The sequence below is a fragment of the Carcharodon carcharias genome, chromosome 1 (genome assembly GCF_017639515.1).
Source record: "Carcharodon carcharias isolate sCarCar2 chromosome 1, sCarCar2.pri, whole genome shotgun sequence".
Taxonomy (NCBI): domain Eukaryota; kingdom Metazoa; phylum Chordata; class Chondrichthyes; order Lamniformes; family Lamnidae; genus Carcharodon; species Carcharodon carcharias.
Genome location: NC_054467.1, coordinates 194102941 through 194247119, shown reverse-complemented (window position 1 = coordinate 194247119; position 144179 = coordinate 194102941).

Below are 144179 nucleotides of genomic sequence, written 5' to 3'. Positions count from 1 at the left end.
GGTCTCCCCTTAGAAATATCAGCAATCTTCTGTCTTTATAAACCACATTCACCTTCCTCAACCACTTTACCTTGATGGTACTCGAAACAATTTCTTCCAGGTCCTTCTGGCAAATTCTTGGAAAGACAACCTTTGTGATAATATATAAACAATATTTAAGCACCCTAAACCTGCACTGAGATAATCTCCAATTGCAGACATTGAGACTACGACTGCCACAACACCTACAACCACCTTCCACTAGACAGTCATGGAGAGTGGCGGATGGGATGGAAATGAGATGGGAAGATGAGCTGGATAACTAACTGAGCCAAACATTGCTCCTACTGCTGCCCCACCTGCTCAATAATCTTCAGTCAGGTGCAGTTGCTTGCCTCTTTAATTTTTCATCCTATTCCCACTCCGACCTTTTTACTTTTGACTTCCTTTACTGGCCTAATCTTGATCCCTATTTCAACAGGTAATTTTTGAAAAATAGAAATCTCCAAAGAATCCGAATGGATTAAACTGGTGGACAAGATTTCAAAAATAGATTTTACAAACTATATGCTGAGGGAATACGAGCAGCTGGGGGCTAAATTAAAAAGCAGAACCAAAAAGGTAATAATCTCCAGATTACTACCCGAGCCATGAGTTTATTGGCACAGGGTCAATTAGATTAAAGAAGTAAATGCGTGGCTCAAAAAGTGGGAGAAATGGGTTTGAATTCATGGGACATTGTCACCAATACTGGGGAGAGAGGGAGCTATTCCGTTCGAACGGGCTCCACTTGAATCATGCTAGGACCAGTGTCGTAGCGAATCACATAACTAGGGTTGTAGATAGAGCTTTAAACTAAATAGTGTGGGGGAGGGTTCCGTTGCAAGGAAATATAAAAAAAACAAAGTTTAAGGAGAGGGTAAGAGTGCAGGTTAGTGACGAGGCTGATTATTACCAAAAAGTGAAAGGAAGGAACAGAGTGTATGAATGCCATATTGCACCAAACAATTATATGAGAGTAGGAAAAATTGACAACAGGGCAAACTTAAAGGCTTTGTATCTGAATGCGCATAGCATTCGGAATAAAACTAATGAGTTAACAGTGCAAATAGAGATAAATTGGTATGATTTGATGACGATTACTGAGATGTGATTACAGGGAGAATAGGTTTGGGAATTGAATATCCATGGGTACTCAGTGTTTCAGAAGGATAGGCAGGGAGGAAAAGGAGGTGGTGTAGCTTTGTTAGTAAAGGAAGAGATCAGTGCTATAGTGAGGAATGATATAGGCACTGGAGAGCAAGATGTAGAGTCAGTCTGGATAGAAATAAGAAATAACAAGGGAAAGAAATCCCTGGTGGGAGTAATCTATAGATACCCAAACAGTAGTTCAGCAGTAGGGCATAGTATAAACCAAGAAGTACTGAGAGTATGTAAGGAAGGTATGGCAAGAATCATGGGTGATTTTAATATAGACTAGACTAATCAAATTGGCAAGGATAGCCTCAAGGGAGTGTTCATAGAGTGTATTAGAGATTGTTTCTTGGAGCAATATGTTGTGGAACCAACCAGGGAGCAGGCTATTCTGGATTTGGCTTTGTGTAATGTGATGGGATTAATTAATGATCTCATAGTAAAGGATCCTCTATGGAAGATTGATCATAACATGATAGAATTTTAAGTTCAGTTTGAGAGTGAGAAACTTGAGTCCTACACTAGTGTTCTGGAGTTAAACATAGGAGCTATATAGGTATGAGGACAGATTTGGCCCTAGTGGACTGGGCAGGAAGACTACAGGGTAGGACAGTTGATGAACAATGGCAGATATTTAAGGAGATATTCAATTCCTCCCAAGTAAAATATATTCCAAAGAGGAAGAAAGATGGTAAGAGGGGGAAAAAGCATCTATGGCTAAGCAAGGAAGTTAAAGATAACATAAAGGTTAAAAACTAAGGCATACCAAATTGCAAAGGTCAGTGGCAGACTGGAATTTTGGTAAACTTTTAAAGATCCACAAAGGGTTACTAAAAAAAAATAAAAAGAGCAAAAGTAAATGATGAAAGAAAACTAGCGCAAAATGTAAAAACTGATAGCAAAAGCTTCTACAAGTATATAAAAGGAAAGAGAGTAGCTAAAGTGAATATTGGTCCCTTGGAGGACGAGACTGGGGAGTTAATAGTGGGGAACGCAGAAATGGCAGGGACACAATCAATATTTTGCCTCAGTTTTCATGGGGGAGGATACTAGTACCACCCCAGTAGTAACAGGTATTGCAGAGGGCATAGAGAAGGAGGAACTTAGAACAATCACCATCACTAGAGAAAAAGTACTGAGCAAATTATTGTGATTAAAGGGTGACAAGTCCCCAGGACCTGATTGCCTACATCCCAGGGTTTTAAAGAAGTGGCAGTGGAGATAGTGGACAGAATTTTCTGCCTGTCGGGAGGTTGGGCTTGACCAAATCTCTGGCAGATGGGGAGTCGATCCCGCCGGAGAAGGAGGCCCTGCAACCATTTTAAGTGGGCTGGCCAATTAAGGCCCGCCCAGCATGACATCTGCCGGGAAGCGTGGGTGGGGAGGGTGATTCCCCAAAAGCGAGAGTGCGCTCTTTCATGCATGCGCATGAAAGAGCGCACATCTCCCTGAGGCTAGGTGCTGCCTCAGGAAGATCGCTGTCAGTTTTAAAACCTTAATAATAGAAAAAAAAAATCCTTAATATGTTCCCCTCAATGTCACATGAGATGAGGCATGTTCATAAATTACACTAAAACTTTATTAAACTTTTTAAATTCCTACATGAAACCTCAGCCCGCCGGTGGATGAGGTTTCATGTTTTTTCTATTGCCCGCCAGGGTTTCTGGCCTGCCCAACATTAAGGTTGGATGGACAGGTCCTTTAATTGTTTAAATGATAATGTCAATGGCCTCAATTGGCCATTGACAAGTCGGTGGGCCCGCAGCTGATTTTGCTGCGTCCCCACCTTCCTGAAAACTTAAATGGGCCGGGATGACGTCGGGTGTTCTGCCTGACGTCATCCCGCATCATTTTACGTGTCGGTGAGTGGGACCCACCCCCTGCTCACTGACGGCAAAATTCAGCCCTGTGGGTGCATTGGCTAAAATATTCCAAAATTCCCTGGATTCTGGGAAGGCTCCAGTGGATTGGAAACATGCTAATACAACACCCTTATTCAAAAAGGGGGGGAGGCAGAAAGTAGGAAACTATAGATCAGTTAGTTTAATGTCTGTCGTTGGGAAATTGTTAGAATTTATTAAGGAAGTAGTAATGGGGCATTTGGAAAGTCAAAATGCAATCCATCAGAGTCAGCATGGTTTTATGAAGAGTAAATCGTGTTTGGCAAATTTGCTAGAGTTCTTTGAAGAAGTGACAAGCAAAGTGGATAATGGGGATCTTGTACATATAGTATATCTGGACTTCCAGAAGGCCTTTGATAAGGTGCCACACAAAAGATTAATACACAAGATAAGATCAAACGGAGTTAGGGGTGATATATTGGCTTGGATAGAGGATTGGCTAACCAACAGCATCTGGAGTCACATATAGGCCAAGCCAGGTAAGGACAGCAAATTCATTCCCTAAAGGACATTAGTGAACCAGATGGATTTTTACAACAATGGTTTCATGGCTATTATTAGACTTTTAATTCCATACCTTTTAAATTGAATTTAAATTCCACCATCTGCCATGGTAAGATTTGAACCCAGGTGCACAGGGCATGATCCTAGACCTCTAGCCCAGTGAAAACACCACTGTGCCACCACCTCCACACATATTTTATCCGCTTAACTCCAATAACTCTGTAACCAACAAAACAAATATTCAACAAAAATGGACAGAACGCACAATTTTGTTTCAGATGCTTTCCCAGAGATGCCCACAGCAGTATCTAAGAGGCTCATCTTTGATTCCTGGAGTCTGCAGGGCAATTTTGGAGGGTTGGCAACCCTACACTCAGTTAGCACTGGAAATGCGTTTGTAAGCACCGCTCTTGACTAAAAGCAGGAGTAACTCTTTTTCCGCTGGCACATTAGACAATCAAAATGGATTACCTTTGTATGGTTTACAGCCATATTTATATGGCTCTCAGTTTATCATGTTATTTGAGCAAAATCCCTTAGCAAGGTAATAATTCATATAGTTGTTGTGATAGATTGGGACTTTGCAGAGGTAAAATATGGCCATCTGAATTTGTAGGGTAATTGCAAAGTAAAAATGCCAGTGGGGCGTTTAAGTTCTCAGGAATGGCATTGTCAGAACACTGTGATAACGTGCAGAGTGCACCCAGGATGGACTGACCTGGGTGGACTCTGGATGCAGGCCTGCCCCTTGGCTGGACTTTGCATATGAAGAAAAAAGGAATTGTAGAACATTTTTTGAACATACAGAATGTTAACAACTATCACTGTCTTATTGGGGCACTGCATTTGAGTGGGAGGAGAAAAGCTCATTATCCCACTTTACTTAGTTCCTAGTTGTGGTCATACTGGGTGGACTTTTACAATCCCATCACAGCGGGGCAGAGCTGTAAAATGCGACGGGCTGTTCTAAAGTCCATTGGCTTCGGCAGGGCCAGGAAATCCCACCAGTGGGAGGGGGTGTAAAATTCCACGCACTGACCATGATATTTCTCAATAGGGGGTGGAGGAAACAGGCAGCCAGACCTGCAACAAATACCTGTTAGCAGCTATATAACAGCTGTAGGGAGTGGTCTGAGAACAGACAACTCACACAGTTGTAACTCTTTCAAGTACAAACACATTTCCATCTGTTCCTATTCAGATGAAGTTACATTGTTTGCTATTGTGAGATTTGAACTCTTGGTCTTGGGGTTACAAGCCCAGTACCATAACCACTTGGCTATTGGTTAAGACTAAAGGATGAAAATAATTTCCTTTGGAAATTACAAATTAAACAAAATTGCAGTATAAATATATTTAGCAATGAAGTTTGACAAACTACTTCTACATTCTACAGAATGCGATTCCTACTGAAAGGAGTGATGAGTTTTTGTGTTTGTACATCTCACTAACTTTGTTATAATCAAACGTTCATGATGTGGCAAACGATTTATCCTACAGCATTATGCAATAAGAATCAGGAGAGCATTGATTGTATTTAGTAAGAAGGGACAGTTGCTAACCAGAAAGTTGAATAATCAACTCAGGGAGCAACTTGAAAAAACTTGATTTGGAGTGTTGCTTTGTACGGATGTGAGACTTGGACTTTATGAAAGAGGAGACCAACTTGCTAAATAACTTTGAAATGTGGGTTTGGAGGAGAGTGGAGTGAATCAGCTGGATTGAAAAAGGAATAAATGATGAAGTGCTGGGGCAAGTGAGCGAACAAATACATTCTCTGAATGTAATCAGAAAACAGCAGAGAGACTGGGCTGGGCACATCCTCATAGGAAGAAATGGACTAGCAAGATAAGTTATGGAGAGAAGATTTCAAGGAAAAAGAGGAAGAGGAAGGAAGAGAATATTAATGCTGGATGGCTTGGGAATTAAAGGCCGCTATTGGAAATTGAAAAGACTGGCACTGGACAGAGAGTCATGGAGAAGACTGTAGTGAATCAAGGACCTGCCTTTGGGCAGATTTCACATGATAATGATAATGCAATATGCATCTCATGCAGCAACATGGAATATTTCACAAAATCACAAGATAATCACAGATGAGAAAGACTATTCAGCCCACTTTAGTCCATCCTTCTAAATGATTTAGGCTTGATGTCACAAAACTTGATCAAAACATGGTGTAGTGATGAAAGTAAAACCCTGAATTTGTCTTTTACTAATGTGAAACTGTGCCTTCTTCCTGTATCCATCAATTAATTTGAAGCAATATTCTGGATTTGCTCTTTCTGTGCCATTTACTACTTTACATATCTCCAAAAGATCATCCTTCAGATATCAGTTTGATATTTAAAAATTTAAATAAAGGGAAAAAAAATTTAAGACATGTCCCCTCATATGACAGTGTCACAGGAGCTGGGCCATGTCTATGAATTTTTTTGAAAATTTTTATTAAATTTTAAAAAACTTTGTGAAACCTCATCCCACCCATTGATGAGGTTTCATGATAAATGCAAAGGCCGTTTGGGCTCTTCGCCTGCTCGCCAATCTTAAGGTTGGACAGGCAACTCAGTTAATTATTTTAATTGCTGTTTAAATGTCCTTATTAGGCCTTTGACAGTTTGGCGGGTGTGCAGCCGACTCTGGTGCGCGCCCGCCGAGCTCAAGGTCTGAATGACGCGCAGTGACGGCATGCCCAAAATCACAGCGTGTTATTTTACATGTCGGTGAGCAGGCCCTGCCCCTGCTCGTTGACCCGAAGATTCTGGCCTATATGTTCATATGAGGGAGTCTGATGTGGGGACATCTTTTTTCAGAATTTTGAACTCTTTATTTTTGTATTTAAAATTCTTCAGCTCCGTGAGGCAGCTGTCTGCCTGCAGGGAGCTTTCATTGTGCACTCTCCAGTCCCTGCGCAGACTTCAGCACTCGCCCTCTTCCTGACCCCATCCCAACACCGCTGACCTTCTCAGCACGTTTCATGCTGGCTGGATGTCAATTAGTCAGCCAGCGTGAAATCGCGGTCGGGGGCCAATCGCGGATGGTGGATTGTTTCCCTGCTGCTCCCTGGCCTGCTCGCAGCGCCCGTCCAATGACCCGAAAATCCTGCCTATTATCTTACTATTGTCACCATCCACTAGGTTGCTATGACTTCTATTTCTTGTGCATTTGTCTGTTTTCTTTACAAGTGCCAGGCAAAGATGACCACTCCTCTTTTTTGCTTCATTTACGTAGTGGTCAAAAAACATTCTTGCATTACATTCACAAACCCTGGGTGGAATTTAAATCTTCCCTTGGGAGCAGGCTGGGAGGCAGGCCCTGTAATCGGGAGTGAAAGTACGGGTTGGAGTGTGCATCACCTTCCCAACTCCCTCTGATTAAGGGCCACTTAGAGGTCTAATCCCACCACTGCTGGTATTACATGTCACGTGGGGAGGCTGTCGAGTGAAAGCTGGCAGCCTGCTTGCTGGTTCAGGGGGTGGGCCCTGCTGATTGGGCACCCTGTGCCCCAAGAAGACATCCCCACAACCAATCCTGGCAGCAAGACCCACTCCTGCTGAAATACACCACTGCCCTCAACAATGACCCCGACCCCACAGCTGACTGGCCCCGGAAAGCCCCGCAACCTTACTTACAAAGAGGGGCCTACTCCAGCTTTGCTGTTTGGGATAGGCTGTAATATCAGCAGTGCCCACCACTCCCAGTGACCGCAGCTGGGACTGAAGAGCTTCCAGCCCTCTGATTGCCTGGTAGCTCTTGGAGCTAGAATCTGGGTGCCTTTCCACAATGGCAGGTGGTTGATTGCCTGAAGGCCAAACAAACGCTTTGGGGCTCCCAAAAATGGAAGCAGTGGGGTTGGTCCCGGAATTCCGGCCAGTTGAAGGGGCCACCATGTGACCATGAGATTCATTCTTCTGATTCTAAAGCACTTGGATTCCCTCGGTGAATCACAAAAGGCTAACATACAACTTCAATAGGCAAATAAAATGTTGGCCTTCATTTCAAAGGGAATGGAGTGTAAAAATAGGGAAGTCTTGCTAAAACTATACAAGGCACTAGTTAGACCACACCTGGAATACTGTGAACAATTTTGGTCCCCTTATCTAAGGAAAGATATATTGGCATTGGAGGCAGTTCAGAGAAGGTTCACTAGGTTGATCCCGGGTATGGAGGGATTTTCTTATGAGGAGAGGTTGAGCAGGTTGGGCCTGTACTCATTGGAGTTTAGAAGAATAAGAGGTGGCCTTATTGAAGGGGGCTTGTCGGGGTAGATGCTGAGAAGTTGTTTCCCCTTGTGGGAGAGTCTAGGACCAGAGGGCATAATCTGGGGGCATAAGGGGGCACCCACTTAAAACAGAGATGAGGAGGAATTTCTGCTCTCGGAGGGCAGTGAATCCCTATGGGATTTTTTAATGCAGAGGGTCGTAGAGGCTGGGTGGTTAAGTATATTCAAAGCTGAGAAAGACAGATTTTTAATCAGTAAGGGAATCGAGGGTTTAGAAGAAAAGGCAGAAAAGTGGAATTGAGGATTATCAGACCGGCCATGATCCCATTGAATGGCGGAGCAGACTCGATGGGCCGAATGGCTTACTTCTGATCCTACATCTTATGATTTATATTTGGTTGATTGAAATCTCCCAATAAAATAATCTCCTTGTTATAATATAGCCATCCTATTTCTTCATAGGGTTATTGTTTTCCTTCATACACTGGTCTCGGACTCTGCAGCACACATCATGCTTTACCTTGAATTTTTATTCACATAAGTGATGTCTACCTAGCTTCCTTTGTTGTGCAAGTGGTGCAATATATCAAGCTGAATTGAACCATCATCATAACCAATGCAAATCTCAGATGGATTTGTACAATTGACAGGAAACAAATATTGAAAGTTATGATTGCTCAAAAAAGGAGAATCTGATTCTGAGGAAGAAATATATTAAAAGATATGGATAATCTATAAGAGCTGATCAAACTGGCAAAATCTTAATGGCTACTGAAATATATTACTGTATTCAAAAAATGGATAATTAGGTGCTATCAGAACAAACAGAAAACTTCATATAACTAATGATCTGTATTATATCACTTGAAAGTTTGCCTTTCTCTGACGCTTACCCCTGATGCTGACATTTAGAGCCCGTTTAATCCATATGCATATGTGGGAATATTTAAATGTGGTTAATAAAAACTTGGTTTAGAGGTACAGTGTCCTAGCTTAAGGCTGTTAATTGAATTGTACCAATAATACATTTTTAACAATTGTTTGATAAATCAAGAGGATCCTATTCAAGCTGTGTGGCTTTGAGGCTGCGGAGATCTACTGCCTACAGGATTTCCCCAGCGCTGGTTTCTTTGATGTGACCTTCAAGCAAGTGGCAGCTTGTGTCAAACTCCTGAAGGTGTTTGAGGAAAAGAAAGACCTGCCAGAAATGAAGATCCTGACGGTGGAGCCGCTCTTTGCTCTACCGTTGCATCGAGAACGGGTTGCGATGGTGCATCTGTACAACCCCTACGTCCCTGTTGCTGACGTGCTCACCTTCCTTACCAGGTACTTCGATAAGGTTGGGAGCTGCACTGAGGTTAAAGATAATTTGGGGATCTGGACATGTAAACGCCAGATTAAGGTAACGCTCAAGACCGACGGTAAGGGAGCCGTTTTCCACCCCCCTTCCAGATTCGCTATCGGGGGAAGCCGTGGCTACCTTGTCTACACTGGGCAGCCCAAACTTTGTCGCTCATGCGGCAAGTCTGGTCATGTGGCGGCCAACTGCAGCGCCGTCCTCTGCAAGAACTGCAAAAAGGAAGGGCACCAGACAAAAGATTGTAAACAGGCTAAGTGTTGCAACCTGTGTGGCGAGGCAAGTCACATCTACAAGACCTGCCCCAAACATTGCCGTACTTATGCACAGGCAGCTAAAGCCAACAAGGGGGAAGCAGAAGAAATGCCTCGTGTCACTCCAACCACCAAGGCCCCCAGGGAGAACAATGGGACAAAGGAGGACACAGAGAGAGACAAGTTGGAGGAAAAGATTGGGGCAACAGACAGCCAATCAACAGCACTGCCCCCTGAACCTCCCACTCCTCAGGAGAGCGAATCAACGGAGGAGGAGGAGGCAGCAGTGGGAAAGCAGCAGGGGGAGTGGCAGCTGGTGAAGAGAGCCAAAAGGAAGAAAGGGCTAAAAAGAAACCAAGCCACTTCCCAGACAAGAGTCAAGAGGCGTCTCCTATCTGACACGGATAACAAGAGCAGCAGCTCTTCAGACGAAGAAGGGCCAGGGCGGCACCAACAGAAGAAGCGGCAAAACGCTAGGGAGTTGGAGGATGAGACACCCTAGCTCCAGAACATTGGAGACAATGAGGAGACCAGCGCACCCCAACTTGGCTCACAACCCGAAGAGGCCAGTGCACCACAACCCCAGGAATCTGGGAGCAGTGAGGCACTCAGCGCACCCCAGCTCCAGGAAGCCGGGAGCAGCAACGCCCCAGAGGGGGAGAGGATTGGAGAAGCTTCTCCAACAGAGGACATTTCAAACCCTGCTCTCTGCACGGACCCCAAGATGCCACCCGAGCAGAACATCTCAAATGGGGAGGTTCAGGACGCTTTCCTCAGCCCATCCCAAGTGAAGCAATTTGAGCACACCACGGGCATGAAGGAGCAGACCAATGGTCTGGAACTCTCAGAGACAACAGGTTTGGTAAGCAACTAACTGCTTTAAAATGGGTGTAAAGATTGTATCCATAAATGTGCGTAGCATTAAATCTACTACGCGATGTGTTGTGACCTTGGACTACCTTGCGAAGGTCAAAGCTGACCTGTTGTTTCTGCAGGAGTGTGCGATACCACACCTCAGCTCCTACAGGCAGTGGTCACGATGGTGGTCCCATGGGCCATCGATCTGGTCGACTCTCGTTCCTCCGGCCTGGGTATTCTGCTGCGGGGAGGCAGCTTCACCGTCTCCCAGGTTAAGGAGGTGGTGGGCGGGCGCCCCCTCGTAGCAGACGTAATGTATAAGAATGCTCCACTCCGGTTAATTAAAGTCTATGCCCCGTCACAAGGGGCTGAGCGGCTGGAGGTTTTTCAACAGCTCCCACTGCTGCTGGCAACCTCCAGGCCGGTCATTCTGGGCGGTGACTTCAACTGCATCATCGATGTGGCTGGACGATCCGGCAGGGCCGACAGCAGATTGGATGCTACATCCAGATCCCTGATGGAGACAGTAAAGGATGCCAAGCTGCACGACGTCTTCAGCAACCTTGCAGATGGAGCGCAGCATAGATACACCTGGTTGCGGTCTGACGGGTCCGTCTGTTCCAGGATAGATTTCCTGTTTGTGTCCCGTGCATTCACAGTCAGATCCACCGACATCAAGCCGGTGTTCTTCTCTGACCACGGCCTCCTACTGGCTGACTGTCACTTAGAGAAGGACCAGAGGGTTGGCAGGGGTGCATGGAAGCTAAATGTGCAACTGCTGACCCCAGAGAACATTGAGGAGCTCAAGAGGGATTACAAAGGTTGGAGAACCATGAAACCCCACTTTGAGTCACTGACACACTGGTGGGAAGCGATCAAGGGAAACATCAAGAGGTTTTTCGTCCTCAAAGGCACCCAGAAAGCTAGAAAGGAACAGAGGGAAATGTCCCGACTCCAGAAAAACATGCAGAACCTGCTCTGGCTGTGGTTGATGGGGGTCGATGTCAAGGAGGAACTCCAAGAGGTGAAGAGCCAGCAAGCCTCGCTCTTTGCCTCGGAGGCCTCCAAGATCATCTTCCGTTCCAGAGTCCGCTCCGTGGAGCAGGATGAGACGTGCTCACATTTCTTCTTCCAAAAGGTACACAGAGAGAGCTCTGTGATTAGCAGCCTGAAGGAAGAAGATGGCTCAGTAAAGTCATCACAGTCCGACATTTTGAGGATCAGCAAATCCTTCTATGCTGGATTATATGACGTGAAGCCCACAGACAGCAAGGCCTCCCAGTCCTTCCTGTCCTCTATCACGGAGGTCTTAGACGACAGTACACGGGAGAGTCTGGACAGAGCGCTAACTCCTGACGAACTGACTAAGGCCCTTGAGTCCTTCGAGAAGAGTAAAACTCCCGGAAGTGACGGCTTGCCGGCGGAATTGTATTCGGCTCTGTGGGACTGGATCAGCCCAGACCTGCTAGAAGTGTACGAGAATATGCTCCTGGCCGGCAGTATGTCAGAATCCATGAGGAAAGGCATTATCACCCTCATCTACAAGCACAAGGGGGAAAGGGAGGAAATTAGAAATTGGTGACCCATTTCACTGCTGAATGTGGACTATAAGATTCTGTCCAAGGTCATCGCCAATCGGGTCAAATCCGCTCTGGATTTGGTGATCCACCCTGACCAGACCTGCACTGTGCCGGGCAGGAAGATCTCTGACAGCCTCGTGCTGCTCAGGGATACGATTGCCTATATACAGGACAGGGGTGTGGACACCTGCCTCATCAGCCTGGATCAGGAGAAGGCCTTTGACAGAATATCGCACACCTACATGGTGGATGTGCTCTCCAAAATGGTGTTTGGGGAGGGAATTCGCAATTGGATCCAACTGCTCTACACTAACATCAGTACTGCAGTCTCACTCAATGTGTGGGAATCAGATAGCTTTCCTATTAAATCTGGAGTCAGGCAGGGCTGCCCTCTCTTGCCTGTTCTTTTCATGTGTTGCATAGAATCCTTTGCTGAGTCCATCAGGAAGGATCCGGGCATAAGAGGAGTGACGATCCCAGGCAGTGGAGGAACTCAGATCAAAGTCTCCCTGTAACTCTTTCAAGTACAAACCCATTTACATCTGTTCCTATTCAGATGAAGTTACATTGTTTGCCATTGTGAGATTTGAACTTTTGATCTTGGGGTTACAAACCCAGTACCATAACCACTTGGCTATGTCGCCATCTTCTACTTGGATCCGCTGTCGGTGCACAGACTTATCCACATCTGCGACCAGTTCGAACTGGCCTCGGGAGCCAAGGTAAATCGTGGGAAGAGCGAGGCCATGTTCTTTGGGAAATGGGCTGACCGATCCTTTGTCCCCTTCACTGTCAGGGCTGATGGCCTGAAGGTGCTGGGGATATGGTTCGGAGGGACCAGGGCACACGTTAGAAACTGGAAGGAGCGAGTGTCTATGGTGAAAAGGAAACTGGGCATGTGGGAGCGACGCTCCCTCTCCATTGCAGGTAAGAACCTGGTCATCAGGTGTGAGGCACTCTCGCTGTTGCTGTACGTGGGGCAGGTCTGGCCCATTCCACACTCCTGTGTGGTGGCGATCACCCGAGCCATCTTCCGCTTTATCTGGAGGTCGAAAATGGATCGTGTCCGCAGGGACACAATGTACAAGCCTCTAGATAAAGGGGGAAAAAACATGCCCAACATCGCCCTCATACTGATGGCCACCTTTGTGTGCGGCTGCATCAAGCGGTGCGTAGACCCTCAGTATGCAAACACCAAGTGTCACTACATGCTGAGGTTCTACCTGTCCCCAGTGTTACGAAGGATGGTTCTGGCCACGATGCCGCAGAACGCTCCAAGTAGTTGGACCGTGCCGTACCACCTGTCCCTCGTGGGAAAATTTATGCAGAGAAACACATTCGACCACAAGTCTATCAGGCAGTGGTCGGCACGTAACGTCTTAAAGGCGCTGAGGGAAAAAGAGAGGGTGGATCCTGTGGGATGGTTCCTTGAGCAGACTGACAAAGTCATTTGGCAGAATGCCTCATCACCAGAACTTTCCAACAAACACCAAGATGAAGCTTGGCTGGTGGTGAAAAAGACCCTCCCTGTAAGATCCTTCCTACACGCCAGGAGTGTCACCCCCTCTGCACGTTGCCCTCAAGGTGGCTGTGGTGGGGAAGAGACCGTTGTTCACCTCCTTGTAGATTGTGTCTTTACGAAGAAGGTCTGGAGAGAGAAGCAGTGGTTTCTGTCGAGGTTCATCCCGAACAGTTCTGTGACAGAGGAGTCTGTGCTCTACGGGCTGTTCCCAGGGACACACACCGAGACAAACATCAACTGCAGCTGGAGGATCATCAACTCGGTGAAAGACGCTCTTTGGTCTGCTCGAAACTTGTTGGTTTTCCAGCGCAAAGAGTTGTCCCCGACCGAGTGTTGCAGACTGGCACATTCCAAGGTCCAGGACTACGTGCTGAGGGATGCAGTTAAGCTTGGGGCAGCCACTGCAAAGGCGCAATGGGGAAGGGTCGCTGCCTAAGACCTTTCTGCCACAGTGCACTGGGGGGCTGGGAACTGTAAAGAGCCCCTCAGTCTGTACAGATTAAAATGAATGTCTGCCAATGATTGAAATATTCATTGTTTGTTCTGATACACATTGTGATTCATGTTGTAAAAGTTGAAGCTGTTTGTATTTTTGTAATGGTGATTTGAAATGGTTCGAAATGTTTTTGAAGATTTATGAATAAAGTATATTTTTGCAAAAAAAAATGTTTGATAAATCTGTGAATTATGCTTTTTTGTTGAATCTGTATGCTATATTTCAAACTAGTAGGAAGCATACACATGGTCAATCCAAGAAGCTTATTTCCAGCTGCTTCTTTGCAGTTGTTTTAATCAGTAGAGGTAATTGAATAATTTCCCTGTGTAAAAATTTGCATTTTGGGCATGCACAATGTAGCTTTTGTATATGCAAATTGTAAATGCGCATATTTGAAAGCTTGCCCCAATTCTTGCATTATCACACGCAGCATTCTTTTATATTTGTTCACAGGGTGTGGGTGTCGCTGGCTGGGCCAGCATTTAATGCCCATCCCTAATTGCCCTTGAGAAGGTGGTAAGCTGCCTTCTTGAACCGCTGCAGTCCAATTAAATATGTACAAAGACAACGTGTTGAATTCTTTAGATAAAAACAAAAAAACTGCGGATGCTGGAAATCCAAAACAAAAACAGAATTACTCAGACCTGCTGAGTTTTTCCAGGTAATTCTGTTTTTGTGTTGAATTCTTTGTCAGTTGCTGATTTTTGAATACATTGTATGCAGCAAAGCATCACATACAGATGAATTTGCACTTTCATTCCTCATGGCATATGAACTCTGAAAGAAAATTGTCACATTTTCCATTTTTGAGTGCTCGGAACAATGTCCATTCCAACCTTTACCAATCTGTCAATGATAACAAAACAAACAGGCAGCCACATAATTTACAATTGAGAATCTATAAGCCCACAATTTGGTGACTGCACACAGGCAAGAAAATCTGGGATTGTATTTTCTCAGTTACAGTTTGATTAGTTTATGAGGGACTAAGCCAGCAGTTAACATTTTGGGTTCAAGAAAGATTTAATGTTGGAAAGCTGCCTTCTTGTTTCCTTCATTAGCTATACTAGTGCAATGCATTCCATTTTGCTTATTAAATCTGCAATCAAAGCGAATAGTAAATGATCAGAGACATTTTATAGATTGAGAATGGGTCCTTCATTGTTTAGGCCTTGAAGATATCTTAGTGCGTGCACCATTTTTACGCATAATTGAACCAATAAATAATGGCCTGGAATTCACTGCAACATTGATATGCCAGTAGTTGTCCATTTTATGCTCTGTATCTACATTGGAAAATTTATGTTAATTTGCTGGAGAACTGATTAGAAGACACTTCATAGCAATGGATCAGAAGTGACATGGTGAATAGCCAAAGTAAAAGCCCATTGCGATATGATGCTACTCAGACTTGGAAGTGTTTAAAACACATCTTTGGAAGTTAACCTGATGGTCAGAAACAAGCACAAACTCCAATTATAGAGAGTGGATTTGCCTTAAGGACAATTCTTATATATGTTATTTAATTTGATGGGACAGAAACACCTGCCCCCTTCCTTTTGGGGTTGTTTGAGCAACAGAGAAGGCAGAGATTTTTAGCCCAATTTTAACCCATTCAAGACCCACTCACTTGCGCCAAATTAAAATTGGGCGCTTAGTTTTCAGTTGTTCAAGCAGCATGTAATCCCAATGCTATTTCTGGATTGCTGTTGGATTTTAATGAACAGTGAATGCGATTTGATGAAATAGGGTTAGAGGAGGCTCATGTAGAATATAAATACTGGTATAGTTGGGCCAACAAGGCTGATTCTCTGCTGCACATTCTACATAATTCTATGTAAATGAGCATACTTTAATCAATAACGACAACATTCACAATGCATATGATTCAAATTATATATTAAAAAGTCATTTTTAAATGGTAATTTATGGCTAGGGACCATCAACCCACTTTCTCTCAATATATATTATTTCTGTAGCCTGGAACTTTGCACCACTGGCACTTGATACTGTCTGAACTGCACCACTGAATAATAAATAAAAAGTGCCTAATGAAAGCAACACAATTATTTCTTAATTTAAACAGTAATTCCTGTGAGAACACTAAACTTACTGAGTGCGCCAGTGGCCTTCTACAAAGGTCTAGATGGCAGTAATGATCACAGTGCTCTCACCATTGATTTTAGCAGGATGAAGTTATGATAATTAGGTCTTCAACTTTTTCAGTAAGCGAATTGGCACAGTGTTACGAAAGGCTCAGAGACAAATGGAGTGGCGTAAGGCCTGAAGTTGCATACATTATAATTTCCTGTGACTTCTGTGCCATAAATCATGCTCCGTGATGTAGATGCGTCATTACAAACGGAACAAATCTCCAGGAAATTCTAGGTTAACGCCATATAATTGTAGATCTCTATATTTAAGCCTTGACTGTTCGGTAGTGTTTAAATATTGCAGGAGATTACTATCATGGTTAGATTTTCCCAGTAGTATGCCTGAGGGGGCTATCACAATGAGCACAAAAGAAAGATGTACAGATGCCTGTATGGTCAGTGTACTTAGCATGGCCAATGAATGCCTTACTAATGCCTTATTTTATCACAAATAAATTGAAAAGTTTGATTCCAGATGAATTGAAATTTGTTGCATAAAAGGACATTTTATTCATTTTTCAAGGCTTTTTGCACAACCTATGTTTTTTTCTTTATAACAAAGTTATAAATTAAGTGCCTGATAAGGGGCATAATGGGTTTTGGATTGATTTCTGTCTTTAATGATGCTTTCAAGATTTTTGACATGTATGATTTATAAGGTCTCCTACAAGTCTATTCACTGAAACTGGTGTCTATTTAACTTGATGGTTGTAGTCCCTGCAGCTCCCAGGAGGGAGTACAAATGGAAGGAAGGATGGTGATTTTTTTACATTGCCTCACACGCTGAAGTACTGGAACTTATCAATTTGTAATCAAGGAACCAAGGGGAAAAGAAAAGATGATTAGAGTATGCGATCTCCAAAATTGGTTTGAAATCTTCTGACAGCAAAAAAAAAATCCCTATTACAGTGTGACATTTCTTTTCAGTCAGCGCTACTTTGAAATAAGGTCACTGATATTTTGTTGAAGGTCCCATTATCTAGCATGTACCTCGCTTTCTGTTCCCTTGTTTCTTTTCTTACTGCAGGCACAATTAATCTGACTAGGAGACAGAGCAGAGTGGAAGAGCAGACTGTTCCATAAATCAGCAGGAGGTGTACATTGTCTGAATCTGAGTATTAGCTTGAACTGTAACCAGTATTTTCAACTGAAACCTTCAGTGTTGATTTTGTCAATTCCTGCTCATCGGGATTCAAAAACTGCAGTGTGATTAGTTGAAAAATATCTGGCCATATTGGTATTTTAAGATAACTAACGATTTCCGCTATGTACCCATAATATCAATTAATTAATTTTACCTTAATCACTCATTTTTCTGCTTTGATATGTTGGAATTAGTCTGCATTGTACTCTATTCCAGGCATCAGATGGAACCAAACATAACAATTTAGCAAATGGGACCATTTGCACCCAATCTGTGCAGATGTTGTTTCCGCTGCTAAATTTGGGAGATGTTTAGTTCTTCGACTATGTTAATGGGGGATAACTCCTGTTGAAGGACCCCTTAACAATATTTATTGTTGGTGTACAGGATAGGCACAATCTGCCCCACTCAGGATTATTTAATCCTGCCATCTAATCTCATACTGCCTCCTGCCTTAGGTGGCTGCCGCCTAAAGGTAAATTAAAGAATTATAATTTCTTTAAAAACCTCTTCCTGTGGAACTGGGAGCATGCTCCCCAGTGAGAACACTCAACTCTGAGTCAGATTATTGTGGGTTCAGGTTCCACTTGCAGATTTAAGCATGTAATCTAGGCTGATGCAACAGTGTAGTACAATGACATTGCCAGAGGCATCACCTTGAATGAGATGTCAAACTGGAGTTCTGTCACCATTCTCAGGTGGATGTAAGTGATTCTGTGGCAATATTCAAAGAGGATCTGGGCAGTTATTTTTGTGCACTTGCAAATTATATCTAAAGCAAAAAAAATCAAAAACAGAGTATCTAATTTTTGGAGGACCTTGCCGTATGCAAAATTGGAAACTGTTTCCCTACTTAACAATAGCGACTGTTCTTTAAAAATCTGTAACTGGCCATGCAGTGCTTTTGGACATATTGAGTACAGAAAGAGCACTATATAAATGTGACTCCTCCATTCAAAGGTAGAGTTTATCTTCCACATGAAACCAATAGATTCTACCTTTGATGGGTTTCATTGGCCCCAATCTTGATTGGGAGGGGCTACATATGGAGGGGCTCAGAGTTTCTGTTAGGGATTCCATAGTTTGTGCAATTTTTTTCTTTGAGCCAGCTTGATCAACAGGCTTGGTTTCCAGTCAGACAGGGAGAACTCCGGAACAGGCTGCAGCCATAAATCACCTACTGCAGCTAATTGGAGCATGGGGTGAGGAAGTGGGGTTGGTCAGGGGTATAATCTGACCCTCGTCCTTGGAGAAGGGTAAATATATGGGTGCTTGGTGTTTGATGGGCAGTGGAAGTTTGGGGTCTGGGAAGAAGCATTTACCTCCCTCCCTTGAGTTTTCCCAAGACTTTGGATACCCAGCTGACAAAGGTTAAAGCTACAGAGCTGATTAAATCAGAGGCTGCCAACATCATTAAAATATTTAAATTACCGACCTGACACTTAAGAGCAGATTGGCTGCCTACCCCCTTGTCCCTTCAGTGAACATGGAAGTGGGCAGGTTGGGTTTGAGATCTTTAAAGTTTTAACATCTCACCCGACTCCAACCCACCCACTTTTGGGGGTTAAAATTCAGCTCATTGGCATCATTTATTGCCGTCTTCTCTATCAGTCATGATTTGAAATCTAACTCCCACAACTATATTGCTAAAACTGCTTCCAAGAAACTTGCTTTCCACTTTTGTGTTAAATTATGATGTCTCTCTTCATTCTAGAATATGTCTATCAAATCATATCTGCATTGCCTCCATGGAGAGAATTTTCTCCCTGTCGGGGGAGTTGGGTGGGAGCGGGCAGGCGCACAGTCTGCAATCGGCTGGGTGCCGCCATTTTATGTGGGTGGGCCAATTAAGGCCCACCAAGCTTGACACATGCCCAGAAACACTGAGTGCTATCTGTGTGGGTCGAGGGGCGGTTGCCTGTGTCGGGGCCTGTGCTCTTTCGTGCATGCACGCGAAAGAACGCAGAAATCTCCCTGAGGCACAGAGCTGCCTCAGGGAGATTAGGTCAAGCTCTGAAAATTTTAATGAAAATAATTAAGACCTGCCCCCTCATGTGAAAGTCTCACATGAGCTGGGACGTGTCTATGAATGTTATTAAAAATTTTTATAAAACTTTAAATACCTTCATGAAACTTCATCCCGCCCGTGGATGAGGTTCCATGAAAAATGCAAAGGCCGCCTGGGTTCTTCAACTGCCCCCCAACCTTAAGGTTGGAAGGGCAGCTCAGTTTATTGGTTTAATTGATATTCAAACGAACTTAATAGGCCTTTGACAGTTCAGCGGGCGCAAAGCTGACTCGGGTGTGCATCCGCTGAACTGAAAATCTAAATGACGCCGACACGAAAATTCTGGCTTATGAACACCTTTTTCACATTTTTATATAGGATACAGTAGAAATGCTTGCCATCTGTTAAGTGACTCTTGTCTCACTGCTTGCCTTAAACCCCTCTCTTCCTAACACAATCTTTGTTGTCTTTCTATTTTAACTATGTACCTGCATCTGTATTTTATTTGACTCTTCTGCAGTTTGTCAACAGGCTACAGCTAGGCATCAGCTTGAGAGATATTTCCAGCATCTGCACCACCTCTTGCCATCCATACGCTGCAGTTCATAAGCACAGTAAAAATCTGTGTGAAAGTAGATTGCTGAGCTGCAATTATGGTTTATGAATTATGCTTGCCTCAATCTGACTCCCCAACATGTTGAACCAAAACAAAACAGACAGCTGTAGAGTCAAAGAACTCCATGTTTCAGTGCAATATTTCCAAGTGAGAATGTTGTGTGACTCGGAAGGGAACTTGCAGGTGTTGGTGTTCCATTCGCCTTCTGCCTTTGTTCTTCTAAGTGCTAGAGGCCATGAGTCTTGAAGATGCTGTTGAAGGAGGCTTGGAAAGTTGATGCACTGCATCTTGTAGATGGTGCACATGACTGCCACTGTGCGTCAGTGATGGAGAGACTAAAGATTTCAGGTTGTGCACATGGTGTCAATGAAGCAAACTGCATTGTCCTTGAATGTGGCGTGCCTCTTGAGTGTTGTTGAAACTGCACTCAGCTAGGTTCATGGGGAATATTCCATCACACTCCTGACTTGTGCTTCAGGCTTCAGAGAGTCAAAAGGTGAATTACCCACTGCAGATTTCCCAGTCCCTGACCTCCCTTTGTCATCACAATATTTATATGGCCAGTCCAATTATGTTTCTGATCAATGGCCATCCCCACGATGTTGATGGGGGGAGATTCAGCAATAGTAATGCCATTGAGTGTCAGGATAAGGTGGTTAGATTCTCTCTTGTAAGAGATGGTCATTGCCTGCTACTTGTGTAGTGCGAATGTTACTTCTATTTATAAGCCAAAGCATGGATGCATGAATATTGCCAAGTCCTGTTGTAGACATGGGCTACTTCATTATCTGACGAGTTGCAAATATTACTGAACACTGTGCTATCATCAGTTAACATCCCCAGTTATGACCTTATGATGGAGGGAAGGTCAATGATGGAGCAGTTGATCTTGGCTGGGTCTAGGGCACTACCCTGAGGAACTCCTGAAGTGATATCCTGGGCTGAGATAATTGCCCTCCAACAGCCATCTTCCTTTGTGCTTTGTATGACTCCCAGTCACTGGACAGTTCCCCTGATTTCCACTGATTTCGATATTACCAAGGTTCCTTGATGCCATGCTTATTCAAACGCTGTCTTGATGTCAAGGGCAGTCACTCTCACCTCACCGCTTGAGCTCAGTTCTTTGTCCATGTATGGACCAAGTAGATGAGGTGTAAGCCCTGGCCGAACGCCAACTAAGGATGGTAAGCAAGTTATTACTAAGTAAGTGCTGCTTGATTGCACTGCCAATGACACCTTCCATTGCTTTGCTGATGATTGAGAGTAGACTGAGGGGGCAGTAATTGCTTGGATTATATTTTCCTGTTACTTGCAGACAGGACATACCTGGGCAATTTTCCTACTTTGCCTGCTGGATGTCAGATCTGCAACTGTACTGAAAATGCTTGCCTAGCGGCATGGCTAGTTCTCGAGCACAAATCAGTGGTACTACTGCCAGTGTGTTTTCAGGCCCTTACCTTTGCTGAATCCAGTAAGTTAAGCTGCTAGACATCCAAACAGCATATTTGGCTGGCTTTGATTAAAATTAACAATTGGTTTCTGACTGGAGTCCAATAAATACTTTGACATCTAATATTAATCAAAACATTCATCAGAATATTTCCCAATTTTTCTAATCTCTGGATTTTCTATGATTACATGTTCAAAATGCTGGTGTTTTATTGGTAAAATTTATGAAAGTAGATCACTGAATTCATTGCTAACATCAGCAAAATTAAAACTGTGTCCTGTGTGTATTTTTAACAGACATCATCATCATATATTATGCAAATGCAAGTTTCTTCTGTTAGAAGTTTGGCGTAAGTTATTGATAAATTCTCTATCCTACCACAGAATATTAGCTATCAATATGTAACATAATTCAACATTGTAGTAAAAGCATATTGACAATAGACATACTGATGTATACTAATACCATATAATTAGCCTGTTAGCAGCATATTTGTCAAGGCAAGGATGAGTGCATGTAAAGGATAGAAAGTCGGAAGCAGTACATTCTTATCTTGACAGGATGAGCTGCGCTGTGATATACAGCTGTGTTATTAATGATGACAACAGTATTAATCTGCTTAATGACAGGAAATAATACTCTTTTGTATTAGAAGAACAACATGAGATTCCATTAGTACTGTATCTTGAACTACGGGGTGATAAAGAATAATTTCATCAAACACAACACTCAACTTAGATTATATAGCTGGCACTAAATTCAGCTTGTGGGTTCTGATTTCTTCAGAACCTCAAACTGCTTACACTTCTGAGTTAAATTAGTTCTAAAGCCTAATCAGGCAAGCTGTGGATGCCAATCAGGTGCAGCAATTCAGCCCAACAGTTGAGGCATAGCGGTTTTGTCTTGTGCTGAGGTAAGCCTGGGTAGACTGAGAGGAAGACTGTAGTAAAGTGAGGTACCCTGTCCCTTTAAGAGAATATAAGTGTATTGATCATGTGACAGCACTGACGAATCACAGTACAGGGCGGGCAACTGGGAACTGTAAGTCTAGTTCTGTTGGTATCTGAGTGAGCACGTATGATCTGGTGCTCTGCTCTATGTCTCAATAAACCATCATTGTTTATTCTTACATCAGCCTCTCCCCAAGCAGCAATTGGAGAGAACATAGGAAGGCGTGCATCTAGAGTTTGGTTGGCCAACAAACTCATTTACCCAAAACATAAGAAAGACAATAAGAATGGATGGCAATGACCCACAGTCGCTTTGTGGAGCCACGAAGAATACTCTTCCAACTCCACAAAATACCAAAAATCTCATAAGTTGTCAGGATTTTTTTGAGCAACTAGGAGCGGTCCCTTTAAAAGCCACTATTTAGGCTGTTCAAGACTATGAAATACTAATGCAATCATGGATTAGTATAAACAAATTTAGCTACCCAGGCCACAAATAAGCTCATTTCAATATAGAAAAATTGAAACGCAACCCGAGGTCGTTTCAGGATGCCATCTTGAAAGAAGGCCCTGAGCAATCAAAAAGTGACTTAAATGTGGCAAGGGAAGTCTGTATCCTGCTAAATCGGTTATTGCTATGCCTGTTTTAGGCACATAAAACACAAAAATGTTAAAATTATGACCCTTGTTCTTTGGGGGTTAATGCAATAGCTAAATTTGACCATTAGATGGCATGTACCCTATGCTGGGCAGCTTTTTACTAATTCCATTTCCCACCTTGCCAAGAACCAATAAGAGGTGTCTGAAGTCATTCCAGATAAATATTAGTCACAATGATTAGTCACACTGATACCCAATGGATATCTCGAAGAATGTTTGGTTTGAATTTCTTCACTATGTTGAAGGTAGTTTGTAGTGTGCTCAGTGAGTTACAATGAAAAACAGGCAATCCTTCGCATATGAATTTGTTTTATATAGCAGGCAAATTATTCTGTTTGATATTTCACTGCAGTTCTTTTACAGCTAGTGACATGTTCTTAAAAAGCCTTTTTCATGGTAGTGATTATTTGTTCAATTATCTTCCCCTGGTCTGTTCTGGAAAATGAAGAGTAATGTCCAGGAAAATCCTGTGAGCGGCCTGTAATGATAGATCATAAAGGCATTTTAGAATTATCGAATTAAAGAATGGTTACAGCACCGAGGAGGCCATTTGACCCATGCCCGACTCTTTGAAAGAGGAATTTAGCTAGTCCCACTGACTAGGTTTTTCCTATAGATCTTCAAATTTTTTCCTTCGGGTAATTATCCAAATCCCTTTTAAATGCCATGATTGAATCTATTTCCACTGCACTCTCAGGCAACACATAACCACTCGCTTTTCCTCATGTCGCCATCGGTTCTTAAGCCAATCACTTTAAAACTGTGTCCTCTGCTTCTCGACCCTTCTGCCAGCATCATCAGCTTTCTATCTACTCTGTCTGGATATCTCCTGATTTTGAATGTCACTGTCAAATCTCCTCTCAGCTTTCTCTTCTCTAATGAGAACAACCCCAGCTTCTCCAATCTAACCATGTAACTAAAATCCCTCATTCCTACAAACCATTCTTGTAAATCTTTCTTGCACCTTTTCTAGAGCCTTTACATCCTTTCTAAAGTGTGGCTCCCTGTAGTAACTGAAGGTATAGCCTCTCCTGCTGTCTATCAGGGTTACGTGATGTTCTTAGAGGCTCTGACCAATGAGCCCTAAGTGCAGGTAATCTGGAGGGGTGGGGCTTCCTGACAAGAGTCCTGATCGAGCATGTAGCACCTGAAAGGCTCTGTGTTAAATCTGTTTCTTGTTGAAATCTGTCTGCTTCATCAAGTTATTACATTTGATGACGAGGGTAAAGTAGCTCCGACGCTGTATCTCGCCTTGTTAATGTGAATACGTTGAATCTTAAGAAAAGGAAAAGACCGCTCACCAGTCATGCCACTTGTCAGCAGAATGCATCCTTACGATGTGACTATGGGGGACTGGAGCCAGTATGTTGAGCGCCTTGGTTTTTATTTTGTAGCGAACAAAATTACCATGGAGGAAAAGCAGAAAGAAATCCTTTTGAGTGTATGTGGTAGCAAGACATATGATCCCATCCGCAGCCTGATGGCCCTGAACATGTCCAATTCTAAGTCCTTTAATGAATTTGTGGGCGTTGTGAAAATGCATTTCCAGCCAAAGCCATCGATAATAATGCAGAGGTTTAAGTTTAATTCCAGAGTTAGGGCCTGGGAGAGTCCATTGCAACCCATGTGGCGAAGCTGAAGCAGTTGACAGAACACTGCGACTTCGGGAACACAGTAAATGAGATACTGCAGGATCAATTAGTTTAAGGAGTTAACGACAATACCATTCGGCGCCGTTTACTCACAGAGATCAACATTGATTTGAAGTGCACCCTGGAAATATTTCTCATCATGGAAAGTGCTGCGATAGACTTGCAGGCTTTGCAACATGTACAACATGGTGTTCTTCATGTGGGGCCGGAACCTACCGGCGGATGTGATGTGAAAACCAGAGACATAGCGTCGAAGCAAGAGGCAATGTCCATGTTAGAAATATGAAAAGGCCAAATAGAAACACTTCAGCAGTGGCTCCAAGGTTAATTTGTTATAGATGTGGAGATGACCACAGACCAGACACCTGCAGATTCAAGGAGGCAGAATGCCATTACTGCCATAAGGAAGGTCACATAGTAAGGCAATGCAGGGTGAAGTCAAAACAGCCTGTAATGCAGCAAACCAGCATGATTGAATTAAAGAATACAGCAGCTGACACTGACATCTATTTCCTGTATAACGTGACCGCTGTGAAAACCACTTTCAGTCACAATCCAAGTTAAAGGAAAGCCACTAATAATGGAGGTAGATACAGGGGCCTCAACCACAGTAATGGGAGAGCACACTTTTAAATACCTAAATGAAGGTACCCAGCACTGAATCTGGGGTGGACAACCACTAAATTAAAGACATACATTGGAGAATCTATTCTAGTAAAGGACATCACCACAGTACCAGTGTCTTACAGGCAACAGGCAGCCCAACTTCCAGCGATACTAGTGCAGGTGAAAGACCTAGTCTTCTGGGCTGAGACTGGTTACAAAAAATTAAATTCAACTGGTCTGAAATATTTCACTTGATAACAGGGAGGAGTTCCTGAGCTGCTAAGGAAATACACCAGTGACAAATTAGCAAAGTTAAAAGGCTTGCAAGCCAAAATATATGTAGATCCATGCGGATCCTCAGGTGACACCATGTTTCTTTAAGGCCAGACCTGTACCTTATGTATTGAAGTAGAAGGCAGATGCAGAACTGTGCCATTTAGAAAAGCTGGGCAGCATCCAACCTGCCCAATTCTTGGAATGGGCAGTGCCCATAGTCCCAGTGGTTAAGCCTGACCAAAACATATGCATTTGTGGGGATTATAAATTGACCGTTAAGAAGGCAAACTAGATAAGTACCCAATTCCAAGGATAGGTAATTTATATGCAAAGCTGGCTGGAGGCAAGCCCTATACAAAATTAGATATGAGCCATGTCTACCAACAAGTAGGGCTGGATAACACGTCTAGAGAATCCGTGACTATTAACACACACAAGGATCTTCATTAGTATACTCGCCTACCCTTTGGAGTATCATCTGCATGTGAAATCTTCCAAAGGACAATGGAAATCCTTTTGCAAGGTCTTCTCCAAGTGATAGTATACCCAGGTGACGTTCTGATCACGGAGTCAACTGAGACCGAACCCTTGGCCAACCTGGAGGAGGTGCCCAGAAGCTTCATGGAAGCTGGCATACGGTTAAAGAAGAATACATATATATTTCAAGTGCCAGAAGTTATTTACCTGGTTCACAGGGTGGACGCCATGGGTTTGCATTTGGTAGCAGAGAAAGGTCAGGCAATAAAAGATGCACCCTCACCATCCAATGTGACCGAACTCAAGTCTTTCCTTGGTATGATCGATTACTATAGCCGCTTCTTGCCAAACTTATCAACTGGGTTAGCACCATTGTATTTGTTGTTTAAAAAGAATCACCGTTGGTCGTGGAATTCACAACAGGAAGAAACCTTTGTGAAAGTAAAGGGACTGTTGCATTTGTCATGTTTATTGGTAACTACGACCCATCAAAAGAATTTGTATTAACACGTGATGCGTCCCCTTATGGTGTAAGAGCTGTGTTATCACATAGAATGGAAAATGGATCAGAAAGGCCCGTTGGCTATGTCTCAATAATCCTCTCCACAGCCGAGAAAGGCTTTTCCCAGCTATTCAGAATGAAGAAATTCCATTAGTACCTGCAAGGATGACATTTCATAATTGTGCCGGAGCATAACCCATTCATGGGTTTATTCAGCGAGGATAAGGCTATTCCACCAATAGCATCACCAAGAATGCGACGTTACACCCTGATATTTTATACCCGTCCTGGCTTACATGTTGCAAATGCGGATGCACTCAGTTATTTCCCGTTACCAGATAGCATTGTACATGCTCCAAAGCCACGAGGAGTTGTGCTAGTACTGAATTTCTTGGACTTTTCACCTCTGTGTGCGAAGCAAATTAGAAATTGGACAAACAGAGATTCAATTTTGTCAAAAGTCAGAGACTTTGTTTTGCAAGGGTGGTCAAATCCATCTGTGTCTGAAGAGACGAGGCTATTCCATGCCAGAAAAACAGAGTTAAGTTGTCAAGATGGAATTTTCTTGTGGGGATCAATAGTTGTTGTCCCTTTGCCAGGAAGATAACCACAGATCTTCACAGTGCGTATCCAGGCATATCAAAGATGAAAACGCTTGCGTGAAGGTATGTCTGGTGGCCAGACATTGACAGTGACATTGAAAGCATGGTCAAGCACTGTCTCCACTGTCAGCAACAACAGAAGTTGCCTGTTTCAGCTCCGATGCATCTTTGGGAGTTTCCTGGTTGACCATGAGTTAGACTGCATATTGATTATGTAGGACCATTCTTAGATACCATGTTTTTGTTGATCATAAATACATATTCTAAATGGCTGGATGTATAGGAAGTCAAACTACCAACATTGAGTGCAACTTTGAGAAGCTATGTCATTGTTTAAGCATACATGGTCTTACGGAAATCGTCATTTCTGATAATGGTGGAGTCTTTACGAGTACAGAATTTCAGAGATTCATGATTTAAATGCAATCAGACATATTATAACAGCCCCATACTATCCCTCATTAAATAATTTAGCTAAGAGAGCTGTGCAAAAAAAACTTTCAAATCTGGAATGAAGAGGTTATTAGAAGGTATTCCAGAAACTCAACTTTCCCCTTTTCTTCTCAGTTAGTGTACAATGCCACATTCGACTCCAGGTTGAATACTGTCTGTTTTATTGATGAAACGCCACCTATGTACGAGGTTAAATCTGGTGTTTCCAAACTTAAGAGGGGAAGGTAGAGAGGAATCAGAGTAATCAAAAATTGAATCACGATATACATTGCAAAGCTTACACATTCAATTTAGGAGACACAGTATTTTAGCAAAGTTTTGGAAGTAGACCTTGTTGGATTCCTGGAACCATTGTCTCAGAGACTGATCCCTTATCTTTCCAGCTGGAATTGGAGGGCATAATTGTTAGAGAACACGTGGATCATATTCGTGCTAGAGAGACATTCCAACAACCAAATATTCCGCCTGTGATCAACGTCAAAGAATTAATTCATGAGGTGACAGATCAACCTAGAATAGATATGCCCAACGTCTCTGTAGAGTTGCCTAAGCCAGAACTGACACTTTTTAGTGAAGTATCTCTGATGCAGTTTTTGATCATGAGGAAGAACCTCAAGTGGTAGAGCTATGCCAATCTAACAGAATAAGGAGAGCACCTCAGGTACTTAGGCTGGGATTTTCGGTGCCAGATGGCATCGGATGTGTTTGGCGGTGTGAGCAGACAATATGGCGCGATTGGTTTCACGACAGCGTGAAACCAGCTCATGACAGCCCATTCAGCCCATCAATAGGCTGTATTCTCCCCCATCAGGTGTCGAGAACCTCATTGTAACACATCAGCATTTATTTTTAGCCCTGCCCGCTGGAATTGTCCTGCCCCACTGGATCGTCCACCCACGTCGATGGAAAATGACACTGGTGTAGAACACGTCTTGACAACAGTGACATGCAGAAGTCGGGACTTACCCACCATGGCTTTTCTCACATCATGGACATCCAAGGAGCAGAAGATGCTGGAACCCGGCAATAATGGCACTTTGGAGGAATATCCATGGCATGCTGGATGGACTCTCATGGAAATGGGTCTCCTGCAAAGCAACGTGTGGAAGTTGGAAAGACAGCGTTGATACTCCCAATGGATGATGGTTGAGGGGTGGGAGAGGAAGGGCTAGGATCAGCTAGGAGGGGAAGAGAAATCACGGGGGTAAAGTTGGGAGGGGGGGAAGTGAAGGTGTCAGGAAAGGGTGAGTTTGGGAGGGGCAGAATGAAAGTGTCTGGATGGGTTGAGGTTGTGGGGTGGAATGAAGGTGTCAGGGGAGGTAGGGAGGATGAAGGGAAAACAGTGGAGAAGACGGCAACTGGTGATGTAGGTGTAAGGGAGGTGGAAGGTGCAAGGGAAGGAAAGTACCTGGATCTGCACCATAAGTGCTGTAAGCTGCAGGGCTATGGGCCGGGTGCAGGAAGGTGGGATTAGGAAGGGGACCTGGGTGTCCTCAGGCTGGCATAGACAAGATGGGCCAAATGGCTTCTTTCTGTGCTGTAACTTTTCTATGGTTCTATGGAGTGCAGAGAGGGGAGGATGTCCGGGGGAGGGAGAAGTAAGAGAGGAGGAAGGAGTCAGGAAGTGGGTTGGGGTATGGCTGGAGGAAGAAGTGAGGCTGGAGGAAGAGGTAAGGCTTGAGGATGGAGCAGGGAGTGGGAGCGACTAAGCAGGGGGTGTGATTCTGGGGGTGGTGGGAGGACAAAGAGGGTGGATGGGGTTCCGTGGGGGAAGGGGCTTAACAGGGGGAAGGGGTTACTGGAGGGGAAGAGGTTCCAGCAGTGAAGGGGTTCCGGGGTGGGGGGGAAAAGTGAGAAAGGGGGAAGGGATGCAAATGGGGGAAGGGGCGTGGATAAGGGGAAGTGTAGGTGTTTGTGCAAGGGAGAGGTTTGTTTGTTCTATGTCTGCCTCTTTGGAAGCAAACTGAAGGTGGGCGTGATATGGAGGAAGGGTGAAAATGACCAAGGGCAGAATAAAGTGGTAAGGTTGGTGGGGAGGGTGTGGGGGGTTGTGGGGGGGTGGTGGTGAGGGTTCAACAGTAGCAATAGAAGGGGATGGTGGGGACCCGGAGGCAGAAATGGGCCCTCAGGGTAGGAAGGACGATGATGGGGAGGTGAATGCGGATGGAGGTGGGATTTTCTAGAAGGAAGGGAATGTGCATGTTCACTTAGACATCCCCAAAGGAAAAGGGTTGGAGCTGGTAGGTCACAGAGGAGAGGTGAAAGGTGATACCAGTGTAGTCATCTGTGATGGGGGAAAGGGAGTGGGTGACTGAGGGACGGTAAAGGATGAGGAATGAAAGTAAAACTGAATTAATGCCATGTTGCCCAAATCGAAAGTGAAATGAGAATCTCAGTGGGCAAGATCATGTGCTGCGTTTGAATATGATCACCGGGTAGACAGGGGAGCAGGTCAGCTCAGATGGACAACTGAAAGCGAGCCCCAGCAGGCAGCATTCAAAATGTTCAGGGTATTGAGACGAGTATGAAATGTGAAGGATCCACGTGCGTGGGAGTATGCTTGCATGAGGCTCTGAAAGGCTCTGCCACACACACACACTTATCCCTCCAGAATTGCTTGTGGGCCAGCTGCTCCCTTGGTGGTGATGGATCTTCCGGGCTGCTTATTGATGAGAGTCCTGTTTGAGCATGTAACACCTGAAAAGCTATCTGTAATAAAGTTTATATGTTTCTTGTTGAAATCTGTCTACTCTGTCAAGTCGTTACACTCCCAGAAATACTCCAGTACTCCAGTTGTGGCAGAATCAGTGTTTTATAAAGATTCATCATTACTTCCTTGCTTTTGTACACTTTGCCTCTATTTATAAAGCCCAAGATCCCATAAGCTTTTTGAACCACTTTCACAGTCTGCCCTGCTACATTCAATAATTTGTGCACTCATACCCCCAGGTCTCTCTGCCCCTTTAGATTGTAGTCTTTAGTTTGTATTGTGTTTCCTCTTTCTTCCTACCAAAATATATCACTTCTCACTTCTCTGCATTCAATTCATTTTCCACCTGTCCACTCTTTCCACCAGTCTGTATATGTCATTTTGAAGTCTATTACTACCCTCCTCATAGTTTGCAATCTTTCAAGTTTTGTGTCATCTGCAAATTTTGAAATTGTGCACGGTACACCCAAGCCTCAGTCATTAATCTATTATTACACACAGAGCTTATGTGTTTATCGTTATATGTGTTCAAAGTTTTTTTTATATCTGTGAGATTAGTGTGTGTTCTTACCCTCAGACTGGTTTGTCTCAATTTAAATAATTTTCAGCAGCAAGCTTTTGTGAATTTAAAAATAAAGTAGTTTATTTCCCAATTCACTCTTGCCCCACAGGCTTTAACTTGGCATCTCACACATTCCACCACATACACAAAGGATAGATATAAATGAAAAAAAAATACAATTACAAGTTGAAATGATTTCAGTCTCTTTCATAGCTGGCCTATCGTTTCTTAGCGGAACTGGTGTTGTAGCTGGAGTGGAGGTCAGGTAAAAGTAGCGGATTTCAGTAAGCTGTGAGGTTTCTCGTAGTTGAATTGCTATGAAGCTGGCTCTCAGGCAAACTTGAGGATGGAACAGGTTGGGGGGAGATTCCTTCTTCCTTTTTCAAGGTATAACTGTTTTACACTGGCTGTATTGCCTTGCAGCTGGGTTAATGGATTTTCAGATAGTTTTTCAGATGGCGTCTCTCACAGTGTTTCACTCTGATCTGAAGAGCTTGTGCTTTAACTTTTTTAAAAAGCAGGTGCAAACATGGCTGCCTTCACCATGGAACAGTCTCGATGGGCCAAATTGCCTATTCCTGTTCCTATGTTCCTATGTTTCTATCCTTGACAAAAGCAATTGTAAGTTTTGCAAGTGCACGGGATTGTTCATATCTTAATGAGGTATTCACCTGAGTTTCAGGTATTGTCTGGAGCCGATATTGCCAAAGTCAATGATATGTTGTCAGGCATCTTAAAAACTGTGGTGTCCATTTTTAAGAATACAGATTTAAAATTTGTAATATATTCATGCCTGCACTGGGCATGACAACATATTAAGAAAGCACTGATCCTAGTAGTAACCTCTGAGGAACCTGACCCCTGGGGTGCACAACTCTATACCTTCCTCCAGTCTGAAAAACAACTGCTCATCACTATTCTCTGTTTCCTGTCACTCAGCCAACTTTGTAACCATGCTGCCAATTCCTCTTTTATTACTTGGGCTTCAACTTTGTTGGCAAGCCTATTATGTCGCACTTTAGCAATCATCTTTTGGAAGTCCATTCACATCACATCAACTACATAGCCTTATCAAGGCTTTGTGTTACCTCATCAAAAAACTCAGTCAAGTTAGTTAAACATGATTCACTGTTACAAATCCACACTATCTTTCCTTAATTAATCCACACTTGCACAAGTAAGTATTAATTTGTACCTGGATTATCATTTCTAAAAGCTTTCCCACCATCAAGTCTAAATTGATTGGCCTATTGTTGCAGGATTTATCCTTCCACCCTTTTTGCACAAGGGTATATTGCTTACAATTCATCAGCACTCTGGCAAAATCCTGCATCTAAGCAGGTTTGGAAGATTATGGCCTGTACCTCTATAATTTCCTCTGTAAGCTCTGTTATACCACATTTAAAAAGGCTGACCATTTTCATGACTGAAGTACATTCCAATTAATCAATTCTGTACTGATTGCTTCTGTGAAGACTGCAACAGTGCACCCTGAGGAGGAGCAGGGTACCACTGGCAGCAACATCCAAATTTCAGCATTTAGCTGCACGTGTGAATGCCATGAGTTGCTGTCCGTAACAATGAGTGTTGATTGTATCACCATTATTGCAATTACAAATTCCAGGTCAATATCTGTATCAAAAAAAACTATCACATCTTTCGCTGTATCAAGGCAAATAGTCATTTGGTAGTACAAAACTTGAGTATTGCTGAAAAAAAAACATTTTGTCGAAGCTTTTTGTCTTGCACTCATCAGGACCATTGCAAAAATACCAATGTCAGTGGAAACAACAACTTTATACTGTATAATAAGTGAGTGATGATTGGCTGGCAAGTGGATTTTGATTGGCGGAGGTGTTGCCATGGAGAATGCTCCAGTTTGTGGTGACTGACAGTTAACTGCCAAACATTGTTTGAAATTTAAACTAGGCAGCCTGATTCTGATTGGTCAAGTCATTGCCCTGAGGAATGAACCTGCAAATGGCTATCACCTTGGCTGAAACAGGCACAATGTGTGTACATGTTCTTCCTGTTTACAAAAAACAGGGCCCTGTGTATTAATATATGTATCTTGCAGTACACACAAATGCGCCACACTGTGAACCTGACTGAGAATCTTAAATTGGTTGCAAGCATAGTTTTTTAGCACACTGAGGATTATTCAGCAATTGTTGTCCAATTGCAGAATCACATTTAATGTTGGATGCAATGTTTTGAGTTTTGCAAGCACGGGCTGGTTGGTCTCTACCTTGCGCATTGTGAACAGTGGAATGGACATACTGTTTGGTTCTGCACAGCTTGAATTGACCAAATGGTTGGGCAGATTACTACAATTACTTTTGAACAGGTTTTCCACGTACGGTGAAGAATTTTTTCACATTTATGAGACCCATACAGGACTTGCATATCGATAGTAATGCTGTGTCCATGTGCTCATTTGACATTGCTAGCCTATTCACTAATGTTCCACATAAGGAAGCCACAGATACTTGTGTTGCAGAACTATATTATGGTGATTTAGATCCACCACCATTGCGTGAATCAGTATTCATTGAGCTTATCAGCTCAGCAACTCACGCAGTTAAATTCAGTTTTAATGACACCATGTATGTACAAATAAATGGTGTTGACATGGAATCCCCTCTAGGCCCAGCTCACGCAAAAGTCTTTGTTGGGTTCCATGAGAAACGGGTCTTCGATGGAATGACACCTAATCTCCTACCCCTCACATATTTCCGATATGTGGATGATATGTTTACTAAATTTAAATCCATAGCTGCATGTAATAATTTCCTCACATATCTTAATTGGCTCCATCCTGCACTCAAAAAATTCAGCTTTGAAATGGAGCAGCCAAATGAACTCCCACTTCTTTGACTTACTAGTTGAGTAATCTGCTAGGGGGTTCTCTAGCACAGACTACCACAAACCAACCTTCACTGCTCAATGCATACGTTGGGATTCTTACACTTCCATGAGCTATATGATTGGCCTTATCGGCAAATTGGTAAATAGGGCCCAAGCCATTTTCTCACCATGCAAGCTTGATGCTGAAATAAGGCACGTCAAAGACATCCTGTGGGATAATGGCTACCCTGATCAGATTATTTTGTGCTGTATATCACACAAACTCATGAACAGACCTAAGCTGTCACTTTCGACCCTGAAAAGTGCCCAGTCTATCTCAGATTACCCTGGAAGGGTAAGGTATCTCAAAACTTTGAGCAACAGGTGAAGTTAGCTGTCTCACACTGCTACTATGCAGCAACAACACGAGTGGTATTCGCCACTAACAGGATGCTGCCATTAAGCCAAAAGGACATTCTGCTTATCACACAAATGAGTAATGTGGTGTATGAATTTCAGTGCCAGTGTGAAACTAGGTATGTTGGCCTTACATCCCAAAGACTGGCGGTTTGTAAAAAACAGCATATCTCTTTGGCTGTTCACAATGGGCAAAACTCAAAACACAGTGCAGAATCGATCCATATTAAATGCCACCCTACCAACAAACTCACTGATTCCGCCAGCAGTGACAATTGTGTTTATTTTATTGGCTGCAATGGCAGATTTTCACAATGTATAATCCCATTCCTGCCTCATCAATTATGGAGCAATGGGAAACACACCATCTCACTGGTGGGTAGCCTCTGATTTGCCAACCATGTCCCTAACTGGCCGCTTCCTCACAAAGGGCACCATATTTAAACTGCAGACATGCGCGCACTTCTCAATGCTTGCAGCCGGGGACTGCTCCGATGAAGACATGGCCCTAAAAGCCAAGAAGTGTGCAGCCCCCGATTCACCGACACATCCCTAGGATGCCTTCTGGATGCCATGGAGATCCGATGCGATGTCCTCTACCCCCGCTCTGGCCGCAGAAGGCCCATCAGTCTCACCACTCTGGCTTGGGAGGCAGTGGCAGGGGTGGTCAGTACCAATGCTGCAAACAAGAGGTTGGCCATCAGTGCAGAAAATGGATGAGTGATCTCATCCGTGCAGCCAGGGTAAGGCAACCATCTTATCTCTCTAAACTCACACACGCACAAGGCCATCACAAATTCATTAGCATCTCACTCACTGCCAGCTCAAGGGACATCACCATTCACTCCCTCATGCACACCCTCACATCTCCATCTGGCCTCATCTTCTCTGGAGACTGTCTCCTCAGCCCTCACCAACTTGAGGCCACTTGCACAGATCAACATGTGTCCCCACACATACCCTGGGATGCACCGCCCCCCCCCTTCCCCAGTACAGCCCTCGCCCTGCAGCCTCTTCCCTTGCCTGAGGCCACTTCTCCCCCTTTCTCAAGCAAGCCCTAGCCCTGCAGCTGTTGAAAAGCCACCCCGACCTACAGCTGATCTGGTAGGTAGAGACCTGCCCGGGAGCCACCCTCAGGGTGATGTGGTGCTGCCTGCAAAGCCTGGTGCTGATGACTCTGAGTGCAGCCTGAGGTAAGGTTGGCAAACAAGTCCCGAGTGAAGTGCAGTTCGCTGGGCGTACGTCGCTTATGTATAGTTGTGAACCACGTCGGCATGCAATCACGTCGACATGCCCGAATTATACAGCATGGGGGGATGATTCAGTGAGCAGGGTTTATAATGAGGTACTAAAGTATTGAAATTAAATTTGCAACTTGCAGCAGCAGCAAATGCTGCCCACCATTGACAGGTGGAGCTGTGTCAGTTGTGCTCGTAGTGTGGTGTATTTGCATGTATTGGAAGCTACATATATTAATACACAGTTCTTTGCAGACAGAAAAAACATGGACACACATTGCACCTGTTTCAGCTAAACAAAATAAGTGATAGCCATTTGCTGGTTCATTCCTCAAGGCAATGCCTTGATCAATCAGAGTCAATCTGCCTGTTTTAAATTTAAAACAATGCTTGGCAGTCAACTGTCAATCACTGTTAACTGGCACATTCTCCATGGAATCACCTCTACCAATCAGAATCCACTTGTCTACCAATCAGCACTCTCTTCTCATATGGTATAAAGTTGCTGATTCCCCTGAGTTTATTTTATTGGCTATTATTCTTTTGAAATATTTACTGCTGGATTAGAACAGTTAACTCAAGTGTGCAGTAAGAACTCAGCTGTCAACAATATTCTAAACATTCAGTCAATCCCGTAACTCTTGGAGCACTTGTTCCGTCTTGTTTAGTGAACATATTTGTGTAACGTAGGTTTGACACCAACTCCTTCCATTCGTGCAATTGTCCTGATGAGTGCAAGATGAAAAGCTTCAACAAAAAATGTCTTTCTTCAGTAATACGGAAGTTGGCAAATTATGAATTTCATTCCTTGATTTAAAAGTTCCTATTCCTGCATTTTAAAAAATTCAATGAGTTTGGACACTGTCCGCCTTCAAATAGTTGGCTCCGAAAGAGAAATTCCACTGAAGCATTAACTGATATAGATTTTATTGTCGTTGGAAGGAGTTTATGTCAAACTTACGTTACACAAATATGTTCACTAAGCAAGATGGAACAAGTGCTCTAAGAGTTACAGGATTGACTGAATGTTTAGAATATTGTTGACAGCTGAGTTCTTACTGGACACTTGAGGTAACTGTTCTAATCCAGCAATAAATATTTCAAAAGAATAATAAAAGTCTGTGGCAAGAAGGCATATGGATGGCCTTGCCGCCTTGCTGCCAATTAATGCCCACTTAAGGCCATGCTCCCACCACTGCTGGTATTAAACCAGCGGCAGGCAGTGGGGAACACTATGTGAGGAGAATGACAAACAAACCTATGTTGGGTTGCTTGCTGGCTCCTGGACAGGGGAGGGGTCTGTGGTTCAAAGGCATTTGGTGCCTGATCGACGGACCCAGCATCAGGAAGGGGGTGGGGGAAGTACGCTGAGGGCCACCACCCTGCCCCTGCTCCTGACTCCTCTCCTCAGCTTCCCTGTGACCGCCCCCCCCAACTCACTGCAAACACCCCTCCCATCATCACTCACCTCTGGCCTGCAATCCAGAAATGATGTGAGGCCTCAGGTGGGTGCCATATGGCCAGCAGCCACTGCATCCTCAGTGGCACTGCCACTGAGTAGAGCTTCTGGCTTCTGATTGGCCGGTATCCCTTGGTGAACGGAACATCTGCCCCCAGGGTCGTTGATTCTGGGGGAGGGCCCACTGCTGGCCTTATAAGTGCCTGAGTGGAACAAGATGAGGCACGTTTTCCTGAAAAGAGGGGCCCACTTGTCGACACGCAAAATGACACAGAATGACGTTCCCCCGACATCATCCCGCTCCATTTAAATTTTCAGGAAGGCAGGTGCACAGCCGCATTAGCTGCGGGCCCGCCGACCTGTCAATGGCCAATTGAGGCCATTGACAGGATCATTAAAACAATTACAGGACCTGCCCATCCAACCTTAAGGTTGGCGGGCAAGCCAGGAGACCTGACAGGGAATAGAAAAAAACATGAAACCTCATCCACTGGTGGGATGAGGTTTCATGTCGGGTTTAAAAAGTGTAATAAGTTTTTGTGAAATTTATTAACATGCCCCATCTTGTGTGACATTGTCACATGAGGGGGACGTGTTAAGGATCTTTTTTCTATTTTTAATGTTTGTACAACTTTCAGCGATCTCCCTAAGGCAGCACTTAGCCTCAGGGAGATGTGCGCTCTTTCGTGCGCATGCTCAACAGTGTGCACTCGCGCATTTGGGGAATCCCCCCCACCCGCACAGGAAGCACAGGTTCCCGCCGGCCATCACACCGGGCCGGCCTTAATTGGCCTGCCCACTTAAAATGGCTTCCCCCCCCCACCGCCGGAGATTGGGTTGGGCCCGCCCACCCAGTAGACAGAAAATTCTGCCCGAGGTGATGTGGGGCTCTCACTGGTTCTCAATCAGGAGCAGCAGGTCTATTATTATAAGATGTAAATGAGGCACTGTTTCTGAAGTTTTTTTGCAGCCATTTAAATTTAACGGCTGCAGGACAGGTTTCCCAGGGTTCATGAGCCTTAAAGTTGAAGGAGGGAGCTGCCAGATCCAACAGGTAATTGTTTTTTAGAGCACTGGTCATTGGCTGGGAGGAGTAGGAGTGCTTCTCCAAACTTCTCAAGCAAAGCATCTGTCACAATCGGTCACCCAGCACCCACCAACCACCCCAGCAGCCACCCCCATCTCCACCAAGCCTACAATGCTTCCAGGTCTCCGTTCTCCTGAATGTCAAGCTGAGCTCTGCTTCCCAGGCAGGGCAGGGGATATCAAGAAGGAGCAACTTAGAACAATTACCATCACTAGTGAAAAAGTGCTGAGAAAACTATTGGGATTAAAGGGTGACAAGTCCCCAGGACCTGATGGCCTGCATCCCAGGGTCTTAAAGGAAGTGGCAGTGGAGATAGTGGATGCATTGGCTATAATATTTCAAAATTTCCTGGATTCTGGAAAGATTCCAGTGGGTTGGAAAAATGCTAATTATAATGCCCTTATTCAAAAAGGTGGGGGGGGCAAGCAGAAAGTAGGAAACTATAGACCAGTTAGTTTAACATCTGTCATTGGGAAATTGTTGGAATCCATTATTAAGGAAGTAGTAATGGGGCATTTGGAAAGTGAAATTGCAATCCATCAGAGTCAGCATGGTTTTATGAAGAGTAAATCATGTTTGACTAATTTACTAGAGTTCTTTGAAGATGTGACAAGCAAAGTGGATAATGGGGATCCTGTAGATGTAATATAGCTAGAATTCCAGAAGGCCTTTGTTAAGGTGCCGCACAAAAGATTAATACACAAGATAAGATCACATGGAGTTAGGGGTAATATATTAGCTTGGATAGAAAGCAGAAAGTCGGGATAAATGGGTCTTTTCCTGGGTGGCAAGCTGTAACTGGTGGGGTGCCACAATGTTCAGTCCTTGGGCCCCAACTATTTACAATCTATATTAATGACTTGGATTCAGGGATAGAAGGTACTATAGCTACATTTGCAGATGACACCAAAATAGGTGGGAAAGTAAGTTGCAATGAAGAAATAAGAAATTTACAAATGGATATGGACAGGTTAGGAGAATGGGCCAAAATTTGGCAGATGGAGTTAACGTGGATAAGTGTGAGGTTATCCATTTTGGTAGGAAAGATAAAAAGGCGACTTATTATTCAAATGGAGAGAAGCTTCAGAATGCTTCAGTGCAGAGGGATCTGGGTGTTCTCATGCATGAATCACTGAAAGCTGGTATGCAGGTACAGCAGGTAATAAGGAAGGCAAATGGAATTTTGGCATTTATTGCTAAAGGAATAGAGTATAAAAATAGGGAAGTGTTGTTGCAACTGTAGAAGGCATTGGTGAGACCGCACCTGAAGTACTGTGCAGTTTGGTCCCCTTACTTGAGGAAGGATATAGTTGAACTGGAGGAGGTTCAGAGGACGTTCACTAAATTGATTCCAGAGATGCAGGACTTGTCTTACGAGGAGAGATTGAGCAGTTTACGCCTATAGTTGTAGAGTTTAGAAGGATGAGAGGAGACCTAATTGAGTTATATAAGACGCTAAAGGGGATAGACAAAGTAGATGTGGAGCAGATGTTTCCCCTTGTGGGGCATTCTAGAATGAGAGGCCATAGTTTTTGGCTTAGGGATGGTAGATTTAAATCAGAGATGAGGAGGAATTACTTTTCTCAAAGTGTCGGAAATCTGTGGAATTCACTACCTCAGAGTGCAGTGGATGCCGGGATGCTGAATAAATTTAAGGAAGAGATAGACAGATTTTTAATTAGTAATGGGTTGAAAGGTTATGGTGAGAGGGCGAGGAATTTGGATTGAGGCCGAAATGAGATCAGCCATGATCGTAATGAATGGTGGGGCAGGCTCAAGGGGCTGAATTGCCTACTCCTGCTCTTAGTCCTTATGTTCTTATGTTCCCCTCGCCACCCCCGCTACTCCTAACAACATGTGATATTTTCCCATCCTCCCTCCTTCTCAGTTGCCACTCTGACCCAACAATCACCCCACCCCACTCCCCTGGAAACTCCTAAGTTTTCTAGTTTATCAGCTGCTGCCTCCTTCCAAGAGCTATCATCCCTGGCAGCTGGCCAGCCTTCTGATCAGTCTGGCTACCAGGCAGAAAATGGAATAAAAAAGAAATATGAATTTAGGGGCTTGAGCTCTGCATCTCCAGAATTCCTGTGTTCACCCTGCAACTCCGCTCCTCTACATCCTCCACACCTACTCCTAGATATTGGGGGATTTGACTTTGTAATGAGGCAAGAGTTCAGCTCTTTTTCATCTTGTGCAAAGCAGCATTTGAGAGCATGCTGTTATTTGGTGGTGTTTACGCTCTCTTGCACAGTTAAAGCTTCCTCTATGCTCTATCTGAAATGCTTCTCTGAACACTGCTATTGCATGTGCACAGAGGGGAATGTGGTGGCATAGTGGTAATATCACTTGACTAGTAATTCAGAGCCCCAATCTAATGCCATGAAGATATGGGTTCAAATCCCAGCATAACAACTGATAGAATTTAAATTCAATTAATGAATCTGGAATTAAAAGCTAATCTCAGTGATGATGACCACAAAGCTATTATCAATTGTTGTAAAAACCCAACCAGTTCACTAATGTCTCCATAGGGAAAGAAACCAGTTATCCTTGCATGGTCTGGCTGACATGTGACTCCAGATCCACAGCAATGTGGTTAACTGTCTGCTAAAATGATTCAGCAACCCCTCAGTTCAAGGGCAGTTGGTGGTGGTCAACAAATGCTGGCCTTGCCAGTGATGCCTGCATCCCATTAAAGAATAAAAAAAAAAATGGGAAGAGTTGTTTGCTTGTCCATGTGCAATAAGCATGCAGCTACTGACACCATCTTTCTATTAGGACAGTTGTATCCTCATGTAAGGCTGGGCATACTTAGTGTGTAATACTATATCAGCCTTTAAAATGTTTAATGTATATCATAACATCTTATGATCCCAAACCTATTATACTCAGAGAATTTCTCCTAATGGATTCAGACTTAATTGTGCATTGCCTGTTATACACCCATTTGTCTGATAAACAAAAAAAACTGATAAATTGACAAAGAGATTGGTCAATCAAAATACCTATCTATTTATTTCCATTTGTTTATACAAAGTAGGGTCCTTTAACCTGTCGTGCATTTTTAGAAGCAAATAAATTATATTCAGGATATGCTATTTGCTTAGGTATGGCCATTTTAAGCAAGGGCCATGAAATTGGTTGTTGTTAACTAGGAATAATATGATTTAAAAATCCAGCAACACTTTATCAAAGCCTACTGACTGCAGCCTGCACTGTCTCAGACCGATATGTCAAAGCTGTATCTGTGATTTATGTGTTTACGCTTCAAGCCTTTTCTAGTTTGTGTGAAGGCAGCTCTTTATCATTGCCCATTGATGCACCTGCCTGTCGATAGCACATTATCAAACAAATATGATCACATTTGTTGAGTGATATGAAGCATATCTTAAAAGCATTAACAAAATCCTCAAATCTTTCTTTCAATGCACATCAGGCCTTGAAAACTATAAAATGCGTTAAGTTTTCTATACATGAGAAGCTTGGTACTGCATCTCACACTGACAGGCAGAAGGAAACTCTTCTGCTGCATTATTTTTTATTCATTCACAGGGTTTGGACATTGTTGGCAAGGCCAGCATTTATTGGTTATCATTAATTGCCCTTGGGAAGGTGGTGTCGAGCAACCTTCTTGAACCATTGCAGTCCATGTGGTTCAAGTATGCCCACGTTGCTGCTGGGGAGAAAGTTTCAAGATTTTGACCCAGAGACAATGAAGGAACAGCAATATATTTCCAAGTCAGGATGGGTGTGACTTGATGGCAACTTGCGGGTTGTGGTGTTCCCATGCACCTGCTGCCCTCGTCCTCCTTGCTCAGGATTTTAACCCAGCAGCAATGAAATAATGGCAGGATGGTGTATGACTTGGAGGGAACAATTACTTAGTATGCAGACTTGTATTAAATGCCATTAACAACTTATATTTGGACTTTCCTCTTGTAATAGATTTATAAATGGTCACAGAACAGAAGAAGGCCTTTCGGTCAATTGTGTCCATGTCAACTTTCTGCAAGGTGAACTCAGATTGTCCCAGTCCCCCACTTGTTCTCTTTAGTTGCTTATCTGATTCCCTTTTAAAAGCCCTGATTGTATCTGCTTCCATCATCAAGGAGTGCTTTCCTGATCCAAGCTGCATAAAAATCAATTTTCCTCATTTTGCCATTGGATCTTTTGCTAATCACTTTAAACCGGTGACCCCTGATTCTCGAACCTTACACCAGTGGGATAGTTTCTCTCCATTTACTCCATTTAGACACCTCTTGATTTTGCACATCTCTATCAAATCCTCTCTCAACCTTTTCTTTAAGGAAAATAAACCAAGCTTCTCCAACCTATCCACATAACTGAAAGTCCTCACCCGGAACCATTCTCATAAAGCTTTTCTGCACCCTCTCTAAAGCCTTCAGATCCTTATTAGAATGTGATGCCTAGAATTGGGAACAATAATCCATTTGAAACAAAACCAGAGTTTCATCATAACTTTCTTGCTTTTGTACTCTATGCCTCTATTTACAAAGCCCAGGATCCCATTTGCCTTATTAGCCACTTTCTCAACCTGCTCTGCCACATTCAATGACTTGTGCACATATACCCACAGGCCTTTCTGTTCCTGCGCCCCCTTTAACATTGTGCCCTTTATTTTATATTGTATCTCCTAATTCTTCCGCCAAAATTTATCACTTCACACTTCTCTGTGTAAGAACATAAGAATCATAAGATCATAAGAAATAGGAGCAGGAGTAGGCCATTAGGCCACTGGAGCATGCTCCAGATTCAATAAGACCACGGCTGACTTGATTTTGGCCTGACATCCACTTTCCTGACCAACATCTTGACTCCTTTGTAAATCAAAATGCTGCCTAACTCAGCCTTAAATATATTTAATGACCCAGCCTTCACTGCTCACTAGGGAAGAGTAGCCCAAACACCAACTACCCTCTGAGAGAAGAAATTTCTTCTCATCTCTTTCGTAAATGGAAGACCTCTTATTAGACCTCTTATCTCAAAAATAGATAGGAAGTCAAGTGGTGAGGATGACACGAAATGTCTACAGAGGTTTATGGACAGGTTAAATGCGTAGGCAACAACTTGGCAGATGGAATATAGTATGGGAAAATGTGACGTTATGTACTTTGGCAGGAAGAATAGAGGAGCTGAATATTATTTAAATGGAGAAAGACTACAGAAATCTGCAGCACAGAGGGGTTTGGCGGCCCTTGTGCATGAATCACAACAAACTAGCATACAAGTTCAGCAGGTAATAGGGAAGGCAAATGGAATGTTGGCCTTTATTTCAAAGGGAATGTGTTATAAAAATATGGAAGCCTTGCTAAAACTATACAATGTACTAGTTAGATGCACACCTAGAATACTGTGAACACTTTTGGCCCCCTTATCTAAGGAAATATGTATTGGCATTGGAGGCAGTCCAGAGAAAGTTCGCTAGGTTGATCCCGGGTATGGAGGGATTTTCTTATGGGGAGAGGTTGAGTGGATTGGGCCTGTACTCATTGCAATTTAGAAGAATGAGAGGTGACCTTATTGAAACATATAAGATTCTAAGGGGACTTAACAGGGTAGATGCTGAGAGGTTGTTTCACCTTGTGAGAGAGTTTAGGGCCAGAGGGCATAATCTCAGAGTAAGGGGCCACCCACTTAAGACAGAGATGAGGAGGAGTTTCTTCTCTCAGAGGGTGGTCAATCTGTGGAATTCTTTGTAGGGGCTGAGTCACTAAGTATATTCAAGGCTGAGATAGACAGATTTTTAATCAGTAAAGGTACAAGGGTTATGGGGACAAGGCAGGGAAGTGGAGTTGAGGATTATCAGATCAGCCGTGATCTCATTGAATGGCAGAGCAGACTCAAAGAGCCAAATGGCTGACTTCTACTCCTACGTCTTATGGTCTTATGATCTTATTTTGAAACTGTGCCCCCAAGTTCTAGCGTCCACCTTGAGGGGAAACATCCTCTCGGCATTTACCCTGTCAAGGCCCCTCAGAATCTGGTATGTTTGAATAAGATCAATTTTAATCCTTCTAAACTCCAATGAGTATAGCCACAACCTGCTCAACCCTTCCTCATAAGACAACCCCTTCATCCCAGGAATCAGCCTGGTGTACCTTCACTGAACTGTTTCCAAAGCAAGTATGGTCCTCTTTAGTTAAGGAGACTAAAACTGTATACAGTACTGTAGGTTTCACCAATGCGCTGTACAGCTGTAACATGATCTTCTTTTATATTCAATTCCCCCTTGCAATAAAGGCCAACATACCATTTGTTTTCCTAATTACTTTCTGTATCTGTACGCTAACTTCTGTGATTCATGTGCAAGGGCACTCAGAACCCTCTGTACCACAGCATCCTGCAATCTCTTTCCATTCAAATAATTTTGTGCTTTTCTATTCTTCCTGCCAAACTGGACACACTTTCCCACATTATATTTCATCTGCCTATTTTTTGATAACTCACTTAACCTACCTCTATCCTGTTGCAGACTTTTTGTATCCTCCTCCCTACATGCATTCCCACTTTTCTTTTTATCATCAGCAAATTTGGGTACATATTTGCATAAATCATTGAAGGTGGCAGAACAGGTTGAGAGAGCGATTAATAAAGCAGACAGTATCCTAGGCCTGATCAATAGTGGCATGGAGTACAAGAGCAATGTTAAACTTGTATAAAACACTGGTTCAGCCTCAGATGGATTCTGGGCACCACACTTTAAGAAAGTTGTGAAGGCATTAGAGAGAGTGCAGAAAACAGATGGGAAAAATATAATGATTTTCTCAGGGCAGTCCTAAGGGACTGTGTCTTGGCTGAAGTTGGTTTTCAGCAGACACTGAAATGAATCAACAATTGGGTCAGTCATTCTGTCTCCCAAACAATTGCTTGGAGCTCTCCTTTTGAGCTGTGAGTTTAATTGAGGCATTCAAGAGAGCATTGGATGATTATTTGAATAGAAACAATGTGCAGGGGCACAGGGAAAAGGCAGGAGAATAGCACTAAATCATAATGCTCATTTGGAGAACTGGTGCAGACTTGATGGGCCAAATAGCCTCCTTCTGTGCCGTAACAATTCTGTGATTCTATGTAAAGCTATAATACAGCATTGGGGTTGGGGTTGGAATTGGTGTGTGCGGCTGCTTAGGATGTTAAGTCAAACATTTTTAGTTATGTTGAATCCATTGTGAAGGGATGGGAGAACTTACAGGTATTTCCAAGCATTTTATTTCAAAATACATGGAATAGCAAAATAGTAAAATAATTTAGGCAACGGTCTTTGAAGTTCATATCATTTAAAAAAATATATATCTCAGGCACAAAAACAGAAAACACTGGTAAAGCTCAGCAGGTCTAGCAGCATCTGTGGAGAGAGAAACAGAGTTAGTGGGGAGAATTTTCTCCCCGTCGGGGTGGGGGGGTGAGGAGGGGTGGGGTGGTTGGACGGGAGTGGGTGCGATCAGCTGCGTGCCGCCATTTTACGTGGGTGGGCTATTTGAGGCCCGCCCAGCACGACATGCACCCAAAAGCGCTGAGCGCTCCCTGTGCAGGCGGGGGGGAGTAGGCTGAGTCGGGGCCTGTACTCTTTCGTGCATTCGCGTGAGAGTGCACAGAAATCTCCTTGAGGCACAGAGCTGCCTCAGGGAGATCAATTTGAGTTTCAAAAACTTTAATAAAGAAAAAATATAATAGGACATGTACCCTCATGTGAAAGTGTCACATGACCTGGGACATGTCCATGAATTTTAATGAAAATCTTAATTTCACTTATAAATCATTCATGAAACCTCATGCCGCCCGTGGATGAGGTTTCATGAAAAATGCGAAGGCCGCCTGGGCTATGTTAAGTGGTTTAACTAGATTTTAAATGGCTTTAATAGGCCTTTGACAGTTCGGTGGATGCGCAGCCGAATCCGATGCGCACCCGCCGAACTGAAAATCAGAATGACACGCAGTGACGTCGAGACACACGCCCGATGGTTCCTTGCGTCATTTAACCCATTGGCAAGTGGGCCCCACCTCGCTCGCCGAGCCGAAGATTCTGGCCAATGTTTTGAGTCCATATGACCCTTCTTCAGAACTGAAGAGAAGCGGAATGTGATGAAATTTTTACTGTTTAACGGGTGTGGGGTAGGTGGAGCTGGATCGAAAACTAAAACTGAAAATGCTGTAAAAACTCAGAAGGTCATATATTTCAGGCTTAGGTACATTTTATTTTCTATTGAGTGCATATGCAATTGTTGAACTTGGTCAATTCTTTCATGAATTGTCCAACTTGGGCTATTTGTGAAACGATGATGCCAATATATTATTTTGAGGATACAGTAGACTCGTAGTAATGTTACTGAACTAGTAACCTATTGGCCTAACTAATGATCGGGAAGCATGAGTTAAAATCCCACCACTGCAGCTGGAGGAATTTCAATTCAATTAATTAATAAATCTGGAATAGACTCATTGACATTAATCATGAAAATACTAGATTGTTATAAAAAATACAAGGTACACTAATGTCTTTAAAGAAGGAAATCTGTCGCCCTTACCCAATCTATCCTACATGTGACCTCAGATCCACAGCAATGTGATTAACTCTTAACTGCCCTCTGAAAATGGTGTTATAAGCCATTCAGTTTTAGGCAACTCATCACCACCTGCTCAAAGGCAATAAATGCTGGCCTGACCAGCAATGCTTATTTTCTAAGAACAAATAGGAAAAACAGCAAGAAGCAGACTCTACTGTTATACGTAGAAGAATTCCCCACTCAATATTACTGAAAGAGAACCCAATACTCCGGTAGGAGATATCCCTCATGGCATTGTGGAAAACCTGACAGACACCATTCTCAGCCAATGTATTAGCAGAAACATCAGTGGTAGTATGTCGCTGAATTAGCTACCTCAAAGACCCAGATTGTTCAAAACTATTAACCAACTTCATAGATAGCTTGAACGAGGAGCTCCTGTAGTCATTGCAAACAAAATATCAGTTATATTTCTGCATGGTCACAAATCCTGCTGGCAATATTCTGATTCTGTGTTGAATTCTGTTTTACACCTGTTTATTTCTAGTCCATGATTTTTACTGAAAGGGGTAGAAATGAAACAGAATGTAACTATTACACCTGTAATTAGTTAGAATTAAAACGTGCTTGGTGTTGGTCTCAATTCAAATCTGAAAAGACAAAAGCTGCCATCAGTATAAATTGTACCACAGCAAAGAAAGGCAAACTGAAAACCATTACAGCAAATTCCATTTGTGTTGTTGTACTCAGGGAAGGGGAATCCACTCATGTGTGTGGCCTCCATAGTGCAATAAGAATGCTGGAGATTAGGTTCAGCCAGGCTGTTGAAAAGATCCAATCTTATAAACATAAAGATAAAATCTCATTAACAAGAGCAAGAAGTGGGATTAAGTGAAGAACAAGTTTTCTCAAAAATAATTTACAGAGGTTTTGTGTTCCTTCTGAACTCTTCTCTCACTGGAATTGTTGTCACCTTGACAGGAGTTTCTCATCAGCAATGCAATGAGGTTAATAGATTGTAAAATAACAAATCTGATCTTTTTTTCTTGTTTTTATTCAGTCATGGCATGGGCAAAGCATTTACTTTCTACCACTAACTACCCTTGAGAAGGTAGTGCTGAGCTGCCTTCTTGAACTGCTGCAGTCTGTGTGGTGTTGGCACAGTGCTGTTAGGAAAGGAGTTCCAGGGTTTCTACCCAGCAACAATGAAGAAATGGTGATATTGTTCCAAGTCAGGATGGTGTGTGACTTAGAAGAAATCTTATGGTGTCCCCGAGCACCTGCTGCTTTTGTTCTTCTTGTGTGAGAGGTCACGGATTTGGAAGGTGATGTCAAAGGAGCTTTTGTGGGTTTCTGCTGTGCATCATATAGTTCGTACACAGCAGGCGTGGTGTGCTGGCGGTGGAGGGAGTGAATTTTTAAGGTGGAGGACGGAGTGACAATCAAGCGGACTGCTTTGCCCTGGATGCTGTTGAACTTCTTGAGCATTGTGGGAGCCACACTCACCCAGAAAAGTGAAGAATATTCCATCATACTCCTGACCTGTGCCAGTTAGATGGTGGACAGGCTTTGAGGAGACAGGAGCGTCACATGAGTTGGGGCATGTCCATAAGTTCTGCTGAAACCTTTCTTAAAAATTTAAATACCCTCATGAAACTTCATCCCGCCTGTGGATGAGGTTTCATGCTTTTTCCAAGGCCCACCAGGGCTCCTGGCCTGCCCGCCAACCTTAAGGTTGGATGGGCAGGTCCATCAATGAGATTAATTAGTTTTTTAATGGCCTTAACAGGCTGTTGACAGTTCGGCGGGCATGCAGCTGAATCGATTGTGCGCCAGCCGAATCAAAAATCTACGAGTGGCATTGGGATGCATGCCTGACGTATCCCCGAGTCATTTTACGTGTCGGCGAGTGGGCCCCACCCCCCCCGCTCACCGACCGGAAAAACCTGCCCTATGTGTCTGGTCTAGATAAGTTTCTGTTCAATGGTAACTCCTTAGGATGTTGATGGTTGGGGATTCAGCAACGATAATGCCAAAGAATGCCAAGAGAAAACAGTTAGATTTTCTCTTGTTAGAGATGGTCATTGCCTGGCACTTGTGTGTCATGAATGTCACTTGTCATTAATCAGCCCAAACTCAAAGGTCCAGATCTGGCTGCATGCAAGCACAAATTGTTTCCTTATCTGAGGAATTGTGAAAGGAAACTAACAATGCCCAATCATCAGTAAATATCCCTACTTCTGACTTTTTAAAAAATATATATTTCATGGGATGTGGAGATGACTGGCAAGGTCAGCATTTGTTGCCCATCCCTAACTGTCCTTGCGAAGGTGGTGGTAAGCCACCTCCTTGAACCGCTGCAGTCCATGTGGTGTATGTACACCCACAGTGCTGTTAGGAAGAGAGTTCCAGGATTTTGACCCAGCAACAGTGAAAGCACTGTTCCAAGTCAGGGTGGTGTATGGCTTGGATGGGGACATACAAGTAGTGGTATTCTCATGCCTCTGTTGCCCTTGTCCTTCTAAATGGTAGAGGTCAGGGGTTTTGAAGGTGCTGTCGAAGGAGCATTGGTTAGTTGCTACAGTGCATCTTGTATATAATACACACAGCGACCATTGTATTTTGGTAGTGGAGGGAGTGAATTTTTAGTTTGGTGGATGGTATATGGATCAAATAGGATGCTTTGCTCTGCATGGTGTTGAGCTTCTTGAGTATTAGAGTTGCATCCATCACTCTCCTGGCTTGTGCCTTGTAGTTAGGGAGCTTGGGGTGACATGTGATGAGTTGCTTATCTCAGGGTTCCTAGCCTCTGACCTGTTCTCATAGCCACGGTGTTTATGTGGCAAGTTCAGTTCAATTTCTGGTCAATGGTAACTCCCATTGACGATTTTAGTACCATTGAATTTCAAGGGGAGATGGTTAGATTCTCTCTTGTTAGAGATGGTCAGAGGCTGGCCGGGATGTTTCCAGGACCTAAAGCTGTTGTTGTATCCAGTGTGTTCAGACATTTCTTGATATTATGTGAAGTGAATTGAGTCGGCTGATCTGATCATCTAATAAAAGCTAATCAAATTGAAACATTAATCCTGTTTTTCTCCCTCCAGATTTTCTGCGTGATCTGCTGAGTGTTTCCAGCATTTTCTGTTTTTATTTCAGATTTACAGCATCTGCAGTATTTTGCATTTGTGGACAGAGGGGCAGTTTGGTGTGGGAATTCCATAGCATGGGGTCTGGATGGCTGAAGGCATGGCTTCCAATGTGGAGTGATGAAAATCCGCCCCCTCCAATTATCATTCCATAGGCCCTACTCCTTGGAATTCCCTCCCTAATTCTTCTGCCTCTCCACCCTTTCCTCCTCCTTTATGTCACTTTTAAGAACTTATTTCTTTGATCAAGCTTCCAGTTACCTGTCCTAATACCTGTTAATGTGAAATGGTGTCACCTGTCCTAATACCTGTTAATGTGAAATGGTGTCAACTTATATCTGATAATGCTCATGTAACACACCATATAAGAACATAAGAATATAAGAAATAGGAGAAGGAGTAGGCCATTTGGCCCCTCAAGCCTGCCCCACCATTCAATAAGATCATGGCTGATCTGCCCCAGGCCTCAACTCCTCTTTAGTGCTGGCTCCTCATAGCCCTCAACTACCTGACTTTTTTAAAATCTACCTAACTCTTCTTTAAATACTCTCAGTGATCTAGCCTCCATAACTCTCTGAGGAAGAGAATTCCGGACATTCATTACCCACTGAGAGAAGAATCCTTCGAATCTCATTTTTAAATGAGCATTCCCTTATTCTGTAACTATGTCCCCTAGTTCGAGATTTCCCCCTCTACTGGAAACATCTCCTCAACATCTACCCTATCAAGCCCCCTCAGAATCTTATGTGTTGCAATAAGGTCATCCGTCATTCTTTTAAACGCTAATGAATAAAGGCCTAACCTGTTCTTGATAAGTCAGCCCTTTCATCCCAGGAATCAGCCTAGTGAACATCTTTTGAACTGCCTCCCATGCCTATATATATTTTCTTAAATACGGGGCCAAAACTGTACACAGTGCTCCAGGTGTAGCCTCAACTACACCCTGTACAGTTGTAACAAGTCTTCTCTATTTTTAAACTCAAACCCCCTAGCAATACAGGCCAAAATTCTATTTGCCTTCTCAATTATTTGCTGCACCTGCATGCTAACTTTTTGTGTTTCATGCACAAGAACACCCATATGACCATAAGACATAGGAGCAGAAGTTAGGCCATTCAGCCCATCGAGTCTGTTCCGCCATTCAATCATGGCTGATAAGTTTCTCAACCCCATTCTCCCGCCTTCTCCCAGTAACCTCGGATCCCCTTACCAATCAAGAACCTATCTATCTCGGTCTTAAATACACTCAATGACCTGGCCTCCACAACCTTCTGTGGCAATGAATTCCATAGATTCACCACTCTCTGGCTAAAGAAGTTTCTCCTCATCTCTCTTCTAAAAGGTCTTCCCTTTAGTCTGAGGCTGTGCCCTCGGGTCCTAGACTCTCCTACTAATGGAAACATCTTCCCCATGTCGACTCTATCCAGGCTTTTCAGTATTCTGTAAGTTTCAATCAGATCCCCCCTCATCCTTCTAAACTCCATCGAGTATATAGACCCAGAGTCCTCAAACGTTCCTCATATGTTAAGCCTTTCATTCCTGGGATCATTCTCGTGAACCTCCTCTGGACCCTCTCCAGGGCCAGCACATCCTTCCTGAGATACGGGGCCCAAAATTGCTCACAATATTCTAAATGTGGTCTGACCAGAGCCTTATAAAGCCTCAGCAGCATATCCATGCTTTTATATTCTAGTCCTCTCGAAATAAATGCCAACATTGCATTAGCCTTCCTAACTACCGACTCAACCTGCAAGTAACCTTAAGAGAATCCTGGACTAGGATTCCCAAGTCCCTTTGCACTCCAGATTTCTGAATTCTCTCCCCAATTAGAAAATAGTCAATGCCTCTATTCTTCCTACCAAAGTGCATGACCTCACACTTGCCCACGTTGTATTCCATCTGCCACTTCTTTGCCCGTTCTCCTAACCTGTCCAAATCCTTCTGCAGCTTCCCCGCCTCTTCAATACTATCTGTCCTTCCACCTATCTTTGTATCATCTGAAAACTTAGCCAGGATGCCATCAGTTCCTTCATCTAGATCATTAATGTATAAAGTGAAAAGTTGTGGCCCCAACACTGAGCCCTGCAGATCTCCACTAGTCACCGGCCACCATTCTGAGAAGGACTCCCTTATCCCCACTCTCTGCCTCCTGCCAAACAGCCAATCTTCTATCCATGCTAGCACCTTGCCTCTAACTCCATGGGTCTTATCTTACTGAGCAGCCTCCTGTGCGGCACCTTGTCAAAGGCCTTCTGGAAGTCCAAGTAGATCTCCTTTGTCTAACCTACTCGTTACCTCCTCAAAGAATTCTAACAGATGTGCCAGGCATGACCACCCTTGATGAAACAATGCTGACTTTGCTTGATTTTACCATGCACTTCCAGGTATTCTGAAATCTCATCCTTAATAATGGACTCTAAAATCTTACCAATGACTGAGGGCAGGCTAATCGGCCTGTAATTTCCCATTTTTTGCCTCACTCCCTTCTTAAACAGGGGGGTTACATTAGTGATTTTCCAGTCCTCTGGGACCCTCCCTGACTCCAGTGATTCCTGACAGATCGCCACTAACGCCTCCACTATCTCTTCAACTATCTCCTTCAGAACTCTGGGGTGTAATCCATCTGGCCCAGGTGATTTATCCACCTTCAGACCTTTCAGTTTTCCTAGCACCTTCTCCTTGGTAATGGGCACCACACTCACCTCTGCCCCCCGACTCTCTTGAACATTGGGGATGTCGCTCGTGTCTTCCACTGTGAAGACTGATGCAAACTAACCATTCAGTTCCTCTGCCATTTCTTTGTTCCCACTACTACTTCTCCAGCATCATTTTTCAATGGCCCAATGTCCACTTTTTCCTCTCTCTTACCCTTTATATATCTAAAAAAAACTCTTGCAATCTTCTTTTATATTACTAGCTAGTCTTTTTCTTATATTTAATCTTCTCCCTCCTTATTTCTTTTTTAGTTGTCCTCTGTTGGTCTTTGTAGGCTTCCCAATACCCTGGTTTCCCACTGCTCTTCGCCGCATTGTATGCTTTCTCTTTAGCTTTTATGCTGTCCCTGACTTCCCTTGTTAGCCATGGTTACCTCATCCTCCCTTTAGTATGCTTTTTCTTCCTAGGGATAAATTTTTGCTGTGTCTCCCAAATTACTCCCAGAAACTCCTATCATTGCTGTTCCACTGTCTTTCCTGCTAGGCTCATCTCCCAGTCAATTCTGGCCAGCTCCTCCCTCATGCCTCTGTAGTTGCCTTTATTCAGCTGTACTACCGTTACATCTGATTCCAGCTTTTTCCTCTCAAATTGCAGGGTAAATTCTATCATATTATGATCACTTCCTCCTAAGGGTTCCTTCACCTTAAGCTCCCTTATCAAATCTGTCTCATTACACATCACTAACTCTAGAATTGCCTGCTCCCTAGTGGGCTCCACCACAAGCTGCTCCAAAAAGCCATCTCATAGACATTCCACAAATTCCTTTTCTTGGGATCCACTACCAACCTGATTTTCCCAGTCTACCTGAATATTGAAATCCCCCATGATCACTGTAACCTTGCCTTTCTTACAAGCCTTTTCTATCTCCTGGTGTATCTTGTGCCCCACATCCTGACTACTGTTCGGAGGCCTGTACATAACTCCCATTATGGTTTTTTTACCTTTGCGGTTCCTCAACTCTACCCACAGAGTCTACATCATCTGACCCTACGTCTTTTCTTGCTTTCAATTTAATTTTATTTCTTACTAACAAAGCAACCCCACCCCCTCTGCCAACCTGCCTATCTTTTCGATAGGATGTATATCTTTGGATATTTAGCTCCCAGTCCTGATCCCCTTGCAGCCCTATCTCCATAATGCCCACCACATCATACCTGCCAATTTCAATCTGCGCCACAAGCTCATTTACCTTATTTCGTATACTACGTTCATTCAAATACAATACCTTTAATCCTGTATTTCCCGTCCCCTTTCTCATTGTTGTCCCTTTATCTGATGTGCTTGAAGTTAGATTCCTAGCCCTTTCCAAACACTCTGTCTATTTTATGTCTGGAGACTTTAATAGCCTCTCCTGGGCTCTCCTTTCTTTTCAGTTTTTTCATAATTTTCCATGAAGTTGAATCCACCCCCCCCACACGCTAACCTGCTGCTTTGTTTCCCATTAGTCATACTTCTTGGAGTTTTACCCTTTCCTTCCCCCCCACTTTCTAGTTTAAAGTCCTGTTGACCACCCTATTTACCCTTTTCGCTCGAACATTGGTCCCAGATCGGTTCAGATGGAGACCGTCCCAATGGTACAGATCCCTCCTGTTCCAATACTGTTGCCAGTGCCCCATGATATGGAACCCCTTTTTCCCGCACCACTCCTTTAGCTATGTGTTTACTTCCCTTATTCTCGTCCCTATGCCAATTTGCACGTGGCTCAGATAGTAATCCAGAGATTATAACCCTTGAGGACCTGTTCTGTAATTTATTTCCTAGTTCCTGATAATCCCCAAACAGGTCCTCTTTCCTAGTCTTATCTATGTTATTTGTCCCGATGTGGACCACAACAACTGGATCATCCCCCTCCCTCTCCAATATCCCTTCAAGCCGGTCAGAGATGTCCCTCACCCTGGCACCGGGCAGGCAACATACCATGCGGGACTCTCGTTCCTGCTTACAAGGGAAGCTATCAATTCCACTAATTATAGAATCCCCTACAACTACCACTTGTCTTTTTGCTCACCCCTCTTGAAAGACCTCCTGTGCCACGGTGCCGTGTTCAGCTGGCTCATCCTCCCTACAGCTCTGTTCCTCATCTACACAGGGCGCAAGTACCTCGTACCTGTTGGACAAGGTCAAGAGCTGAGGCTCCTCTGTTCCTGAACACAGGATCCCTCTACCTGCCTCACTTACAGTCACACCCTGCTGACCCTGACCACTGACCGGACTTGAGGCACTTAATCTTCCGGGTGTGACTGCCTCCTGATACAAAGTGTCCAGATAACTCTCCCCCTCCCGGATGTGCCACAGCATCCGGAACTCAGACTCCAGCTCATCAATTCTGAGCCCGAGTTCCTCCAGCAATGAACACTTGCTGCAGATGTGGTCACTGTGGCTCGCAATGTGATCTGCCAGCTCCCACATCATACAGCTACAGCACATCACCTGCCCAGCCATCTCTACTTAGATAATTAATTTATTAAATGGCTTTGCAGTGATTTTTTTTTCAAATTTGGTGCAGATTTCCTACCAACTAATCAGGTCACAGCTTTCCTGTGATGTCACTTTTTCAGTTTTGGCTTCAGTTACTCTGTGCCCCTAGGTCACCGCTCTGGTGCTCCTCCCTCTGAGTCTGCTCCCTAAAGACAAGGCCATGAACCTCCGAGGTAAGCTAGGTTTATACTGACCATTCCAGTGCTCCTCCCTCCAAGTCTGCTCCCAGGATTTATTCACCAATCAGCTGTTTTTCTTTAAAATCCACTTTCAGAAGAGTGTCCCTGACAGGTCTGGTGCACTCCTGAAGGCACTGTCTCTTCCTCTCTCTCCTTTTTTTTAGGTTTGAGGAGGAGGGAGGGATGGAAACACTACAGCTATATAATGTTTGGGGCTATTCCGTTCTTTGACAGTGGGTCCTCCTCGATTCCCTCCTGAGTCATGGTGACTGCGATGACTTCTCCCAGAATGCTTCAGTCACTTTTCATCAGCGCCCTCTGTTGGATGCCCTTCCTCCTGTTGAGTGCAAGAGTCCTTCTCCTCGATTCCATCCTGAGTCGTGGTGACTGTGATGACTTCTCTCAGAATGCTTCAGTCACTTCTGACCAGTGCCCTCTGTTGGATTCCCTTCCTCCTGTTGTGTGCAAAATTCCTTCTCCTCGATTCCCTCCTGAGTCATGGATCCAGATCCCTCTGTGTGGCACTTCTTTGGAGTCTCTCTCCATTAATAGCCTGCCTTTTGATTTTTCCTACCAAAGTGCATGGCCTCACACTTTCCTTCATTAAATCCCATCTGCCAAATTTTTGCCCACTCCCTCAACCTGTCTATATCCCCTTGCAGATTCCTTACATCCTCATCACAACATGTCCTCCCACCTATTTTCGTATCATCAACAAATTTGGATACATTCCACTCTGCCCCCTCCTCCAAGTCCATAATAAAAATAATAAATAATTGAGGTTCTAGGACTGATCCTTGTCTTTTGTCTTTCCAAAAATTAATCCTGACTCTCTGTCTTCTGTATGTTAACTAATCCTCAATCCATACTAATACATTACCCCCAACACCATGAACTCTTATCTTGTGCAATAACCTTTTATGTGCACAGTATTGAATGCCTTCTGGAAATCCAAATACACTACATCTACCATTTCCCCTTTATCAACTCTGCTTGTTATATCCTCAAAGAGCTCTAGCAAATTTGTCAAACATGACTTCCCTTTTCACAAAACCATGTTGACTCTGTCTGATTGTGTTACGCTTTTCTAAATGTCCTGCTATTTGTTCATTAATAATGGATTCTAGCATTTTCCCAATGACAGATGTTAGGTTGACTGGCCTATAGTTTCCTGCTTTTTGCCTCCCTTCTTGAACAGGGGTGTCACATTAGTGGTTTTCCAATCCACTGAGAGCCTCCTGGAACCAAGTGAGTTGTGGAATATTTTGACCAATGCCTCCATTATATCTGCAGCCACTTGCTTTAAAACCCTGGATGCAAGCCATTAGGTCCTGGCGTCTTGTCTGCCTTTAGTCCCATTACTTTGTCAAATACTTTGTTCCTCATGATAGAGAATGTTACAAGATCTTCCCTCCCATTACCTCCTTGCCTATCTGATATCTTTGGAATGTTTATAGTGTCCTCCACTGTGAAGACCGATATAAAACATTTGTTTAAATTATCTGCCATTTCCCCCTATTCCCCATTATCAATTCTCCAGTCCCATCCTCCATGGGTCCCACTCTCACTTTAGCTACTCTCTTTCTTTTTATATACCCATAGAAGCTCTAGCTGTCTGTTTTTATACTTCTGGCCAATTTGCTTCCATAATCAATTTTCTCTCTCTTTATTAGATTTTTAGTCATCCACTGCTGGTTCCTAAAAAATTCCCAATCCGCTGGCCTACTACTACTTTTTGCCACTTCATATGCCTTAGTTTTTGATTGGATACTTTCCTTGACCGCCTTTATTAAGCACAGGTGGCTCATCCTTCTCATCGAGTCCCTCTTTTCGACTGGGATAAAGTTTTATGGATCTTTATGACATATTTGCTTAAATGTCTGCCACCGCTCATACACTGACCTTCCCCTTAGTCTATTTTCCCACCCTGCTTTAGACAATTCTTTCTTCATAATCTCTGTAAATGCCCTTATTTAAGTTGAGGACACTGGTTTGAGACCTGAGTTGTTCGCCCTCAAACTGAATTTGAAATTCTACCATGTTGTGATTGCTACCTGCTAGAGCATCCTTAATTACGAGATCTCTTATTAATCCTACCTCATTACACATAACTAGATCTAAAATAGCCTGTTCCTGAGTAGGCTCTGCAATGTATTTCTCTAAGAAATGATCCCTGATGCACTCTACAAATTTGTCTTCCATGTTATCCCTGCCAATCTGATTTGTCCAGTCAATATGCCGATTAAAATCATCCATGACAATTGTAGCACCCTTCTTACACACCTCCATTATTTCCCAATTTGTAATTTGTCTTACAGTGAGGCAACTCTTCGGGAGCCTATGTATGACTTCCACCAGTGACTTCTTCCCCTTGCTATTTATTATTTCCTCCCAAATTGATTTCACATCATGATCTGTTGCACCTATATCACTACTTAACACTGCACTGATACCTTCCTTTATTAAGAAAGCTACCCCACCTCCTTTTCCTTTTTGCCTATTTTTTTGGAACATCGAATAGCCTTGACTATTGAGTCTTGGTCACCCTGCAACCACATCTTTTTAATAGCTATCAAGTCATATCCATTTATTTCTATTTGTGCTGTCAACTCATCTATCTTGTTACAAATGCTGCGTGTATTCAGATAAAGAGCCTTAAGCTTTGACTTTTTACCGTTATTATTCATTCTTGTTCTAATTTCTGCTGCACTCTTCTGCTTATATTGTATGCCCCTTCCCATCACGCTTTTATTTTCATTCACTTCTTCACTGCCCTGCATCTCTGCTCTCTCATTTATTTTTGATTTTCTAAACTTCCCTTCAATTGAACCCTCCCCCTGACTAATTAGTTTAAAGTCCTATCTAAAATCCTAGTTATACAATTTGCCAGTTCACTGGTCCCAGCCGTTCCAATGCAATAGCTCTCTCCTTCCCCAGTACTGGTGTCAGTGCCCCATGAATCGGAATCTATTTCTCCCAAACCAATCTTTGAGTCACGCACTTACCTCTGTAATTTTATTTACCCCATGCCAATTTGCACGTGGCTCAAGTAGTAATCTGGAGATTATTACCTTTGTGGTTCTGCTTTTAAATTTATCCTCGAGCTGCTCGTAGTCCCTCAGCAGAACACTTTTCCTAGTCCTAACTATGTTGTTGATACCTACGTGGACCATAACAACTGGATCCTTCCACTTCCACTCCAAGTTACTCTCCAGCCCAGACGAGATGCCCTTAACCTTGGCACCAGGTAGGCAACACAGCCTTCGGGACTTGCTGCAGAGAACAGTATCTATTCCCCTAACTATGTTATCCTCTATCACTGCTACATTTCTCTTTTCTTCTCTACTTGGATGGTGCTCTGTACCACAGTGCTGTGGTCAGTTCACTCATACTCACTCCAGTTTGTGTCCTTGTCCACACCAGGAGCAAGAACTTCGTACCTATTGGAGAAGGGCACTGCTCCTCCAAAGCTAAATTCTGGATCCTCATACCGGTCTCACTTGCAGTTACACCCTCCTGTGCCTGACCATGGACCAAATTTGTTGTAATTAATCTAAGGGGTGTGAGTGACTCCTAAACACAGTGACTAGGTAACTCTCCCCATCCCAGCCCAGATTCCAGCTCATCAATTCTGAGCCAAAGTTCCTCAAGCAGCCAACACTTGCCATAGATGTGGTCGCCATGGATCACACCGGGGCCCACCAGCCCCCACATGCTACAGCTGCAACACATTGCCTGCCCAGCATCTCTATTATATTTAATTAATTTATCTGGATGTTAAATATTTTAAAAATGAATTTCTTAACTGTACTCTTCAGCTGTAATAACGTCTCCTGATTTAATCCATTTGGCCAATCAAAAGAGACACAGAAGAGATACCCACCAATCACCTACCTGTTTTCCTATGATATCACACACTGGCTCTGACAGATAAAAACAGGTTGAAGGGGCTCTCTTCTGCTGGTTTTTATCTCCTGCTGCCACTGGCCTTCTCGCGCAGGTCCGCTCTGTGTGTGCTCCCGGCTATCCTCTCGCTGTTTTAAACAATGAAACACCTGGCCCCCCTCTTGCTGTTTTAAACTGTGAAAATCCTGGCTTTCCTCTCACAGTTTTAAACTGTAACATTCCTGGCTCTCATCTTGCTGTTTTAAACTGTAAAAATCCCAGTTCTCCTCTTGTTGTTTTAAATCGTAAAACTCTCTCAGTCAACAATCTCCAACTGAAATTCTCTACTGTAGCCAAACACAGCCTCTAGTGTAGACCAGTGGACCTGCGACATTTTTACTCAGTTAAAGGTGCTATATAAATGTGAGCTGTTGTTACTGAACGTTGTTTTAAAAGTAGTGACAACTCAATCAGATAGACCAATTTGTACATCCTTGTGCATGCTTTCATCTTGAGGGAGAGGCAGGATGAAAGACTAATGGGACCAGGTGTATAATGGATGACCTTTCCTCTATCATCTGTTCTGTGTCCCCTGGTAGGTGTTAAATTTCACCCTCACTAAGATCTAAAATTGTTACAGTTGATAGGCCTTAGTTTTCTCACTATACTTTCCCATTAATTGCCATTCACACATTTCATAGTTTTAGAGTTATGTCTGATTGACTTTGTTTGCATATCCAATTCCTTTTCTAGTGCCCCACTTAGGTGATCTTTATATATCCTACAATAATTTACACTTTTGCCTTGCATTTTAAAGTTCATTGACTGTTCGAACATTTGCTGTCTCTTTGTGAAAAATACTTAGAATATTTAACTCTTGACCTCATCTTTTGGTGTTGTCCCATCCAGGAGACAGCTAGGAAAAAAATATATCTATGTCATCCTGGCTACTTTATAAAATTATTATTTTTTAAATGGACAAATGTTTGGACTGATAAAATAGTCACCACTGACCACATGATGGTGTTTCTGAAAGTTTCTGAACATTTTAATCATGAACAAGGGATAACACATCAAACTCCTGAAATATAACACTCCTTGCATTATATGAACAATCCAGTCAAGCCAATGCAATGGTTTAGCAGATGCCATGTCTGCACTAACCAGCTATGGACAAAGGCAGAGATATTTGTGATTGCTCATCTCCAACATTGTGCTAATGGTTCTACAGTTACCTGCTCAAAACAAAATGGGTTTTAGCAAGAAGCCTCACTAGCTGGATAGCTCGACCCAAAACCACCCTGTCACATGACTGAGACTTGAGCTGTTTGAATTCCTTCAATTAAACAGATTTTGAATTTTATATTCTGTTACGATTTAACCTCCATACTGAACTGGACTCCAAGCTAGCAGCCTGCCTTTGACCTCCAACTCTTTCCAAGTCTGATTTCCAGAAAGAGCCCTGCATTTCGCCTACAAAATGAAACAATTTCCAGGATACAAGAATGCTTTGTTGCATCTTTAATGGACTCAACCTGCAACCAAGTTCCTAGGATCAAGACCAGGAATTCTGCCAAACAAAGCCACCCAGAAGAACCTTCATTGGACATTGACTTACTGGATTCTGGACTTATGTGAAACCATAATTTTATTTATATCATGGTCTCTGCCCTGACCCCTTTTTTTCCCTTATCCCTCTTTTCTTGCAGGAATACAAAAAGGTGCAGACTTTTTGAAACCTCTTCTCATGTTTTGTGTGTGTGTAAAAATAAACCAACTCTCTTATTTTACCTTATCTTGAGTTTGTTATGGGGTTATTAATAGAGGTTTAGATCACTGCAAATCGAAGGGTTGGGGAACATGCACCACCACTGAGAAAAGGGGGAAATCAGATATCAAAAACACCTTTCCATTTACGGATGCGAAGTGGGTGGAGAAATCAGGGCTGTTCTAAATTAAACCCCTCCTGTCCATAACAGTATTGATCAGTTTAATAAACAGACATTACCAGTCCAGCTTTATCTGTTCTGATGAATCGTTCTATCTGAGGCTTCAAAACTTTTTCAAATGTTAGGTGACCTGCATAACACTTCTAGCATTAAGAGAGTTTATTTCAGATTTCCGTTATATATCATCATTCTTATATTTACACTGGAATGATGTGAACCTCTTGCTTCACACGAGGCCAACTCTAGGGTCAAACAATGGGGATATTTGTCCTGAACCAGGAATGGTGCATATAATTTCACATTTCTGTTTGAACACAGAATATTTAATATAATTCGAACATTGATCCTGTGCTACTTAGTTCTAAAGCCAATCTTAGTTATACAGTACTGAATTAAAACATTAATGGGAAATGACCAATCCTCAGCTGGAGCTTGCTGTAGGTGAAAGTTTATTCACACAAAATGCTACAGGGTGAGGAAAAATTTTCTCTATGCGCTATATGTTGTGAAATGTTCGATAAAAGACGCATTGAGGATATCTCCCTAGTACTTTCTACTTTTGGGGCAGCAATAAATTTAGGTATCCAATTAAATCTAAGTTGAGATAATTTAAATTACTTAATTAATGATATAGGGTGGAATTGCCAGATGCCATTGGCGGCGTGCGTCATAGTGGGCATGAAGAGACAATATGGTGAGAAGGCCAAAAATGGGTTTTATGCCGTTGTGAAACCAATTTGCATATGTCCAGTCCACCCATTAATGTCGGACTGCACTTCCCAAAACCGCACACGTCGGGAACCTAATTTTTAATACTTTAGCATCTCATTATAAACACTGCTGACCGGAATCATCAACTCACGCTGGATCAATCAGGCACATCAACATGCAATCACAACTGTACATATGTGACGTGCACCTGGTGCACAGCACTTTGTTCCAGACTTCGAGGCTTGTTTGCCGACTTTGCTTTGAACAGCACTCATGCTCACCAGTACCAGCCTTCACAAGCAGCACCACTTCACTTTTAGGGCAACTCACAGGCAGGTCTCTACCTACCAGACCAGCTGTAAGGTAGGAGTGGCTTTTCAATAGCTGCAGGGCTAGGGCTTACTTGGCGAAGGGGGAGAAGTGGCCTCAGGCAAGGGAACAGGCTGCAGAGTGAGGGCGTTAATGGGGAAGGGGGGATATCCCAGGGTGTGTGTGGGGGCACATGTTGTTCTGTGCAAGTGGCCTCAAGATGGTAAGGGTTGAGGAGGCAGTCTCCAGAGGAGATGAGGCCAGATGGAGATGTGAGGCTGTATGTGAGAGAGTGAGTGGTGATGTCCCTTGAGCTGACAGTGAGTGAGATATAAATGTGTGATGGGCTTGTGAGTGTGAGAGTTTAGAGCAATGAGATGGTTGCCTTACTCTTGCGGCACGGATGAGTCCATTAATCTTCTTTCTGCACCGGATGGCAACCTTCTTCTGTGCCGCATTTACACTGACCATTACTGCCACCGCCTCCAAGCCGGGGTGGTAAGATTGCTAGACCTCCTGAGGCCAGAGTGGGGCCTGGGGCAGTGACAGGTCACTACACTCTTCTTGGCTTTCAGGGCCATGTCTTCACTGGAGCAGCCCTAGGCTGCAAGCATTGAGATCGGTGTACGGCAGTAATTTAGATATGGTACCTGGAGTGAGGAAATGGTGAGGTAACAGCATGGCAGGTGATCCAGAGGCTGCCAGCCAGCAAGATAGTGTGTTTCCTGTGGCTGCATAATTAATGAGATGGAAAGTGGACAAAACAGCGTGAAAACCCACCATTGTGGCTGGCATTGTTTTGAGACATTTCGTCTTTTTTCATGCTGCTACCACACTTAGTACAAAGCTGGGGCAATTCCACCCTTGGATTTGTTTAATTCTTCATGGGATGTGAATGTTATTGGCATACTGGCCAGTATGTATTGCCCATTCCTAAGTGCCCTTGAGGAGGTGGTGGTGAAATTCCTTCTTGAACCACTGCAGTCCATGTGGTGTAAATACATCCACAGTGCTGTTAGGGAGGAATTCCAAGGTTTTTGACTCAGCGACAGTGAAGGAACAGTGACATATGGCTTGGAGGGAAACTTGCATGTGGAGATGCTCCCATGGGTCTTCTGTGTTGTCCTTCTGGGTGGTAGTGGTGGTCGTGGGTTTAGAAGTTGCTGTCGAAGGAGCCTTGGTGAGCTGCTGAGGTGCATCATAGATATAGTACACACTTCTGCCATTATGCTGATGATGGAAGGAGGATAACATTCTATTAGCTTTCCTAATTACCTGCTGTACCTGAATACCAATGTTTTGTGATTTGATTCATGCACTAGGACACCCAGATCCCTCTGAATCTCAGAGCTCCTCAATCTCTCAGCATTTAGATAATAAGCTTCCTCTTTATTCTTCCTGCCAATATGAACATTTTCACATTTGCCCACATTATACTCCATTTGCAAGATCTTTGCCCACTTATTTAACCTATGCCACTTTGTAACCTCCTTACGTCCTCTTCACAATTTACTTTCCAACCTGTCAAATTTAGCAACCTTTCTTTGGGACCCTTCATCCAAGTCATTTGTATAAATTGTTAGAAGTTGAGGCCCCAGCACAGATCCCTGTGGCACACCATTCGTCACATCCTACCAACCAGAAAAAGGCCCATTTATGCCAACTCTCTGTTTCCTGTTAGCTAGCCAATCTTCTCTCCATGTGAATATGTTACACCATGAGCTTTTATTGTCAGCAATAACCTTTCATGTGGCACTTTATCAAATGCCTTCTGAAAATCTAGGTACAGTACATCAAATGGTGCCCTTTTATCCACAACACATGTGACTCCTCCAAAGAACTCTCCAATAGATTGGTTAAGCATGATTTCCCTTTTACAAAACCACATTGACTACCTGATCGCCTTGAATTTTTCTAGGTGTGCCCTGCTATAACATCTGTAATAATTGCTCTAGCATTTTCCCTATGACAGATATTAGGCTAACAGACCTAGATTTTCCTGGTTTCTGTCTCTCTTTTTGAATAAAGGGGTTATATTTGCTAATTTCCAACCCAATGGAACCTTCCCCGAATATAGGGAGTTTTGGAAAATTAAAACCAGTGCATTAATTATTTCATGAGCCAATTCTTTCAAGACCTTAGGGTGAACCCATCCAGACCTGGAGATTTGTCAGCCTGCAGACCCAGCAATTTGCGCAATACCATTTCTGTGGTGATTGTAATTCTCCCAAGTTCCTCCCTCCCTTCCATTTCCTGATTTACAGCTATTTCCGGGATGCTACTTGTGTCCTCTATAGTGAAGACGGAAGCAAAATACCTGTTTAATTCATCCATCTTCTCCCTACTTCCCATTATCAATTCCCCAGATGCACTATCTATAGGACCAATGCTCAATTTGTTAACTCTTTTCTTATTTAGACATCTATTGAAACTCTTACTATCTGTCTTTATATTATTAGCTAGCTTTCTCTCATATATTTTTTCCCTCCTTATTAATCCTTTTGTCATTCTTTGCTGTTCTTTGTATTCTTTCCAATATTCCGACTTGCCACCTGTCTTTGCGTAATTATCGGCTTTAGCTTTAAGTTTGTTACTGTCTTTGGCTTTTTTAGTTAACCATGGATGTTGGGCCCTCTCCTTGGGATTTTTCTTTCTCATTGTAATGTATATATTCTGTGTATTCTGAAATACCCCTTTAAATGTCTGCCACTGAACATCTATTGACATATCCCTTAACTTTATTTGCCAGTTCACTTTAGCTAGCTCTGTTTATTGCCTTCATAATTGCCCGTATTTAAGTCGAAAATACTTGTCTTGGACACACTCATTTCTTCCTCAAAATGAATGTAAAATTCAATCATATTATGATCGTTGCTACTTAGGTGTGTCTTCACTAGGAGGTTATCAATTAATCCTACCTTGTTGCTTAATACCAGGTCTAGTATAGTCTGCTCTCTGGATGGCTCCAGAACATGTTGCTCTAAGAAACTATCCTGAAAACATTCTATGAACTCCTCATCTAAATTACCTTTGTCCATCTGATTTTTCCAATCTATATATAGATTAAAATCCCCCATGATTGTTGCTGTACCTTTCTGGCAAGCTCCCATTAATTCTTCATTTTTACTCTGTCCTACTGTACAGTTACAATTTGGGGGCCTGAACACTAGTCCCACAAGTAACTGCTTGCCTTTATCATTCCTCATCTCAACCAAAACCTCTTCTATGTCCTGGTTCCCTGAACTTAGGTCATCCCTTTCTGATGTGCTAATACCATCATTAATTAACAGAACCACCCCTCCACATCTTCCTAACTTTCTGTCCTTTCTAAATGTCACATACACTTCAATATTCAGGTCCCAATCTATGTCACCCTGTAGCCATGTCTCTGTATTGGCTATCAGATCATACTTATTTCTATTTATGCTATCAATTCATCTGTTTTGTTTTGAATGCTACATGCATTAGATACAGCACCTTTAGTTTTGTCCTTTTATTATTTTTGTAATGTATAGCCTTATCTGCTGATTTACTCTTAGATTTGTACTCTCTGTCCCTTCCTGTCACAACCTGGATATCATTTCTCATATTAATGCCTGTCTTTCTTGCCATGACTCAACTCTTAGGTTTACTACATCTTCCCAAATTTGATCTCTTGCCCCCACTATTCAGTTTAAGCCCCTTTCTACTTCCCTAGTTAGGCGGCTCCTGAGGATGCCAGCCTCAGCACGGTTCAGATGTAGACCTTCCCAATAGTACAGATCTCACTTTCCTCAATACTGGTGCCAGTGCCCCACAATCCAGAACCCACTTCTCCCACACCAGCCTTTGTTGGAGATGGTCATTACCTGGGACTTGTGTCGCATGAATGTTACTTGCCACTTACCAATAATGCCCGAATGTTGTTTATGCACTCACAGACTGCTTCAGGATCTGAGGGGTTGAGGAATTAGTTGGTGATCTTTGATAGCAAAGTGAATGTAATTTGTATTTAGGGGAAACAGAGGTAGACATAGAATTCATAACTGCAGTTATTAAGCAAAATTAAGGCATATCTGATTCACTAACTTCATTGATTGGAACTTATTGTTTGTGGTGATAGGTGCACGGATGCATGGAGATTGACAACATTACGAATAATTTCTCACATAGCACACCACATGGGAATGACTACATAGTATGGTTTAGTGGCATGAAAAGGTCTTCAGAGGATAAAAACAAAAAACTGCGGATGCTGGAAATCCAAAACGAAAACAGAATTACCTGGAAAAACTCAGCAGGTCTGGCAGCATCGGCGGAGAAGAAAAGAGTTGATGTTTCGAGTCCTCATGACCCTTCAGCAGAACTCGCTTCAGAGGATAAGGTCGCTGACAGCTGTAAATGGAGGTCTGCAACTCGAGGTCAAAAAACACCATCAACTCTGAAAGAAGAAAAGGGCACAGTTCTTCAGGCAGAGGTTGGAAAGAGAGAATAATATAAAGGCAGAGGGCAGAATTTAATTTCCCCACCCCCACCCCACCGAGGGTGAAATTTAATTCCTCCCGGCCATGTGAGTGGGCTGAGATACAGGGGTGGGAGGACATAGAATTGCAAGGGATGGTGATGGTGTGGCATGCCCAATTGACTGCCAACTCTTGGAGATGGGATCTTTGTCCTTAATTCACAGAAATCTCGATGGCAGACAGTTAACTGCTTGATTGACACTGAATTCAATCAAGGCTTCCGAAAATGACTGCGGGCAGGGTTGCCCCAACTTTCTGGCAGGTGGAAGGGGCCACCACCATGGCCATTAAATTGAGCCCGGAGACTGAGCACGGATCCAAGCCTAAATCAGGTGCCCCTCTTCTGGTAAATTTTGAAATTAGAAAAAGTCACAAGTTAGTAAATTGGTAAGTACACCAAGTGTAACATGTATAATGGAACTAAAATATTTATTTTGTCAAAAATACTACAAATTTACTAATGTATGTAGTTGTTTTCAAAATCAGCTTGGTATTAAAAAAAAACATTATGGTGAAGCAAATGGCAGCAAATATTTATACTGGCTTCATCTCGCTGTAAAACACCATCAACGTATTCATACTGACTGATGACAACTGACTAAGGAATTTGGCTCATTGTTAACTAAATTCAGCAACTCCTGGCGTAGAATTTTTCTCTTGTTGGGTGGGCATGTGCCCAGCTCGAACAAGCGCAAAATGACACGTGATGATGTCAGGCAAGCGTCCCAATGTCATTGTACACTCGTGTGATATTTCAGTTGGTGGACATGTGTGGGAGTTGGCAGCGCACCTAGCAACAATCAAGCAGCCTATTAAGGTCCTTAATCAATTAATTAACTAGAAATTTTTGCTGCCCGTCCAACTGCTCGGTTAGTGGGTGGGTGAAAAGGCCGAGCAGCCTTTGCATTGTGAAACCTCATCCACAGGAGGGATGAGGTTTCGACCAGTGATTTAAAATAAAACCTTTAACCCTCATATTTAACATGTCCCTGCTAATGCGACAAAGTCACATGAGAGGGCATGTTTTCATTATTTTTAATATCTTTCTTTTCTATAATAAAAAATTATTTTTTAGTAAGGAGCTTTTACTGCACACACCCACACGCAAACGCAAACTTCAACGCTCATGCTCCTCCCACCCCCACCCTGGCAGCGCTGAGGTTATCAGCACGCAACTCACGCTGACTGGCTGTTAATTGGTCAGCCAGCATGAAATCACAGTCGGGGACTGATTGCAGGCAGCGGTCAGCTTCCCGACCACTCCTGGACCTACCGGCAAAGCCCATCCACTGACTGGAAAACCCCAGCCCTGGACACCCTCTTTAAAATGCCTCAGGGATGCTGCAATTCTGACTTCTGGGGCAGAATTTAATGGTCATGAGAAGCCCCCCCACCCCTGTCTGGAAAACCAGTTGCAACCCCACCATGGCCAACTTTGGGACACCCAGTCAGACACTTTCCTTCCCACTGTTGGGCTTCCCAGCTCATGTGAGGGGCACTTCCCAGCAGAAGTACAAGCGCGAGGTGAATGTCCTGCCTCTGAGAGCTTCCAGCCAATCAGGGGCCAGCAGCTCTCGGTTATCGGCAGTGCCGTCCATAGCAGTGGCCACTGGCAATACTGCAGGAGGCCTAGGCAGAGGATCAGCCATGGGGGTCCCAGGAATAAGGGGACAGGGCCAAGCAAAGAAGTCCTGGTACAGTGGAGAAGTCGGATAGTTTTTTTAGGGCAGGCAGAATTTTTCACCCATAAGTGGTTGATGTACCCCAGAATTGTGAGGAAGCTTTTGTAATTTCCTAGCTCAGCTCCCTCCACACAAAATAACTGGTGATATCTGAAGTGAGTAGACATAGATCTGTGAATGAATCTCTTAGATGGTTGGTTAAAAAAAGGGATGATTGACAGAGTTATAACTGAACTGACAAAGCTGACTGCAAGGCTAATAGCTGATAGTCTACTAGGACTGATACCTTTTACAGGGCGGCTCATGCCTCTGGTAGGTCTCTCTGCTGGACTTTGAGTGGCCCAAGTAGGGCAGACCCTCCCCCCTCCAGCCCCACTCCACCCCCACCTCCCATCAGGCCACAGGGTTTACCTGGTGGGTTATCCATGTGTTGAGAACCCAACCGGATTCTGATTAAATACCACTGGTGATGGGATGAGATCCTTAAATGGCCATTTAAGGGCCTCAATTAACCTTTGGTGGTAAGGCCATCCCTGGACCATTCCACCTTGGACTAAATTGGAGGGAGCTGTCAAGGTGGCAAGGTCTCAACCTTCACACGTCATCTCCCCACCTCCGAACCCGCCACTGGTGGGGACCATTATCTTCTGCTCCTACTGTAAAATCTGGAGGCCTGGTTACAGGAAATATCAAGGTTACTTCACGTACCATTGTGGTTGATGTACCCCAGAACTGTGAGGAAGCTTTTGTAATTTCCTAGCTCAGCTCCCTCCACACAAAATAACTGGTGATATCTAAAGTGAGTAGACATAGATCTGTGAATGAATCTCTTGGATGGTTGGTTAAAAAAAATGGATGAATGACAGAGTTATAACTGAACTGACAAAGCTGACTGCAAGGCTAACAGCTGATAGTCTACTAGGGCTGATACCTTTTACAGTACATGCCATATGAAAATTGACTCTGTATATGTACATCAAATGGCCAAGTTAAGGGAGATGTACACTAGTTACATTGTAGAGATACATATGCTAATTGTATAGGAGATGTACCAGCTCTACAAGAGTGAGCTACATAGGACTATAGAGAAATAGCATATACTGCAGTGTAATGGTTGTGACTGGCTAAGGAACTATTGCAGAGGCAGAGATATTCTTGAATAGTAATGGTTTATTATATGAACATAACTGTTTACAGATAAATCAGACTACAGGTGTTGCTAAGTCTAAGCCATGAGCTTTCTCCTTCTCGACTCTAAGTCATATGACTCTCTCTTACATCCTCATGTGGGCAGCTTTTCCAGGCCCACACATTAATCCTTTGATCCCTGAACACCCTAAAACTACATATACAATTCCTGCACTCAGCTGACGTGCCAAACAAATATATATAATTAACACAGCTTCTCCTGCTCTCAAATATATACCATTGTATTGTAGTGGACATCTAATTTACTTGAGTTAAAACATGTTAGGCAAGATTAAGGGTGGCATTTTCTGGCCCTGCCAGCAGTGGGCATTGCTGCAGCTGGGATAGGAAAATTTAGAGAATGACCAAAAGTCAATTGAACCACCAGAGAAACAGTTTGAAGGGCTGGCTCAAAATGTCTCTCTGTAGATCCACTGATCTCCCACAGAGATATGGCAGAAGACCAAGAGAACTGTCATAGAATTTCAGGTCATGGCAGTTCATTATGTTCCAGTTATTGGGATTGAAGGAATGGAGGGGAGTGGGAAGAGCTTAGAAAAGTTGCACGATGATCCTGATGGAATGGCTTATGGGAAGTTGGAGTTATGGCTCCTGCCGCTCACTGGGGAGGTGAGATAGAAATTAGATATGTAATTTTGAGTGACTTAACCACTATCAAGCCCCTTCAGAACCTTGAATGTTTCAATGAGATCACCTCTCATTTTCCTAAACTCCAGAAAATATAGGCCCAATTTACTTAACCTCTCATTCTAGGGCAGCCCCCTCATCCCAGAAACCTTCATTTTACTGCTTCCAATGCAAGTATATCCTTTCTTAAATGTGGAGACCAAAACTGCACACAGTACTGCAGATGCAGTCTTACTAAAACCTTGAGCAAATGTAGCAAGACTTCTTTATTCCTGTACTTCAATCCCTACGCAATAAAGGCTAACATGCTCTTTGCCTTCCTAATTGCTTGCTGTACTTGCATGCTCACTTTCTGCATTTCTTGTATGGAAAGGAACACCCAAGTCCCAGGCCTCAGGAGAGGGCTTGGGGGCATTGTCAGGCCTTGCTGTGCAAACCTTACTGGGAACTTCCAAAGGAGAATCCCCAGTGCAACTTTGGGTTACCCCCGCAATTCAATGCTCTGGAGCTTGGAAGTTAGTCTTATACTCCATCTGCCATCTTGTTGCTCACTCACTTAACCTGATTTGCAACCTTTTTGTGTCCTCCCTACAACTTGCCTTTCTACCTAGCTCTGCATCATCAGCAAACTTAGATACACTGTTCTCTGTCTCTTTATCTGAGTCATTAATAAAGATTATAAGCAGCTGAGTCCCCAGCACTGATCCTTGCAGCACTCCACTAGTCACTACCTGCCAATTTGAAAATGTCTGTTTGTGCCCAATCCCTGCTTCCTGTCCATCAACATGTCTATTCATAACAATATATTACCCCAACTCCATGAGCCCATATCTTGCATATTAACCTTGTGTGTAGCACCTTGTTGAGTTAGTGGTGTCTCCTTTTGAATGAGACATTAAATCGAGGCCCTGCCTGCCTTCTCAGGTGGACATAAAATATCCCATGTCACTATTTCAAAGAAGAGCAGGCAAATTCTCCCTGTCCATCATTCATCCCTTAACCAACAGCAGTAAAACAGGTTACTTGGTTATTATCAAGGTCCCACTGTTGTGGGACCTCGCTGTGCACAAATTCATTGTCATGCTTTTCTACATTACAACAGTTGCTACATCTCAAAAGTCCCTAACTGGCTGCAAAGCATTTTGTCATGACCTGAGGCTGTGAAAGGTGTCATGTAAATACAAAGAGTTCTTTTCTTCCTACCAGACATAGCACAGAAAATTATTTGCTATGAACTGAAAGGTGAAATGCTGTTACAGCTGTTGACTTGTGTCATTGTTACAGGTTATTCTTAAATAAAAAGGAAGAAATTGCATTTGATTTAGTACAATGCCCCAGACCAATACCTATCTGGAGCAAAGTCTGGAAGGAATTAAAAGCCCTGTAATGCAGTCCTTATGTGAATTTTCACAAGTTGATATGGAAGACTATTGCACCAATTTACTAAGTCATGCTTCACTCTCCTTTTTCCAACTTCTCCCGTATGGGGTCACCAGAACACTGATTAATCACCCTTCTCCATCTCCTCCTGCCAATCACCCATTCCTCTTCCAATCCCACTGCATCTAAGTATCTCATCACTGCATCTTTCCATCTGGTCTTAGGCCTCCCTCTTCTCCTTCCTTCTGGCAGTCCCATCTCCATCAGTCACCTTACCTCATTTCCTCTCTCCCTCTACAACAGATGGCCACACCATTTCAATCTCTTCTCAGCTACATTCTTTGTTGCTCCCACAGGCTTCACTGATACCCCCCACCCCGCCCCGCACGATGTGCTTGTTCCTGATTTTGTCCTTTCCCATTACTTCACACATCCATCTCAGCATCCACATCTCATTAGTGCCCAATCATTGTTCCTCTCTTCTAGATCTTGCCCAAGTTTCTGCATTATATAACAGGCCAGACCCACAACTGCCTTGTAGATTCTACCTTTCAGTTTCAATGATACTTCTATGTCACATAACATTCCAATGCACTTATTTCAATTATTCCGACCAGCGCTAATCCATTGCTTAATTTCCATTTCCAAACTCCCACCTTCTGCCATTGCTGACTCCAGGTTTCATTATCACTTTTTCATTGCCAAATTTCTTTTTGAAATTTAGGTCAATATTTTATAAAAGCTGATAAAAACAAAAAAACTGCGGATGCTGGAAATCCAAAACAAAAACAGAATTACCTGGAAAAACTCAGCAGGTCTGGCAGCATCGGCGGAGAAGAAAAGAGTTGACGAAACGTCAACTCTTTTCTTCTCCGCCGATGCTGCCAGACCTGCTGAGTTTTTCCAGGTAATTCTGTTTTTGTTTTTTATAAAAGCTGGCTGTATAAAATTACATTGGGTTCAGTATTAGGGCAATTTCCAAATTTGCTAAATATTTGCTAAATATTATTGATTGCACAAATAAGGAAAAACACAGTGGGCTGAATTTTGCCCTTGACAGGTGGGTGGGCCCCACCGATTCGGCGGCAGGCGGGGAGCTGATTGCCGCCGCTGAAACAGGCCCCACCGCCATTTTAAGTGGGCGGGCCAATTAAAGCCTGCCCAGCGTGATGCCTGACGGGAAGCGCTATGCAATTCCTGTGAGGGCGGGGGGGGGGATTCCCCAAATGCGAGAGTGCGCTCTTTGGCGCATGCGCACGAAAGAGCGCACATCTCCCTGAGGCTAAGTGCTGAAAGGTTGTCAAAGTTTAAAAATAGAAAAATAAAAAAATAATTAACATGTCCCCCTCATGTGACAATGTCACACAAGATGGGACATGATAATAAAGTGCACAAAACTTCATTAAACTTTTTTAAAACCAACATGAAACCTCATCGCACCGGTGGATGAGGTTTCATGTTTTTTCAGAAGCCCGCTGAGGCTCCTGGCCCACCCGCCAACCTTAAGCTTGGACAGGCAGGGCCTTTAATTGTTTTAACTACCCTGTCAATGGCCTCAATTGGCCATTGACAGGTTGGAGGGCGGACAGCTGATTTTGCTGTCCCCCTGCCTTCCTGAATATTTAAATGGGGCGGGATGATGCCGGGAGTTCCGCCCGATGTCATCCCGCGTCATTTTCGCATCGGTGAGCGGGCCCCGCCCCCAACTCACCGACGGAAAAATTCAGCCCAGCATGGGTCCAGACATATCATTGAAGTATGGTTGAGTTATTTTGATGAAACCCAGGTGTCGTTTTATGTGGCATTACATTCAATCTTTTCAGTGTATTAAGACTGTGTGCAAATTATTATTCAGATACAAATATGTTTATACAGGGTGAGTCGCATCAACTGGCTCTGTCAGTTCTGAATCAAACGATGCGTCTCTAGTGTGATTTGCTTTTATGACCCAAGGACAACCCTAGTTAAAAGAAAAGGTCAGGCAGAGAAAAGATGACATAGCTCTGGATCCCTAAAGACAGCTCTCCAGTTGTTGAATTTTAATGCATTTCTCAGATCCTCAGGGGGATCCAGAATGAAATGAGAGCTTTCGCAAAAGTGCACTAATAGATGCAATTGGCCTTAACCCGTTACTCGGAGAATATGAATTTGCAGCAACAAGGGCTGCCCCAAGTTTCACACCCAAACTGTCAGGATTTCTATGGTATGTAGTTTAGAACTGAGGAATTAGGAAAATAAATTTTGAGTTCAGGCCACATTTCCTTTCATTTCCAAATAAAATTGACAAATACTGTTATAGCCCAGAGATTTTTGTTCACTCCGCTCCCAGTTACTTACCCTGAAATGCAGCCACAACTTTCTTGCCTGACCATCCGATTCGGGCCAGGTGAGAAAGGTGCAGTGCAGGGGGTCCCCAAGGCCCTGTGTCAAGGCCAGCTGAGCCGAAGGTCAGGAAAACACGCCTCCTTTTTTACAGCCCAGCCACTTTGAGAATGCAGGGAGAAGGTAAGTGTATAAGGTAAGAAGACAGGATTGGTGGGGGGAGGGTGGTGGTGCGGATGGTTAGGGCGGTTTGGGATGGTGCAGGGGTTGGGTGGGTCAGAGGGTGGGGGTTGGATGGTCAGGGGGTGGTGGTGGTCAGTGGGGAAGGTTGGGTGGTCAGTGGGTGGGTGGTCAGTGGGGGCGATCAGATAATCAGTGGGGGGGCATCAGATGATCAATTGGGCAGACAGGTGACCAGATGTGGTTGTCCGTGGGGTTTGGATGGTCGTTGAGGGGATTGGCAAGGGGAATTGGAGGTCAGGTGTGTAGTTAGGGGTGGGAGTGTAGGTGGGGAGGTGGAGGTGTAGTTGGGGGCATGAGGGGTAGTTGAGGGTGAAGTGTAGATGGGGATGAGGAAGGGAGCTGGGGGATCATGGGGGTGTAGTTGGGTGGTGGAGCAGGCACTCCGGGGTGGGAGGGGTCACATGGCAGTTTGGTGGTAAGTGGGAGGAGTCCTGTGAAGGGTTGCAGCATGGTCAGGGGTGTTTTGAGGGCGTACTTGGAGGGAGGGGTGGGCAGCGGGGATGGATGGGAGGCTGTCGGAGGATCCAATAGGGGTGTCAGTCGGTGTGAAAGTCCTATGGGGGTCATGGGGCAAGCAGTGTGGAGGTTGGTGGGTAGTTAGGGGGCGCTAGGGTATTGTGGGCATAGTTGGGCGGACGGTGGTGTGCTGCAGGGTAGTCGGGGTGTCCAATGGAAGGTCGGGGGATGGGACAAGTCCCGTAGGGGTTCAGGATGGGTCAACACTATAGTTACCCAGGAGTTAGAAGTGGTTTTAATTCTTCTGACATTTTCTGGGTAAGTAGCTGTAAGACAGTCATAACTATCCAATGTTTGCGATTTAACTCGGAATTTTGGATGCTTCCCATTGCCTAACAGAAGTTTGAACTTCCAAGTTGTAATAGTAGGGTCTGGTATATACAGGGTTACTGTGGGACTGGGTATAGTACTGCCCAAACTGTAATGTTCGAAGGCACATGACCCAGAGTCAATGTCAGTCTAGAGATGGACAGAGTTGAGTAAAGACCTAGGATAGAGTCAGCTCCACACCTCTGCCCTCTACGGTAAATATATATATAGTTATGAGTTGTTAATTAAGACTTCCTCTTAATATACTCAAGACCATAAAGACTACTTCATGGTGTCTGAAGCAGGACTCTCCCTAGTGGCAGTGTCTGGATCAAAAACCCTTATCCTCGCAAGAATGAACATAAACTAAAAAAAAGGACACCAACAGATTCTGAATTGAAACAAACTCCTAACTGAAGCTATGGACGTGAAGAAAATTCACCAGAAAGAAAAAGCTTGAGAGAGAGAAGAGCTTGGAGGCATAAATGCAGAAGTTTTACACCAGCATAAGAGCCCATTGAATCTCTCTTGGAATTCAAGCTTCAGCTAGCAGAGCTCACAGCCTGCAAAGGTGAGATAATTTTTATTTTTAAATTCCAGAACAGCCAGTCCTGGGAAACTCCTTTTCATTCATTCATTCAGAAATGCCATTTGAAAGAAACCTGATGCTAATCCCAATCCCCGACGCAGAGTCTCAACATGCGGCTCCCAAGTATGACAGAAAGAAAAATAAATAGATTAATAATTAATTTTGTCTACTTCAGGTACCTTGTGACCGTCCGATTTCCTAAACAGCAAGCTTGGGGTTCTTTTCTACGTGTCCCGACTTGCAATGCTATGCCACTGATTAAATTAATTTGGCAGCCAGCCAACAAATGCAGCTATTGTGGACCCTTCTTCTCCAGGCAGAATTGTGCAGCCACCACTTTGGAAAGCCTGCCAAAAACTGGCAAGTGCAGGAAGGTCCATTGTTTGGCAGTGAACGGCCATGCCATCTAGGAAGCTGTCGGATTGGAATCCACTCCAACTAGGAAATTTATGGAACAAAATTTCAAAACCCACGGGGATGTTTTGACCTCATGATTGCAGCTATCAATTACAAACAATAAGCTGCAGTCAGCAGTACAGAGCTGGGCAGCAAGGGGTTAATGCAGGCATTGGGGCCAATACTTTTAGCTTGTCAAGTGATGATGTCGGGCGGGCAAACCAACAGTACCGCGCACTCACGCAATATTTGGGTTGGCGGACATGTGCTGGAGTTGCCAGTGGGCCCGCTGACAATTAGAAGGCCTATTAAGGCCATTAAAGCCATAATTAAAAGAGATTTTTCGCTGCCCTTGCAACCTTATGACTGGTGAGCAGGTGAAAAGGCCAAGCAGCCTTTGCGTTTTTTAGGAAACCTTATCCACAGGCGGGATGAGGTTTCCAACTGCAAATAAAAATAAGAATAAAATAAAAATTTTAACCTTTCATTTATAACATATAGCAGCTCTGTGCCTCAGTGTACACGTGCGCACATGCGCGAAGTTCATGCTTGCACTCCTCCCCCCCTTACACAGGCAGTGCTGAGCGCTGCCGTTCGCATTTCACACTGGATGGCCTTAATTGGCTCACCAGCGTGAAATCGCAGTCCGGCCCCAACCACAGGCAGCAGTCAGCTTCCTGACCGCCCCTGCCCACCCCCACTGAGCCTGACCAATGAGGGAAAGATCCTCCCTTTAATGAAAAAACAGTGAGTCATCAAAATGGTTTGGACATTGACTGGCTGCTATCAGGGAGCAATGGTGCCAGAGAAATGCTATTACCTGCCATAAACTAATACAATCAAGAAGTATGATTACCCAATATAGTAGCACAAAGGACATATCATCAATACAATACATTCAAGAAATTATGCAACTAAGGCCTGCAATACAGACAATAGTACTGAAATACGGTCATTCAATCCCTCATTAACAGCAATGTGGTTGACTCTTAAATGGCATCTGCAATGGCCTAGCAAGCCTCGCAGTTGTATCAAAGTGCTACAAATCTTAAAAAAGGAAGGGAACTGGATGAACCACCCAGCATTGACCTAGGCACTGGAAACGACAGCAAACTCCGACCTGTCGACATTGCAAAGTCTTCCTTACTAACATCTGAAGACTAATGCCAAAATTGGGAGAGCTGTCACATAGACTAGTCAAGCAACAGCTTGACATAGGCATCCTCATGGAATCATATCTTACCATCACCATTCCTGGGTATATCCTGTCTCACCAGCAGGACAGGCCCAGCAGAAGTGCCGCACAGTGGTATTCTGTTGAGAGGGAGTTATCCTGGGAGTCCTCAACATCAACTCCGGACCCCATGAAGTCTCATGGCATCAGGTCAAACGTGGGCAAGGAAATGCCGTCTTGATTACTATGTACCGACCCCCTCAGATGATGAGTCAGTGCTCCTCCTTGTTGAACACCACTTGGTGGAAGCACTGAGGGTGTCAAGGAAGCTTCAATGTCCATCACCAAGAGTGGCTCGGTAGCACCACCACTGACTGAGCTGGCTGAGTCCTAAATGACATAGCTGCTAGACTGGGTCTGCAGGTGGTGAGGGAAACAATAAGAGGGAAAAACATACTTAACTTCATCCTCACCAACCTGCTTGCCACAGATGCATCTGTCCATGACAATATCAGTGGGAGTGACTGCTGCACATTCGTGGAGACAAAGACCCACCTTCACACTGAGGTGCAATCCAACTAAAAGGGATAGATTTTGAACAGATCTAGCAACTCAAGACTGGGTATTTATGAGGCGCTGTGGGCCATCGGCAGCAGCAGAATTGTACTTGAACACAAACTGTAGCCTCATTGCCTAGCATATCCCCCACTCTACCATTACCATCAAGCCAAGGAATCAACCCTGGTTCAATGGAGAGTGCAGGAGGGCATTCCAAGAGCAGGACCAGGAATACCTAAAAATGAGGTGTCAACCTGGTCAAACTACAACACAGGACTACTTGCATGCCAATCAGCATAAGCAGCAAGTGATAGGCAGAGGCTAAGCAATCCCACAACCAACGGATCAGAACTAAGCTCTGCAGTTCTGCCATATCCAGTCGTGAATGGTGGTGGACAATTAAACAACTCACTGGAGGAGGCTTCACAAATATCCCCATCCTCAATGATGGAGGAGCCCAGCACAGCAGTGCAAAAGATAAGGCTGAAGCATTTGCTACAATCTTCAGGCAGAAGCGTTGATTGGATGGTCCAACTCAGCCTCCTCCGAAGGTCTCAGCATCACAGATGCCAGTCTTCAGCCAATTAGATTCGCTCCACGTGATATCAAGAAATGGCTGAAGGCACTGCATTATGTAAAGGCTATGGGCCCTGACAATATTCTGGTAATAGTACTGAAGACTAATGCTCCAGAACCTGCCAAGTCCCTAGCCAAGCTGACCCAGTACAGCTACAACACTGGTATCTAAACAACTTTGTGGAAAATTGCCCAGGAATGTCATGCACACAGAAAGCAGGACAAATCCAACCTGTCCAATTACTGCCCCATCAGTCTATTCTCCATCATCAATAAACTTGTGGAAGGGGTCATCAACAGTGCAATCAAGCGGCACTTGCTTAGCAATAATCTTCTCGCTGACATCAAGTTGGGTTCCGCCAAGTCCACTCAGAACTTGACCTCATTACAACTTTGGTTCAATCATGGACAAAAGAGCTGAACTCCTGAGGTGAGGTGAGAGTGAATGCCCTTAACATCAAGGCCACATTTAACCGAGTGTGGCATCAAGGAGCCCCAGCAAAACTGGAGTCAACGGGAATAACGGGAAAAACTCTCCATTTGCTGGAGTCATACCTAACACAAAGGAAGATGTTGGAGGTCAATCATCTCAGATCCAAGACATCACTGCAGGAGTTCCTCAGGGCAGTGTCCTTGGCCCAACCATATTCAGCTGCTTCATCAATGACCTTCCTTCCATCATAAGTTCAGAAGTGGGGATGTTCGCTGATGATTGCACAATGTTCAGCACCATTCACAACTCCTCAGATACTGAAGCAGTCCATGTCCAAATGCAGCAAGACCTGGACAATATCCAGGCTTGGGCTGACAGTGGCAAGTAACGTTCGCATAACACAAGTGTCAGGCAATGACCATGTCCAAGGAAAGAGAATCTAACCATCACCCCTTGAGGTTCAATGGCATTACCATCACTGAATCCCCCACTACCAATATCCTGGGGATTACCATTGACGAGAAGCTGAAGTGGACCAGCCATATAAATTCCATGCCTACAAGAGCAGGTCAGAGGCTAATAATCCAGCAACTCACATCCTGACTCTCCAAAGCCTGTCCACTATCCACAAAGCACAATCAGGAGTGTGATGGAATACTCCCCACTTGCCTGGATGAGTGCAGCTCCCACAACACTCAAGAAGCTGACCAACATCCAGGACAAAGCTTGATTGTCACCACATCTACAAACATTCACTCCCTCCACCATTGATGCACAGTAACAGCAGCGTGTACCATCCACATGATGTATTGCAGGAATTCACCAAGGCTCCTTAGACAGCACCTTCCAAACCCACGACCACTATCGTCTAGATGGACAAGAGCAGCAGATAGGTGGGAACATCACTACCTGAAAGTTCCTCTCCAAGTTACTCACCATCTTAACTTGGAGATATATTGCCATTCCTTCACTGTCACTGGGCAATTAGGGATGGACAATAAATGCTGGCCTAGCCAGCGAAGCCTGCATCCCATGAATGAAAAAAAAAACTTTGCAGCCAGGTGCTGTGACTATCCCACCTCAAACAGCAGGAGAATTGCTAATACAATGAGATGAATATTATTTTATATTGATCTGGATACATCTTCCATGGAGAACCCTGTATTGTTTCAACCAGTTGGAGCTGATGACACTTGTCTGGACTTTGCGTGGAATCAACTAAATGTACATTGGAACAACAGGAAATATATTTTTATATGTCTGAGTTATATTATTACAAGAGAAGTGCAGATCTGAGTATCTAGGTTGCAGTTGGGAGGAGGGTCAGATTTGGTCACCTTGACTCAGGCCTACACTCAACACCAGATAGACCAGTCATGTTGGGGATTGTAAGTTTCAGCCATATCACAGTGATATTGGCCTAAGGATTTTGTGAAGGTTTGGAGTGAAAACGTGATGTTTTTTGCTGGTACCTTATAACTTGTTTTATCCATATCTTGGTGATATTGGTCTGAGGGTTTTTTCTTAAGGTTTCAAGGCAAAATATGGTGTTTTGCCTGTGTTTTTGTAAGTTTAAACCCAGTTGTGGGGGCTTTGTGAGGAGTTAGCATTTTTGTAAGTTTAAGCCTGAGTTGTGGTGACTCCATGCCGGCTACTGGGAATGGATTGTTTTAAATTTTGGGGTTTTGTTCTGTGGGGTTGTGGGTGATTCAATAAAGCAATTGTGAATTATCAAGCCATACACAGGTGAATCTGGTGTCATGAAATTTAGTGTGGGGAGGGAAAAGAGGAGCCCCTACAAAGCCTGTAATCTCTTAAACTGTACCTACACTTTTGAAAATCTTCAAAATGTATCACAATTCCATACTTCCAGCTTCACTGGGATTTTCCCAAGGCCTGGACCAGTCACAGAATTCGAGTCTTTGGAGGCAAAGATCATTACAATACAGCATTGCTTCAAACCTAAATAAAAATCTGAGACAGACCAAGTCTTCTTTACACTTCTTTACTCGATTGGGGCAATTGCAGATGACATTATTACATAGCAAGCTATCAATGAGTCATGTGCCAAATTTGATGATGTTTTAAAATCCCTCACTGTTTATTTCAATTTGAGATCCAATAATACATGGGAGAGAGCAAAATTTAATAAGAGAGTCCAACGGCCTGGGGAACCTGTCGTTTCTTTCATAAACAATCTCTACAGGCTGGCAGAGGGCTATGAATATGGCGATTTAAAGTCTGAGCTCATCCAAGTCAGAATCATGGTGCATGTTGCAGATGTTTCACTACAAGCAAAAGATAATCTAACCCTTGACAGGGCAATCCAGCTAGTTAGACTCCGTGAGCTTCATGAACAACATAGGACCAATCTAAAGGGAGAGAGCATGGCTGGTGAAGAAATCAACGCTCAGTCCACCATATCATGTCACAGAAACACAGGGACCATCCAAGTCAAGGAAAGCAATTCCTGGACCGCCTAGCAGACCTTGCCAGCCCTATGATGTGAAGTGGTCTCACAGGAAAGATCAGTGTCCTGTGATCACTACCCAATGCTTCCACTGCAACCAACAGGGATGTATTGGTGAACTGTGCAAGCTAAAACCCTAGCACCGCACAGACTTCCCAAAGGTCATCCACAAGGTCGAGACCAAAAACCCTGAAGGCATACAACCATGCTTCTTGCGTGACATCAGAGAATGCAGCTCTCTAGTTTGGAATGCTGACATCCTGGTAAATGGTCATCTAACAGATTTTAAATTAGATTCAGGTGACAGTCCTGGCTTTGAACAACAGACACCACTTTATGGAGCAGGGAGATTCTGACTCCAGGTCATCAGCATGATCCTGGAACCACTGAGGTATGGCAACAGAGTTTTAAGCTGATGTGCGTTGTCCTGAATCAGCCTTTCCCTCCTCTGAGCAGGGATACCTGGATCGCCCTGGATCTACTCCATATGGCAGAAGATGTCAAGGTTCCCTCTGTCATTAACCAGCCAGAACAGCATGGTCCTGAATCCTCAAATACTAAAGAGTATTCGCTCTCTGATTTCACCTGTGATCTATCTTCTCTTTTTGTGGAGCAGGTTTGTGCATCATCATTCCAGGTGCTGGAAAGTCCCCAGTGGTCAGACCAACCTACCACACATGAGATTACCATAGTGCCTCTGGTGGAAGTGGTAGCAGAGAAGGATCAACAACTGCGATGATGGTTTGTTTGGTAGACACACCAACCACTCTGCACACACTGCAACTTGCAACCAGCGTGCCAGAACCACAAGGGATGCTGGAACCTCAGAGCAGTCTCGCAGCATCAACAACAATAAACAGAGGGAAGTATGCCACTCAGTCTTCTTCTTGCCACACGGATGCCCTTCCTCAGCCTCAGAGAGTTTCCTGATGGCCCAAATGGAAAAAGAAGAAGCGAAGTCACCACCAAGCAGGTGAATGCCATTTTCACCCACCCTGCTGGAAACAATTAAAAGTAACAAAAACCATGCACTGCCAAACCAGCCAGACCAGCTAGAAGTATGGTTTAACATCAAGCAATGGAAGAAACAGATGAAACCATACCCATATGCCAGTCCAACCTCCAAGCCATCAAATACCAGAAGCACCAGAGCCCACCACTGCCCTGACAAAATGGTGGACGAGGTGTGGGAGAGTTATAAGGCCTCCAGATTGCCTGAACATCTAACATCAAGGATTTGAAGGGTGGAGATGGGGTAGTGAGAATGTTGTTAATGCTAATACTGTAACAGCAATAATGGAACAGCATTAAGGTTGTAACAATAAGGTAAATGCACAGGACTTATAAGCATATACGATTGGAAGTAAACTGAAGTAACTCTATATCCTCTATATGGGCTAAAGGCTTGGGTGGGGGGGTATAGCAGTAGGGTTTGGTACATACAGGGTTAATGTGGGATTGAGTACAGTGCTGCCCACAGACTGATGTAAGAAGGAACCAGAGCCAGGGTCAGTCTACAGGTGGGTAAAGACCTAGATTGGGGCCAGCTCCAGAGCTGTATCCTCTACTGTATATATGTATATAGTTATGAGTTGTTAATAAAGGCTTTCTGTTAATGTACTCAAGATTACGAAGCCTACTTCATGGTGTCCAAAGCAGGGCTCTTCACCAGGCAGTTGCTGTGCAATCCTAACATGGGGACTTCTGGGGGTGGGGGGGTGTGTGTGGTGGGTTTCCCCCAGCACAACTTTTGGGTATCCCACCACTCCTCCCCCCGCGTTACAACACCCCAGAGCTCGGAAATTATGGGCCCCTCTTTCTCTCCCCACAGGTGCTGCCAGACCTGGTGAGTTTTTCCAGCACTTTCTGTTTGCATGTCTGATCTCCAGCATTCACAGTATTTTGTTTTTATCTGATTAAAGCCTATTCTAATGCTGCTTGTAGGAGTATCATTTCAGAAAGGCACTGTAGAGTCAGGTTCAATAAATCTGCTGGGATGACTATGTGATAGACAACCAATGAAATTTAGCATGTAGCACATCAAGTTATGCAATAGCAACATTGTGCACCTTTCAATGACAAGATAATGAATAAATAATCAAAAAGAACAAAAATATGCACTCTCTCTGGGCTGTTTTAAATGTGATTAATTAGCTTAGTCAGACAACGGCCATTGCAAACAGTGTGCTTTAGCTAAGTAATCACTATTCAGGTTTCAGAATTAATCTTTGATTGATCTTTTGAGATATTGAACCAATCATGAATGGTGTAGTTAAATTCTAATGGTATTTGTGATTTTTCCAGGACCACTAGATATTTATTAAAGAGCAACAATATCATGGAAAAGGTACTTTTCAAGAATATGCAAAGCAGTTTGAGCTGTGTTCAAGTGAAGTTCTGCTGCTTTCTTTCACTTTATAAACAGTGTTAAGATTCCCATTGTGCGATAGCATCATCGTCACCATATCAACTGAACAGGTATTTACAGCTTGCCCACTTCTGAACAACTTAAGTCTCCTTTAAGTGCTGCTATCATCACTGTAGTTATGATCATGAGTCTGTCATCAAATTCTGGCTTTGGATTTCAAATCTATATCATCACGTTACACGTTTGCACAGAAATTTAAAACAAAATTGTCAGATATATTTTGTTCTTAAGCAGGGAGGCTTGATTCTTTAATTTCTTTGGTTGATAGCCTCAATGTTTTCTGTGCTGTTTCCAAGCCTCCTGTTTTCACTTTGCTCTTATGCTCTCCTCAATCTGGGATCTCATCTCACAGCTGAAGTAGGGTCTCATTTGTGCTAACATTCCTTTGATATCTCATCTGAGTGCCATGCTTCAAGCATCAGTAGGAGTCTGGAGAACTCATCTTCACAAAAGACCATGCTTTCCAGGAAAGGTCATGGATAACGATCATGAAGCATGGCTCGATTTTCTGCTTTTTAGTTCATTGGCACTGAAATCAACTGAAATCAGCAAAGACTCGGATCAAACCTGGGATCTTACTGGTTTGAATAGCTCATCTAAAGCATATTGTACACTTACCTATTGGATCACTTGCATTTGAACTAATTTATTCAAATTGTTATAATAATATACATGAAAGCCCACAGCCCTCCATGAACAGAGCTTTCCTTCAATATCTCTTCTGGGTCACCAGTGCTTGGGTAAAGCCATGAAGCTTAGACAAAAGGAGGGAGGTTTACAAAGACCCAGAGCACCTTTGTGTGATAAAAACTAAATGATTTTTACTCTTTGTCACCACAGGCTTTGTGAGCGAGGATCTATTCACTGATATTGTCATCTCTTAAATAAAATGGAAGTTCTGATGTAAAACCAAATCCTGACCCAGACTTATTTGTGTTCATGCTGACAACTTAACATGCAGGCCCATGTCCTTTGTCTGCACTTTGTGCGTAATCATTCCTATTGTACTACAATGTAATTCACTTTTTCCCCTGCTGCATTTACCTAAACTGCTGTCAATAGCAGACAATTAACCCGGAGGGACAAGGAACAAGGAAAGACATAAATCAGGCAATAATGCTGTCTTTTGCAGCTGAGAAATTATTGATCGCTGTTGTGACATTGTCTGCAAACTAATTAGCAAGAATTCTTAACATCAATTTTTAAGAAACCACTGTTAGTCTTGTGTGATATCGTTTTTGGATTTTATTTCTCTTTATTTTATGCACTCACCAGCAAAAGTTATACACAAGCAACAAAAATAGATACTTAAAAGAATACATTTACAAATGATCAAATTCAGAAATATTTACAAATTAGTGGAATAAGAGCAAAGATTTAGATGTTTAAAGCTGCTTGTTATAATGAGTTGGCATTGTAGACATTCATGATCAATGCTATCCTGCAAGTCTCCATCCTTCATTACTTTACCCATCTATCAGTGTCTTTCCATAGATTTAAGTTTCTACTCCTCTCCCCTCCTGCAATGTTAATATGCAAGAAATTACAAGATGATATTCTCTGCTGTAGCTGTGTATTTCTTTCAACCATCAATAAACAGCATGAAGCTTAAAATACTAATTTGTTTTGCAGATTGGATAAATCTCCAACATCTCTTGTTTTATACTTCATTCATGAGATGTGGCCAATGCCGTCGAGGCCAGCATTTATTGTCCATCAGTAATTGCTCTTGAGAAGACAATGGTGAGCCACCTTCTTGAAAAAACTGCAGTCAGTGTGGTGAAGTGCTATTAGGAACAGAGCCCCAGGATTTTGACCCAATGACGATGAAGGAGCAAGCAAAATATTTCCCATTCAAGATGGTGTGTGACATATAGGGGAACTTGCAGATGGAGGTGATACAATGTACCTGCTGCCCTTGTCCTTTTAGGAGATAGGAGTCATGGGATTTGTGAGTTGCTATTGAAGGAGCCTTGGTAAGTTGCTGTAATGCATCTTGTAGATTGTGCACGCTGCTGGCACTGTGCATCGGTGATGGAGGGAGTGAATGTATAAGATGGTGAATGGGACGCCAATAAAATGGGCTGCTTTTCCTTGGTTGGCATCAGTTTTCTTTTCAGTGCTGATGAAGCTGTGCTCATCGAAGCAAGTGGACAGTATTCAAGCACACTCCTCACTTGGGCTTTGTAAATGGTCAAAAAGCTATGGGGTGTCAGAAGATGATTCACTCACAGCAACGAATCCACAGTGCTAATGTGGCTGATTTAGTTCAGTTTCTGGTCAATGGTAACCCCAGGATATATATGGTAGGGGTTTTTGGCAATGGCTGTGCCATTGGATGTCAAGGGGAGGGCATTTAGAATCACTCTTGTTGGAGGTGGCCATTGCTTTTGTGATGGGATTGTTAATTGCCACATATTAGACAAAGCTTGAATCTTATCTAGGTCTCTGTATGTGGATGCAGACTGTTTCATTATCTGAAGAACTGTGAATGGATCTAAACACTGTGCAATCATGGTCAGGATTTTACACAGGCAATGGGGACCCTGTTCCCCAGCATAAAAGTTGGCCAGCTCACTCTGTAGCTATTTAACTTCCGTCAGGCAGAATCTTCCCAATCCCTCAGGGACGGGCTTGAAGGCAGGACTGGGAGGAAATTCAGGTATCCTGGCACAAGATCAGCAATCCAACATGAACCTGCCTCCAGGCCATCCTCCCAGAGGTGGGTCATTGTTGACAGAATCTATCCATCTGACAGCAGTGGGTAACCAATTTGCATAATTTAATGTTCATTTGTATGCTGATTGAGGCTTCCGCCTGGGTCTTCCTGATGGTAGATATGTCCCCCACATAGGGCCATGTAAGCCCAGCAGGTACCTAGAGGTGCCTTCCTAGCTGCTGCATTCAGCAGTGGGGTGGGGGGGGGGGGGGTGGGGGGGGGGGGGTGGGGAGCGCAAGGCCACCTGTGCTCACCCATCACCAGAGTTGGAGTGATCAGTGGGTCATAGCTACAGCCACTGGCTATCTGGTGAAGAAGTTTCCTGCCCACAGGAGTAGCCTGGGAGCTGTAATCAGAATCTATTTCCAAAAATTCAAACATCTTCTGTGGGTGCCTCAAGCTGGAAGCCTCCTCATGTTTGCCCCTTCTACAGTGACAGCACCACCACCAACCACTACCACCACCCCCCGTGCACCCCAACCCCCCATCCTTCTGGTGATGGGGTGGTGTCCTTCCAATGCTACAGGCCCTTTGATTTGGTCTGCAGCCTCAGGAAGCCACTTGCTGTCCTTAATTGGATGGCAGACCCAAAGGCAGCCAGTTGGCTTCCTCCCAGATGATTGCACCAGTTGGCATGTTGGCATAAAATACCAGGTCCTGACCTGAAAATGGTTCTGCCCCAGGGAACAAGATTCTGCCCAATGTCAGCATTCCCTTTGGCCCACAACTGAACTTGAAACATCATAATGCAAAACTCTACCCAAACCATTTGCTACTAGCATTGCAATATTTCCTGCCTTTGCCCCTAACTAGATGTCAGTCTTGGATCAGTAGTAGCTGATCCTAGGAGCTGATTGTGTGCTAAGTGGCTGCATGTGTTGCCTACAGTATAATGGTGTTACGTTTCAAACATGCTTCATTGGTTGTAAACTGCTTGAGAATATTCTGAAGTCTTCCAAAGCGATGTATAAATGTATTTCCCTTCCTTCCTCCCTTCCTTCCTCCCTCTCTCTCTCCCTCTCTTTCTTGCTTTCTTTCTCTCTTTCTCTCTCTCTCTTTGTTGCTCTTTCTCTCCCTTACTTGATGTCCATCTAACTAAGTCATGCCTTTTTCACCCGGCAACTTCAAAACCTTAATCGGTGGCATTTCAATATCCCACCCTCCCCACCCTCACAACACCACCCCCCCACCCCCTGCCCCCCAGCCCCGGTAATTTCCAAATTGTTTAAATCTCCATCATCTGCCTCCTGTCCTGAACCATGCTCAATTCATATAGCACCCCAATCCTTGCTGATCTATGCCACTGCCTGCAAGGAGTAAATACAACAGTCTTATCTCTGCATCCCTGCACCATTCTTGCCCAGCCTCACAACCCTTTTATGATGTCCTGTCCTTGAACTTTGGCCCCCTATGAAACACTTGCCATGTCGGAACTTTTAATCCTTCCATTTGAAATGTCCTCCCCAACTCTCTGCTTTCATCCCCAACGTTTTGGTCACCTCTCCAAATCCTTCTCCAAAGGCTTGGAGCCTGCCTTTCTCTTCTCCACGGGGGGTTTTGGAACTTTCTCGATCTTAAAAAAAGCTATGCAAATACAAGGTTTTGCTTTGCTGAAGGTTATACTCCTTATGAATGCTAGAAATGTGAATTCCTGATAAGGCTAAACTTGTTTGAGAATCCAACCAAATTCTTCCCAAGTGAACAATGCACCTTTAAGCCATGATAGGAACAGACAGATCAACTGAATGATTTAAGCAGTGTGGTCAGCTAAGAGTTCAGGTAACTTTCAATTTGATGATAAAGCATGGAGCGCTTGAGAAGGTGTTACATTTTCAGACATTGACCAGAGACTGACTTCAGAGGCAGAAAAGGCAAATCCAGCGGCAGAGGGGTATAAGGCAACATAAAACACCCACAAAAGAACCTTCACAGTACACAGTGGGCACATGAGATTTTGGTATTGGCACAACTAGAAGGACTACACTGGACCGCATTGCCACCAGAGTTATTTTCTAGCTTATGCAGACATGCTGAGGTTTGCCAGCTTGGTATTTTGAAGGACAATCGCTGATGTTACGAAATATGGTGAGCCTTTAAAACCAACGTCTGTCTTTTTTAGATGCAATCACTTGTCCCCAGTGAATTGCAAAAGCCTAGAAGCTTTTTTATTGAACTGTAACAAGACAATTTTACGCAACAAATAAAATATGATAATTTATTCAAAACATCTGTCCCATTGACTCTGACAGCGCAAGGGCGACACACTTTTCTTCAATACTGCAACAATAGAATAAATTTTATCTATCTCCAAATATTTTCATCTTGTTAAATATAATAAACTCGACAATACCATAAAATTTTAATATATAATTTGATGTTCAGGACACACTACCTCAGCATCTGGGATAATAAACACCACACCACTGCTATTCTCAGAACTAATGCTGCAAAAATATAAATGTTTCACATCTAGGCACCTCAAGTTTGTCAAGAGTTAATATTAATATCTTATAATATTACTTGCAGTTTAAGTGGTTTCTTACTTTGTTCTTTCCCAGGAGCTGAAAACTGTGGACCTCTTTACGTCCCTCAGCCCTCAATTCTTCTTAAAATTTTCTAGCTTTTAAAATCCAATCCCTGCTTCTTAATACACCTCACCTTCTGTTCCTTTCAATAATGGATTGTCTCTACAAGTGTTGGCTCCTTACCTTCCTCAGTCTTTAGATTGCTAACATTAAGAAATGTGATTGAACAATTTACATATTCAGAAAAACCTTAGCCTGTTTACCTTCACTGCTGCTACATGTCTCATCATGGCCAGACTTACATTTACATATGGAAAATGCTGGAAGTACTCAGCAAGTTAGGCAGTTTCTGTGGAGAGAAACAGTTAATGACCCAAGTCCTCCGGTATCCATGATGCCTAATAGGGTCCTGAAGAGGTCCTGGCACGTGCGTTGAAATTTCCGCGGAAGTTTAAACTTCCAGTGGGCTGATTTCTGCTGCTTGGGACCCTCCACGAATGTCTCTGACCATGAGCTCAAGGCAGATACTTGGGCCAGGTAAGTGGTACTTAAGCAAAAACAGAAAATGCTGGTAAAACTCAGCAGGTCTGACAGCATCTGTGGAGAGAGAAACAGAGTTGAAGTTTCGAGTCCATATGACTCTTCTTCAGAGTGGTACTTACATGCCTACCTACCCTGGAAAGATTATGCTGGTTAATACCTGGCCTAACTCAGTGATTAGCTGTATAACTGAACTGAACACCACAACTGACCTCCTTCCCAGAAGGAAAAGATACAGTACAATCTAGGAAATAAGAATACTGGTCTTCTATGCCTTAAAACGGTACACCAGTAAAAACTGGGAAATAAGAGTACTGGTCCAAACTGTTTCTTCCTTCTGGGTTCCCATCAGCTTCCCATCACAACAACCCCCCACCTGACCACCCATTCATTCAAATCACCCATCTCCACCACTCATCCACATCACACACCTCACCCACTCATCCACTTCACCCAATTCATCCACTTCATCCACTCATGCACTCATTAACCCATTGAAAGACTTGGACATTTAAAAACTTACCTGAATATAACAGCAATACTGTCATGATAAGGGGGCATGACCTCTCCTTGTCCATCTTTTCTTGCAGCCGGTGGCCTTCCCCGTGGATGTCTGTGCCAACCCATTGATACGTCAGCTGGGGTTGCAGGTCACAGCTGAAAAATGGCAAAAGGATCAGGTCGCGGAAGTCTTCATTGTCACTGTCAATGCGTGCAGAATCGACACTGACCAAAAGGTCTGGGCCAACGTTTCTCTCCACAGATGCTGCCTGCCCTGCTGAGTATGTGTAGCACTTTTCTGTTTTTATTTTGGGTTCCAGTATCCGCAGTAGTTTGCTTTTGTTTCATTTAAATATATACATATAGAATTATTATCTTGGGAGCATTGTAGCACATTTCATAAAGCAACTTATCTGTTAGAGTCCTGTATTGAAGATTGGGAGAGTGCAAAGGAAATCATGTTTGTTTTATTTCTGCCTGGGTGGGGGCAATATGGTGGCACGATGCCACACATTATACACATCAACCTAAGAAGTTGGCTCTGTCTCAGGGATCAGGATGACAGTAAACACCCTCATAAATATGTCTTTAAACTGTCTTTAACTTCATTCCAGCAGAATAGCTACTATCACTACTTTGTTGCGAGAGATGCTTGGATGAGTTAATGTTAAAGTTTGCAGGATCCATGTCACAACTTTCAGTATTGAGGATGTTATCCACCAGGAGGTGGGCTGATTCCTCATTATGGAGGCAACAAGGAGCAATCCAAATTGTCCCATCCTGTGCTCTCTCTGCCCTTCATGCTCTCCATTCCTGTCAAGGGCTAATCGTGATGACTCCTTGATCCCAGCTCTGACCTTGTGGACTCTGCCAGTGGATTGACTATTGTCATCTCTCTCCAGATCTCACTCCAGAATGTGTGTTCACTTTTCATCCATTAAATTACTGTGGACAATTGCATTGACTTCATGGCTTTTACAGAGACATGGCGGAGTAGTGGTGACATTTACTCCCTTTAATGAAGTTTCCCCCAGCTATGCTTTTTCCCATTATCTTTGCTCAAATGGTGATGGTGGTGTAGCCCTACAATAATTGTAAGTTAAACCTTTCATACAGTTATGGGGATCATGTGACTGTACAGATGAATCAGCCCTAAGCAGAGTTTTTTATCCTTGGTCTTGATACAAACATATAGCTTCATCAGGAGTTCTGTAAATAAAGTTTACTGTTTCTTACAAAAAACCTGCCTGGTTCCTCAAGTTTATTACAATTGGCAACGAAGATAAATAACTCCAACACTGCACCTCGTCTCTTGAATGTGAGTATTTCGATTTTTAAGGGAAGAAAGAAAAGTATACTCACCAATCATGCCATTCTTTGGCAGAATTGGCCCATATGATTCATCCACTGGGGACTGGAGTCAGTGCTTGGAGTGCCTAGGTTTCTATTTTGTGCCAAATGAAATAACAGCGGAGGAGAAACAGAAGGCAATTCTTCGAAGTGTCTGCTGGACAAAGCACATAATCTAATCCATAGTCTGACAGCTCTGAACATGCCAAATTACAGATCCTTCAATGAGCTGGTAGGCCTCCTGAAGGCACATTTTCAGTCTAAACTATCAGTAATCATGCAAAGGTTTGTCAGCTCTAAAGTAAGTGCCCCTGGTGAGTTGACCGCAACATACATTGCAGTAAAACAGTTAACAGAGCACTGTGACTTCAGTGATACTTTAAATTACATCAGTGCCATTTACTTGCAGAAGTTAATATAGGCCTGAAGCTTGCCATGGAGATAGCGCTAGCAATGGAGAGTGGTGAGACTTTGCAGAGTGTGCAACGTGGTGCCGTTCTGCGGTTGGGGCGGGAACCTGCCACCGGGTGTGGTGTGAAAACCAAGGAGATAACCACAAAGTGGGACACAGTCCCCACCGCTCAAAAACAGAAAGAAATACTGGAAGCAGCTCACCAGTAATCCAGAAATTAATGTGTTACCGATGTCGAGGTAATCATGTACTGGAAACCTGCAGACTTAAAGATGCAGAATGCCACAACTAACACGAAAAAGAGCGTGTTATAAAACAGTGCACGGCAAGATCAAGATAGCCATTCAGACAACAGGTCAAGTTAAATAAAGTGCACAATATAAATGAACAAGAAGAACTGAAGAACCAGTTGATTGAGACAAAAGAGTTATTAGAAGGAAAAGTCAAGGAACTTTCCAAAATGTAAATGGGGAGAGCAACCCCTGAACTGAACCAAGTTAAAATTTCACCAGAGAGAAAGTGTGAAATCAAAATGAAGGATGAGACAAAACCCTGTGGTAAACACAAGAAGCAAAAACAGAAAACAAATCTAAAAGGCCAATAGGATATATCTCCGGAACCCTCTCTGCAGCTGAGAAATGTTACTCTCAAATTGAAAAAGAAGGCTTATCTGTCATATTTGGAGCAAAGAATGTCCATCAGTATTTGCAAGGTCAACATTTCACCAAAGTGTCAGGTCACAAGCCACTTTTGGGTTTGTTTAGTGAAGATAAGGCAATCCCACCGATAGCCTCTGATAGAATTCAAAGATGGGCTTTAATTTTGTCGGCAGGTGAATACACTTTTATGCAATGTCCAGGTGAGTGTATAGCAAATGCAGATGCCCTCAGTCATCTTCCTTTGCCAGATAGCATTACAAATGCTTCGGTACCTCAAGAAGTTATACTTATGTTGAATTTCCTGGACCACTCACCGGTCTGTGCGAAGCAGATAAAAAATTGGACAAACTGGGATCCAATTTTATCAAGAGCCCAAGAACAGGCATTGCAAGAATGGTAAAATGCAAAATTCTCTCAAGAATTAAAACCATTCAATGCACGTAAACCTGAACTGAGTTGTCAAGGTGGTATCTTGTTATAGTGAGCAAGAGTCATTGTCCCTTCGCAAGCAAGAGAACCACTATTGACAGAGCTTCGTAGTTCACATCCAGGCATTTCAAAAATGAAGATGCTTGCACAAAGTTATATCTGGTGACCAGGTAGTGATATGGAAAAGTGTCTCCAGTGTCAGCAACAGCAGAAGTTGCCCATTTCAGCCCCTTTGCATCCATGGGAATGGCCTAGTCAACCCTGGTTAGACTACTTACAGACTATCTAGGTCCATTTTTAGGTGTCATGTTTTTAGTGATCATTGACACACATTCAAAGTGGTTGGATGTGTATGAAATGAGATCACCTACATCGTGTGCAACTATTGAAAAGCTGTGCCAATGTGTTAGTGTACATGACCTACCAGAAGTCATTGTTTCAGATAATGGTACTGCCTTCATTAATACAGAATTTCAGAGACTCATGAACCTAAATGGGATTAAACATGTTAAAACAGCAATTTATATTTATATTGCACCTTTAATGTAATAAAACATCCCAAGGCACTTCAGAGAGGAATTATAAAACAAAATATGACTCCAAGCAATATAAAGTGATATAAGGACAGATGACCAAAAGCTTGATCAAAGATATAGGTTGGAAGGAATGTTTTAAAGGAGGAAGATGAGGTAGAGATTAGGGCCCAGTCAAAATTCTTTTCAATTCTTTTATGGGATGTGGGTGCCATTGGCAAAGCCAGTTCCTAATGACCACAACTGAGTGACTTGCTAGGCCAGTTCAGAGGGCAATTAAAAGTCAGCAATATTGCTGTGGGCCTGGGATCACATGTAGGCCAGGCCAAGTAAGGATGGCATATTTCCTTCCCTTAAAGATATCAGTGAACCAGATGGGCTTTTATGAAAAGGCAGCTTTATGATCACCAGTTGTTTAATTGCTCTGCCATTAAAAGGCATGGCGACTCTATTTTTCCACTCAGTCAATCTCTTGGTCCTCCTTTGCTGAATCCTAAACTGTTCCCAAACATCAGGCTTGCTACTTTTTCCAGCAACTTTATATGGCTCCTCTTTGGATCTAATAGTATCCTTAATTTCCTTTGTTAGCCATGATTGGACTGCTTTTCCTGTTGTGTTTTTGCACCATAAAGGAATGTATAACTGTTGCAATGCATACGTTCATTCCTTAAATATTAGCCATTGCCTATCCATCGACATACCTTTTAAAGAAGTCCCCCAATCTATCTTAGCCAACTCACACCTCACACTTTTGTAGTTTCTGTTGTTTAGATTTAGGACCCTAGTTTCAATCAAGGTGCCATCAGATTGTCTAGGAGTGTTCATTAACTGGTACAGATTCCACTCCCACAATATGCAGATCACTTCTGACCACCTTAGGTTTATTATGCATGTGTGCACAAGATTTCCTGGAAGCTGCCATAACTCTTATAACCTGTGCCAGCCACATCTACCACAGGTGTTTGCCGCTCTGAGGCTCTTTGAAAACAAGGGCTGCCCCTGGGTATCTGGCTGATGACATCTTATTAGGAGGTTTGCTAATGATGATGAGGAAAGGTGCAACAGGAGCCACAAGTACGCACAAATGCACTCATTGGGCAAACCATTGACTTTCTACAAATAAGATTCAGATTCCTTGACATATCTAGGTGTGTCCTTCAGTATGTACCAGCAAGGATCTCCAGAATGATAGTCATCTACTGTGCCTTGCACAACATAGCGCTGCAGAGAAGATTGGAGCTTCAGGAGGAGGAGGAGGCTGGAGACCGCTCACATCTTCCAGGGAGGAGGAGGAAGAGGAGCTGGAGGAAGAGAAGTATAATGTATGCAGGGTGGCTGCAGCTAGTGGAAAAACCCATGCCGGCCACAGATACGCACTGTTCAGGTAATGTATTAAAGCATAAAGTCATATGGCCTTTTAGCCCTGAACGCTCAGCTACTCCTACCAGAGTAAAAAACATTCCTACAGGCATAAATGACTCCATCACAAGTATACATTCTGCACTGGCTCCATTCTGGGTGTGCAATTCCAAAGAACAAAGAACAAAGAACAAAGTTCCGATGAAACCTTTAGTCCCATGGAGAATCAGAATATAACTATGAAGAAGGCAAGACATACAAAACACTTTCCTCAATTATTACTTCAAAAAGTAAACCTCATTGTCATAGTTACAACAACCCAGACAAGTCCCCTGGTGCAATTTTCTTTCTTTATTCTTTCATGGGATGTGGGCATTGCTATCAAGGCCAGTGTTTGTTGCCCATACTGAATTACACTTGAGCTGAGTGATTTGCTTGGCCATTTCAGAATCAATCATATTGTTGTGGTTCTGGAGTCACATGTAGGCCAGACCAGGTAAGGATGGCAGATTTCCTTCTCTGAAGGACATTAGTGAACTAGATGGGTTTTTACAATATTCATCTCATGGTCACCATTACTGAGACTAGCATTTCAATTGCAGATTTATTCATTGAAACTAAATTGCACCACCTACTGTTGTGGGATTTGAAGCCATGTTCTCCCAAAGAATTCCTCTGGGCCTCTGGATTACTAATCCAGTGACATGACCTATACACCACAATCTCCCCCTAACTAAGAAGTTTTTCTCTTCTGCTGCCTATTTCTCCTATATGGTGCTACAACTGTGTCTCTTTCAGAGCTTGAGACAGGCTGCTCGTTCTCCAACTCTGATAAATGAGGAGCCCACGGGAGATGTGCCCCGTGTTTTGGAGCTTGTGAGGACCCCACCTACGTTTAAGCGAGGGCAGACTCGGTCATCAGGTCAGAGGCAGTGTGTGGGCCTCTGTCTAAGGACGGGACTGGGGAAAGGGATCAGAAATGGTTGGGGGGGGGGGGGGTGGGGGTGGAGTTGGGGAGGCCTTTGAGATGAGTTCCCACTGCCAATTCCCCTTTTCCATCTTCCCCCTCATGCTCCACCTGCACTTCCCCACTAACAGAGAGCTGAAAGCACGCCGCTGCAAGTCAGTTAAGCCACTAAGTTGAGGCTTTTCTCTATCCTGTATAGAGTGGCAGACAGATTGCACAGGCACTTGGTCTGGGCTAGCTTGCACTGGTTTGCCGGATGTGTTTGATTCTCCATGAGGGTGCTCATTCTTTCCATGGACATTAGTGTGAAAGCCTGAGTCATCATGGCATTCATGTTTGAGATGGATTTCCCCCAACTTCCAAGAGCATGCACTGCCTCTGGAACAGTTGACAGGGGCAAACATTTTGCTGCTCCAGAATTTCCCTATTCATGGATGACCATCCTCCCACCCACACTCCACAGGCTCAGCACCTATGTCCAGCTTAACAGAGTTGGGAGAGTCCCATATCTCCAACAGTGACTCTCCACTGTCTCCAGCACCTGCTCCTGCTCTCATGAAATGTGCACCTCACCATGTGACAATCTGCACCCACTGAGATGTATGTATCTGCGCAGATGGAGGATGCACATGAGTCATATGACGGTACATCCTCCCCCCACCCACAACAGCTCCGTTAGCATCCTTGAAGCACCTGTAGGAGATCATAGACATGAATTAGTTCTGACACTGTGAAAGGCTTCAAGTTCAAATAGTGAATATCATGACATTTCAGTAAGTAATTACATTAATTCAACATGACCGATTGTAAAGTGAGTGAGGTGGTGGCGTAGTGATATTGCCACTGGACGAGTAATCCACCATGGCAGGTGATGAGATTTGAATTCAATAAAAATGTAAATGATGACCATTGCCAATTGTTGTAAAAACCCATCTGGTTCATTAATGTCCTTTAGGGAAGGAAATCTGCCGCTCTTACCTGGTCTGGCCTAAATCTTACTCCAGATACACATCAATGTGGTTGACTTTTAAAAACCTCCTATGTGGTGCTACACCCTGCAATTAGGGATCTGTAATAAATGCTGGCCTAGCTAGCAACGCCCACAATCCATGAGCGAATATAAAAAAAGTTCTGGGCGTATAATATGTCATGTGGGTGCAACTACACCACATGGACAGCAGCGGTTCAAGAAGGCAGCTCACCACCATCTTCTCAAGGACAACTAGGGATGGGCAATAAGTGCTGGCCCAGCCAGCGAAGCCCACATTCCATGAATGAATAAAAGAAATGTTTAATGCCCTCATTAGTCTCTGGCCCATTCCTATCCCTCCATCACCAATGGCCTGTGGGTGTGCCACCCTGCCAATCTCCAGGGCATATTCTTCCATCACCATGGTCAGGTTTGCCATGGTTACATGTCCAGTCCAATTCTCTGCCTCTCCAGGTACTGTGAGGGCGAGAAGTGGAATGATAATATTTGTGGAAAGTGACTGTATGAGGCGGGTTTGAAAGAGCATTTAGATGGGCATGCATATGAGTGGTGTGTGCTGAGAAAGCAGTGCAGGGGTGAAAAGAATATGTGGAGCTGCATGGTATGTTTGTCAGAGGAGTGTTGTAAGGAGAATGCTAGGGAGTTCAGGGAGTGATGGATACCATCTGAAAGTGGCACATTCACCTTGCCAGTCCAAATGAGGTCATGTGGGTGTACCTACACCACATGGACTGCAGTAGTCCAAGAAGGCAGCTCACCGCCACTTTCTCAAGGGCAACTAGAGATGGGCAATAAATGCTGGCCCAGCCAGCGAAGCCAGCAACCCGTGAATGAATATTAAAAAAAATGAACCTTTTACAGAATTGAATCCAGGTCCTTGGGTCCTCACCCTGAGAGCTCAGTCTCCATAATCTCCAGCCACACCTGCTTGGCCAGGCAGGCTGGCCTTCTCCATCTGCCCACAGGGATGAGGACTTTTCTTCTGGCCCTCAATGCTTCCACTATTACCTGCAGGGACAAGTCTGACATCTGGGTTGCATCCTTCTCATATCTGGCTTCCATCATGAAACAGTTTCCTCTGTTCTTATGCAAGAGTTGCTGCTAACATTGTGAGCCCTGCTGGGCACCCTTTAAGTAGAAACGTTCTATGTCAGACCTGGCATGTGATTCCGCCTAATCTCCTTGATTGGTTGGGGAACCTGAAAGCGGGATGCTAATGGCATGGCTCATTTAAAGAGTCATGGCAAAGCCTGTTGGGGATTCCACCAGATTCTCGACACACTAACTGTTCCACCCATCTTCTCTGCTTTCCTCCCTTAGCCTCTGTGTTGGATGACTTCTTATCCTTGGTGATTTCATCCTTCATCTCAACTCTTCTTGTTCTCCCTCCTCTGAGTTTACTTCCTTCCTTTCATCCTTTTGTAACTGGCTCCTTATGAAATTTCTTACTGACATGCATAAACCCCACTCGATCTTGTCACCTCATCTGGCCTCACAACTCCAATTATTACTATCACTGATAAGGCAATAACTGACCATTACCTTGTATCTCTCTACCCATATTTCCCTTCCCATTCCAAACCTGAATTATTTCAACTTCCCTTAAGTCACATTTCACTGCACTTTCAAATCCTCAACCATCTAGCCTTTGGCCTACAATTCATCATAATATTTCTGCACCTACTTTTTAATAATCTACACCCTATCCACCACCTATAATGCCCATGTTTTCATTAGAACTATTACCCTTTCTCAAACTAATTGCTCCCCCAGTATACCACACATCTCTTCTCCCTTATTGGGGTTTGAACATCTTTAGTGAACAATTGGTTTAGCCATTCTTTGCCAAATCTGGCTGGACCACTTAAAGCATTATTAACTTACACTATCCATCAATAAAACTGCACACTATTCAAACATTAACTAGGAATGCACTCATAATCCCAATTTCTCTTTTCCGCCGCACACTATCTTCATGTACCACCTTCTCCACCTCTGATACCTTTATTTTTTATTCATTCACGGGATGTTAGCTTCACTGGCTGGGCCAGCATTCATTGTCCTTCCCAAGTTCCCCTTGAGAAGATGGTGGTGAGCTGCCTTCTTGGACTGCTGCAGTCCATGTGGTGTAGGTACACCCACAGTGCTGTTAGGAAGGGAGTTCCAGGATTTTGACTCAGCAACAGTGAAGGAACAGCGATATATTTCCAAGTCAGGATGGTGAGTGACTTGGAAGGGAACTTCCAGGTCATGGCGTTCCCATCTATCTCCTGCCCTTGTCCTCCTAGATGGGAGTGGTCGTGGGTTTGGAAGGTGCTGTCGAAGGAGCCTTGGTGAATTCCTGCAGTGCAATTTGCAGATGGTACACACTGCTGCTACTGTGCACCGGTGGTGGAGGGAGGGAATGTTTGAGGATTTGGTGCCAATAAAGCAGGATGCTTTGTCCTGGATGGTGTCAAGCTTCTTGAGAGTTGTGGGAGCTGCACTCATCCAGGCAAGTGTAGACCATTCCATCACATTCCTGACTTGTGCCTTGTAGATGGTGGACAGGCTTTGGGGAGTCAGAAGGTGAGTTACACATCACACGATTCCTAGACTCTGACCTGCTCATGTAGCCATAGTATTTATATGGTTAGCCCAGTTCATTTTATGGTCAATGGTGACTCCCAAGATGTTTATAGCTGGGGATTCAGTGATAAGTAATACCATTGAACATCAAGGGATGATGGTTAGATTCTATCTTGTTAGAGATGGTCATTGCCTGGCACTTGTGTGGCATGAAGGTTACTTGCGACTTGTCAGCCCAAGTCTGGATATTGTCCAGGTCATGCTACGTTTTGACATGGACTGCTTCTGTGCCTGAGGAGTCGCGAATAGTGTTGAACATTGTGCAATCATCAGCGTACATCCTCACTTCTGACCTTATCGTGGAAGGAAGGTCATTGATGAAGCAACTTCCTTTGTGGTTGTTGGAGGTCAGTCATCTCAACTCCAGGACATCACTGCAGGAGTTCCTCAGGGTAGTTTCCTTGGTCCAACCATCTTCAGCTGCTTCATCAATGACCTTCCTTGATGTCAAGGGCAGTTACACTCACCTCACCTCGGGTGTTTAGCTCTTTTGAACAAAGGCTGTAATGAGGTCAGGTGCTGAGTGGCCCTGGCGGAACCCAAACTGGGTGTTAGTGAGCAGGTTATTGTTATGCAAGTACTGCTTGATAGCACTGTTGATGACCCCTTCCATTACTTTACTGATGATCGAGAGTAGACTGATGGGGCGATGGTTGGCCGGGTTGGATTTGTACAGGGCATACCTGAGCAATTTTCCACATAGCTGGCTAGATACCAGTGTTGTAGCTGTACTGGAACATCTTGGCTAGGGGCAAGTTCTGGAGCACAGGTCTTCAGTACTATTGCTGGAATATTATCAGGGCCCATAGCCTTTGCAGTATCCAGTGCCTTCAGCTGTTTCTTGATACCACGTGGAGCGAATCAAATTGGCTGAAGACTGGCAGCTGTGATGCTGGGGTCCTCCGGAAGAGGCCTAGATGGATCATCTACTCAGCACCTCCGGCTGAAGATTGTAGCAAATGCTTCAGTCTTATCTTTTTCACTGAGGTGCTGGCTCCTCCATTATTGAGGATGGGGATATTTGTGGAGACTCTTCCTCTATTAAGTTGTTTAGTTTTCCACCACCATTCACCATGTACTTAGATCTGAACCATTAGTTGTTGGGTCACTTAGCTCTGTCTATCAATTAATAATCTCATTGTGGGGGGTCATTTAGGGAACAACAACCATAACATGATAGAATTCTTCATTAGGATGGAAATTGAAGTAGTCCAATCTGAAATTAGGGTCCTATATCTTAACAAAGGAAACTACAAAGCTGTGAGGTGTCAGTTGGTTCAGATAGATTGGAGAACTTTATTAAAAGGGATGATGGGGAAATAGGCAAAGGCTACTATTTAAGGAATGAATGTATGCATTGTAACGGTTATACATTCCTTTCTGGTGCAAAAACACAACAGGAATGTGGCCCAACAATGGCTAACAGAAGAAATTAAGAAATTAGTATTAGATCCAAAGAGGAGCCATATAAATTTGCTAGAAAAAGTAGCAAGCTTGAGTATTGGGAGGAGTTTAGAATTCAGCAAAGGAGGACCAAGAGATTGATTAAGAGGGGAAACATAGAGCATGAGAATAAGCTTGCGAGGACATGGACTGCAATGGTTCACCATCTTCTCAAGGGCAACTAGGGATGGGCAATAAATGCTGGCCCAGCCAGTGAAGCCCACAACGAATAAAATAAATAAATAAAAGTCCACTGTAAAAGCTCCTACAAGTATGTAAAAATAAAAACATTAGCGAAGGCAAACGTAGGTCTCTTACATTCTGAAACGGGGGAATTTATAATAGAGAACAAGGAAATGGCAGAGCAATTAAACAATTACTTTAGTTCTGTCTTCATTGAGAAAGACACAAATACCTTCCCAGAAATACTAGCTAACCAAGGGTCTAGTAAGAAGGAGGAATTGAAGGAAATTAGTATTACTAAAAAAATAGTGCTGGAGAAATTAATGAAAGCCAATAAATCCCCAGGACCTGATAATCTACATCCCAAGGTACTAAAGGAGGTGCCCATGGAAATAGTGGATGCATTCGTTGCTATCTTCCAAAATTCTGTAGATTCTGGAATAGTCCTGGCGATTGGATGGTGGCAAATGTAAGTAACCCCAATATCTAAAAAAGGAGGGTCAATGAATTACAGACCAGTTAGCCCAGCATCAACAGTAGGCAAAATGCTAAAGTTTAATACAAAGAGCCTGTGATAACAGGACGCTTAGAAAATATCAACAGGATTAGACAAAGTCAACATGGATTTATGAAAGGGAAATTATGTTTGGCAAACCTACTGGAGTTTTTTGAGGACGCAGTTAGCAGAATAGATAAGGGAGAACCAGTGGATGTGGTGTATTTGGATTTTCAGGAAGCTTTTGATAAAGTCCCACAGAAGAGGTTAGTGTCTAAAATTAAAACACATGGGATTAGGTAATTTATTGGCATGGATTGAGAATTGGCTATCAGACAGGAAACAGAGAGTCGGAATAAATGGGTCTTTTTCGGAGTGGCAGCTGGTGAGCAGTGGGGTACCGCAGTAATCAGTGCTTGGGTCCCAGCTATTCACAATATATATCAATAATATGGATGAGGGAACCAAATGTTTGTTGACAACCTGAAACTTGAAGGAATATAAGCACTGAGGAGGATGTGAAGAGGCTTCAAGGTGTTTTAGACAGGTTGTGTAAGTGGGCAAATACATGGCAGATGCAGTATAATGTGGATAAGTGTGAAGGGTCCACATGTTTACAGATGACCCGGCCTTTCACCTCCACATGGTCTAATCACCGCATTTATTTCACCCGGTCCTTCGCCAAAGTTTTGCATATTTCCTGGCTCTTCCACAGTAAATTTCCTCTCATGACTAAGCCAGTCACATCTAGTTTTCTGGATTCCCTGAATTCTTTCCACCTTCCCCTCTAAATTCAGCATTATCATGCTCAATATCGTCCTGAGATGGCATTTCAACAATAAATCCACAGATGTGACACCTGTTGTTGTGTGAGGGGTAGTCCTGTCATGAAAAAGAAAGTGTGCTAGCTTGGTTGCCAAGTTAGCTTTTTCATGCCTGTTTGAACATTTGAACCATCCTTTCAGCCAATCTGTGTGAGGAAGGGTGGTATGGCGCAGTTTTTACTTGCGTAACACCATTGAGGCTTCATAAACCGTTGAAACTCAGCACTTGTAAATGCTTTGCCATTATCAGAAACAACTACTTCTGGTAGGCCGTGAATGCACTGCTGATGTCTGAATGGAATCAGCCTGGTTCTGTAAGCTTTTTACATCTGCAATTCCAATTTCAGTTTCAAAAGCTATTACTTGTTCTTTCTGTGGATGTCATGTAACAGTGGCTGGAGAACAGCACAATAACCACAGTTCAGTCCGCAATGCTGGTTTGAAATTTCTTCTGACCCATGGTAAAAGTCTCCTGTCCTGAGCACAAGAGAGAATGCGATTCTCATTGCCTGGGCAAACACATCGTAGGTCCTGAATGAGCTTGATAAGAGATCAACATGGTCTTCTGTTCGTGGTCCCAAATCTTCACACTGCAAGCTAGACTGCTGGACAGTACACTCACTTTAGTAACAATGTCATCGTGCTCAAATTTTACAGAACTTGCTCACCATCATGGTTAAACTCTCATCAGATACGGGCTCCTGTAACCAGCCATGCAGCACTTGTTCTCATATTTGGGATAGGACTAGGTCCCGACTTATCCAGTCTCTGATCTGTCGAGCACATACTGGTGAGGAATCTAAGAAATTTAACAGTAAAACAAGTTCTTGTGGAACTGGGACGTTCTCATCATTTTCTTGTAAAGGCAAATGGCTAAGTGCATCGGCGTTTATGATTTGATTTCCAGGCCTATGTATGAAAGTGTATTTGTATGCTGCCAGAATTAAGGCCCTATTAGTATTTCTGTATCTGCTTTCTATGTGCCTTCTTTTTCCTAGTGCAGACTTCAATCTCGGCCTTGTTTTTGACTTCACTATTGGCCAGGCTTCACTCAGATGCAAGCTCAACTTGTCTGAGCTCAGTGGCTGTGTCTCCCAAAACTTCATTATCTGTCTGTTTCTTGGAAAATTCTGAGACTTTTGCTTCCAAAGCCTATTTGGCTTCATTTAGCTGATTCTTCAGCTCTTCCATCTCTTTTTTGTATTTGTTTGCTGCCTCCTGGAAAATTGCACATTGTTGTGTCTTCTCTGCCAACTCATCCTTCAGTTTGTTCACAGAAGTGTTGAATTCTTTTTGTTTCGCTTCATATTTTTCCAGAGATACAAATTTTGACTTGAGGGCATCTTGTTGTGCGTGAAGGTCTTTCAACAGATTTTCTTTTTCCCTGCGAAGGTTGGTCCCTTCATCTCGAACTCTATCATCAAGCAGGATCTCTGAGTTTCTTCTGCTGTTCTTCCAGGTTTTAGCATAAGACAGCCCACATTTATTCAGGTTGTTGAGTCCTTACACACTCATTTTTCAAAACAAAAATGCTTTCAGCTTCCTTTTGGAATCTCAGTGGCCAATCAAGGTTGATTTCCCTTAGCCAATTTCACTCTAGAAGGCTTGATCCTTTGCCTCTCAATACCAGCACTGGTAGCTTTGCCAATTGGCTTCCATAATGGATAGTTACTCCATTTATGCCTTTTACTTGAATGTCTTCACCTGTATATGTTTTTAGCTTGGCAGCTGTCTGTTCTAAGCTTAACTGATGTTCATCATTATTCAAACAGCTGAAGGTATGTTCTCCAATTACTGTAGTGGAAGCTCCTGTGTCCACTTCCGTTTTAACAGATTTGCCATTTATTTTCACTGTGACAAATATTGTTTCTGTCTTTCCAACTTTCAGATTAAACAATGAGTAAATGTCTGCATTTGTTGTTTCAGTCTCTTCTACACCGGAGGTTTCATTGGTTATTTTTCTTTTGTTTACAAACCTGTTTGAATCTTTCCTTGCACTGTCTCATTATATATCAGTTTCTGTGACAATAGTGGCATTTAATTTTAAAGCTGCCAAATGCTAAAACACTGATTGTTTCCACCTCTATTAAAATTATTCTTCGATCTCGCTGCTAAGTTATTTTTCTTTATTTTTTGGCTATCAGTGGTTGTTTCCCGCTTCTCAGCAGGGTCTTGCTTTTTTGTGCCTCTTTCGCCTGAGGTTTCCTGCCCGATGTGGAGGATGGCACCATTTTGCGCACCCTGTATTGCTTTTGAATCTCTTACTGCGTTTTCCATGGCCAGCACTATCTCTAGCACCTTCTTGAAATACAGATTCACTTTGGACAATAATCCTTTCTGAATAGTGTCCTCATTAACACCAAACACTAAATAATTTCTGAGCATTTCATTCAAAGTTGTACTGAACTCACAATGCTCCGTTAGCTACTTCAAATTTGTCATGTAGCATGCAATTGCCTCACCCGGAGCTCTTTTTCAAGAATTAAACCTCAACCTCTGCATTGTGACTGAGGGCTTTGGTTGAAAGTGACCCTTCATGAGGTCCACCATTTCAGCTAAATTCTTCAAATCTGGGGCACTGGATGCCGTCAAACTTTGAATCAAGTTTAGGTTGTGTGCTCCTACAAATACTCAAGAGGATCGCTCACCTCTCCTCTTCCACCTCCCCCCCCCCCCTCCCCGCCCCCCTGTAATCTTGTTTGCTTGAAAAAATAATGTGAGGCGTTCTATGTATTGAGACCAATCATCTGTGGCCAGTTCAAAAGGATCAATTCTCCATTTTGAGAGAGGATAGCTTCTTCAATACTAATAGAGCTTACAACTTACAATCACTTGGTGAGGTACAGTACCTATTTATTTCCAACTTGATTTCTTCTGTTCCAGCCTGCTTTATCCTCATTGCCAGTCTGTTGTAAGGGTGGCCGAGTTATACTATTAGTAATAGATGTGATCTACAGGCGCTTTTTGGGTGGAAACTTAAAGTGTGTTTACAATATACTCAGCAGCTACACGTGTGCTTTCAACGCCAACTCTATCTCTACACTGGCTGCTGAAGTAGCCTGCGCTACTCTTCTATTGGTTACTACAGATCATGTGATCTTTCCTAACAAGCATTCTTCTTAAAGGTACATTACACACTAAATAAAATCATAATTACTACACTTTGGGGGAGGGGTGTGTAATGGTCCAATTGGGTTGGGCCTTGGGGGCAATGGAGGTCAGGTCCGGTTGGGCTTTGTGAGCGTGGGGTCCAGTCATGTTGGATTTACAGGGGTGGGGGCCCAGTCTGGTTGGACCAGGTGAGGTTGGAGCTTTGGGGAGGGGGAGAGAGTTGTCCAGTCGGGTTTGGCCTTGGAGACGTGGGAGGTTGGGTACAATCAGGTTTGTTCATGCCTTGGGGACGGGGGTGGAGAGGCATCCAGTCATGTTGGACCTTGATGGGAATGGTCCAGTTAGTTCTGGTTGGGCCTGGGCGATGGTCAGGGGCTGGGGAAAGTCCAGTTGGTGGGGGAGGGGTGGAGTCCTGTGGTGGGGAGGACTTCAAGACTCCTGTGTGGTGGGTGGGGGAGCCCTGTTGTTGGGGGGGCAGGGGGGGGCAGTAGTCCCATGGAGGGACGGGGTTGTGGGTGTCAGCAGTTGGGGGTCAGAGAGCAGTCCGCTGGGGGTTAAGGAGTGTGAGGGAAGTCCCATGGGAGGTGAGTCCCATGAAGGGGGGTAGTGGGGTTGTGATGTGGGGGGTAGGGGTTGTTCCATGGGCCATGGGAGTCCCTTTGGGGGATGCTGAGGGAGTCCAATGAGTGAGGCAGTTGTCAGGGGTTGGGGAGTTATCTAAAGATTCAGGATGTGAGGACAGCCCTGTAGTGGGGTCGGTTTAGATCTGTACAATAGTTACCCAGAAGCTGCAGTGATTTTAATTCTTCTAACTTTTTCTGGCAATTATTGATGTAGCGCAATCGGAATCATTCGAAGTTTGTGATTTAAACCACATTTTCGGGTGTTTCCCAGTGCAGGGCAATTGACCAGGGGAAGTTTGCATTTCCCAGGCAATTGCTATGGAACATACAATCCTTACCAGGGGACTTCCATGGGATGGGGAGTGGGGGGAGGGGTGGGGTGGGGGGCCTGTTGGGGGTTTTCCCCTGCTCATCTTTGGTGTAATCCCCAAGATATGACATCCTGGAGCTAGGAAATTACAACTCATAATCAGGTTCCACATCCATGCCAAGGACTCTCAGCTCTACCTCACCAGTGCCTCTTTGGACCCCTCCACTCCCTTTGATTTGTCATTCTGCTCATCTAATATTGGATGAGCAGAAATTTTGGGCAACTAAATATGGGGAAGACTGAAGCCTTTGTCTTGGTTCCCAGCACAAACTCTTTCCTGACCACCATTTCCTTTCCAGGCAAATGGCCCAGGCTGAGGAAGATCATTTGTAACCTCTGTGTTATGTTTGATTCCCAAGATGAGTTCTGACCACACATCTGCACTTTACCAAGACGGCCCATTTCCACCTCACTCATTACAACACTGCTTCAGCTCAGCTGCTGCTGAAACATTCACCTGTATATTGTAACTCCGAGACGGGACTTCTCCAATACACTCCTGGTCAGTCTTCTATTTTCTATCCTACGTAAATTTGTAATCCCAAAATTCTGTTGCTCATAACATAATCTGCTCCAAATCTCATTCATCCATTTTCCCTATGCTTGCTGACATTCACTGATTCTTGGCCTAACAACACCTTGATTTTAAAATTATCATCTTTGTTTTCACCCTTCCCTATCACTGTAATCTCCTTCAGCTCCACAACCCTCCCAAGTATCTGTGCTTGTCCAATTCTGGCCTCTTGTACATCCCCAGTTTTAACCACTCTGGCATTGGTGACCATGCTTCCAGTTGTCTTGGCCTGAAACTTTGGAATTCCCTCCCTAAACCACTCCATCTCTCTATCTCCCTTTCATGATACTCCTTAAAACCTATTTCTTTGATCAGCCTTTTGGCCATCTTACTTGATATTTCCTTCCATGCCACGGTGTTGTCATTGATTATCGCACTTGTTAAGCAACTTGGGATGTTTCATTATGTTCAATGTGCCAGTGTGAGTTGGTGTCATTACTGTTATTCAGATCATATTTCTAACTCTAATGAAAATTGGTCCAAGAAAGAACAATGGATAGGATTGTGACAGTTAATGCAATTAGACTTAAAATCAGAACATTGCACAGAGGCTGATTTCTTAATACCACAGAGTTGCCAGAGGCCTTTGACTGCTCCCTAATCTATTGATCAAAAACGTCAAGTATAAAGACTGGTTATACATATGTAATGTGCAGATTACTAAGTGAATTTTAATCCTGTCCTTTCTGAGGAACAAACAGTCAAATTTGAAGCCTCTGATAGCGTAGATAAAATTATTGATCATTTATTTAATAGGCTATGTCCACCTTTTAAAGAGATTTAAACTTTATTCCGCTGCTATTGATTTATTATAAAGAGTTTAGAGATTGAAGGAAAGGACACTTCAGATGTTGATTTGTTTTGCATTTATATCATGTGGTGAGATCCATAATGAATATAAAGTATGAAACAATTTTTGGAGTAAGAAGTTACATTTTGATTTGTTTTTCATTGTTAATTTTATACATATAACAACAACATATATCAATATAGTAGTTTTAATGTAGTAAAATGTCCTATGGCACTTTACAGTAATATTATGAAGCAAAATTTGGCACTGAACCACTAAAGGGCCTGAATTTCCTCGTCGGCGATTTGGGGGCAGGGCCCGCTCGCCAACGGGAAAATGACACGGCATGACGTCGGGAGGAACCCCCAAAGTCATCCCGGTCCCTTTAATTTTTTAGCGAAATCAGCTGTCCGCCCGCCGACCTGTCAATGGCCAATTGAGGCCATTGACAGAGTAATTAAGATAATTAAAGGCCCTGCCCATCCAACCTTAAGGCTGGCAGATAGCAGGCCAGAAACCCCAGCGGGCTTCTGATAATACATGAAACCTCATCCATTGGTGGGATGAGGTTTCATGTCTGTTTTTAAAAACTTTAATACATTTTATGTGATATTTATTAACATGTCCCATCTCGTGTGACATTGTCACATGAGGGGGACATGTTAATAATTTTTTATTTTTTCTATTTTTAAAGTTTTCTGGACTGTCAGTAATCTCCCTGAGACACCACTTGCCTCAGGGAGCAGTGTGCTCTTTCGTCCGCATGTGCAAAACCGCGCACTTTGACAGCTGGGGATTTCCTCCCCCGCCCCGCACAGGAAGCACATAGCACTTCCTGTCAGGCAGGCCACTGGGCAGGCCTTAATTAGCCCACCCATTCAAATTTGTGGCAGGCCCCGTTTCAGTGGCACGGGTCGGCTGTCCGCCCGCCGCTGAGCCAGTGGGACCCACAAGCCCACCAAGGGCAAAATTCTGCCCAAGGAGTTATTAAGGCAAGTGATCAAAAGCTTGATTAAAGATATGTGTTTTAAGGAGTGTCTTAACAGAGGAAAGAGAGATAGCAAAATAGAGAGGATTATGAAGGTAATTCCACAGTTTGAGACCTGGTTAACTGAAGGCACTGCTACCAGTGACGGAGTGATTAAAATCATGGATGCTTAAGAGACCAAAATTAGAGGAACACAGATATTAGGGAGGTTTTGGGGGCTGGAGGAAATTAGAGAGATAGGTAATGATGAGGATGCAGAGGGTTTTAAAAACAAGGATGGGAATTTTAAAACCCACCAGGAACCAATTTAGATCAGCAAGCACAGGGGTAATGGATGAATGGGACTAGGTCCATATGAGGACAGGGCAGCAGAGTTTTGGATGACCTCATTTTATAGAGGGTAGAATGTGGGATGTTTGAAAGGAATGTATTGGAATAGTGAAATGTAGGGGTAGCAAAGGTATGAATAAGGGCTTCAGCAGTAGATACATTGATTCAAGGCAGAATCAGGTGATGTTACAGAGGTGAAAATTAATCGTCTTTGTGATGGTGCAGATATGTGATCAGAAACTGATCTTGGAGTTGGTTGCAAACAGACTGGTTCATTTTAAGACAATTACCAAGGAGAGAGATAAGTGGCTAGGGAACAGAGTTTGTAGCAGATATGAAGACAATGGCTTTGGCCTTCCTACTACTTAATCTGAGGAAATTTCCGCTCATCCAGTTCTGGATGTCAGACAAGCAGTCTGATAATTTAGAGCCAGTGAAGGAATTGAGGGATGTGATGGTGAGGTAGGGCTGTGTGTCATCAGCCTACATGTGTAGAAACTAATGCTCTGCTTTCAGATCATGTTGCCAAGGGGCAGCATTTAGATCAGATTTGGGTGGAGGCCCAGGATAGATCCTTTGAGGACACCAAAGATAAGGTTGTCTGAGCAGGAAAAGAAGTCCTTATAGGTGATTCTCTGGCTATGATTAGATAAGAATAGAATCAAGTGAGTGCAGCCTCTCCCATCTGGATGGTGGTGAGGAGGCATTGGAGGAGGATGGCGTACTCAACAGTCTCAAAGTCTGCAGAAATGCACCAGCCAATCTGCACACAAGCTCCCAGGAACAGCACTGTGATAACAACCAGATAATTGGTTTTTGTGATGTTGATTGAGGGATAAATGTTGGGCAGGACACCGGGGTAACTCTTCTTCTGTTCTCTGACATAGTGCCATGGGATCTTTTATGTCAATCCGAGAGGGCAGGCAGGATCTTGGTTTAACATTTCATCCAAAGGACAGCACCTCCATCAGTGCAGCACTCCTTCAGTATTGCATTTGAGTGTCAGTTTAGGATTTTATGCTCAAATCCAGGACAGGACTTGAACTCACACCTGACTAATTTATAAAACTGAATTTACTGGCATATAAGTCGACCTTTGAAACCTCTGAAAATCCTTCCTAAATTGGGGGTCAACTTAAACACTGAGTACAAAATGTGAACTGCTGGTGTCGGTGTGCATGGTTGCATTTTAAATGTGAAAAAAATAACATCAGTAATTCATGTTAAATTAATCTGGCACAGTTTACTGAATGCATTAATTCAACAAAGATCCCTTTAACCACAATTAAAACATGTTAAAACCCATCAAATTAATTGTCTTTGGCATCTGAAGCAAAGAGTTCTTCAAATTCCTTCTGAGTCACTTTGGCTATGGCATCATCGTAAGGATCTCACTCTGCATCAGGTGTGGCATTTTTGGTTTCATGATAATCACTGCACAACAAATCATCTTCTTCTCCATCCTTCGAATTGGATATTCCGGAGTTTTTGAATGATCTGAATATATTTTATACACTAATAGCATCCCATGATTTGATGTAAAAACCACACAAAACACCAAGTGAGGCATTTTACCCTATGAAGGATTTTCTCAGTCAATCATCCACCTATTCCATTCAGTGTGAAAATGCTCCTTGAATGGTTCTTGAGGCACGCATCCAAAAGATGAACTATGGATGTTAGACCCCCTGGTTTCACCACAATTTGAATGTTATTTCTTCACAAGCACCTCTTGATCTCATCGGTTGCAAGAGATTGGCATTGTTTACGCAGGCCTCCAGAACACCTATTCAACATGGTTTTGACAGTGTCACATGAGAGGACATGCCAGTAACACTTTTTCTATTCCTTAAACTGGTTTTCACATTTGAGCCGATCTCCCTTAGGCAACACTTTCGCATGCCCCCCACCCACACAGGGAGCACATAGCGCTTCCTGGCACATTCCTTAATTGGCCCGCCCACGTAAAATGGTGGCATGCCCCCAACTGGGGGCGCTGATCAGGAACCCACCCACTTGCTCCTGCTCCTGCACAGCACCCTCCCACCACCCCCGATGGGGGGATGACACTGCCCTGTGTGTCTGCTGCCCTTGTCATTTCTAGGTGGTAGAAGTCACAGGCTTGGAATGTTCTGCCCAAGGTGCTGCAGTGCATCTTGTAAATGGTACATAATGTGCGCCAGTGGTAGAGACAATGAACGTTTATGGTGGTGGATGGGGTGTCAATCAAGCAGGCTGCTTTATCCTGGATGCTGTTGGAGCTGCAGTCATCCAGGCAAGTGTATTCCATTACATTCCTGGCTTGTGCCTTGTAGATGATGGACAGGCTGGGGAGTCAGGAGATGAGTTACTCTCTGTAGAATTCCCAACTTCTGACCTGCTCTTATAGCCAGAGATGGTCATTGCCTGCCACTTGAATGGCATGAATTTTACTTGTCACTTAATGACCCAAGCCTGAAAGTTGTTCAGATCTTGCTGCATATGGACATGAACTGCTTCATTATCTTCTTTCCTGGTGTACCTGTACCAGATGGGCTGTACTGGTTCAAGAAGCTGGCTCATCACCATCTTCTCAACAAATGCTGACCCTTCCCAGTGATGCTTCGATCCAAGGAACAAATTTAAAATAAATCACAAATAGGGGGTGAGGTGTGGGGTTATTCATCCCATCTTCAGTCATGAATGGTGCTGAATATTGTGCCAACATCAGTGAACATTCCCACTTCTGCCCTTATGATGGAGGGAAGGTCATTGATGAAGCAGCTAAAGGTGGTTGGACCTAGGACAGGATGCTAAGGAACCCCAGCAATGATGCCCTGGAACTGAGATGATTGGCCTCCAACAACTACAGTCATCTTCCTTGTATTCGGTATGAGTGGAGAGTTTTCCCCCTGATTCCCGATGAGTTCAGCTTTACTAGGGCGGCTTTATGCCACACCTGGTCAAATACTGTCTTGAGGTCAAGAGCAGTCACTTTCACCTCACCTTGAAGTATGAAATGATGCAAAAAAACCACGTTGAACTTTAATACATTTGTGGATTTGTAACAACATAGAATATGGCAAACATTGCTGCTGTCTTTGTCTTTACCAAAGCAAAACCAACCCTGCCACCAACTGCAGGCTGCTCCTTTTGGTTTTAATGATTTGGGATGGCACTTATTTTCTGTCCTGTATTGTTCAAGAAATTAAGACTCACAGCTAAGACAATTTCACCACAAATCCGACAGCTTTATCACCAAAAACATAAACTTGAAGACAATGCAGAGTTATTTAAAACACACAGTTACTCCCTAGTTTATCAGATTAGGTTGACTGGGTGATTGGATCTGACCTGACTAGGACTGATCCACTTCCAGAGAGACTTATCCTGTTGTGTCTCTCTCTTGACGGCGCCATCCCAATGAGGGTTTCTTGCCTGATTTTATAATTTGGCTGCATGGCAACTGCTCCCGTGCTCAATCCCTCTCAGCCCACTCAATTGGGAGTCTCTGATTTGTTTCTACAGTGTGTGTGGTAAGATATTCCAAGAATTGTCAGCTCATTTCCACAGCAAATTTAAACAAATCTCAAAACATCTTATTGCTCACTAATGTGACTGCTGTATTTGAAAAGGTAAATGCAAGAAGCCCGGGGAACGATCGGCCAGTTAGCATGATGAAAGTTACAGGAAAGATTATGGAATCCTTAATCAAATATGAAAAGGAAAAATCTGGAAGCTGAAAATATAATAAAAAGTCATTTGGTAGTGCAGAACTTGAGTATTGCTGAAAAAAGAGACATGTCTAAGCTTTTCGTCTTGTGCTCATCAGGATACTCACAAGAATACCAATAACTGAGGGAAAACAACAATTAATACTCCATGTAAAGAGAGGGCTGATTGGTTGGCAAGTGGTATTGCCATGGAGGATGGTGACTAACAACTAACTGCCAAGCATTTTTGTGACATTTTAACAAGGCAGCTTGACCCTGATTGGTCAAGACATTACCCTGAGGAATGAGTCAGGGAATTTTGTTTAGCTGAAACAGGTGCAATGTGTGTACATGTTGTTTCTGTCTGAAAAGAACAGGGCCTTCTGTATCAATGTATGTAGCTTCCAGCACACACAAATGAACCACACTGCAAGCCCAATCTTAAATTTGTTGTCAGCACAATTCTTAGCACATTGAGAATTATTTAACAAATGTTTGAAGATTGTTTAGCAAATGTTTGAAGATTATTTAGCAAATCCTCAATGTGCTAAGAATTAAGCTCAAGGAACAACATCTCACCTTTCAAATAGGTACTTCGGAGGCTTGTGGGTCAACATTGATTTTAATAATTTCAGATTATAACCTTTGTCCCAATTTTTACTTTGTTTTTAGGTGGTAATGATTTGCTTTTCCCATTCCCATGTGTTGAAGCTTGCTCCTAGAGAGGGCATTCTAAATTCACTGCAGGGCTGTTATGACACAGCAGCTGGTAAAGCTGAGTTATTTAAAATCCCAGAGGGAAACTTTAAACAACTGTAATAACCTATATTTTCAATTGGTATGTTTGAGATGCAGCTCTAAATTCAGGAATAAGGCCACTATTCCTCGAGAGGTTTTTATATCAAACTAAATAAGAACTTTATTAATTTACAATGAATTAAACACATACACATGGTTACAAATTACTACTATCATAATTTTTTTTAAATTCCCAAATTTATCTCCACTAAAGCAACAATAACCCATAGACTTTAAGCAGATACCAGGAAAGCATTTTCACCTTACAAATTCAAAATGAGGTTCCTTTCAACTTGGTTCCTGTGCAGGCAGTTGTAGGCTTATAGCTGTTTTAATGTTACATGCCTCTGCCTCTGTTTATGTCTCAAAACTACTATGCATCAAAGCACCCAGGCTAGCTGGCTTTAATCCAATTAACAAACACACAGACTAAACCTCTATTTAAAAAAAGTCCAATCACATTATATACAGTAATAGCTTCATAACAAAGCTGACAAGAGGAATGGCTGTCTTGAAGGCTTTTGTGATTGCTGAGGTTGTATGAATAACATCCTCTCTTAAAAGAGATCAACAGTTTGAAAGTAAGCACAATGTTCATGCAGATTTCAAGTGCTACTTAAAGGGATACTCATAATTTTATGTACATTTGCTGTTGGACCTGTGAGGAGAACCTCTGAAACCCAGGGGGAAGCTTTTTGGGACTCTTTCTGAAGAGCTGACACACTAGCAACATTTATTCTGAAAATTCTCTGAGGACTGCACCTAAAAAGAGAAAGTGCTGTGGTATGCCACTTTACCAGAACCACCAGGAGAAAGGGAATGATTAGAATAATAGAAAGGTTAGAATTTTGTATAAAGGATGAATTTTGCTAGGGGATCCTTGGTCCGGACAAGAAATGGGAGGAGGGCATGAAGCCAGGCAGAACAGCAGCAGCTGCTGCAGGTCAGAAATACAGGATGCAGAGGAGGACAAGTTGGTGTCCTGTTCCCTGCCGGTATAGAACATTCTTCCTCCTCTGGACCTCTTCCACCAGGGCCTCCAGTATAGCACCTGACAACCTGTTCTCTCCTTTGTTGCCTGAACCAGCCTGCAACATGATATTGTGTGCCAGCCAGAGCACTCCATAACTTCACTTGAAGTGTGTGTGAGGAGCTCACATATAGACCTGGATTTTTGCTGATTGAGGCCGTTAGGAGCCCTTTAAAAATGGGGGATGGGACCTGATTCTACGATTCCAGCCTCCATTCCTATTCTTGGCAATTTTCACCAGTGTGGGATAAGGATGCCGGCAGTAATCCCTTATGGCTCCAATGAGGGGATGGGCAATTCAAAACTCTCATAACGTTAGTGGAATCAAGCCCCTTGTATGAGTAAATGTGATTTGATGTTGTGCTGTAATTTGGATGTGTTTTTACTGCAGTGATTGATTATAGGGTTCTTTCCTGCAAAGATAAGTTAACCATTACACTGATCAGCATTGTGTAAATGTTGAGGTACATTAGAGTACTTTTAGCATTTGAAACAGTGGTGTGATGCATTCAAAACTGTACAAAATGCTGCTTGGGATCTCTAGTGTAATAATCTGATACACTCTAAATGCCCAGAATCCTTTTAAATTAAAAACAGAAACCTTTAGCAGCTTTCACTTAGAAATAACATCTGCTCCAAGGTTGATTTGATTGACAGGACATCTGGTGTAGCTTAGCAAAAAAAAAAAAGATGCCACCTGGTTATTCAGTTTCAATAGGTTCCATTTCCCAGGGTATGGTTTGATAGCTGAGCCTATTATAAATGCTTGGCTGAGTTTCAAAAGCTGTGAAACTACTCATCTTATTAGGGGTCTGTGCTCATGTTTTTATTGACAGATTTAAAAGGCTATTACATAATTACCTGTCTTTTATGTGGTAATTGAATAAGTGTTTGTCTATTTTTACAATATTTTTACAAAGGCATTTAATTTTTTTGAATGGCTTTTATGCATGAGAGGTTTTTTTTAGTATGAAGTGTGTTTGAATGACAGCTCTTTTAGATTGTTGGAATATTTTAAATGTCCACTTCAATGGCTTCCTGAGGTCTGCCCATTGTGTATACTGGGTGGGTGGCTAAGGAGTATACATGGGGAGTAGGGAGGCAGCGTGCAGTATATGAAGGAGCCTGGAGGTTCATGGGTGTATGATGGGGCATGGAAGTGGTATGGGGGCAAGGAGGGCACATAGGTAGTATGAGAGGGGAATGCAGGGTGTGAGTGGAATTGGGTGGATGGGGAGGGTGAGGGATGATAGTTTAAGGGCCTGACATTCATCATCACAACTGGGCTGATGTCTCAATGAGCCAAAATGGATATTCCAGCTTTCTAGCCTTATCATCTATCCACTTCTGTTGCCACTTCAGGTCTGTTGTAATATGAGTTCTTTAGATGTCTCAATGATAAGATTTTGAGCCTTGTATATTTAAACATGAACACTTAAATGCTAACCTGTGAGGTGAGAGTGACTGCCCTTGACATAAAGGTAGCATTTGACCAAGTGTGACATCAAGGAGACCTAGCAAAACTGGAGTCAATGGGAATCAGTGGAAAAACTCTCCACTGGTTGAGTCATACCTAGCACAAAGGAGGATGGTTGAGGTTGTTGGAGGTCAGTCATCTCAGTTCCAGGACATCACTGCAGGAGTCACTCAGGCCAACCATCTTCAGCTGCTTCATCAATGACCTTCTTTCCATCATACTGTTAGAAGGGGGATATTTGCTGATGATTGCACAATGGATTACCATTGCTGAATACCAGACTATCAACATCCTGGGGGTTACAATTGACCAGAAACTGAACTGGACTAGCCATATAAATACTGTGGCTTCAAGAGCAAGGCACAAGTAAGGAGTGTGATGGGGTACTCTTCACTTGCCTGCATGAGAGCAACTCCAACAGCACTCAAGAAGCTTTACACCATCAAGGACAAAGCAGCCCACTTGACTGGCACTCCCTCCATCAGCAGTGCATAGTGGCAGCAGTGTATACCATCTACAAGATACACTGCAGGAATTCACCAAGACTATTTAGACAGCACCTTCCAAACCCACAACTGCTACCATCAAGAAGGGCAAGGGCAGCTGATGCATGGGAACACCATCACCTGAAAGTTCCCTTCCAAGCCACTCACCACCCTGACTTGGAAATATATCGCTGTTCCTTCATTGTTGCTGGGTTAAAATCCTGGAACTCCCTCCCTAACAGTACTGTGAATGTACCTGCAGCACATGGGCTGTAGCAGTTCAAGAAGGCAGCTCACCAACACCTTCTTAAGGGAAACTAGAGATGAGCAATAAATGCTGGCCTGGCAAGCAAAGCCCACAACCCATGAATGAATAAAAACAAATAACAGATCCCAGGTTACTGTCATCCATGTTATCTCCATGCAGGTTGATTCCAGAGTTTTCTACCTAGACTGTTCTCTATGTGATTATATGCATCATACCATGGGCAGTATCATTCTCCAGTTCCACATTAACCCTTGTTCTGCTGAGTACCTTTACATTACAATGGCATGCAGACACATCATAGAGCAGGGCCTGCCTCGGGAGGTGGCGTGCTCAACTCCATCCTGCAGCCACCTCCGGGAACAAATATATGGTGGGAATGGGCCTTTTTAAAGGAAATGGACCTGCTGAATTAGGAAGTTTCCTGACTCGGCCTTCCTGCCTCTCCAATGAAAATCTAGACCATGGGCCTAATTTATTTCCCTCGTCAGGCGCGCGCCATCGGTGGGACTGGGACTGATTGGGAAACAGGGTCCCTGACCGCAATCGACCCCCGACTGCAATTTTACATTGGCTGGCCGATCCACGGCCAGCTAACATGAAACATGCACTGAAAAGCTCAGCGCTGCTGGGGTGGGGGTGGGGGCGGGAAGAGCGGGGGCGAGCACTTCGAGAGAGCTCCCTGAAGGCAGACGGCTGCCTCAGGTAGCTGCAGACCTGCAAATTACAAAATACAACGTAAAAAATCTGCAAAAAAGGTCCATGCAGCGCAATCAAGCACCTGAAAACATACCTCATAAAAATGCTGTCCCCAGATATTTATTTTTATTTTATTTCCTAACAGAGATTTCATCCCACTTTTGGATGAGGTTTCCTGAAAAACTTAAAGGCCGCCTGGCCGATTAGCCCGTCTGCCAACCATAAGGTTGGATGTGCCATGAAAAATTGCCTTTAATGGCGCTGCTAATGGCTTAATTGCCCTCTTACTTGTTGGAGGGCACCCTTTCAACCACTGCCCACACCTGCTGAGCAAAATATATCGCGTGAATACATGATGACATCGGGACACTCAGCCGATGTCATTTTGTACGGCTTTACATCCGATCGGGTCAGGTGCGCATCTGCCTGCGGAATGTAAAATTCTGCCCATAATATTTCATAAAAACTCCATCTGATCCGCACTTGAGTGTTAAACCTGCAGGATTCTCTGATTTAGCACTTCCAGGCAAGTTCAAATTATGGTAATCAGCAATTAGAACCAAAATTGTTTGTTGAATCCAGCCTTTCAAACAGGCTTGCCTTGTTAGCTCAGGCATATATCAGAATAATTTAACAGCCTTATTATCTTATTTAGCCAAGTGTCCTGTGCTTATTGTAGAACCCTATGGTGCAATATCCTCCACCATGCACAGCTGAATCCCTAGGCCAATGTTTATTCTTGAAGTGGTGCTTGTGCAAATGCAATTTTGTTGAAATAACTTCTAATAGAGAAAGATGAAGAATCTTAATCTTAAGAATATCCAGTCACTCGCAAATTTTGCTCTCAGAGTCTTTACTGTACTACAATAGCACTGATCTGGCAAACCATCTAAACTCAGTAATAGGATAGAGTAGTGCTTTACAAGCAGTCTACTTTCTCTTAATTTCACTTATGCTTTCTGATGCTGATGTTGATATCTGTATCAGTACAATAGCAGATACCAGACTATCAGTAAATATCGCAATTACTGAGGCTATTCTGACTGACTTGATGCAAACAATACAGATTAGATATGTCTCTTGGCAAATGTAGCAAGATAGTAATCTATTAGAGAAGCAAGAGAGAGAAACAAACAGTTCAGTATCCATGAATGCATGACTTAGTTTAAAAGCTAGCCCTGCTATCACTCAGCTCCTAACTGCCTTCGATTTTTTTCAAATGTACTTAGTCTGTCCTTAATTTTTACAATCTATCAAGAATAATTTATCAGTGTCACCTTGAATATGTGGATAAGGACATCACAGTTCACAAGAAAGATCAGAGATTTATTTTTAAATTTCAGTTACAGTGCTAATGTCAGTTGATTAACTGGATTTCAATGTTTTAAATGTTTCAGGCCTGGGAGAACAATAGCCTGCTATCCAAAAATAAAAGAGATTTTGAAAGGGACTCTCTCAAAAGCAATTGACTGCGTTGATTTATTTTTTGTTCTTTATGACAGGCTCCTTATCGATTTTTGGTAAGAAAATGTATTGAGGATAATACAAGAAGAATGTGCACTGCAGATCTTAAAGAGAAATATGTGGCTCATTTGCTGTGGCCAAGAAATGCTTTGTTTGAATCAGTTGTTCAGTTCATTTAATATGTGTTTACTAGCAACAGAATCTTACCACACCATTTAATTATTTTCATATGAAAATATCTTTTAAGGGAGGAAAAGGCACTTCAATGAAGTGTAGCATGGATAAAAAAGAGATTTTTGGGGGGTTTTGGAGGTGTTGTTGAAGCAGGCTTGATAACCTGTTACAGTGCAACCTGTATAGTACATGCTACTAGCTACCACTATATGCCAGTGGTGGAAGGAATGGCTATTCAAACAGGCTGCTTGTCCTGGATGGTGCTTCTTGAGCGTTTTTGCATCTGCACCTATCCAGGCAATGGTGAGTATCCCATCACAATCATGACAGGTGCTTTGTATGTGGGGGGGGAGGCTTTGTGGAGTCAGGTGGTGAATAAGTTGCCACAACATACCCATCCTCTGACCTGCTCTTGTAGCTATAGCATTTACGTGACTGGTCCACTTCAGTTTCTGGAGGTCTGGAGAGGTTGATAGAGAGATAATCAGCAATGGTAATGCTGTTGAATGTCAATGGCAGGTGGCCAGACTCTGTAGCCAGTCTTGTAGAAAGAACATATTTAACTGAAAGTAAACCAACATGTACTGTAAAGATAGTTTTGAAAATTGACTAATTATAAGAAATTGACCAATCTTCATGGTCTGAATTTTTCATTCGTCGGGTGCACGTGATCAGCAGGCCAGGAAGTGGAAGGCAAATGGGCCCCTGGCCGTGATTGGCCTCCGACTGCGATTTCATGCTGGCTGGCTGTTAATTGGCCAGCCAGCATAAAACGTGCGCTGGGAAAGGCTCTGCGCTGCTAGGGTTGGGGGAACAGGAGAGGGCGGGTGCTGAACTAACTGAGGGTGCGGGTGAGCACTTCCAGTGAGTTTCCTGAAGGCAGACAGCTACCTCAGGGAGATGCACAAAATAAAGTAAACGCAAAAATGCTGCAAATAATGTCCATGCAACTCACTCAAGCACCTGAAAGCATACATCATAAAAAACCAGTATCCTGACATCTCTTTTTATTTTATTTCCCCACGGCAATTTCATCCCGTCCTGGACCGAGGTTTGTACAAAAACGTGAATGCTGCCAACGTGAGTGGCCCATTGGCCGACTATAAATGTGGACGGGCCACATAAAATCATTGTTAATTGCATCGTTAATGGGCTTAATTGCCCATTTAACTTGGCGGGTGTGCTTCCAACTGCCGGGCGTGCCCGCCGAGCGAAATATCGCGCAAGTGCGCCATGACATCGGGACGCCCACCTGATGTCATCTTGCACTATTTCACGTCCATTTGGGTTGGATGGGCGTGTGCCTGCCCGCCTGCAGGGCATGAAATTCTGGCCCATGTCCCAGCATTCCTTGGGGAACCAACAAGACTTTTAAATGAACTGTTAAAATAAACTGTGAGCTGAATGGAATGCAGAAGGAAATTATTCAGACAGAGACACAAACACAATCAATTAATTTTATGAATATGAAGGAAGTAGCTGGAGTAATCAAACCACAAAATTGTTCTGAGATGGTCCTTCCACCTTGGACTGTAGCAGTGGGACTTGGTTCTTTGACAGATTGCAGACACACTCTGGTATCTGCTTAACACTTGTCTGTTGTACTACATCTAAACAGGTTACAGCTTAGGCATATTTCTTTTAGGCATGATTCCAGCCTCTCTCCTGAGAGTTTAATACATGACTGACTTCTGTCAATCATCCATCATCATCTATTACCATATCTTATCTATTAACCCTTTATACTACACCTCCCCCAAGTACACTATCCTACCTTTTAACAACAACATGAAACTATTACCTTACACTCCTGTAATTCCTTTTTTTTTACAACTACAGATTCTAGCCATTTTCAACTAATATTCTTACCCTCCCAAGTCACAATCCTGGGGGATTGAATCTCTCTCAATATTCTTGGTCCCTAGGGAAGACATCTTGGAGACCTGAAAGCTTTCTTCTGCATCTGGTAGGACATCATTGCCTGCAGAATAAGACAGCACTTTATCATCATTGCTGTCACCATTGCTGGGAGTTAGAGTGTAGATTTCAGGGTGACTGAACTGCAAAGACAAGAAAGGCTTTACAACAAAAGATTGACTTAAAAGAGAAGCCTGAGGAGAATCAACCTTTGGACCCTCTGGGACCAGAAGAGAAGAAATCAGGACACACTGAGGAATGTGTTTCTCCCTTGAAGGACTCTGGGAAGAAGCTTCAGAAGAGGAATGGCCTTCAACTCCAGGAAGGACTGTCACAGCTGTAACATCTGCTGCTGGATCAAGGACCAAAAAGGCACTGAAGATCTGAGATTTCAATAAACTTTGATGACAAAGGAAACAATGATGGGTGGGATCATCCCAGATTTGCACTAAGTGTGTTAGTGGGTGGGAAAAACAACTTTTTATCTGCCAGCTGCAATGGCGGCTCTTCACGCCATATCGTCCCAGGAAACACACCATTTCCATGGCAGACAGGTTCTGTCTCACCTGCCATGTCATCATCTCACTGCTTCATCATGCCAGGCACCATGTTTAAAGTACTGCCATGCTCAGTGCTTCCAGCCCAGGACTGCAGCAAAGAGGACATGGCCTCAAAAGGCAAGAAGACCACAGCCCTTGCGCACCTTTTAGATGCCTTGAAGGCCCGCTATGATGCCCTCTACCCCGACTCTGGCCACAGGAGGGGCAGCAACATTACCACTCCGGCTTAACCAGTGGTGGTCAATGCCAATGCTGCACAGAAGAGGTTGGCCATCCAATGCAGATAGAGGATGAATGATCTCATCAGTACAGCCAGGATATGGCAGCCATCTCATCACTCTAAATTCACACACTCAAGCCCATCACACATTCACTGGCATCTCACTCACTGCCAGCTCAAGGGACATCACCACCCGTTCTCACACACACACCCTCACACGTCCATTTGGCCTTATCTCCTCTGGAGGCTGCGTCCTCAGCCCGCACCATCTTGAGGCCACTTGCACAGATCAACATGCGCCCCTACACATGCCCTGGGAAACCCTCCTTCCCCAATACAGCCCTCGTCCTGCAGCCACTTCCCTTGCCTGAGACCACTTCTCCCCTTTCCCCAAGCAAGCCTTGGTCCTGCAGCCATTGAAAATCCACCCACATATGGCTGATCTGGTAGGTAGCGACCTGACCATGAGCTCCCCTAAAAGTGATGTGATGCTGCCTATGAAGCCTGGCACTGATGGCTGTGAGAGCTGACCGAAGCAATGTAACTCTTTAGAGTACAAACCCGTTTCCATCTGTTTCAGATGAAGTTACATTGTTTCATAGTTTGCCATTGTGAGATTTGAACTCTTGATCTTGGGGTTACAAACCCAGTACCATAAACAAACCCTGAAGTCCCAAGCGTAGTGCAGCTTGCCAAGTGCATGACTTATATATGTTGCTGTGAAACACGTCAGCATGTTTTCCTGCCGATGTGGGCAGAAGATCAAGTGGGGTGGGGGGGAAACGATTCCAGCAGGCTGGCCTAATAATAATAGTATGCAGATGTATTACAATGAGGTTCCCGACATTCGATGGGGAGAAAAGCGACCTGCCATTGGCGGACTGAGGGGATGATCGCAAACTGGTTTCACGCCTTCGTGAAACTGATCATGCCATACTGTTCACTCATGTCACTGAAAACGCCCAATGCCAGCGGGCACAGAAAATCCCAGCCAAGATCTCCCTGTAAGGCTGTCAGGAGAAGAAGAAGAGGTGATTTCCCAACGTTATTCCAGGAGGACCATTTACTTTCTGTAGGCTGTGCTAAGAGAGCCACGCTTATCTTTTTGCGAGGTTGCTCCACCATGGGCAATGGGAAGAATTTTTGAGAATATGGAGACAAAATAGCCTCATCTTCTCTAATGAGAGGAATTTCCTGTAGACAATCAACTCAGGAACGAGATTGCTGAACTGGATTCTGCAGCTTCAGAAGTGCTAAAGGTTCTGCCGCAGCTTCTGTGCTGATTTCCAGTTCTGAAGGCAAGAAGATTTTCAGCTGGGACTGAAGTTTGGGTGGCTCTTGTGTTTCACCCCTGGGCGGTACCAGCTCTTTAGTAGCGTGATCCTCTATGAACTCTGAAATGGACTCAGGCAAAGCATCTTCTGTGTAAGACTTTTCATGAACAACAGGAGATAAAGTAGGCGTTACATTGGCAGATTCAGTGGAACTAAGATCTGAATGCTGCTCAGCCACAAAAAGCACAGCTGATTCTTCTAAAAAGTCAACAGAGACATTATAAGGTGCATCCATCAATGGGAAATATGAATCATTCTCTAGGACCTCAACCTCCAGGAGATCACTCAGTACTGCAAGTGTTTCTTCCTCATCACTCTCTACGAAGGGACAATTCAAGTCCAGCCGTCTTCATGGGCATGGTCACCATCTGTTGCATTGCCTTCTGTATCTGCCATCTCTCGCCTTTGTGATGAATTGGGAGGTTCATAACTTCTATTTCCACCATGGGCCTAGTGAATGGTATCTCTGTAAAAGAAAAGAACTTACCACTGAGTGTATAAACTTCCTCAGCTTCTGAAGGCTTCTAAGTAAAAGGTTGAAGATTGTTGCATGAAAGGCAGTGAGTTGTCCAAATGATGAGAATCATATGGTCTTTCTAGGATTCCTAGAAATATGCCAACATCACCACTCAATAAGGATGCTGATTGTGAAGAAAATAGAGAAAATTAACGATCTGTCATCCCTTGTATCTAAGAAGAGCAGTAATCCTGCCTTTGGATGCTACATGCCGCATGGACCTTGTAACTTGATGCCTGATGGATAAAGGGACATTGGCTGAAGTCAGTCGAGGTCATTTGCTAACATGTTAACAGCAGCTCCCATATCAATTTTAAAAGTGGTATCGAAGCCTAGAACATGCAGTGCAACTGACCAATAGTGTGGATTAAGACTACCTACGTCCCCTAGGAGCTCTGTAATTTCATCTTTGTTTTGACTTTCTATTTCTTGGAAGGAACATGTTTCACAAAAACTTTCTGGTCCTTGACTTTGATTAAAACTACTGGATTTGCAGAAACACTTGAAATGTCCACACTAGAATCATTCTGCACCCGCTGCTGCGCAGCTTTGTCATTGGTGCCGGGTTTTCATGCCACAATGCAAGCCTCTTAAAATCACTGCCGGCGTGGAGTTTCCTGACATTTCACTTGGCTTGGTGGGCTTTCATATGGGTGGGGCCACTCTCCATGGGACTACCTAATCTATGGAGCCATGTGAAGATTTGGAGTCACCCCTAATTATAGCCTGATTAAATGCTCTAAACTCAGCCTGCCTCACATACTGAACTGCTTGATCCAAAGTAACATCATCTTTAGTCTGCAGAAAATCAGAGAGATTTTCATTCTGAACACCCATGATTATGCAATCGCAAGTTAGCTCAGCCTTCAGCGCCCTGTATCCGCAAGAACTAGCTAGGCAATATAGGTCAGTTAGGAATAATTCAATTGATTCCCCAGGCCATTGCAAATACCAGTTAAAACATGTTCATTTGATTACTTGTCTTGGGCTAAAATAGGTGATAAAGCGTTTAATAAAGGAGTCAAAAGTGGTGATGGACTCCTGCACACACTGCCTTTGGAGAAGGTCATCTGCTACTGGGCCTATTGCATAAAGAAAGGTGCTAACTTGATGCTATGATTCTTTTTAGTGAAGACCTGACACTGCTCAGTACCAGAGAAAATGGCTTTTCCATAACTCTCACTAATGGCTCTCTGCGGGCCCTTGAGGCAGTCAAACGGGCAGGGTAAGAGTACAGTCTTCTCACTAAGTACAGTCATTGTTACCTCTCTCCAGTGTGCCTTCTTCTGTCGGAATTTATCGTGCTGCTTTCAAAGGCTTCTTCACTCTGTCGCTCCTTCAATACTACTGATGTGTCTTTTATGTCAATGTCTCTTCTGCTGCCACCATGTTCTGAGATGGGCCTTTTTACCTTGGACTCCAGGTGTGGGTTGTGGTTTTTAGACAGAATGTAGACAACCACTTGTTTATTAGTACTCCATTTAAAAAGGATACAGAACAGGCATGTTGTTCCTAGGCATGATTAGAGAGTCTAACACGTGACTGATTGATGTCAGTAGCACATTACCATCTGTGGCATACATTAGCATAAGCCATCCGTTAACCCTTTAGACTACAACAATGACGTGTTTATTTAAATTTAACTGATTGTTCTGTCCACTGATTTCCTGTAGTCAGGTTATTAAAAAGGCTTACCAATCAACATGACAAGTAATGACCATGGTTCCACCAATTCTGGATTGGTTCCCTCATCCTTTCGAACTGATAATATAAATTGTTCCTGGAGTAAAACTAATTTGCCTTTAAGAATGCTAATAAGCCCAGAGCTTTCCCCCATCAAAATACCTTTGTGTAATAATAGTTGAACATCGAACAGAATGAGGACATTTCCTTGCATGATAATAAAATATTCACTAGTGCAGCATTGGGAGGTGATCACATCAAGATGGTTGAACTAATCAATTGTCATAGAGATGATCATTGTATTATATAAAGGATGCATTTAGGACAAACTTCAACAACTTTCAATTAACTGTGGATGGATTTGATCGCCCATACAGATAGAAATATATTTCTCTCAGTGATCATCAGAGGGAGGGATGTTTGTAATTAAAGAAAATTAAAGGGAACAGTGTATGTGGATACTGTTTGATGTTACTGTTAAAGGGAAAAGTTACGTGAATACTTTTTGATGTTAAAGGGAATATTGACATTTGTATGTTATTGGTGATACTATAAATAGTTAAAAGAATACTAAGGTATGCAGAGTTGTGAGCTTTGACCATTTTACTACACCAGGATGTGCTCGCAACTTGATTCTGGAATTAGAGGATCAGAAGGGCAGATTCACCCACCTGTCTACAGCTCTCTTTTGTTAAAGATGGCGATTGCTTGGCACTAAAAGTTCATTGATATAGCAGTTGGTTGGACTTAAGAGGACGAGTGATGTGTCGGGACTGAGATGATTAGCCTCCACCAACCACATCCATTTCCTTTGTGTTAGGTATGACTCTAATCAGTGGAGAGTTTGCCCCCAATCCCCATTGACTTAAATTTTGCGCGGGCTCCTTGATGCCATGCTCGGTCAAATGTGGCACCCCCCTCATCACAACTTTGGAATTTAGATCCTATGTCCACTGTAAAGAGGCCTAAAGCTGAGTGGTGCTAACAGAGCCCAAACTGAGCATTGATGAGCAGGCAATTGCTGAGTGATTGCTGCTTGATAGCACTGTCAACAGTATCTTCAATCAATTTGCTGGTGACTGAGAGTATATTGATAGGGCAGCCATGAGTCGTAATGGATTTATCCTCATTTTTATGGATAGGGCATATCTGAGCAACTTTCCACGTGGCCATGTCAATTGTGGTGGAATATAAGTCTAATGCTGTTGATGGCCAATGCCCAGTTTTAAGCTGCTAAGTCTGGTCTGTATCTATACCATTTAATCCAGTGGCAGTGTCATACACATGATGGAGGATGTTCTCAGTTTGAAGTAGTATACTTTTAAAATAGCAGTGAAAGTTGCTGAATTATGTTTTGAATCTATGCAGTGAAAACGTGTTTCTTTTGTGTGATCATCCAGAATTATTTTACTTGATTTTTGCATCTAATTTAAAATGATTTTGTGGCAGATGGGAGCACAAAATAGGTCACAGAAATTCCTACTTCTCCATCAGAGCAAGATTCAAATAGGAAGAGGTTATTATCATTGGGAGGCCATCCAGTATAACACTGAGGTTGATCTCAGAAAGTATGATTAGTCTGTGCTGGGCTGTGGTATTTGTTGCCCATCCCTAACTGCCCTTGAGACAGTCAACTTTCATGGGTTAATATTAATCCAATAATCTATTTTTCTCATAGTTCATTATGAGAAATGATACCTGCTGCATTTTGAATGCCTCATATGGGACAAACAAATTGAAGTGATTGAAAATGCACCGTACCTGAAAAAGATCAGCATGTCAAATAAATCTCTTCTCTGGTTGTTAGTTAAAATGAATTATCTGCTCATAAGTTTTCATGATTAGAATAACTACATTTTCATGCACAAGAGAAACAGGCATCGCAATTTGATTCATTTTTGTGATTCTTCATTGCCTTTTGCGCATGATGCCTCTAATCTCCAACTGGGAGGCAGAGTTTCAGCTTTTGTTTGGCTTTGGCGCCTGAGCTGATATCTTATTAATAGAAATCTGTTTGCAGACATGAGCTCCAAATTTCATCAGACATGGCAGGAATGTTACTGTAATAGGCGCAGGTGAGGACAAATGAAGGCAGCGCCCAGGGCAATGGTAGATCTTCACCCTAAAGAATCTACTAAAGGGAGTTCCACTTGAGGCAGTTGGTCGCTGCATCTCTCTCCTTTCCACTTGACATTGAAAGGAGTTACAGTTGGCACCTTCTGTACCGCCAATGCAATATATCGCAGTAAGAAACTGATGTATTCGCCAATGTTGGAAGTGAGGTCATGTTCATGGTTGGGACATTCAGAAGAAAACAATCTGCCTTTATTTCATTGGCCTTTAAGAAGAGGGGCTAATAATAACATGTTTTACTCTCCTGTTTGATAAGCCAGCTGAGCAGACACACATCTAACTAGTGTCACATTTTTCTGACTCGGCTTCTCCCCACATAAGGGTGCCCAAAATGCATTGCTACTGTCATGGGTGCTATCAAAACTGAACCAGGTACTCCATTCAGGCAGGGTACTGGTAGGACAGAACTCCTACACTTCTATAGCTATGACAATTCAGTGGGATCACAGAGCTGAATTTTTCATCTTTCAGTTAGGTCCTGGGATAAAAACATGTTGTAACCCCACGCAGGTGGATGGCAGGACTTGGTATCTTGTTGTTGGCGGCCGGGTGCCGGGCAGGTGTCAGGCAGGTCCCGGGACTCCATCCAACTGTGGGCAGAAGCCCCTCACCGCCTCCAAGTTGGTGACCCATCAGAGGGCCAACTGTCCAGCAGCCTTTGCAATGCTTCCACTAGCGGTGGCCATTGGTGAGGTTGCATGACCAGGGAGAGGTCGCCTCAATAGCAAGGCACTCTCGAAGAGCAGGTAGATTTTATGAAGGGAGCTAGGTCCATGCATGCAGGCCCCCATGACCATCATGGAACTCCTTCCACCTTAGCAGTCTCCCCATCCAACAGCGAGCCCTTCCAACTTGTGAAAAACGCCTGCAGAGAGGGCAGGATGTGGAGTTGGTTCAATTGGCCACCCAGTGGGCGGCTCAGCTGTTGAGCTCCCCACCATTGACAATAGGCCTTGGCAGTGGGAAGATGGAAAGTTCACCTCCGCCCCCCCCATCTCCATGCCTCCTCCTGCCACATTACCAATGCCCTTACCTCTCAGCCAGTTTCCAATGAGCTGGGAAAGGTCAACCCACAGTTTCTCAGGCCTATGGTCAAATTGAACTGTCCCGCTTTCTTTGTAAGCCCAGTTCTGTCATTCATCCTGTTGACACATATATGATTAACTGGGATATCAAACTTCTTTAGATACCACAGGCAACCAGAAAATGATTAAGCCTATTAATATCTGGAGTCAGTCATTTTAATCATCCCTGCTTTCTGCATTGTGCTGTTAGAACCTAAGGCTCTTCAGGTGGGAATTATATATCTATCTACAAGGTGAAAGATGTTAGTATTATAGAACAGATCAGCTTCCTCTTTGACAGTCAGGTATAACATAGGCTGAAAACCAATATCAAGTTCCTTTGAATCTTCTCCATAACAATATCCCCAAAATAGAATGATCCCAGGATTACACCACAAGCTCAATAACCAAGCACTTCCGAAGCTAAATCTGGCAGATTTGCAGGGCTCAAGGAGGAATTCACACATTAGCATGCTGAAATTCCAGTGAAAGGATGCTGGAATCGCTGCTGATTTTCAGGGTAAATGGCCTTTAATCCCACCTCAGAAAGTGTGCCCCTCATTCAGCAGTGCACGCGTTCCCTTACCCTTTCTAATTACCTTGAGCTTTCTCTGAGTCCCAACAAAAGATTGATTTTATGCTGTGGAACCCTGTCTGTCAAAAATTACCATCAAACTGTCCAGATGCAGTCAATTTAAAACATCAAAACAACCAATGGAGGGAAAGGAAGTTGGTTTCCGTTGAAATCAAGAGGTAAAAGGATAGTGCTCCATTATTGGATCCCTCAGATCTCCTGACACTCTACTAGAAAATGATCAACTCAAACATATATTTGTGCAAAACCCTGTTTGGAACTTTAGTCCATTCCTACTTCTTTCATAGAATTTGTTATGTAGGTGTACTGCACCTACATCAAGGAGTCAATTACTGCAGTAAGAGGGATGGTATCTTAGAAAGTTCTTCAAATGAGGCCATATGGGTAGAACTTAAAAACAAAAAGTGGACAATCACTTTGCTGGGACTGTACAATAGACATCCAAACAGTCAGGGGGAGATAGAGGAGCAGATATGTAGGCAAATCTCAGAGAAGTGTAAATATAATAGGGTAATAATAGTAGGATTTCAACTTCCCCAATGTTAATTGGGATAATCTTTGTGTGAAAGGCTTAGAGGGGGTGGAATTCTTAAAGTGCACCCAGGAGAGCTTTGTGAGCCAGCATGTAGAAAGTCCTACAAGAGAAGGGGTGGTACCGGACCTAATCTTAGGGAATGAAGACAGGCAAGTGGTAGAAGTGTCAGAGGGGAAGCATTTTGGGGATAGTGACCATATCTCTGTAAGAATTAAGATAACTATGGAAAAGGACAAAGATGGACCGGAAATAAAGGCCCTGAATTGGGGGAAGGCTGATTTCAATATAAGATAGGAGCTGGACTGGGAGCAGGTACTTGTAGGAAAGTCTACATCAGACCAAGGGAGTCATTCAAAATGGAAATAGTGAGAGTTCAGGGCCAACATGTTCCCATAGAGGTGAAGGGTAGGACCAACAAGTCCAGGATGTCAAGAGATATAGAGTATTGGATATGGAAAAAAAAGGAGGCTTAGGGCAAATACAGAGGGCTGAAAACAGCAGAAGCCCTAGAGGAGTATAGAAAGTGTAGGGGGGTACTTAAAAAAGTAATTAGGAGAGCGAAGAGGGGGCATGAAAAAACACTGGCGGGCAAGATAAAAGAAAATCCCAATGCATTTTATAAATATATTAAGGGCAAGTGGATAACCAGGGAAAGAAGAGGGCCCATTAGGGACCAAAGGGGCAATCTGTGCATGGAGCTGGAGGACATAGGTGTGGTTTTGAATGATTATTTTTCATCTGTGATCACTATGAAGAAGGACGATGTAAGTGCAGAAATCAGGGAGGGGGACTGTGATATACTTGAACAAATTAGCATTGAAAGGGAGGAGGTATTAGCAGTCTTAGCAGGCTTAAATCCCCAGGCCCAGATGAGGTGTATCCCAGGCTGCTATGTGAACAAGGGAGGAGATTGCAGGGGCTCTGGCACTAATTTTCAAATCCTCTCTGGCCACAGGAGAGGTGCCAGAGGACTGGAGGACAGTGAATGTAGTACCATTATTCAAGAGGGGTAGTAGGGATAAACCAGGTAATTACAGGCCAGTGAGTCTAACATCAGTGGTAGGGAAAAAAATTTTGAGGGCAGGATTAATCTCCACTTGGTGAGGCAGGGATCAATCAGGGATAGTGAGCATGACTTTGTCAAGGGGAGATCATGTCTAACAAATTTGATTGAATTTTTCGAGGACGTGACTAGTTGTGTAGATGAGGGTAGTGCAGTTGATATAGTCTATATGGACTTCAGTAAGGCTTTTGACAAGGTCCCGCATGGGAGAATGGTCAAGGAGGTAAGAGCCCATGGGATCCAAGGCAATTTAGCAAATTGGATCCAAAATTGGCTTAGTGGCAGGAGGCAGAGGATGACTGTCGAAGGCTGTTTTTACGATTGGAAGCCTGTGGGATTGGTGCTGGGACCCTTGCTGTTTGTAGTGTACATTAATGATTTAGACATGAATATAGGAGGTATGATCATTAAGTTCATAGATGACACGAGAAATGGATGGTGTCGTAAATAGAGAGGAGGAAAGCCTTAGATTACAGGACAATATAGATGGGCTGGTAAGATGGGTAGAACAAATGGAATTTAACCCTGAGAAATGTGAGGTGATGCATTTTGGGAGGGCTAACATGGCAAGGGAATACACTATGAATGGTGGGACCCTAGGAAGTACAGAGATCAGAGGAGCCTTGGTGTACGTGTCCATAGATCCCTGAAGGCAGAAGCAAAGGTAGCTAAGGTAGTTAAGAAGGCATATGGGATACTTGCCTTTATTAGTCGAGGCATAGAATATAAGAGCAGGGAGGTTATATTGGAGCTGCATAAAATGCTAGTTAGGCCACAGCTGGAGTACTATGTGCAGTTCTGGTCACCACACAATAGGAAGGATGTGATTGCACTGGAGAGTGTGCAGAGGAGATTCACCAGGATGTTGTCTGGACTGGAGTGTTTCAATAATGAAGAGAGACTGGATAGGCTCGGGCTGTTTTCCTTAGAGCAGAGGAGGCTGAGGGGTACCCGTTAGAGTAGCAGGGATCAAGAGGTATACAAAATTATGAGGGGCATAGATAGGGTAGATAGGAAGAAACTTTTCCCCTTTGCGGAGGTGTCAATAACCAGTGGGTATTGATTTAAGGTAAGAGGCAGGAGGTTCAGAGGGGATTTGAGGAAAAATGTTTTCACCCAGAGGGTAGTTCGAATCTCGAACACACTGCCTGAGGGGGTGGTAGAGGCAGGAACCCTCACAACATTTAAGAAGTACTTAGATGAGCACTTGAAACACCATATCTTACGGGGCTACGGGCCATGTGCTGGAAAATAGCATTAGAATAGTTCAGTTCTTGATGGCTGGCACAGATACAATGGGCCGAAGGGCCTGTTTCTGTGCTGTATAACTCTCTGGCTCTGGGGCAGAATTTTCCCGTTGTTGTGCGGATTTGGGCCCTACACATTATTTTACACGCAGTGACATTGGGCAAGTGTCCCAACGAGACTGCACGCCATCGCGATATTTCGTTGAACGGGTGGGCGATGATGTCCGATGCACGTCCGCCATTAATTAACAGGCCAAATAAGGCCCTTGACTCACTAATCGACGCCGATTTTTCAGCCCCCGTGTAACCTTCAGGTCGTCGCACAGGTGCAGCGGACAGGTGGGTAGGAGCAGTGGTACAATTGGAGCCATGCCTCCACAAGGGCTGTGGTGGAGAGAGCCATTGGTGTTCTCAAGATGCGCTTCCGATGCCTGGACTGCTCAGGGGGCACACTCTAGTACCCCCCAGATTGTGTGTTGGTGATAGTGGTTGCATGCTGTGCTCTCCACAATCTTGTGCTGGAAAGGGGGATGCAGTGCATGATGAAGACTTCGATGCAGTGGCTGTGGCTGCACACGATGAGTCCAGTAGTGAGTCTGAGGATGAGCATGCACAGGGAAATGATGAGGTGGTAGACGCTGACCTGGGCAGACTGCGGGGAGGCAGGGACACCCAGGAGGCTTTAATCCAATGAACCTTCAGCTAGCACACTGCACCTGGACTTCCAGGACAAGCCTGGGCTGTAGGCTCCATACTCGACACCTAAGTGCAAAATCTACCAGGTTAGGGACAGTAATTAAGGGCCTTGTTAATAAAGCTGAATGTTCAACAAAGCACTCATTACAGTTTTGGAAACCATCCAATGCGGAAGAAAAGAGGCACCCTCAGCCATGGTGACATATCTGAATTTAATATGTCAAGCAAACAAACTTATGCAAAAAAAAAGACAATGGCGTTACAAATCAGAATAAATTATAAGGGCCTCATCTCAGGCCAACGTAAAAGCACCAGTGATAAACCCATGGTGTGCCTAAGGTGCCTTATGTTTTTATTTCCGGGTGCTAAGTCTTGGTGCTGCCCCCTCGCTGGGAGTGGCATCGGAGACAGCCTGCTGACTCTGCTGTTCTGTCGGCCTCGATGACCTTGGCAGTTGTCCTCTGGCCCATGGTGCCTCTGCTGGCCCCGCCTGGGAGGGAGCTGCCAGTTCCACAGCTGGCATCTCCCCAGTCATCGCAGCCTCACCGGATGCGACGGTCACTGGAAGAGGAGTGAAGTTGCTGCTGCCCTCATCCAGAGCACCCTGAGAGGTGTCTGCAGAGGCACCAGGCAGCTGCTGTACCGATGTGAGGTCACTTCAAACCTCCCTGCTCACCATGGATGGATGGGCATCGAGCTGGGAAACTTGATGCCCAGACCATCTCCCACACTGGCACTGGCCAGTTGAGGTCAATGTCGATGTGAGGAATTGCTAGTCAGAGCACATCCCCAGGAAGCCCTGATGTGTCTCCTGGAGGAGCCTCTCCATAAAAGTCACCACTCTCTCCATGGAGAACACATAGCGATCAGACATGTGGCTCATTGCTTTGGCAATCGTCTGCATAGACTCCTCCACTATAGAGATCAAGCCAAACATAGCCTCATATATCTATCCCGGATATTCCCGCACACCCGTCCGCATTTCCTGTCCCTGCTGCATCGCGGACGACTCCAGAGGCCCATCATCAGGCACCAACTGAACATGTGCCTGGTCCCTTGAAGTCCTCCGGCTGCTGGCGCCATGGGCACTCTCTGTCTCTGCCAGCTCTTCCAGCGACTGTGAAGTGTCCTCACCACTGTGCCCCGGGACATTAGCCGATGTTCGAATGCCCACCGAGGTGCTAGTATCTGCGCTGGTGGCTGCCTGGCGGAGATGGTGTGATGCTGGTAAGACTTCAGGCCCCTCAGGTGCAATAAAGGGCCTCTGCTGCTCCTCCTCCTGGCCCTGCTCCGATGATGCTGAAAGGAAGACCAAGGACCGTGGATCAGTTAGCATGGAGACAATGACAAAGTACATCCCTGTCCCCCGGATCATTATGCGCTCATCCTTCCATAAGCAATGGTCTAGCCATGTTGTTGCAAAATTAAATCAATTAACATTCAGCAGTGCTATGGCTCTTGGGAGAACAATGCTGACCTCACTGCTGGGCATAAATACCTGGTTGTGGCACCCCAGCCTTAATGATACCAGTGGACCTTGGCGCATAGCGCCTCTCTAAATCCAGGGCTTCCTGCTCAAAGTGGCTAAGAATGGAGATCTGCGCCTGGCCGCCGCCAGTCCTCACACACTCTGCCATGTTATGAGCATTCTTCTCCTGAAATCAGAGATGAGCATTGATTAGTGAAAATTGCACATGGACTCTTTTCACACACGGCCCATCCCAACCAGAGTGGGACAGCTCAGGGCTCCAGTGCCTCCTTATCCCGCTGCTGCCGAACACTCACACAAAGATGCTAGGCCTGTTCCCCAGCAGCCCCCATACCCTCCCTTGGACACATGCTGCCTACATCACATTAGGCACCACACGGTATACCCTTCCATAACAAGGAGGCTCAAGCACGTGGAGCACAGAGCATAGCAGATGGTTCGTTGCCACGCCACCTTGAAGCTCCCCTCCCAGCATCTCATCACCCTGACTTGGACATGTTCTGCAGTTCAAGCACAGCTCCTCCAAGTTGCCCCCAAAACAGTCATGGGGGACTCAGTTGTAACACATGCTGTGGGGGCAATACACATCTCTTCATCACCCTCTCAGGCTGACCTCAGCATGGGCAGTATCTCTGGCCCACCAAGCATAGGACACATGCCGTCAATGATTCAATGCATTCACTACACTCAGACTTGGTGGTGGTGGTGGTGTGGGGGTGGGGGTGGGGGTGGGGGGGGGGGGGGGGGGGGGGGTTGGTGGTCAGCATGGGGTTAAGCCAACCTGATGGGTTAAGTGACAATACCAGCATGGTACTCATCCTGCCAGAGCGCAACAAGTCATTGAAGCGCATGCGATACTGGATCCACGTCGCAGGAGCTCACCAACTCCACCACCTCCTCCCAGGCACGTTTTGTCATGTGGAAGGGCCTCCTCCTCCCATCCTGGGTGATCAGCACCTCCCGCCATGCTGCCACCTCCTTGAGGAGGGCAGCAAGTCAGTCATCAGAAAAGCAAGGGGCACACTGGCCCTATCCTCTGGCCTACCCTCCGGCCTGGCCTGCCCCGATGGCCTACCCTCTGGCCTGGCCTGCCCCAATGGCCTACCCCGATGGCCTACCCCTCGGACTTGTATGAACTTCATTGACCCTCTGCGCAGCCCTTTGCCCAGCCTTTCCGAGGCCGCCGGGTCAACATTGGACCACTGCCCGCCCACTCCTGCTATGCACGTGACGTACGCTGGGTGGGCCTTAATTGGACCGCCCGCATAAAATGGCAGCGCGGACCTGATCATGAGCGACGATCAGGTCCGCGTCCACCTGCTCCCATTCCATCCAGAAAATTCAGCCCTTGGTGTTTGCCTTCAAAAGTAACTTATTGGCTCTAAAGTGCTTATGGATGTCTTGAGGATGTGAAATAGGCACTTTTTAAGTACAAACTCTTCATTTTCCCTTTTTTATATTTAAAGGACATTCTTACATAACTAAAATGTCTTTTTTAATTTTAGTAAATAGAAAACTCTGCAATATTATATTGTAGTTAATAACTTTGTTTTGAATCCTACAATAAATTCCCCAGTCTTTTACTTTTCTCCAGCATGAAGATAATTTTCACCAGTGAAAAATAAAGGAACATTTCTTCCTTTAGTGCTGCTTATACTCTATAACTGCTCATTACTGTCAGAAGCTGAAGAGAACAGGGAAAGAAAAGGTCAACGACCAGAGGACACCGATTTAAGATAATTAGCAAAGAAAACAGGGGTGACACGAGAAAAATCTTTTTTACCCACATCTGGAATACACTGCCTGAAAGGGTGGTGGAAACAGATTGAATAGGAATTTTCAAAAGAGAATTAAATAAATAATTGAAGAGTAAAGTATTGCAGGGCCATGGGGGTAGAGCAGGAAAGTGTAACTAATTGGGTAGCTCTTTCAAGAAGCCGACACAGTTGATGGACTAAATAGCATCCTTCTGTGCTGTATCATTCTGTAATTTTGAACATCAATTTGTATTTATTTACTGGCTTTCAAGTGGAAACATGTTCTGAACTACTTAGTAAGGACAGAGGAAGTGGATGGCAAGCTACGGTGGGAGACTTAAGAAGGGTGAATATCAAAAAGATACCTTTTAGAGAAAGAAAGATACAGAAAGGGGTTGGGAAGGAATTCCACAGACTGAGACTGAATTCACTGTAAACAATAATGTTGCAAAAGGCGGAGATGAACAGAAGGCCAGAGTTAGAGGACTAAAAGGTGGAGGAGATAGATGCAAAGGTGACGGGGGTGGGAGTGAGCGGTGTGCGGAAACAGGACCATGGGCGGAATTGTCCCAGATCTGCAATGTGTGTGCTAGCAGGTGGGAAAAACAACGTTTTGCCCATCAGCTGCAATGGAGACTTCTCGCTTCATATCGTCCCAATCCCACCTCATTAATTTGCACTACTGTGAAACACACCGTCTCTCATTCGCCTGCCACGCCATCACCTTGCTGCTTCCTAACGCCAGGCACCACATTTAAAGTGCAGCCAAGCACACACCTCTCAGTGCTTCCAGCCCAGGACTGCTGTACTGAGTATATGGCGGCAAGGGGAAAGAAAATTGCAGCACCCAGGTTTAAAGATGCACCCTCGAACAATTTTTGGACACTGTGGAGGCCTGCCGTGATGTTCTCTACTCCTGCTTTGGCCACAGGACAAGTAGCAATGTCACCAATTCGGCTTGGGAGGTGGTGGTCAGCGCCAACACCATGCAAAAAGGGGACAGCCACCCAGTGTCGAAATAGGATAAATGATGTCCTCCATTCTGCCAGGGTAATTCACTCTTCACATCACTTTCAGCTCACACACTCAAACCCGTTACCCATCCACAGGAATCTCACTCACTGCCAATTCAAGGGACATCGCCATTCACTCTCTCATGCACACCTTCATTGTCCTCGTCCCGTTCACGGGACCACTCATCGCCCACATATTCCAAGCATCCTTCTCAACTGGCCTGGCAAGCATCTTGCTTACACTCTCTCCACCTCTATTTATGTAAGGAAAGTTGGAACACAACAAGAGGGGGAGATTGCAGACCGGTGGAGGAATACCTGAATTCAAGGTCCTCATGGACTTTGAAAATAGAGCTTTATCCAGGGCCAGTTGAACTCTGTCTCGGCGACCGCGATTGCTCGTTAAAAAATCCTGCAGCTCCCGTAAAGGGATGAGAGGAGAGTCAACGTGGTGCACCAGCAGATCCACCACCTCACCCGATAACGACTCTAAGTCGTTCCCAGTGCTCACCACCGAAACTCCGCCTTCCTCCAGGTCATCGCCTCCAGCTTCCAACCCCTCCCCTGTATTGAATATGGGGGCTGGTTTAGAGCTGCGAGTCGGCTCCACCTCGATCCCACCCCCAGGTTCAAAGCCAGAGGGGTCCTATCTGGTCACCGCTGTGGGCTTTGTGTCAGAGGGGGCTGGCATTTCGGATACCCGCTGCCCCCCCAGGCACCGGGTCGTCCGGCGTGCTCAGGAGGAACTCCTGATCTAAAACAAGGACTCCCGGTGCTAAAGGTTGGGAGGGAGCAGGAAGGCTTTCTTCACCACCACCACCGAATGACCCGGCTTTCAATATTAAAAACGGGGTGCTGCAGTACCCCGACGGGCCAGATGAAATCTCAGGGGTATTTAGCGGGTCTATGAGGGGCACCTCCTCAAGGGAGTTACCCTCAATGACCCCTGAGGGACCCTGATCAGGGGACTGCAGCGCGGTGATGGGGAGAACAGTAGGGATGGAGGTTTGGATTTCTCTCAGAGGACAGAGCGAGGAGTTACAGGGTGGAGGCACCACCACCTCTTCACCGGGAGAGGGACACGCCCAACCTCTTCAGCTGGAACGTCACCCTCCTCCTCCTCCGAGCAGTGACATCTCTTCCAGGGTAGGCTGGGGGCTGGGCAGACCTCCGTTTGCGAGGCCCCCTCCACCTCGTCCAGCCTTCCAGGAAGCTCCACCCTCTGGGGTTTGGGCTTGTCCACCCTTTCTAGCAGCACCACCGGCCCAGGGCCTTACCCCTGCCGGCCCCGGGAACCCATGCAGGGATGATGCCGGGCCCAGCACATGGCGCCGAGGTGCACATGGGCCTGGGAGCTCACGCGAAGATGATGCTGGGGCCGGATGTTGTTATTTCCCCCGAGCCGGTGTCTTCATGGGGCTGGTGGTCCTGGGTGGATTGGGGTGTCAGAGGAGTCTCGAGAGCTGCCCCCAGGTTGCAGGTCTTCCTCTTACGGCACGGGGGTGCTCCCCCCGCCTCACCGGCAGCCAAGACGGCTGCCGGCAGCACCTCCCCTTGCGGGGAGGAAGACGGTGTAACAACGAGGGGGGGGAGGAGCAACCACTTGGTTGGTGTTGGCAGTTCTTCCCTACATGCCCCACCTCCTTACAGGCATGGCACCACACGCCATCCGCAATCCAAAAGACCTGGTAGGCGGTCCCCTCGAAATCTACTGAAAAGGCCCCCTCCAGGCACTCCTCCCAAGCCAATCGGATGAAAACCTCATGCCGGAAGGAGTACATGTGGTGGAGGGCCGTGACCTTGAGGCCGAGTGGGATTGGTGCAACCCCGGACCTGACCTCCCCCGGTTAATGGAGGTGGGGGAGGAGGAGCTCACTGTTAACAAAGGTGGGATGTTTGATATTATAAGCCTCTGGGCGGTGGCCTCAAGGGGGTCCACTGCCAGAAATGTCCCACCCACAGTGAGCCCCTTTTCCAGGGCCCGCTCGGACCTCAGAAAAAAGATGGCTTTGCCATACATTTTTGAGGCAGCGACTATGGCTGAGGGGCCAACGACCCCAGCCATAGCCCTAACGCACACCTCAATTGTCATCTTGGGGTAAGCATAGCTCAAGGCCTTGGTGAGGGGGCGGAAAGCTGTATGGGCCGCAGGAGCAGCAGGAGCCGCAAAAGCCACCGGTGACAATACCGCCTCCACATTTGCTCTCGAAGGCCCGGCTACAGCTGATGGTAAAGCAGCCATAGGGGCTGAGCCACACCCACCCAGAGAAATATTGATCTTGTTATTTTTTTTTATATAAGCTCCTCCCCGAGGGAGAGGGTGAGAAAGGTGGAGTAATCTCCCCCTCAAATGGCAAATCGAGAGGAGAGGAGGGAGAGAGGTAGAGAACAGGGAGGCACAGGAGGGAAAGGGGAAAGTATTGGTGGGTGTCTTCGGATGGGAGATGGACGGTGGATGGGGGCCTAGATGATCTTCCAGTTAGGGAAAGGCTATATCTTCATCAGCTAGCCGGTACTGCCTAACGCACAGACGTGAGGCCTGTTCCTCTTCACCAGGCAGCACCAGTTGCCTGGGCTTAGGCCTAGCCTGAAGCAGCGATGAAAAATGGGGGTAGGGGTGGTGGCAAGATTTTACACAGGCGCACACACACCTTTTTCCTCCCCCAAGTCTCTAAGGCAGTCTTCTGCTCTTCCCCCTACAAAGCACAGTTCTTGTACAGCCCTCACCTGAACAAATAAAAAGTCCTGACACCCACCTAGGATGTTTATGAAGGCAGTCCCAACAGGAGTAATCCAGCAGCAGTAGAGCAGGAGCACACAGGCTGAGCACCCTACTCTCCCTGCTCTCAGGCTGCAACATCAAGCAATCACGAGCTGCAGCTGAGAGCAATCTAGGAGATGGAGTTGCTATAGACTGGGCCTGGGTGTTAATCACTTGTACGTAATGTTCACTATTGTAAATAAACTCAAGAATGTCTCCCTGCCTATGGATCCTTGTTCTGATAAGCAATGTTCATGCCATTCAGATGTGAAACCTTCCTGCACAAGATAAAAGCAGGTCTCTCAGTCCAGGGCCTCTTCCCTGTGCTTTGGGCAGCCTTTAGATCAAAGTGATGGTCAGGCCTCACACTCCCTGGGTGGATTACTTGATGCCTGTACCTGGATGGTGCTTGTCATTGCTATCAGAATGTCATGGGCAGGTGTCACAGAGTTCCATCATTCTCTCAATGTGCTCTCAGCACCTTTAAGGTGGGGCTAGCTCCCATCTCTTCAGCATCTGTGACCAGTGATGCTGAGCTCCTGAAAGGGTCAGATGCTGAAGGCTGACAAAGCATTAGGTGTTTTTAAATTTTCACGGCTGCGCCTCCATGATATGACTTCACTTGTGCTTTCAAGCAAGCTGCCCTTGGCCAGACAGGAGTCAGACATTCTCAGAGGCTTTGTGAAGATCTATGGAGTGTCTTCATCGCATGTTGTCAACATCCTCCTGGAATGGAGCAGTTATTAAGGCCTCCACAGTGTCTCCATTCCAGGAGCATTATCCCAGAGGATATGCCCGCTGCCGTCAGCCAGTCTGGAGTCAAATATTCACATATGCAATGTGAGGATCTATGATGTCTCCTCACTGCATGTTGTCATCATCCTCCACGAATCTGGCAGCTATGAGAGCCTCCTGAGCGTGGCTGCCTCATCTGGCCAATGCGAGGGCCTCATCCCCATCAGCGCCTTTGAGGACCTTCTCAATCTCATTCCCATTGACATGCTCCTCATTGGAGGAGACCTCCCGCTCCTCCATCTCCTCCTCAGCCAGCTCCTCTCCCCGCTACAGCATCAGGTTGTAAAGGGCACAGCAGGGGATGATGATGTGTAACACCATCTGTGGACTATATTGCAGGGCTCCACCAGACCGGTCCAGGCACCGGAACCTCATTTTCAGTGGTTTGCTCCATCAAGTTGCAAATTGCAACATGAGCCTTATTATATCTTCGCTCTGCAGCAGTCTGAGGCCGCCACACTGGTGTCATCAATCATGTCTTCTGTGGGTAGTCCTTGTCCCTAAGGAACCACCCCCACAGTCTCTATGGGCCCTGGAAGACTGTGACCAGCTGAGAATGTTGGAGTCATGGACACTCCCTGGGAACCATGTGCAGACCTGCAGGATGCATTTATGGTGGTCACATACCAGCTGTACATTAAGCAAATGGAAGCTCTTGCCATTGAGATAGTTGACCACTTGTTGCGACAGAGATCTGAGCGCCATGTGAGAATGCCCCTTAATGCATCCCGGAGAGTGCTGGCCACCGCCTGGAAGGCCAGAGTTTAGTGCGCTGCATGGCTGCTCGAGATCCCACTCTACCTGGCCCATTGGTGGCAGCTTTGCCCACTGAGCTGCATGCTGTACTCTCAGCTCAAGCACAGGCATTCTCCTAACCCACACTGCAAGGCTGCACTGTTAGCTTGCACCATGGGGGAGACTGGTCCAAACTGGGATGGTGACTTTGCAAGGGGCTGAGTGCCTCCACCAATGACATACAAACATACAAACAAGGAGCAGTAGTAGGCCATTCAGCCCCTCGAGCCTGCTCCACCATTTAATAAGACCTACCACCGATAACCCATCACCCCCTTGCTTACCAAGAGTTTATCCACCTCTGCCTTTAAAATATTCAAAGCCCTACTTCCACCACCTTTTCAGGAAGAGAGTTCCAAAGAACTCTTACTATCTGTTACTATCATACTCTAATATTTCCCTCCTTATTAGTCTTTTAGTCAGTCTTTGTTCCTTTTATTCTGTCTAATCTTATGGCCTTCCACCTATCTTTGCACAAGTATATGCTTTTTATTTAAGTTTGATCCTACCTTTAATGCTTCTAGTTAACCACAGATGGTGTGTTCGCCCCTTGGATTTTTTCTTACTCGTTTGGAATGTTTCTATTCTGTGCATTCTGAAATATCCCCTTAAATATTAGCCACTGCATCTCAATTGACCTATACCTTAACCTAATTTGCCAATTCACTTTAGCCAGCTCAGTTTTCATGCACTCATAATTGACTTTATTTAAGTTTAAAAACTTAGTCTCAGACCCACTCCTCTCTGCCTCAAACAATAAACAAATTTCGATAGTATCATGGTCGCTATTAACTAGAGGCACTTTCACTATGAGGTCATTAATTACTCCCACCTCATTTCACAATACCTAGTATAGCCTGCTCTCTGGTTGGCTCCAGAGCATGCTGTTCTAAGAAACTAAGATCCCAAAAACATTCAATGTGCTCCTTATCTAGGCTACCTTTGCCCATTTGACTTTTCCAGTCTATATGTAAATTAAAATCTCCTATGTTTATGCCCATGCCTTTCTGACAAGCTCCATTTATTTCTTCCTTTATACTCAACCCTACTAGGTGGGGTGGTTACTATTAGAGGGCCTGTAGACTACTCCCGCAAGTGATTTCTTGCCTTTACTATTTCTCACCTCTATCCAAACCGTTTCCACATCCTGGTTTCATGAACTTAGGTCATCCCTCTTTATTGTGCTAATACCATCAGAAACTAACAGAGCCACCCCTCCATCTTTACCTTGCTTCCTGTCCTTCCTAAATATTCTGTACCCTTCAATAGTCAGATCCCAATCAATACCCTCCTGCAGCCATGTCTCTGTAAGGACTATCAGATCATAATTATTTATTTCTATGTGCGCTCTCAGTTCATCTGTTTTGTTTTGAATGCTTGGTGCATTCAGATACAGATATTTTCATTTTATCCTTTTATTCATCTTATACCCTCTAGTTTCATCTGTTGATTTATACTCTATATCTCTTCCTGTCACGGTCTGTTTTTCATTTCCTGTAATAATAGCCTTTTCTTTTGTCTTGTCTTTGCTCTTTGATTTATCACATCTTCCAAATTTGATCCCTAGCCCCCACTATTTAGTTTTAACCCCTCTCTACTTCCCTAGTTATGCATCTCGCAAGAACACCAGTGCCAGCATGGTTCAGGTGTAGACTGTCCCAACGGTGCAGATCCCACTTTGCCCAGTGCTGGTGCCAATGCCCGACAAACCAGAACCCACTTCTCCCACACCAGTATTTGGGCCACACATTCATCTCCCTAATCTGATTTGTTCTATGCCAATTTGCACATGGCTCAGGTAATAATCCAGAGATTATGACATTTGAGGTGTTGCTCCTTAATTTGGTGCCTAGGTCCTCCATACTAACTGTGCAGAACCTCCTTCTTTGTCCTGCCGATGTCATTGGTACCTACATGGATCATGATGACTGGGTCCTCCCCCCCCCAACTCAAGTTCCTCTCCAGCCCTGAGCATATCTCCTGCAACCTGGCACCAGGCAGGCAACACAGCCATCTAGACTCATGCTCTTTGCTGCAGAGAATCTCTCTGACTATACTGTCCCCTGCTACCACTACATTCCTTTTTACCCCCCACTTGAATGGCTTCCTGTACCATGGTGCCATGGCCAGTTAGCTCATCCACACTGCAGACCTCACCATTATCCAAACAAGCTGAAAAAACCCTCAAACCTGTTGGACAATTGCAGAGGCTCACACTCCTGTGCTCCTGCCCTCTGAGTTCCCTTATCTGTCTCACTTGCAGTCATACTCTCTTGTCCCTGACTACTGACCAAATCAGAAAACCCTGTCCCAAGAAGTGTGACTGCCTCCAAGTACAAAGAATTCAGGCAACTTTCCACCTCCCTGATGCGTTGCAGTGTTTGTAGTTCAGCCTCCAGTTAATAACCTCTGAGCTGAAGCTGCTCAAACTTCAAACACTTACTGCAGACATGTTTGTCCTGGATCAAGTTAACATCCAGCAGAACCCACATGCTGCAGCTGTAACACATCACCTGTTCTGAAATCCTTAATGTGTTCTAATTACCTATTCAAATATTTTACTCAATTATATATTTTACTTTTGTTTTTATATATTTTATTAACCTTATTAACCTTTAGTAACCTTACCACCAGTTGGCAGACTATTTTGAACATTAGGAATAGAATAAATCTTAGTCACTTACCAGATATTCACAAAGGAATTCCTCATGGTAGTGTCCTAGGCCCAACAATTTTCAGCTTCATCAATGACCTTCCTTCCAACATAAGATCAGAAGTGGGGATGTTCGCTGATGATTGCACAATGTTCAGCACCATTCGCGACTTCTCAGATACTGAAGCAGTCCATGTCCAAATGCAGCAAATCATAACAATGTCCAGGCTTGTGCTGACAAGTGGCAAGTAATATTCACACCACACAAGTGTCAGGCAATGACCATCTTCAGCAAGGGCAAACCATTGCCCCTTGATGTTCAATGGCATTACCATCACTGAATCCCCCACTATCAACATCCTGGGGGTTACCATTGACCAGAACCTGAACTTGACTAGCCATATAAATACTGTGGCTGCAGGAGCAGGTCAGAGGCTAGGAATAGTGCAACGGGTAACCCATCTCCTGACTCCCCAAAGCCTGTCCACCATCTACATTGCACAAGGCAGGAATGTGATGGAAGACTCCCCACTTGCCTGGATGAGCACAGCTCCCACAACACATAAGAAGCTTGACACCATCCAGGACAATGCAGCCCGCTTGATTGGCACTACATCCACAAATATTCACTCCCTCCATCACCAATGCACAGAAGCAGCAGTGTGTACCATCTACAAGATGCGCTGCAGGAATTCACCAAGGCTCCTTAGACAGCATCTTCCAAATCCACCACCACTACCATCTAGAAGGACAAAGGCAGATAGATGGGAACACCGCAACCTAGAAGTTCCCTCCAAGTCACTCACCATGCTGACTTGGAAATATATTGCTGTTCCTTCACTGTCACAGGGTCAAAATCCTGGAACTCCCTTCCTA